The sequence below is a fragment of the Periophthalmus magnuspinnatus genome, chromosome 1 (assembly GCF_009829125.3).
Source record: "Periophthalmus magnuspinnatus isolate fPerMag1 chromosome 1, fPerMag1.2.pri, whole genome shotgun sequence".
Lineage (NCBI taxonomy): Eukaryota > Metazoa > Chordata > Actinopteri > Gobiiformes > Gobiidae > Periophthalmus > Periophthalmus magnuspinnatus.
Genome location: NC_047126.1, coordinates 35,909,696 through 36,052,970, shown reverse-complemented (window position 1 = coordinate 36,052,970; position 143,275 = coordinate 35,909,696). Strand labels below are relative to the sequence as shown.

Below are 143,275 nucleotides of genomic sequence, written 5' to 3'. Positions count from 1 at the left end.
GAAGACCTTAGCACAATGAGCAGAGAGGACCATATCACGATGAGCAGAGAGGACCTTAGCACGATGAGCAGAGAAGATCTTAGGCACGATGAGCAGGGAGGACCTTAGCAGGAGGAGCAACGGGGGCCTTAGCAAGACGAATACGGAGACAGCTTAGCAAGATGAGCAGGGAGGGGCCATCGCAGAAGGAGCAGGGTGGATCTTAGCATGTGGAGCAACGTGGGCCTCAGCAAGACGTATACGACGCAGCTTAGCAAGAGTAGAGAAGCGCCTAGCACAAGCAGCACGGAGGGGCGTAGCCGTAGCGGTGGGAGGGGCAATGGCGGGGGTAGCGGGGAGGGTCATATCGGAAGTGGCGGGTAGGGGCATAGCGAGGGTAGCAAGGAGGGACATGGCGGGGGTAGGAAGGCGGAGGCGTGTGTGTGATTTGTGTAAATGTGTATGTCTGTGTGTGCAAGAGTGTGTGAGGACTTAGCTCCTGATGTGAGGACGTGTGCAGGAGGTCTGGACGTCCGGAGCAGAGCTGGGGCTTGTCTCACACAGATCTGTGGAGAGAAAACATTTGTGTCAGACACTGATGCTACAAACAGGGCTCACATACAAGAAATACAGCAAACCCAACAGAAGGAGCCAAAATGACAAAACTGTATAGACCAAAACGCTTCTCACGTTCTAAAATTTCAGTTTATGCCAAAAGCTGAACGCACATTGGCAAAACAGCAATTTGTTGAGCTCTTTGCATACATGTTAATTAGAAGATACTGTTTTGTTATGTTTTAATAAACCCAAATGCATGTGAATGTTTTGAAATAATACATTGGTAGTTGGCTTTAACCCAGTTATTCTGGCCTCTCAGTGTCTAACATGTCTGCAGTACTAGATCAAACAGTGATTTTGATCAAACAGTATTTTGATTATTTATCTAACTCTAATGTGTTACCCTGAACTAATATAGTGAATTTGTCATGTTTTAGGTCAACTATATTTGCAGAGTGAAGACATGTTACAGTGCTTTATGCACAGGGGTACCCAGTACCTGCAAAGAAACTGCATTCAGCGCATCCTCACAGCGCAGAAGGAGCACTGGTTTTGTCACGCGCACAATACTGACCTTTGAAGTGAGTAGGTCAAAGTTCACCTTAACTTATCTAAACTTCACGTATAATGAACATATGTTTAAGATATTGTCATTTTGAAATCTATATAAATGCAAGGGTCGCTTAAAAAAATAGCAACAGAATAAAATTAAATTTTAGATTGCAGCTCATTAGTGAGTTGTGCTATTGCGTCATCTATAACAGCCTGTAACATATGATCTATAACGATTTAGCAGTTTTTGTTTTTTTTAAGCAAACTAAGATTACATTTAGTTATCACAGGATTACTGTCACTACTAACTGCTTCTAGTCCACTTTCATCCAGACTACTGCTCTTTGCTCCAGTAGGCCCAGGTGAAAGTGGCGCAGATACATGCCCCAGAATGGAATAAATATGATCAGGATAATAAATAAACATAAATCAGGAATAATAGTACCATACAGTGAATAGATAAGAGGATTAGAGCTGTGACTCACGGGGCCAAGCTAACAGTGTATGTACCAAGCTAACAGTGTATGTACCAAGCTAACAGTGTATGTGCCAAGCTAACAGTGTATGTACCAAGCTAACAGTGTATGTACCAAGCTAACAGTGTATGTACCAAGCTAACAGTGTATGTGCCAAGCTAACAGTGTATGTACCAAGCTAACAGTGTATGTACCAAGCTAACAGTGTATGTACCAAGCTAACAGTTTATGTAGCCATGGTAACAGTACATGTGCATTATAGCCACTGCCCTGAGAATGGATTAGCCCAAAAATGAATTCAACTTATGAGTAGGCCAAATACGTTTTACATTAAAACTAAATTACTCAAGTTGTTGTAAAGATACATAAATAATTACTCAAGTAAATACAGTATTATTATCTGCTGTATTTGACTACTGAGCACTACAGCCTCTGCCTGTGGCCTGTACACACAGACTAATCGTTTTCAATTTTGTAATGAAAAGGAAATCAGCACAGAAGGGCACACATTTCTTTGAATAAACTCACTGTAAGCTTGATCGGGTTTTGTATAGTACTCACTACTTGGACCACTTACTCACCTACTTATAACTCACCAACTCACTAACTGACCAACCAACTATCTAATACACCTACCTAATAACTCACTGATTACTAAACTCACCAACTCACTAACTGACAATTTACTAACTCGCTAACTCCTATAAACGCCGACAACAACCATGAGTGGCGCGGCAATTTCAAAGTGCTTATGAGCGCTGGATGAGTGATGAAGCTCTGATGTCACTGCTCTGGATGAGATCTCATCACGTGATCGCCTTGTTCATGATGCACGCTTCAGTTGAGTCTCCATTGGGACAACGCCCACTTTTGTTCGGTACAGATCTCAAGATCTCATTTCATTTTCGCCCATCCCTACATCCAGGACACACAGCTTCAATTAAAGTGCCATTGTGACTCCAGATCTAAAATTGGGTAAAGGACAGACAAGTTAAATAAGCATTTTAAAATCCTTTGCGTGCAATTGTCTTATTTGTTAAAGTGCAAATAATGTTCAAAAGTGCTGTGTGCTATTAAAGTGTAAGTGCAATTTAAAGTGCATATAGTGAAGGGTGTAAAGTGCTGTTACTTTTGTAACAAATGGCCTGTTTGTTACACTTGATTTTATAAAGCTTTTTACATTATAAGTATCACTCTCAAATGCTAACTGAGACTAACAAGCAGTCAGCATCTGCAGTAAAAAATAAAATAACAGGTCTTGCCTATGCTAGGTGCTTCTTTAACTTTGAATGCCATTTTTAGATGTCTTTTATGAAATGCTCATTTTTTTCTTCCAGAAAATTCACCGTCCCTTGATTAGAGCTGCAATACATGAACCAACGCCAGACAAGATGGAGTTGACCTTTCACCTGCATCAGGACCTACAAAAGATATACTTATTACTCAATCTCACAATTTTAGGCGTAAAAACATCTACTCAGTTTTCATTTACATTTGAAATGACCCAATAATTATCAACAAAACCAACTATTGTTGTACAAACAGCATTTTGAAATACTGTAGGCCTCCTATCAAAAGCGGGCATATTTTTGTGAAACGAAAAAAAAAAGAAAAAAAAAAGATGTCTGCGGTGTCTAGTTTGGGATTTATACATTTGGAGTTTCAAATAAAGTATCAACATGGTTAGTTTGCTACAGTTTTATGGTAAACTTTGTTCACTTTAACATTGCATGCTGTTTTTGTTTTTTTTAATACGTATTGAGCAAAAATGAACAATCATAGGCACATTACACCTTTAATAGAGTTTTATTGATTTTGGGGTCATGTGTTTTGACCCAGATCCCCACTGGGCAATAAGAACCCTGACCACCTGCTATCCAGTGCCCAAAGAGTGGGACCCATCCGGGAATTGAACCACAACCTTGCAGCTCACAGCAAAATGCCAACCATCCCTGAATGCCGAGGCATATCCGTCAGGTGAATGGAGGCGGGTTTGGTGGGAGACCGGTACTCTAAACCAGTCTCTCCATACACACTTCATTCGTGCGGAGCCCGTCCTCATCTATGGCGAGGTACGGCTAGAAATCCATATTGCATCCGCATGGTGAAGGGTGCTTAGACCGCTCGGCCACCGTGCCCCGAAGGTCAGGGTGGTTCGATATTGTATTTAACTATGACAATTCAAATGTAAACGTCACGTGACCGCCAGAGGCTCACGCATGACGTCTCCGAATGTAGAAATAAATACGTACATATATACATAAATAAATAATAATCCATCCATCCATCCATCCATTTTCTTCCGCTTATCCGGGGCCGGGTCGCGGGGGCAGCAGTCTAAGCAGGGACTCCCAGACTTCCCTCACCCCGGACACGTCCTCCAGCTCCTCCGGTGGGACCCCAAGGCGTTCCCAGGCCAGCCGAGAGACATAGTCCCTCCAGCGTGTCCTGGGTCTTCCCCGGGGCCTCCTCCCGGTGGGACATGCCCAGAACACCTCCCTAGGGAGGCGTCCAGGAGGCATCCTGAGCAGATGCCCGAGCCACCTCAACTGGTTCCTCTCAACGTGTAGGAGCAGCGGCTCTACTCCGAGCTCCTCCCGTGTGACCGAGCTCCTCACCCTATCCCTAAGGGAGCGCCCGGCCACTCTGCGGAGGAAGCCCATTTCAGCCGCTTGTATCCGCGATCTTGTCCTTTCGGTCATTACCCAAAGCTCATGACCATAGGTGAGGGTAGGAACGTAGATTGACCGGTAAATCGAGAGCTTCGCCTTCCGGCTCAGCTCCTTCTTTACCACAACGGACCGATACAGCGACCGCATCACTGCAGACGCTGCACCGATCCGCCTGTCAATCTCCCGCTCCATCCTTCCCTCACTTGTGAACAAGACCTCGAGATACTTGAACTCCTCCACTTGGGGCAGAGACTCACCACCCACCCGGAGAGTGCAAACCACCCTTTTTCCGGTCGAGAACCATGGCCTCGGATTTGGAGGAGCTGATTCTCATCCCAGCCGCTTCACACTCGGCTGCAAACCGCCCCAGTGCCTGCTGCAGGTCCTGGCTCGAAGAAGCCATCAGGACAACATCATCCGCAAACAGCAGAGATGAAATCCTGTGGTTCCCAAACCAGGCCCCCTCCGGCCCCTGGCTGCGCCTAGAAATTCTGTCCATAAATATAATGAACAGAACCGGTGACAAAGGGCAGCCCTGGCGGAGTCCAACATGCACTGGGAACAGGTCTGACTTACTGCCGGCAATGCGAACACAGCTCCTGCTCCGGTCATACAGGGACCGGACAGCCCTTAGCAAAGAGCCCCGGACCCCATACTCCCAGAGCACCCCCCAAAGGACACCACGAGGGACACGGTCGAATGCCTTCTCCAGATCCACAAAACACATGTGGACTGGTTGGGCATGCTCCCATGAGCCCTCGAGGACCCGATGGAGAGTATAGAGCTGGTCCAGTGTTCCACGACCAGGACGAAAACCACACTGCTCCTCCTGAATCCGAGGTTCGACTATCGGTCGGATTCTCCTCTCCAGCACCCTGGAATAGACCTTATAAAATAAATAAATAATAATAACAATAATAATAGTAAAAATCATCAAGTCGTGTTAAACCATATTAGCCTGAACAACATGGTTTGTGCACATGTAGGCTACAGTAGAGTTCAAAGTTTCTCACTTGATAGGCCAAAATCATTTAAATTAAAAATACATCATTACCTGCTGTTTTCCTGGATAAAGTGTCTTGGAACCAACGCCAAGCATCTCCAAAAACCTAACTTAAGGGAAAGAAAATTGGTTTCTTTAGTTTAGTTTTTAAAATAGATCCCTGCATTAGCATAGCCTCGCCTTAGCCAATATTTGTGCAACGTTAATTTCCTCCCCAGCGCAACAACTTCCTCAGAACCAAAATGCTTTCACTTAAAATAGTTATGGATAATTCAGTCTGATATATAGAATTATTTGGATTGTTTTACTATTTTGTTTTTATTATATTTACGTGCGTACGATCATAAGAAGAGTATTTCACTGGGTAAACCTAGAGTTCAACCTGTCCAAACAAATAGACCCTGTATACCTAATTTTCAAGTCATTTCCACTCATCCATTTGTTGATTATAGTGTAAACGGGAAGCTGCAGGTGCCATGGTGGGTGAGTTTGACCCAGATCCCACTATGGCAATAAGAGCCGTGACGACCTATCTAGTGCCCGAAGAGAGGGACCCACCCGGGAATGCTAGTTTTCAAGTTAACAGCTACCTTTTACCTTTAGTTCAGTAGAGATTGGAAATTCTAGGGCTGAAATCATCCAAATGATTCTAGAGAAGGTGTATAAAGTTTAAAAACACAGTGGGGCACTTCCTGTATTAATCACATTACATCACAAGGTGGAACAGAATGTTTTCAGTTTGACAAAATAACTCAGCCTAAATATGCAGTTTTTGTGTTAAACATGTTTATGAAACAAAACACAACTGACATGGGCCCTTTAAATGAGGTCTCTGCAGCTTTATGAAAACAATATTTAAGTTGTAGATTCACACCTTCACCAGGAGTATAAGAATACATGTACAAATAATTTGGCAACCCTACAGTTGTACACACAGAGCGTATAGTGTAACAAAAATGTTTTCTTTGAAATATGAAGATCTTCTTGTTGATATAACGTAGGCTGGCCTTTAGCGGTAGGATGTGAGACAGAAGACAGCAGCACTGGTGTGACCTTTTTTTTTCTTTTATTTAAATAATTTACCAAAGTGCAAGTGTATTGTGCAATGGAGATTTGAGGAGCAGTGTCTCCTCCAGCATCAGAACCTTGTGTGTTGGTCTCAGGCGCCTTTTATACTGTCCCAGCAACTGGATAAAACTAGTCTTACTTAAGAGGGGTGTGTAAAAATAACATTAACTCTTTTAAACTCTTAAACCTCCATAAAACCAAATAAACTCATAAACCAAATTAACTTTATACACATTCACCCCCCCCCCCCCCCCCCCCCCCACACACACACACACCACACACACACCCACACACATAATTTACAGGCAGGAAACACGATCATGAAAATGTTATGTTTCATAATGACACTTTCACTACTGAGAAGAAGGCTGCACGGTCGGTCACAAACACAACAACACCACCTTACACTGGGCCTGGGCAGGGCCCCGCCCCCTGCTACTACACCTGCCGCTGCGATGCTATGCTAAGTGCTAATAGCATGTTGACATACTCGAGATAGCGGTGGGTGGTGACATTGTGAATTAAAATGATGATAACTTAACTTGTCACATTAACAACTGCATTAACCTCTTTGTAAGATTCACTCAACATTACCTCTAGATTGATGTTTCTTCTCTTCTTCTTTTTTCTTCTTTTTCCGCTTCTCCGCACCCGACGGGTAGCTTTGTTTCAACATGATGAAAACGAACTCGGAACAGTCGGGCACAGTATCGTTACATTATGCATTTGTTTACTCCACACTCGTGCTCGCTTACAATAAAGTTGGCCAATCAGATCAGGTGTAGCGTCATTCAGTTGGTTGCCAGATTGTCATTACAAATACATCATGTGTCACTACACAGTGCACTTACTGCACTACAGCGGAGATGCGTCAGTAGCGCATACTGCGCGCGTACTAAATGCAATGTATATTGTGGGGGGTTGCCAGATTGGGGGCCCTCTTGAGGCCTCGGGGCCCTAAGCGAGTTTGCAAGAGGAGTTTGAACGCTTCAGATCAAAACTGCCTCAAGAAGGAGGGTGGAAACAGAGCCACGTTGCGTCCGAAACAGAGGAAAATCGCACTTTATAGGAACAAATGTCTGTGATGACTGAGAAATTGGCTGAAAATGAGGTTTGGAAGAAGAAATACGCAGACTTGGAGATGAAGAACAGCGACCTGAAAAGCAAACTTGAAAAGATGAAGGAACATCTTCGCAAAATCACTGAAGATTACAACGTAGAAAAACTGCTAGCGTCCAAATACGACCAAAGACTCTGCGAGATAGAGCGTCTAAAGACATCAAATCACAAAATTGGGCAAGAAATTGACCAAATGAAGAGCAAAATGATAAACAGTACAGTCATGTCTGACACTCATAAGAGAATTGATCAGGAATTGGAGCTTAAGAAAGCTAAACAGAAGGAATTGAACAAGAAACTTGACCACATTTACGGCAAACTGCTCAAACTTAGAGAGTCTCAGGAAGTGGTGCAGAGATGTGACACAGAACCACACGAAAGGCTCTACAGTTTGTACAGAGGAATTCATAAACTGCAGTGGGAAATCAAAGAGGCTCGCTCGGTAAAGGACGATTTCAACAAGTTAAAATGTCAAAGTAACGACGACTTAAAGAAGGAGCGTTTCAGATTGTGGAGGGTGAAGAAAGAACAGGAGCTGTCACTGGTCAAAAATCAAAATCAGGAACATGAAAATGAACAAATGCGGCAAGAGAATGAAACGATGGAAAAAGTTTACACGGAGCTGTACTTCCAATTGTCCTGCAGACAAATGGTGACGTTTTTGAATGAAGTTTTACAGGAAGAGAAGGAAGGGCTGGAGCAGTAAACCAGAACTAAACCACGACTGCCTTTTTGGTTTTCCTGAATAACATTTGATCTGTCACTAGACGCGGCCCATTGGGTTTATTCATCCGGCCCGTGGAACGTTACCAAATTATATCCATCCATCCATTTTCTTCCTCTTATCCGGGGCCGGGTCGCGGGGGCAGCAGTCTAAGCAGGGAGTCCCAAACTTCCCTCACCCCAGACACGTCCCTCCAGCTCCTCCGGTGGGATCCCAAGGCGTTCCCAGGCCAGAGAGACATAGTCCCTCCAGCGTATCCTGGGTCTTCCCCGGGGCCTCCTCCCGGTGGGACATGCCCAGAACACCTCCCTAGGGAGGCGTCCAGGAGGCATCCTGAGCAGATGCCCGAGCCTCAGCTGCTCCTCTCAACATGTAGGAGCAGCGGCTCTACTCCGAGCTCCTCCCGTGTGACCGAGCTCCTCACCCTATCCCTAAGGGAGCGCCCGACCACTCTGCGGAGGAAACCCATTTCGGCCGCTTGTATCCGCGACCTTGTCCTTTCGGTCATTACCCAGAGCTCATGACCATAGGTGAGGGCAGGAACTTAGATTGAGGTAAATCGAGAGCTTCGCCTTTGGGCTCAGCTCCTTCTTCACCACAACGGACCGATACAGCGACCGCATCACTGCAGACGCTGAACAAGACCCCGAGATACTTGAACTCCTCCACTTGGGGCAGAGACTCTCCACCCGGAGAGAGCAAACCACCTTTTTCCGGTGGAGAACCATGGCCTCGGATTTGGAGGAGCTGATTCTCATCCCAGACACTTCACACTCGGCTGCAAACCGCCCCAGTGCTGCAGGTCCTGGCTCGAAGAAGCATCAGGACAACATCATCCACAAACAGCAGAGATGAAATCCTGTGTTTCCCAAACCAGACCCCCTCCAGCCCCTGAACCAGACCCCCTCCGGCCCCTGAACCAGACCCCCTCAGGCCCCTGAACCGGACCCCCTCCGGCCCCTGAACCAGACCCCCTCCGGCCCCTGAACCAGACCCCCTCCGGGGCTGTGCCTAGAAATTCTGTCCATAAATATAATGAACAGAACCGGTGACAAAGGGTGGAGGAGGACCTAATTATATTAAAATAGATAAAAGTAAATCTTGTTCAATTTACCTTTTCATGTTGTTGATCTTTTGGCACATGATAAAACTGAATGTGAGTTTTTCTGCTGTTTATTTACCTGAAATTTAATAAATTAATGATTCATTTAATGAATGCATTTGGAAAACATTTTGTACATTGAGTCTTGCATATTCATCCTTTTCTACATGTTACAGGCCAAATCTATAATGTCATATAAACATATCCTGGTAATGCCTGTGTGAGAAAAGTGTATAAAGTGTGTGGTGAGGGGTTTTACAGCAAACCATATAGAATAATTGTAAAAAATAAAGCTGATACTTCATGGATTTCATCTATTGCGGGTTATTTTTAGAACATAACCCCCGCGATAAACGAACAGGCTATATGTTGAAAATACGACAGAGGAGGCGCAGGGCCGGCCCTAGCCTTTAGGGGGCCCTAAGCAGAATTTGCCTTGGGGGCCCTCACCACATCAGCAACACAAATCCCATATTGCACCTTGGTACTGCACAGATCTCTACAAATTACAGGCTGTATAAATAACACACCATAGACATCAAGAATCTCAAGTCAGACACAGTATCAAAACAGGTGGTGCATTATAATGTGGCCCTATTGGCTAAAGTGAGAATATACGTACAGGTTGTAAAAGCTACATGATAGATATTTTTATAAAAACAGCTGTTTAGACTAAATCAGTTTTAACATAAGACCCAATAAATATACTTTTTCCTTTATGTATTTATGTTTGATATGATAAACACTGCCAAGAGTAAGTGACTGAAGTCAGTCAGTTGTTGATAGATTAGTATAGATAATTTAATACAATATTGGCTATAACATTGAGTCAAACTGTGTTGATATCACAAAAAACATTAGGCTATGTGTTGAATACCATATTGTATTTATTTATATTATTAGCAAGTATTGTGTTGCTGTCAATGAAATCATCTATTAGTCTATTGGTTGTAACGCGCTCGTCATTCGCCATGGCGTCGGGGTCCGTCATTGACCTCCCATTGACTTCCATTCATTTTAGCAGTAATAAAGATGGCCCATGCCTGCGGCATGGGGGCTTGGATAGGGCTCGATGTCAGGAGTGTGTTTGGGGACATGAGCGCTTCACGCTGCGTCAGTGCCAACATTGAGTCAATGGGCGAAGCAACATAAACTCCACCAATAGACTATTATAACACCATTAACATAGTAATTATGAGAATGCCACGCACACTCCTATACACACCCCCATTCCTACAAAGACACACACACACGACATTATGTAAACTTTATTACAATAATTGCAATCATAACACCACTATTGCTGTATACCACTATTATTGTTGTGTTATTGTTTTCATTGTATGTACACGTCTCTATTGTTGCTGTCACTACTATTATTGTCATTATTATTATTGCCTTATTCATTAACTAATTTATTTATTGAATTAATTTGTGGTTCTGATGGAGATAAATAAATGGATGAATATAAACACACATATTAAATATTAAAATAAAGAACATGAATTATTAAATAATAATTTATATATATATATATATATATATATATATATATATATATATATGTGTATATATATATATATATATATATATATATATATATATATATATATATGTATATACATATATAAATACACAATAATAACAATTATGAATAATAATAAATTCATTATTAATCAATAATAATAATTGACAACAAATACATAAAAAGATTAGGGTTAGCAAGGAATGGGCGCGTTGCTAAGGGGTACTGCCCCTTGAGTGCGGGCTCACCAAAACCTTGCCTCTTTTAATGCATTGTACAGGACACGCACGCACACACATTTTACATTTAAATCTAAATAACCAATACCACCATTAGGACCACAAAACTAACATAGAGCAATATTGACCAACCATTGAACACTGAGTATGACAGCAATAATAAAACCTGTTATCGTTATCTTTACTTTTATTATTATTAGTAGTATTACTTCTCCGCACACACACTCATACACTCACACACACACACATATTTACAAAGAAAACCAAGACAGAATAATGCAGATACCCCCCCCCCCTGTAAATAGTAAGCTGTAAATATTGTATGTGTTTCTATGTCACTGGGTGTTCTTCAAAATAAAATAAGAAAAAAAAAAAGATCCTGTACTACACAAAATTGATTCTATTCTTGTGAGCTTTAAGCCATGTTATAATGTTGTTATTTCATAAAAAAACAAAAACAAAACTGGTTTATTAGTCTGCCTACATATCCAATGCTCAAAATGCTCAGTCTCCCCTTGTGATGTTGTGGTTTACAATATATCTGTAATGAGCAAGACAGATTTAGCTCAATTATATGAAAACTAGGTACAGTCACTTTAAACAGCAAATTCTACCATAGAATCCTGACTGTTCTCCAGCTCACATTTAAATGAGGCATTCTATAATGTTGTCATGAAGTCATGTGACCAGCTCTAGAACACTCACCTAGCAACCAGTAACAGTTCTCGTCACCATGGCAACCGTGACGGTGACAAAGAAATCCTTTGACAAAGCGATTCTTTGACACAAAGTGATTCTTTGACACAAAGCAATCGATTTGTAGTACTTGTTAGATCAAACTCAACGGTCACTTGAAGTCAATTCAATTTTTCAATTCAATTCAATTTTCAAGTGCTCTTGTATTGCTCTTGTATTGCTCGTGTATTGTTCGTGTATTGTTCGTGTATTGTTCGTGTATTGTTCGTGTATTGTTCGTGTATTGTTCGTGTATTGTTCGTGTATTGTTCGTGTATTGCTCGTGTATTGTTCGTGTATTGTTCGTGTATTGTTCGTGTATTGTTCGTGTATTGTTCGTGTATTGTTCGTGTATTGCTCTTCTGTTGCTTAGATATCAAATTTTTTGACCAACCTAAATACATACTGAAATGGCTTCAGGATATTCCTCCAGACCAGGTCAAACCCCGTTTAAGTTAGGGGAGTACATTGTCTTGGACGTACTTGGGGAAGGGGCTTTTGGTACAGTCACTAGATGCTTTCACCCTCAGACTTTAGAGGTCGTGGCAGTTAAAACCCTGAAGAACGCCAAAAGCAGTCTCGAAGAAGAAGTTGTGATCTTGGAGGAGTTGCGCCTCTTACAACCAGACAGGTACAATATTGTCAGGTTCATTGAATACTTTGTGGAGCAGGACTCCGAATGCATGGTATTTGAAACATTAGACAGGAGCCTGTTCGACTTTATAGAGATGAGAAGAAAGGTATTGTCTTTGTGTGAGCTCCGTCCAGTGGCACAGCAGCTCCTGGTGGCCTTTGACGGTCTCAAGACGGCTGGGATCATTCATGCAGACCTAAAGCTAGACAACATCATGCTGGTGAACCACAGTAAGCAGCCTTTTAAAGTCAAACTCATTGACTTTGGCCTTGCTGGTTATGCAGACATGATGGGCTTCTGGGACATAGGGCAGCCTCTTTCATACCGAGCTCCAGAGATCACTCTAGGCTGCAAAATCACTGAGGCTATGGACATGTGGTCTCTAGGCTGCACTCTGGCAGAGTGTTTCACAGGCTACCGTCTTTTCAGTAGACACTCATCCTACGACAATCTCAGGACCATCGTCGAACTGGTAGGACTTCCAAGCGAAAAAGTGCTCCAAAAAGCCGCCCTGTCTTGCAATTACTTTGCAAGCCCTTCAGGTGACTTCACACAGTGGAGACTTAAAACCTTAGATGAGTACTATGGCAGACAGAGAAAAGCCAAGCCCAAGGTCTCAGATTGTCTAGCTGGAAGATTCAGCTCTTTAGACAGTGTTTTTCAGGGGTCTCATACAAGAATGGGAGACCCAGAGCACAGAGACAGATTGGCCTTTGCTGATCTCATAAAGAGACTTCTGGACCTGGACGATGAGATGAGAATCACTCCCAAGGAGGCACTCCATCACCCCTTTGTGACGATGGAACATCTGATCGGTGATGACAGTGAATACAGTGAGAACGCTCGTGGCCTCATGGCCTTAGCTCTTAAAGGGTCCACCACTGTGTCTGATTTGAGCCCTCCTGAACAGCCCAGTCCACACGTCCCACAACATGTACCAGAGCCGCTCCGAGATGAGGAGGAAGCAATAAGACCCACCCAAACACTGGAGCACATAGACAACACAAAGTGTTTCAACGAGGGTATTCTAGAGACTCCAATGGACAACGAGGAAAACATGCAACCTGTCAAGGTCGTCAATGGGTTTTTCAATCCATTTTGGAATGAACCACTTAATGTAGGAGAAACAAGTGTCCCCCAAATACCTCAGTGTTTGAACCCAGCTATTCTAGAGACTCAGATGAACAACAAGGAAAACATCCAGTCAGAGAAGTCTGAACACCGCATCGATGTCACAGGCTTTGAAGATCCTGATCCGATTAGGGAAGCGTCAAATGCCAAAGAAGACAGGCCAGATTACATTGTCATCGACATTCCAGACGACATTGTACCCCAGGACTCAGATTTTACCAGTTCTAGCCTGAGCAGCTCCTGCTCCATTTTGGGATGTTTCAAGACAGTGGCATTTGGTGGTTTTCGAGCAGGACAGACTGCTCTCAGTTATGTGTTATCATCATTGCTGGAGCCGTTGTACTCCCCATAATTCTTTAGGGTTGTAGGTTTTTAAGTTTCCTTCAGGTTCTTAAGTTTCCTTCATCTGAAGGAAACTTAAGAACCTGAGTTCTTAAGTTTCCTTCGGGTTCTTAAGTTTCCTTCATCTGAAAGAAACTTAAGAACCTGAGTTCTTAGGTTTCCTTCGGGTTCTTACGTTTCCTTCAGGTTCTTAAGTTTCCTACATCTGAAGGAAACTTAAGGAAACTTCAGATGAACAATTTTAATTGTTCTAATTAAAATGGTTCATTTGAAGGAAACGTAAGGAGCTGAGTTCTTAAGTTTCTTTCGGGTTCTTAAGTTTCTTTCATCTGAAGGAAACTTCAGATGAACCATTTTAATTGTTCTAATTAAAATGGTTCATCTGAAGGAAACTTAAGGAGCTGAGTTCTTAAGTTTCCTTCGGGTTCTTAAGTTTCCTTCAGGTTCTTAAGTTTCCTTCATCTGAAAGAAAGTAAGTATTTAAGAAGATGAGAAGAAGGTTCAGACACAACCATATTTGATTACACAGGCCACTTTACAGCACAGGAATAGCAGGGTAATATGTTTATTACACTGCTATTGAAGTAAAGTGAGCCGCTGTAATCCCCCATTCGTCCAGGAGTAGCTAGTAGGTAGTAGCTAGTCAAGTGTGATCCCATCTTCTCTACAAATTGTTCTAATTAAAATTGGCAATAAAAAATACAAAAATACAAAATCATAAACTTGTTGGTCATTGACGTGACCCGAGTGCTCCGATGACCACGGACACCATTGATGCTGTCACCTTCCAGGCCTTCTCCAGTTATTCTTTGAGCGTCTGGTATTTCTCACTTGGTACTGCAATGTCCACCACAACGGCTTTGCTCTGTTGTAGTATATAAGTATATATATAGTATTAAAATCTCCCCCCAAAGAATGAATGTTGTAGCTGTGGTGAAGTACAGACAGAAAATGGTTAGCATATTTTAAGAGTCTCCAACAGGTCAGGTTGTTGCTACACTGTTAGTCTTGTGTTTACCAACCTGGGTCGCCTCAATGTCTGAGGACTTTAGCTTAGCCTGATAGCGTCTCACCTGAGTTCAAGAGCTGTTTGACTGGGTTAATGTTAGCTCCTATTGTAAAGCCTGCACTCTAGCCGGTCCATTCAAAGCCATTCTTTCTCTCTAAATATAGCAGCTTTTACTCTGCGCGCTATTGTGCTTTCTGCTGCTGAACTCATCCATTATCGGCACAAGTACTTTCAGCGCACTTTCCTATCTCCAGTCTCCAACCTTGAGCCATCAAGTCTTTGGAGTCGGGCCTAATAAAAACCCCAGGATCATGTAGAAGGTTAATACGAACATTTAAGACCAAAATGAGTCTGACAGACGCAGAGACAGAGAGAGGACAGAGGACACAGAGGGGACACAGAGGGGACACAGAGAGGACACAGAGGGGGGACACAGAGAGGACACAGAGGGGACACAGAGGGGGCACAGAGGGGACACAGAGAGGACACAGAGAGGATACAGAGGGGACACAGAGGGGGGACACAGAGAGGACAGAGAGGGGACACAGAGGGGGGACACAGAGAGGACACAGAGGGGACAGAGAGGGGACACAGAGAGGACAGAGAGGGGACACAGAGAGGACAGAGAGGGGACACAGAGAGGACACAGAGAGGACAGAGAGGGGACACAGAGAGGACAGAGAGGGGACACAGAGAGGACAGAGAGGGGACACAGAGAGGACAGAGAGGGGACAGATTTTTAATGTAACGCGGCGGCTGCAGTTTCGCCGTGTCCCTTCATATAAAGTGCATGTTACAGACTTGTGTCTTTTATTCCGCTGACGTTCATTCTCTGTTGAAGGTTTACTGTTTGACGTCGCCTGAACTCAGCTCCAAATGGAACTCCCAAAGAGACGTTTACGAGCGTTATGACCAAGACATGTGAGGAGAAACATCTGAAACACCCAGAGGCCCCGGGCTCATGTTGCATAAGTTTGTTTCTTGTTTTGTTTATAGATTTGATGCTTTGATCCTGAGATTTGAAGAGCCCGACTCCAGAAATCGCTGGGACAGTCCGCTGTTTACTGTGCAGCCGGACGACACGCTCCCCTTTGAGGCCATTTCTGACGCACTTTTGAAGCGAAAAGCTCCGCCTCCAAACCAGTCCACGCAAAGTGTAGGTAACACTGAATCAGCTGACGTGGCAGAGCAGAACAAACTGACATGTGTTTCATTCTCAGCAACCGCTGTCGTCAGCGAACTTCCTGTACGAGCTGGACAGGGTCACTCAGGACGTGCTGATGGTACATTTTTATTTATACAAACAGAAATGTCCGTGTCTTTTTACGTGAACATACAGCGTCGTTTGACTAAAGCTGAAACTCTCCACACTCCATCAAAACGCTGCCCATTTGTGCTTTTTTTTACTATAACATTTTAAACTTTTTCAGCACATTAAACATGACGCACACAAAACACAGTCCTGTCCTGACTCTGACATGGGACAGTCCGCTCCATAGACCAAAAACTCAAATACCAAGAGTTCAGAGGCTAAACGGCTCCGTGCGAACTCATGTTTATAACATGGTGGTTTTCAGTCCAAAAAAACATTTAAAACACAAGATTCTGCTAAATGTTTTAATAATTTAGCAGGTTATAAAGTTTCAGAAATAGATTTTAAATTAAAGTTTTGGTTTTGTGGTCGTTAGATCCACAGAGCTGATTAAACCTGAGCTTTCAGACTTTTATTTATTTAATTTTAATTTTTTCTTAGTCTGTGGGAAAAATGAAAGAGAAATGTTCTTGAGCAGGTGCCGTCTCTGGAGTCTCGTCCACTTAAACTAAACATTTAATGTCCTAATGGAAGACAGGGCTGGGATTTAATACGTTTTCTTCTTCCTGCTCCTTTTTCAGCTTAAATGTGTTTAAGTGAACCTGATACATGAGCTCAAAATAAATGAATAAATAAATAAATTCAATGAGATGAGACTGTGACTCATTCAGCGTTTGTGACTTTTCAGAGAAAATTCTTGTGAAAATGTTCTATATTTTATAATTCATAAACGTCAAATAAACGGAGAATCAGCCAATCATCTGTTTATACACGAACAAAGCAGTAAAGTACACACACCTCAAATTTATACTCGAGTATAGTTTATAGTGTGTACGTTTACTTTTACTTGAGTACATCTGAGAGCAGTATCTGTACTTCCACTACATTTTTGAACAGGACTGCAAAGTAAAAGTATTTTTCTTATTGTGTGAGATCTGCTGAGGGTTTATTTTTAACACGTAGAATTTAAACAAAACAAAAATAAACGAATAAAAACAGAAAAAAATGACTGATTCATTTGTTTCTGTTGAACAAAATTCAGCTCAAATCTTTATCAAAATCACCACATTTGAAGTTTTATAAGACTCAAAATCTGTGAGAAATACTTTCACTTTTTACTCTTTAAAACAGGCACTTTTAGTAGATTTTTTCATTTGATACTTGAGTATTTTTTGCTCCGTGTGTGTACTTTGTGTACTTTTACATATAATGATGTTGTTCCGTTTGTTTTCGCTGTTTCGTTCTAACGATTCTTCACATAATGTCAGTGTTTATCTTCGTGTCGTCTGTCGCTCTGGTCACATATTTGTATTAAACACCTTTGAACGTGTCGTTTACTCGCGGCTGACGTCAGGTGAACGACTCTATTGACGCTTCGTGTTCTTTAAAGCTCCGGCCTCTGTAATTATTCAAAGTTTAAACGTTCAGGTTCGATTTGTTTATTCTCGCCTGATTGGCTCTTTCTGGTTCATCTGATTGGTTTGGTCATTTTCAACACACAAAAGACCAGCGTTTCCGCCGATTCTATAATGATCCCAGGAGCAACTGATAAAATATCCTTTGACCTTTGATCTTTTGTTTTTAATGGTCCCATAACACACAAAACTGACTCTTGTAGCTTTAATCCATGTTCTACTGTTCCCTCCTCAAAAACAGACCTGGAGTTGTGTTTTGTTTTATTCTCACATGTTTGAGTCATACTTTATTATTAGTCTGTTACAACTCCAAAGATCAAAATGCGACGTTCCACCTTGTGATGTCATCAAGTGGTAGTTTTCAAGTTCCTCCTCCTTTTACCTTTAGTTCAGTCAAGATAAGAGACAACTCCAGGACTGAAATGATTCAAATGATTCTAGTGAAGGTGGAGTTTAAAAACACAGTGGAGCACTTCCTGTATCACCACATGATGACATCACAAGGTGGAACAGAGTTTTTTCAGTTATAAATCTGCAGGTTTGTGTGTTAAACATGTGAGAATGAAACAAAACACAACTCCAGGTCTGTGTGTGATGAGGAAACAGATCAGAGAATAGAGTCGTACAGGCTCTTCAATGTTAATGCTGTGGAACTTTTCACGTTGGGGATCTCCCACCTGCATCTCCATGGAGATGTTTGTGTATTGCCCTGAATGTTCCACAGTGTGGCATTAAAATGGTCTGTCTTGCATTTATTTAGTTACAGATGTTTTTATTGCTGCATTCTTTTACTAAGCGACTTGTTTCCATGGAGATGGTAGACGTTTAGAGCCATAGTTTTAAATATTAAATCAGACGTGTTCAAACTGTTCAGATGTTTCTCCAGGTTCTGCTCGTTTCTTCTGGTTGAACCTCTGAAGTTTTATTTGGACTGATTCATGTTTGAGTTTAATCTTTAATCCACTATTTTCAAGACGCCATTTTGTCGATCTGCCCCCGTTTAACCTCCACGTGTGACACGCCCCCTGTGACACGCCCCCTGTGACACGCCCCCCGTGACACGCCCCCAGTGACACGCCCACTGTGACACGCCCCCTGTGGCACGCCCCACTGTGACACGCCCCCAGTGACACGCCCACTGTGACACGCCCCCTGTGGCACGCCCCCTGTGGCACGCCCCCTGTGACACGCCCCCTGTGACACGCCCACTGTGACGTCCGCACTTCCTTCTCCAGTTTTATTTTCTTAATCGTTGATACTCGTAGGATTCTGCAGCGTCGCGTCATTTTGGTACAAATGTATAAAAATGCTCTGCTCTAGTGTGACGTGCCTCTGTCCACAGGGGGCGCTGCAGCGGCGCTTTGTTGTGATGATGTTTACGGCGACGTCAGCTTCTTGAACACTGCAGTTTTCTAACGCGGCAGTCAGTGGATTTGTTTGTTTTATTAAGGTTTTTAGATGAATATTGTGATTTAAAATGTGTAAATTATAACAGAGATGAGAACCATAGAGACACAAGCTCAACAGGACAGGTTTAAAGTCGTAGAAGCGTCGCATTGAGAAAAGCAGATGGTGTTTTGCCTTCACCAAAAAAGTTACATGTTACACCTTTAATGAGCTCTTTTTTCTCCCCAAGTATAAATAAGTAAAAAAATAATAAACAAAACATAATTTTCGTGGCTGTGTGACGTTTTGAGGGATGAGGAAGTCGACGGGAGACGATCAAAGAATCAAATTAAAGCCGATGGTCCAAGACGTTTTTAAAGCAAAGGCCAAACGGGTTTTTGAACTTGTTGCTTGAAGTTTCCGTCCTGACGCTGCTCGTTCAACCACTGTGAGATTAATTTAAATATTTCATCTTAAGTTTACCACCGTTTCCAATTCATAATTTGCAGCTGATGTCATCCACATTCTGAGTGAGATGCTAACTGAAGGCACTGCTCTGTCTGAGGCTTTAACACAGTCTGACCTTAAAGAACTGGTGTAGTTGGAATTAAAACAGATGACCTGATCTGATCTGTGAAACAAGTCTCTCAAATAACATTAGTCACAAGCTAGCATTAGCGTTAGCGTTAGCATGTTTAGCAGTTTTTGTGTAAAATCAAACTCTTAAATAGAACCATGAGCTCGGACTGACCACAGGCTCCTGGAAATGTGGATTGTGCCCTAACCCTTGTCTCCATGGTAACTGCTAAACATTCCACGATAGAGATACATATAGAACACTCCCAGATTGACATCAGTTGCAGATTAAATGTTGCCTCAATGGGTTTATTACAGATTTAACACAATCTCACCAATGGCCAAGTCAATGACTTACGTTTAATGTCCTACTGTGGGACATTCCAGGCAAACATATCACCAGGGAGACAAGGAGATGTCGCCCGCCGCCCCCGTTAACCCAAGTATGGTCACAGTAACATGTAATATTTAAGTTTACGTTTTTATAATTCTCAGATTTTGATCTGGTCTATCAGTCGTGTGACGTCATGACAACCAGGAAGTAAAATTTGAAACGTAAAAAATGTCCGAACTGCGGGAAAAAAGTCTTGTGTTTTTTTGTCAAATCTTAAAGTGCCTGTGACTCATTTTAACAGATTTATATTTAACGACAAACTGGAGACGTTCAACCAGGAGACCGACCCCGCACCAGAAAAGTTCCACAGTGCCTCTTTAAGTACAGTTTTTCTTCAGGGTTTTCGCCTCCTCATGGTCCTTAACGTTCAAACATAGAACTTTCCAGAAACATCAACATGGCAGAGCTGCGGAAGTTACGACGGCAGTTCATCAGTTACACAAAGAGTCACCCGACGGAGGACGGGGCCCAGATCATCAACATGTTTGTCCAGTATTTAAACCGGAGCCTGCACTGACACTGTGGGTTTTATTAAATTAATAAATGTGTTTTATGTAACTTTGTGCAGCCTTTTTCATTCTCCTGTTCCACTGTTCAGAGGTGGCGCTCCCCCTGACCCCAGCGACCCACAATACGGGGCTTTGGTTCAAGCCGATTATTCTCATCTGGAATTTGAACTGTAAAGAAATAAGTGCTGAGTCAATCTGACGTTACATAAGTGGATTTAATGTGGTTCTGTAACGAAGCATCATGAGCCTGGACACACCTGGACAGGGCTCGAGTTCTGTAGCTGACGTGTTTAAGGCTCATAAAAAACATTCTAGAGGCGTTTTTGCCTCAAAATAAAATTGTCTCATTCATGAAATGAAAATCGACTATTGCATCAAATATTGGGGCTGCACGTTTAATGCGACGTCACTGATTTCAGAGCAGTTCACACTCCGTGTTCAGATCTGAGCCAAAGGTCAGTGTGTTTGAGATGGAGATGACAGCAGACTGTGTCCTGAGCTGCTCTCTCTGTGTTGGTTCTTTCTCTTATGGAGTGTGTTTGACGCTCACTCTTCACTGAATGGAGGAGACAATTTAATGTTTTTTTTTGCCCAGCCATAAAACATTCCACTGCACTTTTAAAACAGGATGAATTTCTTTAATATGTGTAAAAATAAACACATTTAAAATGATGTGTGTATAAAGACATGTTTTTGATTTCAGTTTGTTTATATAATGTGTGGCAATGCCATATTAATAGTTTGGGTCCTAAGAGTTTAAATTTGCAAAATACACAACATTTACACAATTCTCTTGTTTAACTTTCATTTTGGAAGAATTTTCTTACTTTTTCCCAAAATGTTAAAAAGCACAAAGCAAATCGCATAAGAAGTGTCCCCCAGAGAAGACACGATCTGTCCACGTCCAAACCACAACTGACTCCGTCTCACTCGTCCTCCGTCTCACTCGTCCTCCGTCTCACTCGTCCTCCGTCTCACTCGTCCTCCGTCTCATTCGTCCCCCCTCTCACTCGTCCTCCCTCTCACTCGTCCTCCCTCTCACTCGTCCTCCGTCTCACTCGTCCTCCCTCTCACTCGTCCCCCCTCTCACTCGTCCTCCCTCTCACTCGTCCCCACTCTCACTCGTCCTCCGTCTCACTCGTCCCCCTCCTCACTCGTCCCCTCTCACTCGTCCTCCCTCTCACTCGTCCTCCCTCTCACTCGTCCTCCCTCTCACTCGTCCCCCCTCTCACTCGTCCCCCCTCTCACTCGTCCCCCTCCTCACTCGTCCTCCGTCTCACTCGTCCTCCGTCTCACTCGTCCTCCGTCTCACTCGTCCCCTCTCACTCGTCCTCCCTCTCACTCGTCCCCCCTCTCACTCGTCCCCTGTCTCACTCGTCCCCCCTCTCACTCGTCCTCCCTCTCACTCGTCCTCCCTCTCACTCTTTCCTCGTGAGCTTCTCCTCAGTCCCAAACAGTCTGTCCCAGTGGCTGAAGAACGGGGCGTAGTTCCTGTTTGGTTTTTGGTGGTGCAGGTCGTGAGCCGCTGCTCCTCCCAGAAGTCCACAGGGCACCAGGCGACTGAGGCTCCAGGGCAGGTCGTAGCCGATGTGATCCTCCACGCTCATCCAGATACTGACCACGGTCACGGCCCATGTGGTCAGCGGGTGGCAGCGCAGCACTATCGGGTCCAGGTTACTCCAGAATCCTACGGTCATGAGCTCGGGGACGCTGAGCTGTTCTGTTGACCAGGAGAAAGGAGACATGTACTCGTGGTGAACGGCGTGGATCCATTTGTACAGCTGTGGGTTCTTGTGGTGTATGAAATGCCAAAGATAATACTGCGTGTCAAAGAGGAGGAGAGAGGCGAGTCCGTCCACGCACACGTCATAGAGCGTCGGGGCGTCCTGAGGCAGCACGGGCGACGGGAGGACGAAAGCTCCGACGACCACGGCCGGCAAAACAAAAAACACATGGTTAAACAGCGCCGTCATGAAGCTCTTACACATCATCTTTAACGTGGGCTTTCTGCTCGGCTGGATCTTGAACTGGTAGAAATAAGGCAGCCTGTCCCCCACGACGTCCATCACCGCAAACGGAACGCTGAAGAAAACGTAACTGGAGAACGCCAAGAGCAGAGGGAAGAACGGAGAAGAGACGAGCGGCCGGTGGTGGAGCAGGAGGTGGTCCCAGAGCTGCTGGAGCGGGGTCTGTGAGGACTGACCGCGCCACGGGCTGCTGCTGTTTAACATGCTGGACACGGGCTGGACACGGGCTGGACACTGGACACAGGCTGGACACTGGACACAGGCTGGACACGGGCTGGACACTGGACACAGGCTGGACACTGGACACGGGCTGGACACAGGCTGGACACGGGCTGGACACTGGACACAGGCTGGACACTGGACACAGGCTGGACACGGGCTGGACACTGGACACAGGCTGGACACTGGACACGGGCTGGACACAGGCTGGACACGGGCTGGACACTGGACACGGGCTGGACACTAGACACAGGCTGGACACAGGCTGGACACAGGCTGGACACGGGCTGGACACTGGACACAGGCTGGACACAGGCTGGACACGGGCTGGACACGGGCTGGACACGGGCTGGACACAGTCTGGACACAGTCTGGACACAGGCTGGACACTGGACACAGGCTGGACACGGGCTGGACACTGGACACAGTCTGGACACAGTCTGGACACTGGACACAGGCTGGACACTGGACACAGGCTGGACACGGGCTGCTGCCTCACAGAGTCTGGCCTGTGCTGAGCTCATGTTCAGTGTTTAGTGGCTAATTCTTAAAGTAGATTAAGTGAAACTACAAAGAGCTGAGTAAAAGTGACACCACAGAAACACAAAAACCTCAGGGGAAAATTTTGAAACTTTTATTTTTCATAAAAAGCGGATGATGATGATCAGAAAATGCTTCATGTCAAAGACTCATTTTAATGAAATATCTATGACTTTTGATCATTTTGGAGACGTCAGAAAACAGGATTCTTCAAATTCATGATAAAAACTGAGATTTTAAGAAGCTTCATCAGATTTAAATGTCTCTGTTCCAAATAAAACTCCACATCTGAATCAGGTTCATGTGAATCTGAATTGATAAAGTCCCATGATCCAAGTGTGATAAAGTTGGTTTGGTTTAAGTATTTGAGAATAATCATGTAAACACTGGTCACTTGTGTTTGATTGAATGACGTGTGACGTGTGACTCATTATTTCTTCTCACTCGCTGCTTTCCGTGAGATCGTCTTGTTACTATTGGTGTATGTTTGACGATCATTTCTAAAAACAGAAATAATTCTTGTCAGGACGTTTGTGTTGTGTGAGTGCGTTGTGAGGTGTGCGTTTTTACCTGCACATTGTTGCGACAGCCCTGACCTCCCTCCCAGTGACGACTGTAAGAGTCTCTGGTCATCAGGCTCCCACAGCTCACACACGGCTTTGCATTACAAAAACTCTGAAAAACACACAAATATGAGACACACAAACACACTCACACACTCACACTCACACACACGGCTTTGCATTACAAAAACTCTGAAAAACACACAAATATGAGACACACAAACACACTCACACACTCACACTCACACACACGGCTTTGCATTACAATAACTCTGAAAAAACACACAAATATGAGACACACAAACACACTCACACACTCACACACACGGCTTTGCATTACAAAAACTCTGAAAAACACACAAATATGAGACACACAGCATCACACACTCACACACACACCCCCTCACACACACACACCGTGACACACACTCACACACAGCTCAGGGTTAAAGGTCAGATTGCTCTTTCAAGCACAGTTAACATGATTCCATAAAAATCTCTTTTTACTTCCTGGTTGGACACGTACAAAAGATGTGACGGTGATTTCATAACTAACGTCATTTGCTCTTCTAATTTACACAAACACACACACACAAACACCCCCCCACACACACACCCACACACCCCCACACACACACTGTCCTGTTTTGTTGAATGTTGTGATAATGTGCACTGGACATGTGTCTGAGTCTGTGGCTTTAATAATCCATCTATATTTATCAAAATAAACTGTTACAGAAACAAACTGGACTTTTTTCTCACGTTTTCTTCACAAACCTCGACCCGAGTAAAACTGATATTTCCACATTTACTTTCCCATCAAATTAAATACTAATTAGTACAAATCTGAAAACCTGTTATGGGAAAAACGTGGATAGCGAGGCTTAAAAATGTGCTTTAAAAAAACAAAAACAGCTGGACGCCTCCCTGTGTCATGGGCTCGGTGCTTTTTATTTCACATGTTGAACTTGAGCTGCAGTCGACAAAACTCAACGCAAACGATATTAAAAGTGTTCTGTTAAGATCAGGTGTAATTCTACTTTAAGGTAAAACTTCAGGCGGGCGGAGAGAAGCGAGGGAGGAGGGGAAGAGGTGAGGATGATGTCACCTCAAAGTATGAATACAGCAGTGGTTCTTAACCTTGTTGGAGGTACTGAACCCCACCGGTTCCATATGCACATTCACTGAACCCTTCTTTATTGAAAAATAAAATATAATTTTTTTTAAATTCAAGCCATATGTTTGTTTTACTGGTGCACAAAATAAACCGTGCATTAACATCACTGTGTTCAAAGAATAAAACCAACACAATGTATGAACTCACAACACATTACACACACACCTTTTCACAAAGACATGACCTTTTTTAACACTATCACACTGAAATTATTTTAATTTTGTATTGTATTATGTATTCCAATAATGAACTTATTGTATTTATGCTATTTATTATTTTTAACATTTTAACACACACCCATCACCTCATTTCCACCAGGCCACAATAATAATGAATATTTACTGCAAATCAGTGACTTCTGCTGTTTCCTTTGAGAGACCAGGTCAGAAATGCGTGGCTTCCTCTTGGCCACTCATGTCATTTTCACAGCAAAGTCTGTTCCTTTTCTTCGTTTTTATGTCATTTTATGTTTTTATGCCGTTCAAAGTGACAGTATCAATGACCAATACACAGAGAGAAATCTGTATCTGCACAGCTGCTCTATTACTGTACATTTATATATCATATCAAAACACAATATAAAATGTGTTTTTGTAAATAAAATATATTCAAAACAAGTGGTATAGGTCAAAATAAATATATATTTACAAACCACACACTGCTATTGTGTGAACAATCACACACTGGAAACTAAAAATACACTGTACATGTGACAGTGTGAGTCATTCTGTGACAGAGGTTGGAGGATCGAGTCCCGCTCGGACCAACTTCTGTCATTGTGTCTTTAGTTTTGTCATTGTGTCCTTAGGCAAGACACTTCACCAAAGTGGTGTGTGAGTGAATGATTGGTAGTTGGAGGGGGGGGGGCGCAGATTGGCATTATCTAATGCTAATGATTACACATAATACACATTTGATCCACAATTAAGTCAATAGCAGAATAAACCACGTTTACCGATCAGGAACAGCATCCAGTCCATCAGCACATCAGGTCCTCTGCTCCTGAGTCCATCATGATCTTCACTCGGTTCCATGAACCGCTCCAGGTCCAGATGCCTCTAGTTTAACTTGTACAAACATCCACAGTGTCCTCGGTCGCGTACGTCCTTTGTTTTGTCCGTTTCGTCATGTTTAAAACACAAAACTGTTGCAAAACAGTGCGTAAAATTAAGCAATTACGCGCGCGTAATTTTACTCGCAGATCTTTGCCCGAGGGCGGGCTGTCGGAACATTAAGGAGTTAAACACTTAGAATCATCAGTGAGTTTTCACTCCACATCGGCCACATCGGCTAAAACTCTGGGAGCGGGACATGAGGAGCCTGTCAATGGCGTCGATAATCTGCACAAATCCGTCTGTGACTCACATAATTGTCTGGAGCAGCTCGTCCCGGTCACACTCACTGACTCACACTGAAAAATAGCGCAGAATGAATTGTTGTGTGTTTATTTTATTTTCAACTCCGGTTTGATTTTTTTTGTGCGCAGCACAGATTTTCTGTGCGCGGAGACCGTGTCAGCAGTGCGCACGCGCGCAGCTTGGAGGGAGCAGTGTTCGGCGCAGGAAAGGTGCATTTGTCGAATTAGGACACGGCCGGAGTCTGGAGACGCTCACAGTCCACGAATCATATGAGTCTGAACCCCCGGGACTGACTCACCGAACCCCGAGGGTTCGATCGAACCAGGTTAAGAACCACTGGAATACACTGCAGAGGCCCTTAGAGAGTACCCCGTTAGAGTGGAGAGAGTACCCCGTTAGAATAAAGAGAGTACCCCGTTAGAGTGGAGAGAGTGCCCTGTTAGAATGAGAGAGTACCCCGTTAGAGTGGAGAGAGTACCCCGTTAGAATAAAGAGAGTACCCCGTTAGAGTGGAGAGAGTGCCCTGTTAGAATGAGAGAGTACCCCGTTAGAGTGGAGAGAGTACCCCGTTAGAGTGGAGAGAGTACCCCGTTAGAATAAAGAGAGTACCCCGTTAGAGTGGAGAGAGTGCCCTGTTAGAATGAGAGAGTACCCCGTTAGAGTGGAGAGAGTACCCCGTTAGAGTGGAGAGAGTACCCTGTTAGAGTGGAGAGAGTACCCCGTTAGACTGGAGAGAGTACCCTGTTAGAGTGGAGAGAGTACCGCGTTAGAGTGGAGAGAGTACCCTGTTAGAGTGGAGAGAGTACCCTGTTAGAATGAGAGAGTACCCCGTTAGAGTGGAGCGAGTACCCCGTTAGAATGAAGAGAGCACCCCGTTAGACTGGAGCGAGTACCCTGTTAGAGTGGAGAGAGTACCCCGTTAGAGTGGAGAGAGTACCCCGTTAGAGTGGAGAGAGTACCCTGATAGAGTGGAGAGAGTCCCCCGTTAGAATGGAGAGAGTACCCCGTTAGAGTGGAGAGAGTACCCCGTTAGAGTGGAGAGAGTACCCCGTTAGAATGGAGAGAGTACCCCGTTAGAGTGGAGAGAGTACCCTGTTAGAGTGGAGAGAGTACCCCGTTAGAGTGGAGAGAGTACCCTGTTAGAATGAGAGAGTACCCCGTTAGAGTGGAGCGAGTACCCCGTTAGAATGAAGAGAGTACCCCGTTAGACTGGAGAGAGTACCCCATTAGAGTGGAGCGAGTACCCTGTTAGAGTGGAGAGAGTACCCCGTTAGAGTGGAGAGAGTACCCCATTAGAGTGGAGCGAGTACCCTGTTAGAGTGGAGAGAGTACCCCGTTAGAATGGAGAGAGTACCCCGTTAGAGTGGAGAGAGTACCCCGTTAGAGTGGAGAGATTACCCCGTTAGAATAAAGAGAGTACCCTGTTAGAGTGGAGAGAGTACCCCGTTAGAATGGAGAGAGTACCCCGTTAGAGTGGAGAGAGTACCCCGTTAGAGTGGAGAGAGTACCCTGTTAGAGTGGAGAGAGTACCCCGTTAGAATGAAGAGAGTACCCCGTTAGACTGGAGAGAGTACCCCATTAGAGTGGAGCGAGTACCCTGTTAGAGTGGAGAGAGTACCCCGTTAGAGTGGAGAGAGTACCCCGTTAGAGTGGAGAGAGTACCCCGTTAGAGTGGAGAGAGTACCCCGTTAGAATGCAGAGAGTACCCCGTTAGAGTGGAGAGAGTACCCCGTTAGAGTGGAGAGAGTACCCCGTTAGAATGCAGAGAGTACCCCGTTAGAGTGGAGAGAGTACCCCGTTAGAGTGGAGAGAGTACCCCGTTAGAATAAAGAGAGTACCCCGTTAGAGTGGAGAGAGTGCCCTGTTAGAATGAGAGAGTACCCCGTTAGAGTGGAGAGAGTACCCCGTTAGAATAAAGAGAGTACCCCGTTAGAGTGGAGAGAGTGCCCTGTTAGAATGAGAGAGTACCCCGTTAGAGTGGAGAGAGTACCCCGTTAGAGTGGAGAGAGTACCCCGTTAGAATAAAGAGAGTACCCCGTTAGAGTGGAGAGAGTGCCCTGTTAGAATGAGAGAGTACCCCGTTAGAGTGGAGAGAGTACCCCGTTAGAGTGGAGAGAGTACCCTGTTAGAGTGGAGAGAGTACCCCGTTAGACTGGAGAGAGTACCCTGTTAGAGTGGAGAGAGTACCGCGTTAGAGTGGAGAGAGTACCCTGTTAGAATGAGAGAGTACCCCGTTAGAGTGGAGCGAGTACCCCGTTAGAATGAAGAGAGTACCCCGTTAGAATAAAGAGAGTACCCCGTTAGAGTGGAGAGAGTGCCCTGTTAGAATGAGAGAGTACCCCGTTAGAGTGGAGAGAGTACCCCGTTAGAGTGGAGAGAGTACCCCGTTAGAATAAAGAGAGTACCCCGTTAGAGTGGAGAGAGTGCCCTGTTAGAATGAGAGAGTACCCCGTTAGAGTGGAGAGAGTACCCCGTTAGAGTGGAGAGAGTACCCTGTTAGAGTGGAGAGAGTACCCCGTTAGACTGGAGAGAGTACCCTGTTAGAGTGGAGAGAGTACCGCGTTAGAGTGGAGAGAGTACCCTGTTAGAGTGGAGAGAGTACCCTGTTAGAATGAGAGAGTACCCCGTTAGAGTGGAGCGAGTACCCCGTTAGAATGAAGAGAGCACCCCGTTAGACTGGAGCGAGTACCCTGTTAGAGTGGAGAGAGTACCCCGTTAGAGTGGAGAGAGTACCCCGTTAGAGTGGAGAGAGTACCCTGTTAGAATGAGAGAGTACCCCGTTAGAGTGGAGCGAGTACCCCGTTAGAATGAAGAGAGTACCCCGTTAGACTGCAGAGAGTACCCCATTAGAGTGGAGCGAGTACCCTGTTAGAGTGGAGAGAGTACCCCGTTAGAATGGAGAGAGTACCCCGTTAGAGTGGAGAGAGTACCCCGTTAGAGTGGAGAGAGTACCCCGTTAGAATAAAGAGAGTACCCTGTTAGAGTGGAGAGAGTACCCCGTTAGAATGGAGAGAGTACCCCGTTAGAGTGGAGAGAGTACCCCGTTAGAGTGGAGAGAGTACCCTGTTAGAGTGGAGAGAGTACCCCGTTAGAATGCAGAGAGTACCCCGTTAGAGTGGAGAGAGTACCCCGTTAGAGTGGAGAGAGTACCCCGTTAGAATGCAGAGAGTACCCCGTTAGAGTGGAGAGAGTACCCCGTTAGAGTGGAGAGAGTACCCCGTTAGAATAAAGAGAGTACCCTGTTAGAGTGGAGAGAGTACCCTGTTAGAATGGAGAGAGTACCCTGTTAGAGTGGAGAGAGTACCCCGTTAGAGTGGAGCGAGTACCCCGTTAGAGTGGAGCGAGTACCCCGTTAGAGTGGAGAGAGTACCCCGTTAGAGTGGAGCGAGTACCCCGTTAGAGTGGAGAGAGTACCCCGTTAGAGTGGAGAGAGTACCCTGTTAGAGTGGAGAGAGTCCCCTGTTAGAATGGAGAGTACCCTGTTAGAGTGGAGAGAGTACCCCGTTAGAGTGGAGAGAGTACCCCGTTAGAGTGGAGAGAGTACCCCGTTAGAGTGGAGAGAGTACCCCGTTAGACTGGAGAGAGTACCCTGTTAGAGTGGAGAGAGTACCGCGTTAGAGTGGAGAGAGTACCCTGTTAGAGTGGAGAGAGTACCCTGTTAGAATGAGAGAGTACCCCGTTAGAGTGGAGCGAGTACCCCGTTAGAATGAAGAGAGCACCCCGTTAGACTGGAGCGAGTACCCTGTTAGAGTGGAGAGAGTACCCCGTTAGAGTGGAGAGAGTACCCTGTTAGAGTGGAGAGAGTCCCCCGTTAGAATGGAGAGAGTACCCCATTAGAGTGGAGAGAGTACCCCGTTAGAGTGGAGAGAGTACCCCGTTAGAGTGGAGAGAGTACCCGGTTAGAATGAGAGAGTACCCCGTTAGAGTGGAGCGAGTACCCCGTTAGAATGAAGAGAGTACCCCGTTAGACTGGAGAGAGTACCCCATTAGAGTGGAGCGAGTACCCTGTTAGAGTGGAGAGAGTACCCCGTTAGAGTGGAGAGAGTACCCCATTAGAGTGGAGAGAGTACCCCGTTAGAATGGAGAGAGTACCCCGTTAGAGTGGAGAGAGTACCCCGTTAGAGTGGAGAGAGTACCCCGTTAGAGTGGAGAGAGTACCCCGTTAGAATAAAGAGAGTACCCTGTTAGAGTGGAGAGTACCCCGTTAGAATGGAGAGAGTACCCCGTTAGAGTGGAGAGAGTACCCCGTTAGAGTGGAGAGAGTACCCCGTTAGAATAAAGAGAGTACCCTGTAAGAGTGGAGAGAGTACCCCGTTAGAATGGAGAGAGTACCCCGTTAGAGTGGAGAGAGTACCCCGTTAGAGTGGAGAGAGTACCCCGTTAGAATAAAGAGAGTACCCTGTTAGAGTGGAGAGAGTACCCCGTTAGAATGGAGAGAGTACCCTGTTAGAGTGGAGAGAGTACCCCGTTAGAGTGGAGAGAGTACCCCGTTAGAGTGGAGAGAGTACCCCATTAGAGTGGAGAGAGTACCCCTTTAGAGTGGAGCGAGTACCCCGTTAGAGTGGAGAGAGTACCCCGTTAGAGTGGAGAGAGTACCCCGTTAGAGTGGAGAGAGTACCCCGTTAGACTGGAGAGAGTACCCTGTTAGAGTGGAGAGAGTACCGCGTTAGAGTGGAGAGAGTACCCCGTTAGAGTGGAGAGAGTACCCTGTTAGAGTGGAGAGAGTACCCCGTTAGAGTGGAGAGAGTACCCTGTTAGAATGAGAGAGTACCCCGTTAGAGTGGAGCGAGTACCCCGTTAGAATGAAGAGAGTACCCCGTTAGACTGGAGAGAGTACCCCATTAGAGTGGAGCGAGTACCCTGTTAGAGTGGAGAGAGTACCCCGTTAGAGTGGAGAGAGTACCCTGTTAGAGTGGAGAGAGTACCCCGTTAGAGTGGAGAGAGTACCCTGTTAGAATGAGAGAGTACCCCGTTAGAGTGTGAGAGAGTACCCCGTTAGAATGAAGAGAGTACCCCGTTAGACTGGAGAGAGTACCCCATTAGAGTGGAGCGAGTACCCTGTTAGAGTGGAGAGAGTACCCCGTTAGAGTGGAGAGAGTACCCCATTAGAGTGGAGCGAGTACCCTGTTAGAGTGGAGAGAGTACCCCGTTAGAGTGGAGAGAGTACCCCGTTAGAGTGGAGAGAGTACCCCGTTAGAGTGGAGAGAGTACCCCGTTAGAGTGGAGAGAGTACCCCGTTAGAATAAAGAGAGTACCCTGTTAGAGTGGAGAGTACCCCGTTAGAATGGAGAGAGTACCCCGTTAGAGTGGAGAGAGTACCCCGTTAGAATGAAGAGAGTACCCCGTTAGACTGGAGAGAGTACCCCATTAGAGTGGAGCGAGTACCCTGTTAGAGTGGAGAGAGTACCCTGTTAGAGTGGAGAGAGTACCCCGTTAGAATGCAGAGAGTACCCCGTTAGAGTGGAGAGAGTACCCCGTTAGAGTGGAGAGAGTACCCCGTTAGAATGCAGAGAGTACCCCGTTAGAATGCAGAGAGTACCCCGTTAGAGTGGAGAGAGTACCCCGTTAGAGTGGAGAGAGTACCCCGTTAGAGTGGAGAGAGTACCCCGTTAGAATAAGAGAGTACCCTGTAAGAGTGGAGAGAGTACCCCGTTAGAATGGAGAGAGTACCCTGTTAGAGTGGAGAGAGTACCCCGTTAGAGTGGAGCGAGTACCCCGTTAGAGTGGAGCGAGTACCCCATTAGAGTGGAGAGAGTACCCCGTTAGAGTGGAGCGGAGTACCCCGTTAGAGTGGAGCGAGTACCCCGTTAGAGTGGAGCGAGTACCCCGTTAGAGTGGAGAGAGTCCCCTGTTAGAATGGAGAGAGTACCCTGTTAGAGTGGAGAGAGTACCCCGTTAGAGTGGAGAGAGTACCCCGTTAGACTGGAGAGAGTACCCTGTTAGAGTGGAGAGAGTACCGCGTTAGAGTGGAGAGAGTACCCTGTTAGAGTGGAGAGAGTACCCTGTTAGAATGAGAGAGTACCCCGTTAGAGTGGAGCGAGTACCCCGTTAGAATGAAGAGAGCACCCCGTTAGACTGGAGTGAGTACCCTGTTAGAGTGGAGAGAGTACCCCGTTAGAGTGGAGAGAGTACCCCGTTAGAGTGGAGAGAGTACCCTGTTAGAGTGGAGAGAGTCCCCCGTTAGAATGGAGAGAGTACCCCATTAGAGTGGAGAGAGTACCCCGTTAGAGTGGAGCGAGTACCCCGTTAGAATGAAGAGAGTACCCCGTTAGACTGGAGAGAGTACCCCATTAGAGTGGAGCGAGTACCCTGTTAGAGTGGAGAGAGTACCCCGTTAGAGTGGAGAGAGTACCCCATTAGAGTGGAGCGAGTACCCCGTTAGAGTGGAGAGAGTACCCCGTTAGAGTGGAGAGAGTACCCCGTTAGAGTGGAGAGAGTACCCCGTTAGAATAAAGAGAGTACCCTGTTAGAGTGGAGAGAGTACCCTGTTAGAGTGGAGAGAGTACCCCGTTAGAGTGGAGCGAGTACCCCGTTAGAGTGGAGAGAGTACCCCGTTAGAATGGAGAGAGTACCCCGTTAGAGTGGAGAGAGTACCCCGTTAGAGTGGAGAGAGTACCCCGTTAGAATAAAGAGAGTACCCTGTTAGAGTGGAGAGAGTACCCCGTTAGAATGGAGAGAGTACCCCATTAGAGTGGAGAGAGTACCCCGTTAGAGTGGAGAGAGTACCCTGTTAGAGTGGAGAGAGTACCCCGTTAGAATGAAGAGAGTACCCCGTTAGACTGGAGAGAGTACCCCATTAGAGTGGAGCGAGTACCCTGTTAGAGTGGAGAGAGTACCCCGTTAGAGTGGAGAGAGTACCCCGTTAGAGTGGAGAGAGTACCCCGTTAGAATAAAGAGAGTACCCCGTTAGAGTGGAGAGAGTACCCCGTTAGAATAAAGAGAGTACCCTGTTAGAGTGGAGAGAGTACCCCGTTAGAATGGAGAGAGTACCCTGTTAGAGTGGAGAGAGTACCCCGTTAGAGTGGAGCGAGTACCCCGTTAGAGTGGAGCGAGTACCCCATTAGAGTGGAGAGAGTACCCCGTTAGAGTGGAGCGAGTACCCCGTTAGAGTGGAGAGAGTACCCCGTTAGAGTGGAGAGAGTACCCCGTTAGAGTGGAGAGAGTACCCCGTTAGACTGGAGAGAGTACCCTGTTAGAGTGGAGAGAGTACCGCGTTAGAGTGGAGAGAGTACCCCGTTAGAGTGGAGAGAGTACCCTGTTAGAGTGGAGAGAGTACCCCGTTAGAGTGGAGAGAGTACCCTGTTAGAATGAGAGAGTACCCCGTTAGAGTGGAGCGAGTACCCCGTTAGAATGAAGAGAGTACCCCGTTAGACTGGAGAGAGTACCCCATTAGAGTGGAGCGAGTACCCTGTTAGAGTGGAGAGAGTACCCCGTTAGAGTGGAGAGAGTACCCTGTTAGAGTGGAGAGAGTACCCCGTTAGAGTGGAGAGAGTACCCTGTTAGAATGAGAGAGTACCCCGTTAGAGTGGAGCGAGTACCCCGTTAGAATGAAGAGAGTACCCCGTTAGACTGGAGAGAGTACCCCATTAGAGTGGAGCGAGTACCCTGTTAGAGTGGAGAGAGTACCCCGTTAGAGTGGAGAGAGTACCCCATTAGAGTGGAGCGAGTACCCTGTTAGAGTGGAGAGAGTACCCCGTTAGAATGGAGAGAGTACCCCGTTAGAGTGGAGAGAGTACCCCGTTAGAGTGGAGAGAGTACCCCGTTAGAGTGGAGAGAGTACCCCGTTAGAATAAAGAGAGTACCCTGTTAGAGTGGAGAGTACCCCGTTAGAATGGAGAGAGTACCCCGTTAGAGTGGAGAGAGTACCCCGTTAGAATGAAGAGAGTACCCCGTTAGACTGGAGAGAGTACCCCATTAGAGTGGAGCGAGTACCCTGTTAGAGTGGAGAGAGTACCCTGTTAGAGTGGAGAGAGTACCCCGTTAGAATGCAGAGAGTACCCCGTTAGAGTGGAGAGAGTACCCCGTTAGAGTGGAGAGAGTACCCCGTTAGAATGCAGAGAGTACCCCGTTAGAATGCAGAGAGTACCCCGTTAGAGTGGAGAGAGTACCCCGTTAGAGTGGAGAGAGTACCCCGTTAGAGTGGAGAGAGTACCCCGTTAGAATAAAGAGAGTACCCTGTAAGAGTGGAGAGAGTACCCCGTTAGAATGGAGAGAGTACCCTGTTAGAGTGGAGAGAGTACCCCGTTAGAGTGGAGCGAGTACCCCGTTAGAGTGGAGCGAGTACCCCATTAGAGTGGAGAGAGTACCCCGTTAGAGTGGAGCGAGTACCCCGTTAGAGTGGAGCGAGTACCCCGTTAGAGTGGAGCGAGTACCCCGTTAGAGTGGAGAGAGTCCCCTGTTAGAATGGAGAGTACCCTGTTAGAGTGGAGAGAGTACCCCGTTAGAGTGGAGAGAGTACCCCGTTAGACTGGAGAGAGTACCCTGTTAGAGTGGAGAGAGTACCGCGTTAGAGTGGAGAGAGTACCCTGTTAGAGTGGAGAGAGTACCCTGTTAGAATGAGAGAGTACCCCGTTAGAGTGGAGCGAGTACCCCGTTAGAATGAAGAGAGCACCCCGTTAGACTGGAGTGAGTACCCTGTTAGAGTGGAGAGAGTACCCCGTTAGAGTGGAGAGAGTACCCCGTTAGAGTGGAGAGAGTACCCTGTTAGAGTGGAGAGAGTCCCCCGTTAGAATGGAGAGAGTACCCCATTAGAGTGGAGAGAGTACCCCGTTAGAGTGGAGAGAGTACCCCGTTAGAATGGAGAGAGTACCTCGTTAGAGTGGAGAGAGTACCCGTTAGAGTGGAGAGAGTACCCCGTTAGAGTGGAGAGAGTACCCCGTTAGAGTGGAGAGAGTACCCTGTTAGAATGAGAGAGTACCCCGTTAGAGTGGAGCGAGTACCCCGTTAGAATGAAGAGAGTACCCCGTTAGACTGGAGAGAGTACCCCATTAGAGTGGAGCGAGTACCCCGTTAGAGTGGAGAGAGTACCCCGTTAGAGTGGAGAGAGTACCCCGTTAGAGTGGAGCGAGTACCCTGTTAGAGTGGAGAGAGTACCCCGTTAGAATGGAGAGAGTACCCCGTTAGAGTGGAGAGAGTACCCCGTTAGAGTGGAGAGAGTACCCCGTTAGAATAAAGAGAGTACCCCGTTAGAGTGGAGAGAGTACCCCGTTAGAATGGAGAGAGTACCCCGTTAGAGTGGAGAGAGTACCCCGTTAGAATAAAGAGAGTACCCTGTTAGAGTGGAGAGAGTACCCCGTTAGAATGAAGAGAGTACCCCGTTAGACTGGAGAGAGTACCCCGTTAGAGTGGAGCGAGTACCCTGTTAGAGTGGAGAGAGTACCCTGTTAGAGTGGAGAGAGTACCCCGTTAGAGTGGAGAGAGTACCCCGTTAGAATGCAGAGAGTACCCCGTTAGAGTGGAGAGAGTACCCCGTTAGAGTGGAGAGAGTACCCCGTTAGAATGCAGAGAGTACCCCGTTAGAATGCAGAGAGTACCCCGTTAGAGTGGAGAGAGTACCCCGTTAGAGTGGAGAGAGTACCCCGTTAGAGTGGAGAGAGTACCCCGTTAGAATGGAGAGAGTACCCCGTTAGAGTGGAGAGAGTACCCCGTTAGAGTGGAGAGAGTACCCCGTTAGAGTGGAGCGAGTACCCCGTTAGAATGGAGAGAGTACCCCGTTAGAGTGGAGAGAGTACCCCGTTAGAATAAAGAGAGTACCCTGTTAGAGTGGAGAGAGTACCCCGTTAGAATGGAGAGAGTACCCTGTTAGAGTGGAGAGAGTACCCCGTTAGACTGGAGAGAGTACCCCGTTAGAGTGGAGCGAGTACCCTGTTAGAGTGGAGAGAGTACCCCGTTAGAATGGAGAGAGTACCCCGTTAGAATAAAGAGAGTACCCCGTTAGAGTGGAGAGAGTACCCCGTTAGAATAAAGAGAGTACCCTGTTAGAGTGGAGAGAGTACCCCGTTAGAATGAAGAGAGTACCCCGTTAGACTGGAGAGAGTACCCCGTTAGAGTGGAGCGAGTACCCTGTTAGAGTGGAGAGAGTACCCTGTTAGAGTGGAGAGAGTACCCCGTTAGAGTGGAGAGAGTACCCCGTTAGAATGCAGAGAGTACCCCGTTAGAGTGGAGAGAGTACCCCGTTAGAGTGGAGAGAGTACCCCGTTAGAATGCAGAGAGTACCCCGTTAGAATGCAGAGAGTACCCCGTTAGAGTGGAGAGAGTACCCCGTTAGAGTGGAGAGAGTACCCCGTTAGAGTGGAGAGAGTACCCCGTTAGAATGGAGAGAGTACCCCGTTAGAGTGGAGAGAGTACCCCGTTAGAGTGGAGAGAGTACCCCGTTAGAGTGGAGCGAGTACCCCGTTAGAATGGAGAGAGTACCCCGTTAGAGTGGAGAGAGTACCCCGTTAGAATGGAGAGAGTACCCTGTTAGAGTGGAGAGAGTACCCCGTTAGACTGGAGAGAGTACCCCGTTAGAGTGGAGCGAGTACCCCATTAGAGTGGAGAGAGTACCCCGTTAGAGTGGAGCGAGTACCCCGTTAGAATGGAGAGAGTACCCCGTTAGAGTGGAGAGAGTACCCCGTTAGAGTGGAGCGAGTACCCCGTTAGAGTGGAGAGAGTACCCCGTTAGAGTGGAGAGAGTACCCCGTTAGAATAAAGAGAGTACCCTGTTAGAGTGGAGAGAGTACCCTGTTAGAGTGGAGAGAGTACCCCGTTAGACTGGAGAGAGTACCCCGTTAGAGTGGAGCGAGTACCCCATTAGAGTGGAGAGAGTACCCCGTTAGAGTGGAGCGAGTACCCCGTTAGAATGGAGAGAGTACCCCGTTAGAGTGGAGAGAGTACCCCGTTAGAGTGGAGCGAGTACCCCGTTAGAGTGGAGAGAGTACCCCGTTAGAGTGGAGAGAGTACCCTGTTAGAGTGGAGAGAGTCCCCCGTTAGAATGGAGAGTACCCTGTTAGAGTGGAGAGAGTACCCCGTTAGAGTGGAGAGAGTACCCCGTTAGAGTGGAGAGAGTACCCCGTTAGAATGGAGAGAGTACCCCGTTAGAGTGGAGAGAGTACCCCGTTAGAGTGGAGCGAGTACCCCGTTAGAGTGGAGAGAGTACCCCGTTAGAGTGGAGAGAGTACCCCGTTAGAGTGGAGCGAGTACCCCGTTAGAATGGAGAGAGTACCCCGTTAGAGTGGAGAGAGTACCCCATTAGAGTGAGTACCTGAGCCAGCGGTGGCTCTGTCTGTAGTGTTTACAGGCTCCTTTCTGGGGGAGGGGCTTGCCCTTCTGCACGGCGGGGTCTCGGGGTGCTCTCAGGTGGACGGTGCTGTCGCTCGGACCTGCAGACACAGAAGAGGCTGTGAGGCTGCGGTCCCAGGATTCACATGTAGGGGGCGCTCACCTGTTTTGCTGCTGCGGGGCTGAATCAGCAGGAATCGTGCACTTTGGACCTGGAGGCTGAGTTTGTCGTGGCAGTGCTCACAGTTTAACTCTTTGGTTTGGCCGTAGGACAGATTCTGAGGGAAACACATGTTTATATTTGTGTGGATGTTTAAGATGTTTGGAGCAAATGGGTCACAGTCTGAGGGAATAAAATCTGTAAATATAAACACACAAACGTGAGGACCTGCCTCGAGGAGGCGATTATTAGAGCTACAGCAAAGATTAAAATAAGTTTGGATTAATATTAAGGTTCCGACGAAAGTAAAAATGGTTTAAACTACAGCAAAACTGACCCATATGAGGTTTAATCCATGTCCTAACACTGTGTCCTCATTGAAACAGACCTGGAGTTGTGTTTTGTTTCATTCTCACATGTTTGAGTCACACTTTATTATTAGTCTGTCACATCTCCAAAGCTCAAAATGCTCTGTTCCACCTTGAGATGTCATTAAGTGGAAGTTTCCAAGTTCCTCCTCCTTTTACCTTTAGTTCAGTCGAGATAAGAGACAACTCCAGGACTGAAATGATCCAAATGATTCTAGAAATGAAGGTGTGTGGAGTTTAAAAACACAGTGGAGCACTTCCTGTATCACCACATGATGACATCACAAGGTGGAACAGAGTGTTTTCAGCCTAAATCTGCAGCTTTGTGTGTTAAACATGTGAGAATGAAACAAAACACAACTCCAGGTCTGTGTGAGACGAGGAAACGACATTAAAACAGAGAAAAGAGGAATATGAGACTTTTAAAGTTTAGGATCAGTCTCTATGAAATGAAAGTCAATGTAACGACCCTGAGCGGTTTACTGACCCCTTGTGTTCTGACCCCTCGTGCTCTGACCCGTTCTGACCCCTCGTGTTCTGACCCCTCGTGCTCAGACCCGTTCTGACCCCTCGTGCTCTGACCCCTCGTGCTCTGACCCATTCTGACCCCTCGTGCTCTGACCCCTCGTATTCTGACCCCTCGTGCTCTGACCCCTTGTGTTCTGACCCCTCATGCTCTGACCCCTCGTGCTCTGACACCTCGTGCTCTGACCCGTTCTGACCCTCGTGCTCTGACCCCTCGCGCTCTGACCCCTCGCGTTCTGACCCATCGTGCTCTGACCCCTCGTGTTCTGACCCCTCGTGTTCTGACCCTCGTGCTCTGACCCCTCATGCTCTGACACCTCGTGCTCTGACCCCTCGTGCTCTGACCCCCGTGCTCTGACCCGTTCTGACCCCTCGTGCTCTGACCCCTCGTATTCTGACCCCTCGTGTTTTGACCCCTCGTGCTCTGCCCCGTTCTGACCCTCGTGCTCTGACACCTCGTGCTCTGACCCGTTCTGACCCTCGTGCTCTGACCCCTCGCGCTCTGACCCCTCGTGTTCTGACCCCTCGTATTCTGACACCTCGCGCTCTGACCCGTTCTGACCCTCGTGTTCTGACCCCTCGTGCTCTGACCCTCGAGTTCTGACCCCTCGTGCTCTGACCCCTCGCGTTCTGACCCCTTGCGCTCTGACCCCTCGTATTCTGACACCTCGTGCTCTGACCCCCCGTGCTCTGACCCCTCGTGCTCTGACCCCTCGTGCTCTGACCCCTCATATTCTGATCCCTCGTGCTCTGACCCCTCGTGCTCTGACCCCTCGCGTTCTGACCCCTCGCGCTCTGAACCCTCGTGCTCTGAACCCTCGTGCTCTGACCCTCGTATTCTGACCCCTCGTGTTCTGACCCTCGTGCTCTGACACCTCCTGCTCTGACCCCTCGTGCTCTGACCCCTCGTGTTCTGACCCTCGTGCTCTGACACCTCCTGCTCTGACCCCTCGTGCTCTGACCCTCGTGCTCTGACCCCTCGCGTTTTGACCCCTCGCGCTCTGACCCCTCATGCTCTGACCCCTCGCGCTCTGACCCCTCGCGCTCTGACCCCTCATGCTCTAACCCTCGTGCTCTGACACCTCGTGCTCTGACCCTCATGCTCTAACCCTCGTGCTCTGACCCCTCGTGCTCTGACCCCTCGTGCTCTGACCCTCGTGCTCTGACCTCTACAGCTGAGTCGTGGGAGCAGGTCAAACAGCCGACAGTGAAGAGGCAGCGGTTGAGCAGGAGGTCGAGGGCGGTGGTGTTGTGGAGCTGGAGGTGTCCCAGGACGGTGCTGTACGGGTGGAGGAGGGACGGGGTGAAGGTCGCCCTGATGTCACAGCTGCACTTCTCACACTGAGCCACACAGGGGGCGCCAGAGGACAGGCTGAGCTCTGCACTCACTTTACACCTGAGCACAAACACACAAACACACACACAAACAGACACATACACACACAAACAGACACACAGACACACAGAGACACACAGACATACACACAAACACAAACACACACACAAACAGACACACACACAGACATACACACACACAAACAGACACATACACACACAGACATACACACACACAAACACCCCCACAAAGAGACACATACACACACAGACATACACACACACAAACACACACACAAACAAACACACAAACAGACACATACACACACAGACATACACACACACAAACACACACCCCAACAGACACCCCCCCCACACAGACATACACACACACAAACAAACACACAAACAGACACATACACACACACCCCTACACACACACAAACACACCCCTACACACACGCACTGATCCAAACACACACTGATACACACACGCACTGATCCAAACACACACTGATACACACACGCACTGATCCAAACACACACTGATACACACAGACTGATACACACACGCAATGATCATTTAGGGAACCAAAAGACACCAGCAACTGTCGGTTAATGGCCAAGCTCAAAGAACTGTCCAGGGCTCTCACACCACACCCTACCACCCACAGGGTAATGGTCAGGTGGAGATATTTAACCACACCCTGCTGCCCACACCCTAGAAAAAAAGCAGAAAGAAGATGGAAAGAGTCACTAGCTGTTGTTGTTCACACATACTGTTGGACGAAAAGTGAAACAACAGGCTACACTCCAGATTACTTTGTCTTTGGCTGTGCCCACACTTGCCAATTGACCTGTTGTTTACCTTAAGAACGAAGAGTCCCACGTAGACTATGATGACAAGCTGGAAGAAGGAGGCCTACGCCATTGCAGCAAAAATAGCTGACAAAGACCTACTAAGACAAAAAAATCAAAGGTAGATTGGTGGTAAGGTGACAGAGTCCTCCTCCAGAACCTTACACCCAGAGGTGGTCCTGCAAAGATTCAGTCCTACTGAGAAGATTAAGTCTACAAAGTGAAAGAGAGAAAAACACAAGATAGTCTAGTGTACTGGATAAGTCCTGAAAATGGTAAAGGAAGAGACAGAGTAGTGCACAGGAATCTTCTGCCCTGTTAAAAGCCACCCTCAACTACTCCAGTTATAGCCAAAAAAAAGGGCCGACCTCTGTGTAGAGACGACAGTGACACATCAGACAATGACTACAACAGCACCTACCAGTGGTACCTCTGACCCGTTACTACTGCAGAGGATGCTCTTGACTAAAAAAGTGAAATATTTAAAATTGCTTATAAAGGTCAAGGATACTTTAGCTAAAATGATGTGTTGTGGCTCTATGCAAAGTTTCCAAAATTGGTTGCCCAAATCTGGCATATGCGGGTCCCTTTGTGTGCAAATTCAATAATGAAGATATCAGCAGAACTGATATAATAAAAGAACGTTAAACAAGAGTTTGAGCTTTTTAGTCTCCAACCAGGTTCACTATTAGCAAGTGAAATGTTTTAAAAACAGCAATACATAAAGTGTATAAAATCCTTGGTTGGTTGTTTAGACAGTAAAATTATAGACTGTAGTGGTGTATGTGCATTCACACTGATGGAGCCATTATGTGTTTATGATAATTCCAATACTTTTAACTGCTGACTGCAGCAAAAACTAAGATTTGGACAGTAGAGAGGTTTTTGGCCCAAACTGGTCTAGCTCATTGGATTTGGAAAGATTGATGTCTATGGCTCTTCCCATGAAAGCATCAACAGGTAACACGCACATCTTACCACCCATTCCATGGTTGCCAATGGCTACACAACATTCAAATAAAAACAACATAATGTTGTTGCTATGGACAACATTCGAATTCTTCGCCATTTCGCTCTTGTCCCCGAGAGAGAAGCCACGCACTTGTTCTCCGCAGACTAAGCTAACGGCTAATAGCAGCTAAACTAGCTCCACCGCAGCCTCACGCAGCTTTGTTTTTGTTCCCACAGCACTTGAACTTCATCAGCCTTCAAGTTCAGCAGCACTTGAACACCACCAGCCTTCAAGTTCAACTGTGGCATGGTAAAGAAAATCTGTCTTTTTAAAAAGCATTTGCGATGATTATTAGCATAAATAACAACGTTAGCTATAAGGCTACTTTCAGTATTTACTACTTCTACTTGGCATCAGTAACATTGACAAAGTACCATTAACTAGCTAACACACTGAAAATAGAAATAGAAATGGAAAATATAATAATCAAATATATTTGAACAGGGTTTAATATAGTTTAGTAACATGTTCACATTTAAATATATTGTTTGATGTGGCCATATTTGGCCAAAACACAGATTTGGTACTAAAGTTACTTGAACTATATTTGTACAAAAAGAATGAATCCTCAATGTATATGTATGTTTTTAATAAATATAAGGGATTTGCTTTGTAAATATATCATTAAAAGGCAAAATCTCCCAAGGTACAGTTGTACAGTAGTAGCAGGTTCTACTAAATCTGCTCAGTAATTGGTGAACTTACAACAACCCAGAGTATTTTATTTAATGTTGCTTACTGAAAATAAGTGTTGTGTTTTACCGAATTTTATTGAATTTGGAGTGGATCAACACAAAGTGGCCAAATGGCTCACCTTTATGCATGTTCAACAAAAATGTTTGATTTGAGTATTGATTGCAGTAACATTAATCGACTTTATAAACTACAATACATTTACAACACTAACCAAATAAAACATAGGCAATGCACACAGATATTAAAATAAGCATCCTGTTGCACTACATTTGTTTTTTGAAAACTAACCCCGATTGCCCATGTCTTTGAAAACTTGGAGTACAGTATCTAAATGACAAACTAAGACCTTAATTAGTTTGTCATTTAGATACTGTCTTTTAGCATACATTTAATGTTGATTATCTTCTGTCCAACAGGGCGGCAGGAAGAGGAAGAGGTCTCCGGCGCCTGTCCCTCGGATCACTCGTGCCCGCCGCGGTGATTCTCCAGCAAGGGGCAGCTCTCGACCCTCCTCTTCTGCTCCGGTAGGCCTGGTCACATTTGCCCTTTGCTCTTTTTAAAATGTCTTTTATAAAGACATCGGTATTCACCTGTGTGTTCTGATGTTCCAGGTCCAGAGACTGCACAGCCCAGGGCCCTCCACCACTGGGACGCCCGCAGCTCCTCAGCAGGTAAGCTTCACACACTTAACTCAACTAAAATCTGTCTCTTGTTGGTTTAAGATTGTTTGTGGGAATTTTAACATGTTTTTATCCTTTTACATTTTTACCTCTTTTAAACCAAACTTAAACTTTTGCAGGCTGCCAGCAGCAGACGCCCTCTGCCTCGGCAGACTGGTCCTTCTGCTCATGTGCAGGTGAGTTTGACCTGTCTTAAATATTCAGTGACAATTAACTGCATGAAATGTCAAATGGCTCATGCTCTTTTTCTTGATTCCCAGCCTGCTGAGAGCCGCAGCCCTGGGCTCTCCCCCTCTGGCTCCTCCCCCTCCAGCTCCTCCCCCTCGGGCTCCTCTGTGCCCCCTGACCCTGGTGCTCAGGTAAGTCTAATGTTTCTCTGAATGAGACATTGTGCCCTTGTTGCATTGTGTTTGACATATGTCTGTATATTGTTTGAGCAGCCTGGAGTTCTGCAGCTGTTCCCTTTCTGGGTCCATGTGTGGGACGAGTCCCTGTTCCTTGAGGTATACAGAATCCTATACTAGAATACTGTTGGTCACATGTAAAACGGACACAATACTCTAAAGCGACTGTGCTCTCTTTCAGCTCTTGGGGACTCTGCTTCCCAACCTGCACCACATGGACCAGGAGGTTTGGATCTACGTCTCTGGCTCAGACTCCATGCTGGTGACTACCCCCTGGACGTCTGCCTCCACTGTCCGTGAGATTGAGGAGACCCTGGAGTCCCGGGACTTCAGCCACTGGCCCCATGGCAACGAACTGTAAGTCCCTGTGCTGTGGGGTTTAACCATTTACTTGTTGTTTTATAGTGACAGGTACAGGTAGGTATTGTCACAAGTTCTCATGTGAGTAGTACTGTGTCTTTTTACTTGATAATGTAATTTTGAGTTTAAGGTTTGTAACACAGTAGGAAGGGAACATGCTTGAATTGTGCAGCACTCACTGTGATCCCATAGGGAAAAAAACAGTTTAACTATTCACCATATATGCCTCCTACAGTGATTTGATTTGATCCTTAATTGTTTAATGCAGTATACAAGTGGACTGTACTCCCACCTGCTGGAGATGCCCTTGAATGAAGATGAAGATCCTGGATGGATCCTAACTGTTGTCATCATCATGCAAATGCTGGAACTGTCAGATGTCTGGTAAGTTTAGTGACTGTGCCAAAAAATGTCCTTTTGGTTTAGTAGCTTTTAAAAAAAAAAAATCAAAGCTACATTTTCTTTTACATTTATGCAGTAATGTGTAATTGAATAGATGCTATTTTAAGATGAGGAATATTCATCGTGTTTTCTCAGTATTAACATATAATTTGGTTGTTGATATATATCAAACAATATAGATAACAGATGTGTCTTGCTGACCACGTCTAGTAAGAACAGTTGTTAAGTTGCATCACACCACCCGAAGACTGTCTGAAGTTACTATGAAAACGTGTCAAAGTAATACATCACCATGTTATCTGTATTGTCTAATGTAGATTAATGAATATTTAGGTTAATGAATACAACTATGACCATTTACAAGTTGCTGTAAGTTATTACAATATTATCATTTACAATATTATATTTTATAGCAATATTTCAAATCAAGTTGATGTAAGTGGGGCACTATGTGATTTCTGATGAACTCTGAAATGGTTACCCCCCCATAAATTTAATCTATTCCAGCTAGGCATGAAAATGTAAAATATAACTATTGTTTATATCTATTTATATTGTGAATGGTGTGTTTTAAGAGCAATACTCGGTGTTACCAGCAGAGGGCGCTTAACGCTTTCACTAACAGTAGCTGTAGCCTGGGCAGAAGAAGTAGTCTGAGTGAACACAGAGCATGCATCAACTGAGTTTTGTTATTCTCCTTTCCAGATATTGATCATGATGGCAGAGGATGTGTTTGAAAAACTCATTAAAGGTACCAGCTAGTTGGATGAGAAGCAACAACCAGACCCTCCTCCAAAAACATGGAGAAGGGTCTGATTGTTGTGGAGTGGCACATAGACAGGAAGAATCTCTATGTGCCATTCCACCATTTCACCTTCTCCATTCAGAACCTGACTAGAGCCAACAAACACTCCAGAGGGAACACTGAGGAGAGTTTACAGTACCATGGCAGCCCGCGGAGTACTCATGTCCACCACAGGACTGACCCACAACGGCTCTTTTAAGAGCTACGAAGTAAACTATAAAGGGCTTAACATTTTAGAATCTGTGGTTATGATTCATTATATTTATTTACTTAGGAAATATTATAGTACCTCAATTTTAAGACTGTATATTTTTGTGCTGTTCATTGTTTGTTTGCTGGTAATGTCTGCCAGGACTGGGCTGCTGACTGTAACTTCAGGTTCATCATAACGTGTACATTCAAGATTGGCCCTAATTACTAGGTCACACACAGAAATGATTAAACACACAGATTAATTTAACTTGTCTATGTAGATGTTTTATCTATAGTATTGAATTGGTAAATTAAGTAAGCTTTTAGATATGTAACTATGGTATACATTGTGTTAACAATTATTGATATTACACCTTACAAACTACACAGTAGTAGAAAAATGGTGTATGATGTATAAAGTAGTAAACATTTCATAATAAAATTTACACATTTTATTTTACAACAGCATCAAAATTTTGTAACAACAAATATTAACAAAAGATCATTTTATAAACCATTTACATATATATTTAGAAAGGACCTTGCCTGGAGGAGGGGCGTGAGAAGTGAGGGACCATATGAAGTAGAGGAGAAAGGAGGGTCTGTTTCCTCCCCTGCAGCCTACACGGTAGGCTCCAAAGGTTCCAAGTTTAAAGGAAATAGTGTTTTTATATAATAATTAGTGAATGGTAAATTTTACAAAATCATTACAATGAGGTGGCACCTTCTGCAGGAGAGGAAGCAGAGACAAGAAAAAGTGCTCATCCTCAGACTGAGCGTGAGGAGGAGGAGGAGGTCGGTTCTGGAGTGCTGCCAGCAGCTCCCTCTTGAAGCTGGAGGGTGACAACACCAGGGACCTCTTCTTCGCTCTCCTCTTCGGTGGCCTACAAAACAAAGTGTTATGAGAATGACATTTAAACACAAGTTAATGGCCAGGGCTGGGCAGACTTTCTGACACACGGGTCACAATGGGTTTTAAAATTTGACAGAGGGGCCAGGCCACAATATATATATGTATATTTTGCATAAGATATTTGGCCTGTAACATGTAGCAAAGCATGAATATACAAGGCTCATTGTAAAAAAAAAAATCCAAATGCATTAATTAAATGAAAAATGTATTCATTAAATTTCAATCAGGGATTTTTACTTTAGATTTATTTGGTACACGTGAATTGAGAATAAGGAAAATCTAAAATATTTATAATCATTAGAATCACAGAGGTCAATCAAGGGGCACTTTCCCCAAATCCACCACTGCCATGGAAGAACCTTGAGACTGAAACCCAAAGCCAGGAAATAGAGGCTCAGTGAAGGAGGAGCTGAAGGTGTGGAGGTGGAACAGTTCTCCCTCAGAACAGACCTCATAGAAGGACAGAGATCCAGCCTCAGAGTCCAGGAACACAGACACTCCACCTGAGGGACGAGAGAAGGGAAGTGCTGTTGTTGTGATAGAAAGAGTAAAGTCCACCACAGATTCTAAAACTCCTCAAACTGATTATTGCCTCCTGCTGTCTCTGTCTGATTCCTCTGTAACTCACCGCTATTTCAGCCCAAACGCTCCACTGCACCTCCCAGTAACAGCGCCCCCTCAGGCCAGTGCAGCTCAGGACAGTTGTCTGTAAATCTGTCCTCATGATCTGGATACGGCTGCTCCTCTCTCACACAGGTCACTGTCCGTTTGTCCTCAGACAGTTTGAGTTTTCTGTGAGCTGTGTTTGGATCCAGAGAAAACTCACAGGAATCTGAGGACACAAATATATGACATCACTTCCTCTTCCTTTAAATATGAAAAATAGTTTTCAGATTCAGAGGAAGACTTGAAGTCTGATAAAGTTACATAATGTTAATGCCCTCATGAACTGAATGAAATGCAGAGACTCACACTTCCTCAGACCTGGGACCATCCACTGTTCTCCAGCAGGATCCAACCTGAAACACACAAGTCCAGTTTAGACCAGAGACCAAGACCTGGACCAAGCATAGACCAGAGACCCACTGAACCAGGACCCACACCTGAGAGACTGCAGGGGGCAGTGGGGGTCGTCCCGTAGCGCGGTCAGGAGTTCTCTTGAGGGTCCTGGATGGTTGTAGCTCAAGTCTAACTCTCTTAGATGGGAGGAGGCGGAGCTCAGAGCTGAGGCCAGAGCAGCCCCGCCCCTCTCTGAGACCGGCTCATGCTGTTAACCATAAGGAGTGCCCAGAAGAGATCACAAGATTACTTAAACATGTATGAATGACATATAGAAACACTGCACGCATATAACAGCTTTCTACTTATAACATGGTAGAAAGCCTCAAAAAGCTTTTGTATGTTAACCCCTCTTTAATGTTTGTTAGTGACTTGATCAGGGAAAAGGAGACATCCATCGGGATAGATCCTACTACAACAATGTTTCAGTGCAAGGTCACGTCAATAATGAACAATCCTTTTCTGCCAGGTCTTTTGTCAATGGTTTGATAAAGGTGTCAGGTTACATAATACCCTTTTTCCAAGGGTATCCTTTTGTCATTTAAACACATCACTGAACAGAACAAACTGATGAAAGGATGAAAAGCTTATCTACTACAGACACTCAGAGGGTCAGAGGTGTTTGGGAGAAGGTTGTCTGTGACCACAGATGAACAACCATGGGATGACGTCTGATCCTATGCAAAACTATTTCAGTTTGTATTTGGACAGAAGAAGTACAGCTTCATATTGTGCACAGACTTGAATGAATGAATATTGTTTATTTGAGCATAATAAAAACAAACAAAAACAAAACAGTGTACACCCAGATCCCAAGTTTGTGCTCAAAAGGAGTAAGCCGAAGTAAAATACTTGTGTGCGCTTACCCCCCATATTTAACTAAATAACACCATTTAGATTACATTGCAGTGGCAAACCTTCACCATCTGTGCGTGTGTATGTGTGTGTGTATGTATGTAGTGTGTATGTGTACAACATCCATACACATGCCCACACACACCGGGTGTGCATGTGCATGTGTATGCAAGTAAAGTGTATGTGTGTATCATTCAAACACATGCACATACACACCGGGTGTGCATGTGCATGTAATGTGTGCGCCTAATGTGTACGTAGAGTAAAGACTCGCTAAATTACAGTTCATACAAAGTACATTGCGGCAGTAGATAATGAATGACAGAATTATTAACAACCAACAAAATGATGAGTATTCATAGTTTTACTATGATCCTTCTTTAGTAGCATAGTTTTTGAATATATTTAATCTGTATAGTCATTTGAAGTTTACTAGAGAGTTACTACATTTTAAATTTTCTTCCAATTCATTCCAAAGATCAACTCCACGTCGGGTAATGAACATACTTTTTAGGGTAGTACGAACACACTGTTTCCTAAGATTCAATTGTCCCCTCAGATTATATTTATTATCTCTAATTTGAAACATGCCTTGGATATTATTTGGGAGCAGATTGTACCGTGCTTTATATACAATTTGTAGAGTTTTGAATTTGATTAGATCTTCAAATTTAATTATTTTTGACTTAAGAAACAGAGGGTTTGTATGTTCCCTGTACCCAGCATTATGAATGATCCGTATCGCCTTTTTTTGAAGAATGGATATAATATTAATATTTGTTTTGTAAGTATTTCCCCACACCTCTATACAGTAGTTAAGATAAGGCAATATTAATGTACAATATACAGTATAAAGTGCTCTTTCATCCAGCAAACATTTAGTTTTCCTCATAATTGCGATGGATTTGGCCATCTTGTTTTTTACTGCAGTTAATTGAGGCTTCCAGCAAAGTTTATGGTCAAGAATAACTCCAAGGAAATTATGTTCACTCACACATTCAATGATTTCATTATTTATAGTCATCTTGGGTTCAGTGTCAATTTTTTTGTTACCAAGTACCATGAATTTAGTTTTTTTCAAATTTAGCGACAATTTATTACAGTCAAACCATTCTTTTAGTTTATTCATTTCCCTGGAGACCTCTTCCATCAACTGTTGCAGGTTTTTCCCAGAGCACAGAATTGTAGTGTCATCGGCAAAGAGCACCAATTTAAGCTTTTTGGAGATCGAACACAGGTCATTGATATATAGTAGGAAGAGAATTGGGCCAAGTATAGAACCCTGAGGCACACCGCAAGTGATGTGCCTCAGAGTGGAAGAGCACTCGCCCATCTGGACAAATTGCATTCTGTTTGATAAGATATGAGCCAATGCAGTGGGTTGCCACGTATTCCATTTTTTTCTAATTTATGGATTAAGATCGAGTGATCAATCGTATCAAATGCCTTTTTTAGGTCAATAAAAATTGCAAGAGCATATTTATTTTTTTCTATACAATTGCTCACCTCCTCAACTTCATATGTCCCCTCACGGCAGGCACTTCTTTGACCATTCTCTCTCACTGTTTATGTTCTCTCAATCATCAAAGATATTGGATTGAAATTATAAGAGATATTGAGAAAATATTTCAAATGTGGAAAGGGACCTTATTTCTTAAACATATTAAAATAGCTGCTGGTAAAAGACTCAAGTAGAACATTCATTTGCACTGTCCCATCTGTCAGTGGTTGGATGTAACAGACCCAGGTTCTGGGCCTGTTGAGCAGATAAAATATACCTGTGAAACACAGGGAAATGATGAGAGGCGACAGTGAAGGTTGTTCTTTGCCACGCTTCTGCCATATTGGAGAAGGAGGACCTCTGAACAAAACCGTCTCCCAAAACGAAGCGCCACCTACTGGCGTGAGGGTGTAATTACTCAAAACATTATCTCCCAAATGAAACTTTTCCATTATATAAAAACTAAAACATAATGTGAACACATTACTGTGTGTCACATTGTACTTAATCACTTTATTTGAAAAATAAATACAAATCAGCTACTTAGTTCTGACACACCGGAAGCAATTTGCCTGTAGTTTGGTTCCCATTATAATGTAAATGCACATTTGGAGTTATTAGTTGTAGTTTCAGCTTATTTTCTAATGAATGACATTAGCATGACTCTAACAGAGAAATGATCATAACAGAGCATGTCCACATACAGGACCAATGGACAAAAGGCACATCCACAGACTGTTCTTACCCAGGTAGAGCCTGATGCATATCTAATTGCTAAAATGGGCTTGTAGCTGCACTCAGGTAAAACTTAAGGCTAAGTTTAATAGCAGTTTCAGTATTTTTAGTTAATTATTTCAATCTTCTCACTGACGGTGAACTTTCCGCAAAGATAGACATACACATGTGGACAAAATTGTTGGTACCTTTTGGTTAATGAAAGAAAAACTCACAATAGTCACAGAAATAACTTGATCCTGACAAATGTAATAATAAATAAAAATTCTATGAAATTTACCCAATGAAAGTCTGACATTGTTTTTCAACCATGCTTCAACAGAATTATTTAAAAAAATAAACTCATGAAACAGACCTGGACAAAAATGATGGTACCCCTAGAAAAGACTGAAAATAATATGACCAAAGGGACATGTTAATCTAAGGTGTGTCCAGTAATCAGCATCACAGGTGTCTACAATCTTGTAATCAGTCAGTGGGCCTATATATAGAGCTACAGGTCGCCACTGTGCTGTTTGACATGGTGTGTACCACACTCAACATGGACCAGAGGAAGCAAAGGAAAGAGTTGTCTCAGGAGATTAGAAAGAAAATTATAGACAAGCATGTTAAAGGTAAAGGCTATAAGACCATCTCCAAGCAGCGTGATGTTCATGTGACTACAGTTGCACATATTATTCAGAAATTTAAGATCCATGGGTCAGTAGTCAACCTCCCTGGACGTGACCACAGGAGGAACATTGATGACAAATCAAAGAGACGGATAATATGACAGATAACAAAAGAGCCCAGAAAAACCTCTAAAGAGATTAAAGGTGAACTTCAAGCTCAAGGAACATCAGTGTCAGATCACACCATCTGTCGTTGTTTGAGCCAAAGTCGACTTAATGGAGACGACCAAGGAGGACTCCATTGAAAACAAATCATAAAAAAGCCAGATTGGAATTTGCCAAACTACATGTTGACAAGCCACAAAGCTTCTGGGAGAATGTCCTATGGACAGATGAGACAAAAATGAAACTTTTTGCCAAGACACATCAGCTCTATGTTCACAGACGGAAAAATGAAGCATATCAAGAAAAGAACACTGTCCCTACTGTGAAACATGGAGGAGGCTCTGTTGTGTTCTGGAGCTGCTTTGCTGCATCTGGCACAGGGTGTCTTGACTCTGTGCAGGGTACAATGAAATCTAAAGACTATCAAGGGATTCTAGAGAGAAATGTGCTGACCAGTGCGGAGTGTTTGTCCATTGATCCGAAGGTTGGCAGTTCAAATCCCGCTCTCGACATGGAGGGGTTGAGAGGTCAGATCCACTGATCCATAGGCGATTCTAACTCACACAGATGAATGCTGTTGCTGTGTCCTTGGGCAAGACACTTAACCCACCTTGCCCTCCGTCTGTGTACACTGGTGTGTGAAAAAGTGTTGTAAAGTGCTATAGAAAAATGTGACCATTTACCAGTGTCAGAAAGCTTTGTCTCAGTCACAAGAGGAAAACATTGGACTATTCTAACCTGACCCTGAGCTAAATCCTATTGAGCATCTTTGGAAGGAGCTGAAACACGCCGTCTGGAAAAGGCACCCTTCAAACCTGAGACAACTGGAGCAGTTTGTTCATGAGGAGTGGGACAAAATACCTGCTGAGAGGTGCAGAAGTCTCATTGACAGTTACAGGAATCGTTTGACTGCAGTGATGGCCTCAAAAGATTGTGCAACAAAATATTAAGTTTAGGGACCGGTTTCATGAGTTTTTTATTTATATATATATATATATATATATATATATATATATATATATATATATATATATATATATATATGTGTGTATATATATATATATGTGTGTATATATATTGAAGGATGGTTGAAAAGCAATGTCAGACTTTCATTGGTTAAATTTCATAGAATTTTTATTTATTACTTTTGTCAGGTTCAAGTTATTTCTGTGACCATTGTGAGTTTTTCTTTCATTAACCGACGAGCACCAACAATTTTGTCCAAGTGTGTACAACAGCACAACTACCAGCCACAAATGCATTTTACAAGCACAACAATGTGAATACAGACAGTATAAATACCTGAGGAGAGAAGTTAGATCATCTCTGTGGACATGTGTGGATGTTTGTATGGTACATGTTACTGGTTTAGCATGATCGGTTCCTGTTTCAATTTAAGTCAATGATATCAACTTTGACTTATGTTTACCTTTGAATTGTGGCTTATTCATATTATAATTCTCAAACATGATAAATGAACAGGTGAGCTGAGATGAGCTGAGCTCTGATTAGCATCAACTGCACATGTTCCAATCCTCCCCTCTTCCCAAGTCTATACTTTTCATGTTCTTGGCAATAGACACATACTTGCTCTCTTTTCTTTTTCCAGACACTCTTGCTGTAAACTGTTAGAGACAACAAAAGTTTACAACATACTTTTCAGACAGAGAGGAGTGGAAAGAGTGGACACACCACTCTAAATTCTTACTACATTGTGATGGATAATGCTTCATACCCTGATGCAGCTGTACACAGTATCTGCAAGATTCTGCTTTTGAAGTGTACTCTGAGTACTTTACTCAGTCAATTGACATGCCTCCAAGCCGCTTCTTCAGTTCTGGTCAGATTACTGTGGACACTGCCTTATATCTGTCTGAAGGGAGGAGCTAACTACACTAAAACTGTAAACAGCTATTGTCTCAGAACTGAAGAAGCAGCTTGGATGAGCAGCAAAACATCTTCACCCTACAATGATTTGTCCAGTTGACAGATTTAAACTTCGTCTTTTGCTAATAAAAGACTGCGACAGCAAAGATCTGACCTCTCGTTCACCACAACAGCTTTGAACAGAGGAATAAACCACTTTTTTTTTTGGTCAAGTGACTCCTTGTTTCCAAAATAAGTTTGAAATGTCCTCTACGGGTTGCACCAGAGTGAAATAAAAAGGGGAATTGATGAGTTTGACTTTTGAGTAACTAAACAATGCTCTGAAATAAGTATGTGCTTGTAATAGGACACATGACTACATGAAAGGCTTCAGCAGATAAAGGTCATTCAAATGCTTGTAAAATGCTTCATTTGTATTTTTTCGTGTTATGTTACGGCTATAATAAAAGACGTAGTTATGACCTGGTTGGGGTTACGGTTCAGAACAAAAAGAGAGCGCGCCTGAGAGAATAACCGGGTTTTGTCTTCACTTCCGGGTCATTAACACATTCTACTTCCGGTGCGTCCTGGTCGTGTTTTTCTGCGGAGCGCACGGTTTGGTTTTATAAAAGGATCTATCTTTTCAATCATCTTGGAATCAACATCGGAACATTCAGCGGCAAAATGTCAGAGGTCAGGAGAGTTTGTTTTACTTTCGCCATGTTCACAATATGTTTGCGCCGCAGATGCTGTGCTAAGCATGCTAGGCTAAGCATGCTAGGTTATGCATGTTCGTTTTGTGTACGATACATAGACTGAATATATAAGCGTATGATGGACTTTTTATACAGTGTATGGATCGATACACCTCAAAATCCTGTGTTATTGTTCTGTGATAATTTGAGTTTATGTGTTTATATAACTTTACCTGTTGTATGCTCATTCGGGGGTATGTATATTTTTAACTGCCTGTTGTGTGCTCATTTGGGGATATATATCTGTATACCTCTACCTGTTGTGTACTAATCATCGTGACTCTTCCTTCGCCACAGGACGTGCAGAAACATTCTGTGCACACGCTGGTCTTCAGGTCTCTGAAAAGAACCCACGACATGTTTGTGGCTGACCAGGCTAAGCCCGTGGCCATAGACGAAGAAAGGTAATATTCTATTGACCATCGTGTCTTAACTGGGCTCGACCTGCTCTGTCTGAAGAACAGGGATGGTACATTAGTTACCAATATAAGGCGTATTTGACCCATTGGTTCACATGTGTTTTGTGTAATTTTAGTTTCACCTGAAAATATTTATGTGTTCATCTAAATAATAAAATATAGTGGGTATGGAAAATTATTTCAAACAAAGTGTGGGAACCCTGACTATTTATTAATATAAGCTGTTTTACCCAACCCGGAGTTACTGTTATGTCCTTTCTGTTGCCATGAGGATAAAGGATCCTCCCATTTTTACTTCTGTAATAGCACTCTTTGACGTCTAACTTCGCTAAACGCTAAAAAACTAGATTAGCATTTGTGAATCCTTAAAGCTTTTTAATGTGAGTAGTGCATTTATCCTTCTCCCTCTTTCTATGTTTATATTTGAGAAAGTGTCAGTTCTGACATTCATCCCTCTCTTCATGTCTTGTGTTTAGCTTTATTTGGTTTGTCAGATGTAAATCTCAAAATGTCCAGATTCCATGAAGTGTTGTTGTTCCTCTCTACTCCAGTCACAAAATCAAGTTGGCTGTCAAGTTGAAGGCGGACTACGGCCCCGTTTTACACATGCCTGCTTTGAAGGAGAACAAGGAGCGGGTCCATCAGATGTCTGGAGCAGTCGCTTCTGCTCAGGGATATGCACAGCCAGGTACAAAGACTAAAGGTCATTTCAGCGGTTATTCAAATAAAAATAAAGACAAAATAAACACTACAGTCACACCACAAGTCACACGACAAGTCATTTGTTCAGTTGGTAAGTTTACTACATCTACATTTTAGACACTGAAGACATCCAAGATATATTGAATTATGCAGCAATTATGCTCTCACACTGTCATTCTGTGTAATAGAGAGACAGAACGTAACCACGTTTTCAGGTGTGTTTTTGAGTTGAATTATTTAATTTATGTTTTAGGTGAAGAAGCAGAATACCTGATCACTGGCACACATGCATACCCATCCGGACCAGGCAAGTTTTCTTCTCATATTTACTAAGTTGTCGTCTTAAAATGGCTAGTTTTTGTGAGTCTCTTGTCATAAATGAAAACATAAATTAGATATTTGTTTGGCTTTATTTCTATAGTAAGAGCATCAGAGTCTTGTTCATAAAATACAAACGAAACACATGTCAGCATAGGCCCATTTAAAATATTAAAAACAGGAGCAGGTGTGATTGATAATGTGGTGATAAACATTTATAAAGTGCTGCAGTGGAACATCTACTGTACACTACACAACTCCGTATTATTTTAAATACAGAGTTTAAAAGTTAAAATTTTAAGTTATTTCAAGATGTAATGAGTCATGTTTAGTTTTCACCTTAGGCCAAACTGCAGTTCCCTGTGTGCTTCTAATGTGTGCCTATTTTGAAACATCTTTATACCAGAACACTACAGAGGTGCGCCACTCTCCGTGTTGATTTGTGCAGAGGCTCGCTGCTCTTCCTTGTGTGTTGGTTTGTACAGAGGCTTGCCGCTCTCTGTGTTGATTTGCGATGTTGTTTTGAACAGGTGTGGCCTTGACCACTGAGACCAAGCTGCACAGAAACCCCAGTGAAGCAGGCATCCAGACAGTGGCTCTGGCTCTGCCTCCTTCACAAGCCAGGTACACTGTTTTTATACCTTTTTTTATACTTTTTATTGCAATAATGCAGTGCTTCTCAATTATTTTCTATCATGCCCCCCCCCCCCCCCGAAAAAATAAAAGAAATGATATAATGAAATTTAATTAAATATAAAAAAAATAAAAAATTAATTAAATAAACATCAAATAAATAAATTAAAATTAAATAAATATCAAAATAATACATTAAAATTAAATTAAAACAAGTAATTTAGCAATTTGGTACGCCACCTTATATGATGCTCAGTGTTTGCTGCTTTAAGTGATATTTACAAAGCGGGATGATTGTTGTTAATATTTGGCACGTCTGGAGGTTAGAAGTGTGACGTTACATTTTCAATTCATTTTATTTTTGTAACGCCCAAAATCACAACAACAGTTGTCTCGAAGGGGGTTCATGTTTTGGTTGATGGGGGAAACCGGAGTACCCGGAGGAAACCCATCCAGACACGAGGAGAAACATGAAAAACTCCACACAGAAAGGCCTGGGCGACCCGGGGATCGAACCAAACCCTCTTGCTGTGAGGCATGAGTGTTGCCACTCAGCCACCGTGCTGCCTATGCACAAAAACAAACAGGAAAATCAAACAACAGGAAAAATCAGACAAAACAAGAAAAATCGGCCAGGTGAGGAGGAGGGAGGGGGGCGGAGGAAGACCAGGCGAGGAGGAGGGCCAGGCGGGTGGAGGAGGGCCAGGCGGGTGGAGGAGGGCCAGGCGGGTGGAGGAGGGCCAGGCGGGTGGAGGAGGGCCAGGCGGGTGGAGGAGGGCCAGGCGGGTGGAGGAGGGCCAGGCGGGGAGGAGGAGGGCCAGGCGGGGAGGAGGAGAGGGTCCAGCTGTCATCGGGGCATCCAGTAAGCCAGCCAAAACTGCATCTCAGTTTTATCTTTTATGTCTGAGATATCCACATATGCTCGAGTGGTACAACAAAAATCATAACAGTATAACTCAAAAACCACAGCGATGACCTGAAACCAGACAATAGGATTAGACTAGGTTTAAACCAAGGCCAGGACTAAAGCAGAACAAGAACTATCAGGTGTAAACCAAGACTAACCCTGGTCTAGAGACATGAACCAGAACTGAACCATAAATAACTTTTACAACATCTGGTTCATGTTAAAAGCACCTACAGTAGAACAAAGCTAATTTTGATATTTACTGCTCCAAGAACAAACAGGGATGTGCGTGTCCCACCCCGCGGCTGTGCGTGTCCCACCCCGCGGCTGTGCGTGTCCCACCCCGCGGGTTTTCGGCTTTGGCCCACTTCTACAGTTAAAGATGCCACAAAGTAAATTAAATCATGAGCAAATGGGCTGCGGGGGCCGGACAATGTTGCTGTGGGCTGGACCATTGGCCGTGGGCCAGACCATGTTGCTGTGGTATATTGCCACATTGACCTCTGGCAAACTGCAACAATGGTCCCGTTATTATAGTACGACTATAATTGTTCCGCATTGTTCCTTTGCTCCTGTTTTGAGTTAATCTTGGTTAAAGGTAATTTATTTTTTAACTTGAATTAAATTAAAAAGGTGCAACCAGTTTGTCTCCATGGATGTGCTGTTGCTATGCTTAGAAGGTTCCACAGTATGGAAATAAAAGTATCTATCTCAAGAAAAAAGTTATTGCTCAAGAAACTTACATTCTTATTTCTGGCAGTGTCCCATGCCTGTCTTCCTGGAGATGCACACATTTAATGCCGAAATGTCATACATCCCAATCAAAGCAAGAACCCCTTGAAGGAGACAAGCAGGTGGCAGACCCTCCACCAGAGTGTTATATTGTCCCTTTAATTCTATAACATGTGAAAGCACCATGTGTTTATGAGCGAATAATATTTTGAATCCTTCAAAGCAGACAACGTGTTTACTGAATCTTTGACCAGTTTGAAGAGTGTAGTGTTTTCATCCTACATGTTTCCTCTGTTTAAAGACAAGAGGCCAGTCGCACCGCAGCCAGTGTGGCAGAGATCCATCGGCACTATGGAGGGGAGCGCTCTCACGCTGGCACTGTGGTAAGTCTCACTTTGTATCAAGATTATTAGCATGTGCCTATCCCAAATAATGTCTTTGTTTGCTCTTTCGTAGGCTCTTTTAGAGGGAGGTGGAACTAGAAATGCCCTGGTGAGAAGAGCTCCAACAATGCCCAAACCACAGTGGCACCCGCCATGGAAACTGTTCAGGGTGTGTAGTATTTCATTTGGGGTTGTATAGAGTTGTGCTGTTTATGGGTGAGACACTTTTATTATCAAAAATCTGAAATATAATGACAATAATCCAAGTTCATTGGTTTGACAGACATGAATTACACTGCATTTTCATATAAAAATATTTATATAAGTAACTCGCTCAGACTTTGAACAAATAAAATGGAATCTCTCTTCTCAGAGCCATTTACCGTAGAACTGATTCTCCCATAGAAAGGGCCGACAGTGGCACAGTCTGATGAGCAATTGTCCACTGATATGAAGGTTGGTGGTTTGAACCCCCCTCTTGGTTGAGTGGTGAGATGCACTGACCCACAGGTTAGTGGTGCGATTTCAGCTCCCACAGAGGAATTTCGTTGTGTTGGGCAAGACACTTAACCCTTGCCCGAGGTGTCTGTGTACACTGGTGTGTGTGTGTGAATGTGTGTGCGGTTCCTTGATGTAAAATGCTTTGAGCCTTGAAGGTGGAAAAGCTCTGTATAAAAATGTGACTGTTTACCACCTTCTCCACAGCTCAATATTATGATCCCACATGACCAACCTTAGGATTTTAATATTCAAAGGTCTTCATTAAAGGCCCTGTACCTGATTTTGTACCAAAGTTGGTCTTGCCCCAGTACATATAAAAGCAAATAAAAATAATTCCACTGTGTACTGTCTGCATCTCATTATAAAGCGTTATGCATTGCTAGCATGCTAGTTGTTGTTGTTGTTGTTGTTAGCATAGCGTTGTGACAGCAAAACTCCACTCTGGTCTGGTCTCTGGAGTTGTGAAAACTTATCTTGGTGAATAATTGGATGTTCAGAATGCATAAGGTCAGTGAGGAATAACTCTGGACCAAGCTTTAAATGTGCTGTGTTTCATATTTTTAAAGGTCCTATATTACACAAAACTGACCCCTGTGAGCCATGTTTTAATGCTGTTTGTTTCATTCACACATGTTTGAGTAACCCTTTATTAGTCTGTCACATCTCCAAAGCTCAAAATGCTCTGTTCCACCTTGTGATGTCATGAAGTGGTAGTTTTCAAGTTAACAGCTCCTTTTATCTTTGGTTCAGTAGAGATTGGCAATTCCAGGGCTGAAATTATCCAAATGATTCTAGTGAAGGTGTAGGGAGTTTAAAAACACAGTGGAGCACTTCCTGTATCACCACATGACATCACAAGGTGGGCTGAGTTCTTCTCTTAAACACTCTGTTCCAAGTATGGAGGGTTCCATTTGTGTTTTTGATGAGGACACATGATAATCATAAATGGTGTAATATGGGCCCTTTGAGACTGTGGGGAACATCCCCGTTAAGAGGCTCTGTTGTGTGTGACAGGTAATCAGCGGACATCTTGGTTGGGTGCGCTGTTTGGCCGTGGAGCCAGGGAATCAGTGGTTTGTCACAGGCTCCGCTGACAGAACTATAAAGATCTGGGACTTGGCGAGTGGAAAACTGAAGCTGTCCCTGACGGGTCACATCAGCACGGTCAGAGGAGTAGCCGTCAGCACCCGCAGCCCCTATCTCTTCTCCTGTGGGGAGGACAAGCAGGTCAAGTGTTGGGATCTGGAGTATAACAAGGTACAGTCTACAGGATTTGGATTTTCTCCTAAGTTCTGCCATTTTAATTTCTCTCAGCCAGGAATGTACCGATCCAGTGTTTTCAGTTGCGATACTGATACTTTGAGCATCTGCAGATTTATATTTATTTAAAAATGATAAACGTATAGAAGCATACAAACAGAGTACTAACATGACCTCACCGCTGTGTCCTTTAGGTCATCAGACATTACCACGGACACCTGAGCGCTGTGTATGATCTGGACCTCCATCCAACCATCGACGTGCTGGTGACCTGCAGCAGAGACGCTTCAGCCAGGGTGAGGATCTTTGAGAACACGTGCTTCTGCTATAAAGTCACATCTGTGACAGATTCTTCTAGAGCTGAGGCTGCAAACAATCCTTTAAGTTAAGGTGGTGAGGAACAGCCCAGCTGTATGAAGATGATCTCATTGTCCCTGCTAAATACCCAGTGGACAAATACTATATATTTGAGGGCAGTATATGTACTTTCTACTCTACTACATTTTGAACTGAAAAGTAAAAGTATTTTTATTATTATGCGAGACCTGCTGAAAAGGCTGAAGGTTTATTTTTAACTCGTTCAATTTGAACAAAACAAAAATATAGAAATAAAAACAGAAACCACATCTGAAGATTTATTTGATCTGAAAATCTGCATGAAATACTTTTACTTTACAAAATTTCTCAGTGTAAAATATGACATAAAAATCTACTTAAGAAAAAGTATTAAATGTACTTTAAGAGTAAAAAGTAAAAAATATTTCATACAGATTTTGAGGTTTATAAAGTTTAAAGTTTTTATTTGAATATATTTGTTCAAATTCTGAACATGTTAAAAGTAAACCCTCAGCTCTTTCACCAGGTCTCACACAATAATAAAAATACTTTACTTTTCAGTCCAGTTCAAAAATGTAGTTGAGTACATTTGAGAGCAGTATCTGTACTTTTTACTAAAGTAAAAATACACACTTTAAAATGTATTTAAGTACACACTTAAGTACAGTACTGTACTACTTTTACTTGGTTATGTTCTACCTTTGAAGATCAAACATCAGCAGTGATATAATAGTGAAACCCTCATGACATTCTGTTTGTTTTAGGTGTGGGACATTCGGACCAAAGCCAACGTGCACACTCTGACCGGACACACAAACACAGTGGCCACAGTGCGATGTCAGGCTGCAGAGCCTCAGGTCATCACAGGTCAGGTATATATATATAAATATGTAAATAAATATATATATAAAAAATTATAATAAGATTCATTTAATACTTTTACTCAGCAGCCTAAAAATAGTCTTTAGAATAGGTGTCCTGGTCTCTGCATTAAAACAGTGTAACACAATCCTCGTTTAAATGACCAGGATGAAAATGGCTTGTCTTTTAGTCCGTTTTTTTTTTTTTTTTTATGAAGTGTTAGTGGCTTTAACTTGCTTGCATATATCCTGTAATAATGACTTACCCGTCCCATGTACATGTTACAGGGAGCCATGACTCCACCATCAGACTGTGGGACCTAATCGCTGGAAAGACCCGAGCCACCCTCACCAACCACAAGAAGTCTGTGCGAACCCTGGTCACGCACCCCAGACAGTAAGTCCAGCGGCACAGATGCAGAAGGCACAGAGCTGCCATATATCTGTACTGACTTTTAAACATGTTTTTTGCAGATACACCTTTGCCTCTGGCTCTGCAGACAACATCAAACAGTGGATGTTCCCTGATGGAAACTTCATTCAGAACCTGTCGGGCCACAACGCCATCATCAACACGCTGGCAGTCAACTCTGACGGGGTGCTCGTGTCTGGAGGTACTACGCACCACTACTAATATAATATGAATATGAATATCATTATTATTTTAAAATTGAGCCTATGCAGTGAATATTTTCCAGTAAAGGTAAAGATAAAAACAGTAAAAGCTTTGTTGTCTGTGTAATCACTCAGTCGTCTAGGACTGGTCCATAGCAATAGACAAAGTTTAAATCTGTCAACTGGACAAATCGTTGTATGAGTGAAGATGTTTGGCTGCTCATCCAAGCCGCTTCCTCAGTTCTGAACTGAAGAAGCTTTTTTCAAATGTCATTACAATTAAGCAGTCTACAAACGTGTTCATACAGTATAGAAGGCCTTAAATCTACCCTGTTATAGAAGTAGAAGGCTTGCTCTGTTCTCATGCTGCATATGGAATGTGTATGGGATGAGCTTGGATACTGTAGTCAGGGCAGTGGGAGAAGGAGAGGATGAAGTTCTTGTCAAAACGTGTAGGGGCTTGGGCCCAACAAAACTGAGCTACATGTGTTATGGAGCTGTTATTATCTCTGAAGTAATCAGATCTGTATTTATCCATCTGTCTGTCCACCTGTCCATTAATCCATCCATCTGTTTGTCCATCTATCTATCCATCTATCTGTCCATCTATCTGTCCATCTATATGTCCATCTCTCCCTCTGTCTGTAGCTGACAACGGCACTATCCACATGTGGGACTGGAGGACAGGGTATAACTTCCAGAGGATCCATGCGGCGGTGCAGCCCGGGTCTCTGGACAGTGAGTCTGGGATCTTCGCCTGTGTGTTTGACCACTCTGAGAGCCGTCTCATCACAGCAGAGGCAGACAAGACCATCAAAGTGTACAAGGAGGATGACTCTGCGGTAAACAAAATAAAAACACACTTTATTTTTGTGTTTTCTCACACCCAAGGTCACCTTACAGTAACAGCAGAGCCAAAAAACAGATAAAAACGATGAGAGAGGTTTTTCTATTGGGAAAACACCACTTAATGATGATACCAGTAAGAAAACAATTTTATTTAAATGTTTTTTACGCCTTTATGTTCTTTTGCAGACGGAAGACAGTCATCCCGTCAACTGGAAACCAGAAATCCTCAAGAGAAAACGATTCTGATGTTTATATATTTAATTTGACCTAGTTTCTTTTGTACTTTTGTCATTTTTCATTTCATCAGTGGGGAAAGGTCTGTGCTACAGTTTAGAAACCATTTGCAGTTCAGTGTAAGACTCCAGTCCTGTGAGACCGCCGTCTTGGATCACTAGAAATCGTCCAGAGGTTTTGTTTCTGATGACCGCTCTGTGGTCTGACCGGTGCACTACAAGTGTCCATTCTTCACACTTGGACTGTCCAGACACAAGGAAAACCAGGTCTGAGATGGTCAAACACAAAATGTCTATTGTTGTACAAAAACAGAAGTGAGCCTGTCTGGTTTATTTAGTCATGTTTTCCCCTTTAATAAAATACATTTTCCATAAATGCCCCAGTCTTGGAGGCATCTTTTATATTGGATGTTGAGGTTGAACTTGCACCCTTGCACACTCTAAAAGACTCGTTATTGTGCAATGAGTGCTTTACAGTCAATAAAATCAGTCACACATGGCCTTCAATGCAAACACTTGGCTTTGAATTTTTTCACTCCTCACAGTGAAAATGCATGTTTTTAAACATTTGTACTGCATTTAATTGGTTACATTTGTTCTATTGTAAGCTGGACAAGTGTAATGCCTTACTATGGAACATTCCAAGCAATATATCAACATAGTCAAGCAGGTGGCACACTCCCCACCTGACTACGTAGTTTACCTTTAATGTTTTTAAAGTGAAATTATAATTTGTAGATTAACCCTCTGATGCATGAATTATGAAAGCCTTGGTCAAGATTTTTTTCTGAGGTGTTTTTCTTGTCAGGACATGAAAAAAAGTTCAACTCTTTTTTTTTTTCAAAAAAAAGATTTTTTCATGAAGTTACAAACATGTCCAATCCAGTGGACTATGTGCGCCTGAGCACTCAACATAAAACATTGTGAACTGATTGTAAAAATTACTTAATTTGTGTTCTATTGTAAATATATAAACACATGTTTCTTTTTATGCTTTGAAAAACATTTCAGCAATTTTTTGGGAAATTTCAACACTGTATAGGCGCAATGTTTAGGCCTGAATAAGAAAACCAATCTCACACCTGAATGTGTCAAATCATCTCCAACAGGAGAAACATTATTGTGAGTCTGCACACTTTTATAAGGACGCAGGACAAATTAACATATTAACAAATCCTTATATTGGCATGATGGATGAAAACATGAACTGACATATTAGTCTCTGCAACTTGGAACATTTCTATGTTCATCACACCTAAGCTGTATGAAAGTTTACAAAGCATCCAGGGCACAGTGGCAACAGCACTGCATGCAGATGTATTAGGTCTTCCGTCTGTATGCAGCATCATCGCATCTGTTTGCATTTTTATTTTATTTATTTTTTGCATTGCATATTTTGCATTTGTTCATATCTGATTACAGACATAGTATTTGCAATTATTCCAAGATGAAGGCCATCCTCACGAGACCAGTACATTCTTGCCCTTAGATACCGAATGTACCCCATGATCAGGTTGATTCCTAGAAAAATCTGCATCTTTTCTCCTATCACTGCCAAATTTTCTTTCCCTTTCTGGAGAGCATACAAGCTGGTGTTGTGCACTATACCATCAATGAGATCTGCTGGAAACAGATGTCTGAAGAAATCTATGGGATCTCTTCTCTCCATATTCAATTTGCATTCTCTTAGAAAAGTCAAGTCTTCATCAAAATCAATGTCTTGGACTTTCCAGATATTTTTGCGGGCTTGAGTGTGGTCAGGTACCATGTGCCCATCTTCCACAGCTCCCTGATCATGCTGACCTTCCTCTGCGTCGTGCTCCTCATCATCCTCACTTTCTGCATCCTGACTGTCTTTATCTCCATCAGCTTCAACTCCTATGTCTCTGTTCTTCTCTGTTCTACTCATCGTCACTACACTCATCACCACTGGATCTGGTTGGAATTTCCTGAAATATTCTGTAGGCTGCCTTATTCTTTGCTGCGTCTACAAAATATGATACAATAATTATTATAGTATAGTAACTACTCAAGCTAATCTGCACAAAAAATATATTTTAAATGAAAATCTTATAAATATAACAATTTTACACTGACTTATAACCAAAACAGTCAGAAGAAACAGTGAAACAGTTACATGATTAGTGTTAAAAAATGTACTCGGTGATGCATGATGTCCACTTCACTGGATACAGGGTTAATCATAATTTTCTACATATTGGACCAAAATTGTATTTATTCCAAACTAATAATATCCTTCCCTATATATTACTGCACATCATCATATTTTTTTTTATCAGTGGGGCTCCTCCAGCATAGAATGATTGACAGGATATATCAGCTGTGGTCTGCAGGGGTGGCTGTTTGTCGGCCATCTTGGATTCAGAGGAAATTTACATGCAGTTACACAGACTGACCACTGAATTTACCTCAATGGAGTATGGCAGCAGAGAGCACTCTAGAGGCTGATATGCACTATATAAACCAATGCAGTAAAGAGAAAATTATGTTTTAGTAGCTGTCCACTGCAGTGACCACTATGCACCAAAGGGTTAAAGAAATTAGACATATTATGTTTTGTGTAAAGATTTGTCCTGTACATCGTGCCTGAGGGTGACCTGACACGAGTCCAGCTGGGCATGGCACATTTGGAATTAAGAACATTTGGACGTAGCATGTTTTGGACTTTAGCATGTTTGGACTTGAGCACGTTTGGACTTGTTTTGGACTTTAGCATGTTTGAACTTTAGCACGTTTTGGACTTGTTTTGAACTTTAGCACGTTTGGACTTGTTTTGGACTTCAGCATGTTTTGAAGTTTAGCACGTTTTGGACTTGTGTTGGACTTTAGCACGTTTTGAAGTTTAGCACGTTTTGGACTTGTTTTGGACTTCAGCACGTTTTGCACTTGTTTTGGACTTAGCATGTTTTGGACTTTCGCACGTTTGGACTTAAGCACGTTTTGGACTTGTTTGGACTTCAGCACGTTTTGAAGTTTAGCACGTTTTGGACTTGTTTTGGACTTCAGCACGTTTTGCACTTGTTTTGGACTTAGCATGTTTTGGACTTTCGCACGTTTGGACTTAAGCACGTTTTGCACTTGTTTGGACTTCAGCACGTTTTGAAGTTTAGCACGTTTTGGACTTGTGTTGGACTTTAGCACGTTTTGAACTTTAGCACATTTTGGACTTGTTTTGGACTTTAGCACGTTTTGGACTTGTGTTGGACTTTAGCTCGTTTGAACTTTAGCACGTTTGGACTTGTTTTGGACTTTAGCATGTTTGAACTTTAGCACGTTTGGGCTTGTTTTGGACTTCAGCACGTTTTGCACTTGTTTTGGACTTTAGCACATTTTGGACTTGTTTTGGACTTTAGCACGTTTTGGACTTGTGTTGGACTTTAGCACGTTTTGAACTTTAGCACGTTTTGGACTTGTTTTGGACTTTAGCACATTTTGGACTTAGAATGTTTTGGACTTTCGCACGTTTGGACTTTAGCACGTTTTGCACTTGTTTTGGACTTTAGCACATTTTGGACTTGTTTTGGACTTTAGCACGTTTTGAAGTTTAGCACGTTTTGGACTTGTGTTGGACTTTAGCACGTTTTGAACTTTAGCACGTTTTAGACTTGTTTTGAACTTTAGCACGTTTTGAAGTTTAGCACGTTTTGGACTTGTGTTGGACTTTAGCACGTTTTGAACTTTAGCACATTTTAGACTTGTTTTGAACTTTAGCACGTTTTGAAGTTTAGCACGTTTTGGACTTGTGTTGGACTTTAGCACGTTTTGAACTTTAGCACGTTTTTTGGACTTGTTTTGGACTTTAGCACGTTTTGAACTTTAGCACATTTTAGACTTGTGTTGGACTTTAGCACGTTTTGAACTTTAGCACATTTTTTGGACTTGTTTTGGGCTTTAGCACGTTTTGAACTTTAGCACGTTTTTTGGATTTGTTTTGGACTTTAGCACGTTTTGAACTTTAGCACATTTTTTGGACTTGTTTTGGGCTTTAGCAAGTTTTGAACTTTAGCACGTTTTGGACTTGTTTTGGACTTTAGCATGTTTTGAACTTTAGCACGTTTTTTGGACTTGTTTTGGACTTTAGCTCGTTTAAACTTTAGCATGGTTTTTGGACTTGTTTTGGACTTTAGCACGTTTGAACTTTAGCATGTTTGGACTTGTTTTGGACTTTAGCACGTTTTGGACTTGTTTCTTGTTACTTGCAATACTGATATATAAATATGTTAATAATACGAGTATTTGAAAAATCCAAAATTCACCTTTTTTTCTTGACCGCGATAAGTGATTTGGTCTCTAGATGGCGCTAGTTAAACAGACTAGTGGATTGGGTCTGGTGTTAAAAGCTGTTTCGTAATAATTCCATAAATCTTGGCTTTGACCTGCAGCACTGTCCCATAAAACATTTGTAACTCCACGTTCAGAGTCAAACATTTGTAACTCCACGTTCAGAGTCAAACATTTGTAACTCCACGTTCAGAGTCAAACATTTGTAACTCCACGTTCAGAGTCAAACATTTGTAACTCCACGTTCAGAGTCAAACATTTGTAACTCCACGTTCAGAGTCAAACATTTGTAACTCCACGTTCAGAGTCAAACATTTGTAACTCCACGTTCACAGAGTCAAACATTTGTAACTCCACGTTCAGAGTCAAACATTTGTAACTCCACGTTCACAGAGTCAAACATTTGTAACTCCACGTTCAGAGTCAAACATTTGTAACTCCACGTTCAGAGTCAAACATTTGTAACTCCACGTTCACAGAGTCAAACATTTGTAACTCCACGTTCAGAGTCAAACATTTGTAACTCCACGTTCACAGAGCCAGTATGAGCAGTTTGACTCTTCTCTTTGACACTTGACCTGATCTATGATCCTGACACGCCTCGAGCCCTGCTGGTCACGTGGGCGGCAGTAGAGATAATCTGTCGGCCTAATTAAACCCAGGGCGACCGGGGCCACAGAGGAGCGTGTGCGTCCCGTGCGCACTTGGAGACTTCATAAAGTTTGTTATGTTTTCAGCGCTGGGAGACAGTTAAGCATCGATTCCTCCTCGTGTTTTGTCTTCAGACACAGACCGGGTCCACAGGTTGGTCTACACGTCTAATCTGGTGTTACATCCACACAGGTTGGTCATGTTTAGTACTTAGAACATTGAACTTTTCTAATGATTTATATAGTCAATATATTTACTGTTATGGGGAAGTAACTGAATACAATACAATCCATTATGTGCAGTTCACTGAAGTCAAATACAAATACATGGTGGTACTTGATCACAAAATGTAAGATTCAAACTGAAAACACGCTCCTTTTGAGGCAGGTGTAAAAAAAAACAGCGAAACAACTAAAGCTGTTTTTAATCCTATGTTGTGTCTATAAGTATTCAGAGTACAGTACTCTGATTGGTCCATGTACCTTATAAAGTATAAAAGTATAAAGTATTCTGTACATATCAAAGTGTTCTTCACATCACTACTTAGACCTAACCCATTTGGCCGAGTTGTACTTTTGAAGTTGCAGTTTTATTTCAATTTTGCTTTAAATAAGTTAAATTCTGGTGTTTAGATTATTTTTCTTGCAGTTTTATTTTGGGAATAAATACTGGTTTATTTTTAAACATTTACAATATTTTTCCACCAAATTAATGTAAAATGGAGTGTTCTTGGATCAGACATACTTAACACAGCACAGCATGTCCTTATGTGTGATTAAACTAAACCAGCTGCTACTTAAGGTTTGAGGGATCGTTTATTTGTATAGCACAATTTGTACACAAAGTGCTTTACAGAATAAGAAAAAACATAAAAAATTAACTACATTAATTAATTAAAAATTAACATTAAAGGAGAAGAGTGTAGAATAAAACCCTTTCAGTCATATTCACACTTAAAAAGAACTAGTTTGAGCCTGGATTTAAACATTGTCAAAGTAGAGGCCTGTCTCACATCTTCAGGAAGACTGTTCCAGGTTTTAGCTGCATAAAACTGAAACGATGATTCTCTGTGTTTAGTCCTGGTTAAGTCCTGGTTTAGTCCTGGTTTAGTCCTCAGAGTGTGAGATGGTTCATGTGGCTCATGTGGGGGATGTTCTTTGGTTCTGGTCCATGGAGAGACTTGTACACAAGCAGAGCTGCTTTAAAGTCTATTCTCTGAGCCACAGGAGCCAGAGACCTGAGCACAGGATGTATGTGCTCGTACTTCCTGGTTCTAGTCAGCAGTGTTCTGGATGTTCTGTTTTGTCTTAAGGCTCGTTTGGAGAGGCCAGTGAGCAGGACGTTACAGTAGTCTAACCTACTGGAGACAAATGCATGGATAAGTCTCTCCAAGTCTGGCTTTAACAGTTTACCTTTTATTATTGCAATGTTTTTTAGGTGGTAAAAAGCTGCAGATGTTATTGATTTGTTGTGACTGTTAAAGTTCAAGTCCATTTTTACCCCTAGATTTCTAGCCTGATTTGATGGTTTTAGAGAAAGAGACTGGAGGTGACTGCTAACACTTTATGTTTCTGTGGACCAAAGATGATGACTTCAGTCTTGTCTGAGTTTAGCTGGAGAAAGTTGTTTTGCATCCACACACTGATCTGTTGGATGCAGTGGCAGAGTGAATCCACTGGTCCATATTCACCTGCTGCTAGTGAGACATAGATCTGACTCGTCTGCAGAGTTGTGGTAAGACACATTATTGCTGTGTATTAACTGGCCTAACAGCAGCATGTAGAGATTGAACAGCAGGGGTCCCAGGACTGACCCCTGGGGCAACCCGCAGGTTTGGGACTTTTTATCTGAGACACATTTTCCAATTTCATCAAAGTACTCCCTGTTTTCTAAATAGGACTTGAACCAGTTTAGTGCCGTACCACAGATGCCCTCCCAGTCCTCTAGTCTCTGTAAGAGAATCCCATGATTCACAGTGTCAAAGGAAACACTCAGATCTAACAGGATCAAGACTGAGACTTCGCATCAGTGCTCAGGCGGATGTCATTTGTCACCTTGATAAGAGCAGTCTCAGTGCTGTGGTGGGTCTAAAACCTGACTGGAAACATGTAAAGATTTACAAGGTCAGATTTCTAAGTCTGGAGTGTGAAAGCTTCAGTTACTGGTTATAATGGAGCAAAAACTGAATCAAAGACATACATGATCCTGTGGTTTTTATTTCATTATTGTGTCTGTAAATCAAGATATGAACATTAATAACAGACAAATCAGATGGCTTCTTTCCCCAAAGTCACTCCCGCTAGCTTTAGCAAGTTTGATTGACAGCATTGCTAAGCGCCGGCTTCAGGAATCCTTGCTCCAGATTGGCTTTTTGGTTGCTATGATACTTGGGGTCGTAATTCTAAATATGCTGAGCACTGTGGGTGACGTCACACTCAGTCCACTTCTTTACACACACTATGTTCTCAATTTATTCACTGTCTTCTTTTTGCAGCTCTCCCATTATGTAAGGTGAGAATGGCTTGGATGTCACTCCTCCTCCTCTTCCTCCTCCCCTCTCTGTGTCAGGCCCAACTATTCAACTTGACTCTGTCTGCCAAAGAGGGCCTCCCAGCAGGGACCATCGTGGGACATCTGGGGGCCGTGCTGAGCCAAGCCAGCACAGGCTTCTTCATCTCGGAAAGCCGGGATTCTGATGTTTTCCAGGACTTGGAAATCGACACAGACACTGGCATCATTTCCACAGCTATAATTTTGGACCGTGAAACCAGGGATGGGTACGAGTTTGTGGCAGCGGCGTTCACTGGTGAGATGATACAGGTGAAAATCACAGTCACAGATGTTAATGATCATTCTCCAAAATTCCCATTGGAAAAATATGACTTAGTAGTTTCCGAACTGAGCCCGATAGGAAGCCGCTTTAAAATAGACAGCGCTAGGGACCAGGATGTCGGCGAGTTCGGGATCCAAGGATACCACATCACCCAAAGAAACATGGCCGATCTCTTTGAATTGGACTACCGCGCCAACCTGGACTCCACCCACAGTCTTTACCTCGTCCTAAGAACCAAACTAGACAGAGAATCATGCGACTTCTATTCTCTAACGGTGGAAGCGTTGGACGGCGGCGTTCCTTCCAAAAGTGGTAGTGTCCAGGTAAATGTTCATGTTCAGGATGAGAACGATAATGCTCCAGTGTTCAACCAAACGGAGTACCACGCTGTCATTAGGGAGGACGCAGAGGTCACCGTGGCCGTGTGTCAGGTCCAAGCCACAGACCAGGATCTGGGGGAGAACGGGAGAGTGACGTACGAGCTGAAGAGTGAGGTCTTCTATATCAATGAAAGTTCAGGAATGATCCACCTGAACAAGCCTCTGGACTTTGAAGAACAGGCCTCCTTTGGCCTGATTGTTACGGCCAGGTAAGAGGGGGCGGGGCTTCATGATGAATCATAAAGTAAAAGTAGTAACTCATTTTAGGTAAAACACTTTGCTTAAATACATTAAGTGTATGCTGTGTATACTGTTTACTTTTACTTGAGTACATGAGAGAGCAGTATCTGTACTTTCTACTCCACTACATTTTAGAACAGAACTGAAAAGTAAAAGTATTTTTATTATTGTGAGACCTGCTGAAAAGACTGAGGGTTTATTTTTAACATGTTTACAATTTGAACAAAACAAAAATATACAAATAAAAACAGAAAGAAATGACTGATTCAGTTGTTTCTGTTGAGCAAAATTCAGCTCAAATCTTCATCAAAATCACAACATTTGAAGCTTTATTAGACTCAAAATCTTTTTATCAAATAATTTACGTAAATCAAAGCTTTTTTTAGGCTGGTTTAAATGCACTGGAATACAGATGAATATGTATCCTTACTGTGAGCCTGATTCTGTTTCTAATGAGAATGTTAGAACTTTAAGTACCTGCTTTCATTCTTTGTAGCAGCAGATGACGTGAAACAAAGGACTGCAAAAAAAAAAACAGGGCCGTTTCTAGCATTGTGCTGGCCCTTGGCAACTTTCCACTCATCTCACCCGACTGAAACAGACAGATACAAAATCCTTCATCCTCTTTCTTTTTAACACAGCTCTATGTCGCGTTCCCCCGCCCACTGCTCCTATTGGTCAGCTCCATCATGCTCTCAGTGACAGGTGGATTTAACCAATGACCAGTGACGAGTAAATGTTAAGAAATGTCACCTCTTAAATACTTAAATATAGAAGAAAGAAGAGATCACCTTCCCTCATTCTGGACCAGCCCGGCAAACCTGTTATTATCAGGCTAATATTTTTATTATCATCAGGCAAACATTTTGATTATTGTAGGCTAATATTTGTATCATTATCAGGCTAATATTTTGATTATTATCAGGCTAATATTTTGAGTATTATAGGCTAATATTTCAATCATTATGGGCTAATATTTTTATTATTATAGGATAATATTTCTATTATTATCAGGTTAATATTTATATTATTATAGGATAATATTTTTTATTATTATAGGCTAACATATCTATTATTTTCATTTTAATATTTCTATTATTGTCAGGTTAATATTTCTATGATTATAGGTTTATATTTTATCATTATCAGGCTAATATTTCTATTATTATAGGCTAATATTTCTATTACTATCAGGCTAATATTTCTATTATTATAGGCTAATATTTCTATTATTATAGGCTATTATTTTGATGATTATCAGGCTCATATTTCTATAATTATAGGCTAATATTTCAATGATTATGAGGATAATATTTCTATTATTATGATTTATTTAGATTTCTATTATTATGATTTATTTAGATTATCATCAGGCTAATATTTTGATTATTATAGACTAATATTTAAATTGTTTGATTGTCTCCAGGGACAGTGGAGCCCAGGCAGAATTCAGCAGTGCTTTTGTGAGAATCCAGGTCCTGAACGTGAACGACAACAGCCCCTCCATCCACCTCCTCTTCCTGAGTGAGTCCGGAGAGCCGGCTGTGTCCGAGGCTGCCTCAGTGGGAGACTACGTGGCCCGCATCTCTGTGTCTGACCCCGACCTCCAGAACCAGCCGATCAGCGTCCAGATCTGGGGTGGAGATGGGAAGTTCACCCTAAAGCAGACAGACGACTTCCTGTTTGCGCTGCGTGTGGAATCGGAGCTGGATCGAGAGGAAAAAGACTTTTACGAGATCAGGATTCAGGTGTCTGAGGGCGGCTTCGTAAACGCAGAAGAGGTTTTACTGTTGAAAGTACTGGATGTTAATGACTGTTATCCAAAATTTGAGACAAATATTTACACTGTTCACATCCCGGAGGACGTGCCACCTGGAAGTTCTCTGGTCCAAGTGCGAGCCTGGGATGAAGATGAACCAGGCCTGAATTCCCAGATTAAATATGCAGTTATGAGGTCCAGCCAGGCCGGACAGGTGAGTCAGTGGAACAGTCTGTCTGTGTGTGTGTATGTGAGATAATGGTGAGGTTGGCATTGCTTCAGTTATAGACACACACATACACACGAGTATACGATTGTGTGAATAGGAAAGTGCCCGTTGGACATAGTGCTGTGTTCACGACTGGTCAAATGTTTAAAGTTAAGAAGGTTAAATATCATAATCCCGTATATCTCATGTCATATATCTGATGTCTTCTGTGAGTTTATAAAATGTAGAAATGAAGGAGAGGGCATGTCCAAACGTTTCACTGACAATGTAAATTTCACTGATGTCCATTCCATTTATTTTCATTCATACTGATTTAGTAAAAAGCTGCATTATGTTTAAATGTTTCATTTTAATTTTAAGTCTAATTTTTACATTACAAATTACATTCTATTACATTTTATTACATATATTTCTGGAGGGGTCCCATCAGTCTCCCCTACATTCAAAATGGCTCGTTCCAAAATCAAACACCCTGAGAGATTCAAGAGCCAAACCCGCATATATACACACACATATACACACACATATACACACACACATACGTCATTCTCCCCTCCTGCCCAGGTCAGTGTGGATGCTCGAACCGGCTTGGTGGTCACAGTGGGGGCTCTAGACAGGGAGAGCCAGGCTGAGCTCTGGTTCCTGGTGGTGGCGTCAGATTCCGGAGATCCGCCCTTATCGTCCACGGCAACAGTGACCGTTCTGCTGGACGACGTCAACGATAACGAGCCCGTGTTCTCACAGCCGTGGTACAACGTCAGCCTGCCTGAGCACAGCCCCGTCCACAGCTGCTTCCTGCAGGTGAGACGCCGTATGCCACAGCACTGTAGGTGAAGCTTAAGGGAACTGGGTTTAAAGAAGGTACAATTACAACAGAACCATGACCTGCATGGACACAAGTGACCAGTCCAAGTGACCAGTCTATGGCCAGGCCTGTGTCCAGAGCTTTGACTTGCAGATAGACACATACAGGTGTGTCTCATTCTCAGTTTATGGACAGGCCTCATGTTCAGAACCTCCAGATTCACTCCCTGAGCCCTGATTGGCTGCAGGTGCTACAGTTTAGGTAGTGACCAATCAGTGAGAGGAGAGCGAAGGGGGGCGAGGGTTTTAGTCCTGGCTTAGTTTAGGACCAAACCAGAACTAAACCTGGTGAATCAGCGTTTGAGTTTTGTGCAGTTTAAACCTGGTACAGTCTTCCTGAAAATGTGAGACAAGCCTCTACTTTGACAATGTTTAAATCCAGTTTCCAATGGTTCTGTTTAGCTGCATGTGACTGAAAGGGTTTTATTCTAAACTCTATAAACTTTCCGTGTCTGATCCTGCTGAGGACATAGTGAGTGTTACTGTGTTAACTTTGCCCCGTCTGCTGCTGCCTGCTTTTATCTCCCACTTAATGGTTCATAAAGTTCATATGATGTCATCTTTATGAGAGTTCAGACAGGGCAAAGGTCACAGCTCACACACACACACCCACACCCACACACATATACATATACATACATATACAGACACACATTACTCTCTCACACATGTTGTACTTGATCGCTGCAGGTTGTGGCCATAGACTTGGATGCAGCTGACCTCGGCACACTGCAGTACTCTCTCATTGATGGCTTTGAGCCCATAGAACATCCTCTGTTCTACATCCAGCCCCAGAGCGGAGAGCTGTGTGTGTCCCAGGACATCGACCGAGACCTGGGTCACACTGCCCATGACCTCGTGGTGAAGGCTCAGGACCCTGTGAGTATATACACTACTGCAGTAATAATCAGGGCAGGCCCAGTCTATAAGCAGACTGAGCATCTGCTTAGAGGCCCGGGGCCACCAGAGGGCTCCCAAGAGCCCATACGTTTATATTGAAAATTATGATTGGAAAGTTTTTTTCAGAAAACTAAATGGCGCTCGGGTGTTTATACTAGTCTGCATATCCCTCTTAAACGATTAGATGTGTTCTATTTCCAGTAACTACATATGTGCTGCCTACATTTTTTGAGTTGGGCAGTGGTGTGGACACCTCTGTGTTAACACCAGTGTGAAGGACCCCTCCCCTGATGTGAGCGTTACTAAAGTTAAGTTTATCTAAAGTATGGGACAATGTATGAAAAGAGGCCCCAGAGGAAGACCGTTTTAGGGAAAGAGGGACTTTACAGAGGACTTGAAATATGCTACCATTTTATATCAGTAGACCTGCAGATAAACCAGTGAAGCTGGACATGTATACTTGTGCAGAGCAGCTGTGTCCTTTATTACACTGGCTTTTTTGGTCGTGGCTCATCCTTCTGTCTCTAAATCATCAGATGATGTGAGTGTAGTTAAAGCAGGTCACTGCTCCCGTGTCAGATTAACAACGTTGTGTATGGCAGAAACCTCTGTTACATCTGCTGGACGAAAGAGCGACCTGTGAATGACTCCTGAATGTGATGTAAATCCTCATTAGTAAGGACGCACCGATACCACGTTTTGCAAGTACAAGTGTGAGTACTTAATTTTGAGTACTCACCAATAGTGAGTAAAAATACCGTTTCCAGACATTATTTTTACCAGTGTTGGATTAGAGTAGTAAATCTAATTAATTTCACAGGATTTTTATATTAAAGCCACTTTTTCATCTTGGAATTCTTATCTTATCTGCTGAAGTCATTGTAGTTACATATAACTCCAGTATATTTTATTTAGATAAGCTTCTGGCTTTAATATTTACCACTTCCTCTGCAGACTGCGCTCTAGCTGCTCACGAGCTACTGTTTGCATAACAGTGAGGGTTGTCTTACTATTACCACGGCCACACAGTGACCAATATGGACATGTTATCCCTTGTTTTAAAGCTCTGAACCCACTCTGTTCACTCTTTTGTCATTTATAATAAGTTACAATGCAGCACAAGCAAGTAAATGCCAGCGCCACTTAGCAACGTTAGCATGCTACTATAGTAAACAAGCCTGCGCCGATATCCTGTGTGAACTATGGAAACCTTTAGAGTCCTAAATACTTGTATATGTCATGTGACAGTCACATATAATTACAGCTGCGCTTAATGTGCAGAGCACCTCTATGATCACCTCTGTGCAGTGATCACCTCTGTGCAGTGATCACCTCTGTGCAGTGCTCACCTCTGTGCAGTGCTCACCTCTGTGCAGTGATCACCTCTGTGCAGTGCTCACCTCTGTGCAGTGCTCACCTCTGTGCAGTGCTCACCTCTGTGCAGTGCTCAGCTCAGAGCTCACTGCTCTATTGAGAGATGGGCTACAGGGGTCTTGGCTCTTGGTATCGGCAGCCCATTGACAAGTACAGGCACCCGATACTAGCATATGTGCATTTATGTGAAATCACAGAATGTCCATAATTTTTTTTATTTCTTTGGCAGACTCCCTTCCTCACATGTTTTTATACTGTTATCCTTGTGGTTCTGCTGATGTGAGCCTCTAGAATTTGCAGTCTTTTTTATAAGTGGTTGTGATGATGTCTTAATGTTGTCAAGTATGAATATGTGACACTGAAGTAATAATACAGGTGTGTTGTACTGTAGTGGTCAGTAGGTCAGATGATATGTTTGTAGTGGTCAGTAGGTTAAATAATGTTCTTGTAGTGGTCAGTAGGTCAGTAGGACTCCTCGTCTGCTTCATAAAGGTGCTGTTTTGTTGCAGGGAGGCCTCAGCTCACAGACACACGTGCACATAGACATCGAAGACCTAAACGACAATGCTCCAGTGTTCAACCCGGCCCAGTACACGGTCACCCTGAGCGGTCACTCCCGGCCTGGCACCGAGGTCATAACGCTGACCGCCATCGACGCCGACTCAGGGCTTAACGGCCAAGTGTCATACCGCCTCCTGTCTGGAGCCATGTCGTCCCTCTTCACTCTGGACACTCACACAGGTACATGACTGCAGTGGTGCAGTGTGAAAAGTCTTAAACTAATAAATAAATAAATAATCAAGCCCTACTAGTGATGTCACGATATTAAAATTTCAAACTCAATTTTGATAATAAGGAATAGACTCGATACTCGATACTGATCCTGATACGACGGTGATAAAAACCCTCTTTCTTTAGACACTGTGCTGTTCCACATTAAATGTTGTAGTTTGTGTTCTATTCCTATGTGTCTTATATCTGTGTAATCCTCAGTGTCCAGTAGGTTCATGGTGTGTGTGTGTACACTAGTCTATGTGTCTTATACTTACGTATAATACGTCTCAGGGGAATCATAGTCTGTATAAAGAAGTGACTGAGTGAGTGTGACATCACCACAGCATTCAGCTCCAAATGAAGCTCATCGAGGCTAGAGCAGTTATAGGAGCCAATTTGGAGCCAGGCTCCACATTTAGAATTCTTAGCACGAGTATCATAGCAACCAAAGAGCCAAACAGGAGGCTGTTGAAGGTAACACCCCTTCCCACAGGGAGTGGGAGTTTGGCAACGCTGTCAAGCAAATCTGTTGCTAATGTTAGCGGGAGCAACCTCAGTGAAAGGAGGCATCTGACTTGTCTGTTATTATTGTTCATATCTTGATTTACAGACACAATAGTGAAATAAAAACCCCAGGATCATGTAGAGGGTTAATACAAACATTTAAGACCAAAATGACAAGTCTGACGGCAGCAGGTACAGAGAGGGTTTCATTGTAAAGTGAATTAGATCCAAGTGCACCCATGATCACTTCCTGTTTGGAGCGTGGCGGCTAGCAGGTTAGCCATGTCCATATATAGACAGCCTGTGGTGTAGGCCTGCTCTTTCCCTCAGTGGGTTCTGTGAGTGTCTTTAAGTATTTAAGGAGGAACCAGGATTTAGGTGTAAATCCTCATGAACTTGTTGTTAGTGTCACAGCTCAACGGGGAACGTCAGGACACCTCAGTAAATCTCCATCCAAATCCACATCCTAGCAGCAGTCCACCTTCCCCCTCACTTAGCTTCTGTTAATGGTGACGGGCGACTACGGCTCAGCTCATAGCTTTTGTTCACTGATCTGTGCGATTCCAGGTCCCACAGATGAATGCTATTGTTGTGTCCTTGGGCAACACACTTAACCCCATTCACCTCGGTGTCTGTACACTGGTGTGTGAATGGGGGAGTGGTTCCTTGATAAAATATGAGCAGCATTACCAAACAAAAAACTAACACCAAGGAACTTGCTATTAAAATAAAGTAATATAAAATGAAAAGGACAGAACTTGTAGCATTATTAAGTATTAGCCTTAGCTCTCATCTGCTAAAGTGTCTTTCACAAACCTCTCTCTCACCTTCTGTCAGACTCATTTTGGTCTTAAATGTTCGTATTAACCCTCTACATGATCTTGGGGTTTTTATTTCACTATTGTGTCTGTAAATCAAGATTTGAACATTAATAACAGACAAATCAGGTCCTTCTTCCCCTGGGGTCACTCCCGCTAGCATTAGCAACAGGTTTGCTTGACACTGTTGCCAAGCATCCACTCTGTGCTAAATCAGCGTTGCGAACGGGAAGGGGCGTTACCTTCAACAGCCTCGCTGGATTGGCTCTTTGGTTGCTATGACACTTGTGGCCAGAATTCCAATCATGCAACTCTGCTCCAGATAAGCGGCTATAACTGCTCACCTCGATGAGCTTCATTTGCAGCTGAACTCTGGTGATGTCACACTCACTCAGTCACGTCTTTATACAGTCTGTGGGATGTTCCAAGGTCCCGGCTAAAATCTGGAGGGGGTGGGGTTTTCGCTGTTCCAGACTCTGGAACACTTCCTCTGGGGATTAGAACAGCCTAATCTTGTCGTAACAGCAGGTGCAGGAGCGGACCAAGGAATGCTCGGGGCAATTTTACAGTGTTTATTAAACAGTTTCAATTAATTTTATTGTTGTACCGCCCAAAATCACAACAACAGTTGTCTCATAGGGCTTAATTTTTTGGTTGATGGGGGAAACCGGAGTACCCGGAGAAAACCCATCCAGACATGGGGAGAAACATGAAAAACTCCACACAGAAAGGCCTGGGCGACTCGGGGATCCAACCAAACCTTCTGCTGTGAGACATGAGCCACTCAGCCACCGTGCTGCCTACACACAAGTTTGTGAAATAACAAGAGTCAATAGTTCAAACACACGGGAGGCAAACCAGGTGGGCGGAGTGGTGAGCAGGAACGGGGAAAACCAGGACCGGATGAGGACAGGATCGGGCACGGGACCAGAGCAAGCCAAGCGGGGATAGTCCAGGGCGGACACGGAGACAACCAGGGCCGGAGCGAGACAGGACCGAGACCAGGGAGGGCCGAGCAGGAGTAATCCAGAGAGCGAGAGCCAGGGCAGGAGACGGGAAGCAAGCCGGAGACCAAGACAGGACAGGAGGCGAAGACAAGGGACTGTACCAGAGCTGGAGCGCAGGGTCAGGAGCAGGAACGAGCAAGAGAGCAGGAATCTGGGAAGCAGCAAAATCCGGAAAGACACGAGTAGGCAGGCAACAAGATACAAACTTGAGCAGGAACATTCATGTTTACACACAGACAGTCTGGCCTCGAGTGTCTTCTGCCGAGCCCTCATATACTCGACAGCAGGTGGTGATGATTGCGCTAATGCGCTCCAGGTGCGCACGGGAGGAGCCAGGAACTCCGCCCAGCTCCTGCCTCAGACAGGTGAGGGGAGGGGGAGAGCACACAGGGAGACAGTTAATGCAGGCATCATGACAAATCTTTAAATATTTGTTAATGTTTTTTGAAAACCCATTTGCCTGCAGTGGGTTTAAACGCGAATCGAGCGGGACTCCTGTGTTGTCTTGTTTTATTGTGCTTTTGTATTTTGTTTCATAAGATTGCTCTTCATCGCCTTTGGGCAGCACTTTGGGCAACACTTTGGGCAGCACTGAAAACGACTCTTCCATCATGTGCTGTTTTTATTTGTAAACACGATGAGTCAAAACTCATTCATGTTTTTAGTTTTACAACTTTCTTCATGTTATAAACACACAGAAGACATTAGACATTTGAAGAAAGATATATGGAATTATGCAGCAAAGAGAAAAGTGAAATGACTCTACTAAATGTGTCTGACTTCATATGTCTGATGTCTTCTGTGTGTTTATAAAATGCAGAAAGTAGTAAAAATAAAGCCATATTTCTTACTGTACATGTGAAATAGTCCTGCTGCTGGACAGAACTAGCATCATTAAAATATAATGACCAGGAGTGGAAGCAAACAAAGTAAAAATAGTAAAGTGCTGTACTTAAGTATCATTTTGAGGTATAAGTACTTTTTTACAGTGTGTACTTGTTACTTTTACTTCAGTACATTTGAGAGCAGTATATGTACTTTCCCAACTACATTTCTGAACAGGACTGAAAAGTAAAAGTATTCTCATATGATTTGAGGGGTTATTTTTACCATTTTCGTGGAAACATCCTGACAAAATGTTCAAGTTTAAGCTTCGGCTTTGAGTAAAACACAAATAAATACACAAAATTCATGAGAAAGAAATTTATTTGTTTTGTTTCTGTAACCAAAATCTGTATAATTTTAATCAATATCTCTACATTTACACTTTAACAAATGTGTTTTTTTTAAACAGGTACTCACATACTTAATAGATTTTTTTCATGTTTTACTTGAGTAACTTACTACTTACCTCTGTATCTGTACGTTTATTTAACAATATTGAGTACTTCTTTCATCGCTCTCTTAAATCTGCCTCTGTCCAGGGCTGCTGTCCCTGGCGTCTGGCTTGGGTCACCTGGGAGATGTGAGCCTGCGACTGTCCATCAGCGCTCAGGACGGGGGCGGCCTCACCTCCTCCGCACCAGCAGAGGTCACTGTGCACGTCCTGAGCAGCAGCCAGGCCCCAGCTGTGTTCCAGAGGTCACACTACACCTTCAGCATCCCCGAGGACACGCCCGCAGGGACGTCTGTAGGGAGCGTGCACGCTGTCCATCCAAACGGTCAGTGAGTCTGTACGTATATATATATATATATATATATATATATATATATATATATATATATATAAAAACGGGGCTGTGTCACCTTAAACTCTAAAAGCTTCTTGACATGAGTTTTTGTGTTAGTTTACTGCACTTATTTCCAGTATCTACTTTGACCTCCTAGGACCTGGCGTCCTCATATGTGGACAACATTTTGAGTTGTCTTGGCCACAATGCAAATTTTTAGAAGAATAACAACAGCATACAAGAACAGCAACAATGTAAATATATTCAATTTAGAAAAATTTTAAGAGTTTAGAATGTTTAGAATATTTTTAAAATTTGTTTTTTTGTGAAGACACATGACTTCCTGCTCCTGTCAGCAGCTCTTCACATGAGACACATTGTTCCAAGAGGCACGATTGTTATTTCTGATTTTGTTTTTACATTCAGGACAGGAGGATTCAGGGTCTTAATAAATAGTTTTTGCAAATCATTATTCAAATGTTTTATCAAATGATAAGAATGTCCACATATGAGGACATTCGTTTTACATCACTTTTCTCAGAAACTACATAATGTGAAAAGATAATTCTTTGTGTTTACACTCATCAGGTCCAATCAGCCCGAATAACATAGTGTTAATAAAGCATCTCATGCAAGAGCTCAAGTCTTAGGAGGTTAAGATGTTGTTTTGGATGGGAGACTGCTGGACCAGGGGACAGCAGTGAAAACTGTTTTGGTGTCCTTAGGAACGACACGCACGGCCTGGTATGAATGTGGTGTGTGAGCGGTGGACAGTCTGCCCCAGTTCAGCTGTGGCTACAATAACAATTGACCCCCATCGAGCAGGAGGTGAAGAATGAACCATGCTTGAAATGGTTTAGTGACTTATTATTATTATTATTATTATTATTAGGCCCGAGCCTGGGACTCCGTCCCGGCGAGGGACTCATTAAAACCGCGTCCGAAACCGGGAAAATGGCAAAAATCAAGTAGTAAACACGCCCCGACATGGCAGTGAGTGGTGTCAAAAATTAAAACTCGACGAGCTCTAATTGTCACAAAAGACCCTGAGAAAAAATAACGAAAGACGACTCGGTAGCGCCACCTCAAACTTTGATTTTCATGGGGCCAATGGGAGCCCGACTCGGAAAAAAGTCAAATCAAATCAAAGTCACATCAAAAAATAGTACATGTCGGGACATGACAAAAATTATATTATGGCCCCGCCCTAAATTGTACAGGAAGTCGGCCATATTGGATCAAACCCGTGAACGACAAAAGTGCACACCCTCACATTCAGGACATTTTCTCGCACAGTTTTCATCAGAAACACATCAAATTTGGCCAAATCCCACTAAACCCATGTGTGATTAAAGATTATTAATTACATTTTGATTATGACTTTGGGTGTGGTCAGGGTGAATTTTCAACAAAATCGCAAATGATGGAATATTTCAAAAAAATATTTATCTTTCACACATTTTTTGTTGGGAAAATGCTAATACAGCGTTTATGCACATTTGTGAGCTGAACGCAATGATATGCAAATCAAGGCACTCTCTCACAAAAAGGCTCTCTAGCGCCCTCTTCAAATTTCATTTTCAAAAATTCATAGAAGACAATCGATTTGTCGTGGACGTGTGAAAACATTCACAGGGGCCTTATTTGTGATGGGGCACAATGTGAGAAAGTCACATGACTGTAGCTGTTATGGTTTAGGAGAAAAATAATGGGTGGAAAATGCGTTTCCATTATTAGGCCCAAGCCTGGGACTCCGTCCCGGCGAGGGACTCATTAAAACCGCGTCCGGAGCATGGAAAATGGCAAAAATCAAGTAGTAAACACGCCCCGACATGGCAGTGAGTGGTGTCAAAAATTAGAACTCGACGAGCTCTAATTGTCACAAAAGACCCCGAGAAAAAATATCGAAAGACGACTCGGTAGCGCCACCTCAAACTTTGATTTTCATGGGGCCAATGGGAGCCCGACTCGGAAAAAAGTCAAAGTAAAAATCTGAAACTCACATCAAAAAATAGTACGTGTTGGGACATGACAAAAATTATATTATGGCCCCGCCCTAAATTGTACAGGAAGTCGGCCATTGTGGGCGGAACCCCATTTTTTCAAAATTTTACCTCTCACATTTGGATTTTTTGAGCCGTGGATTTTCATTTAAGAAACTTGCAAATTGGTTAAAATGAACTAGACCCATGTGGGATTATAGACTACTCTTCCTAATTTTTTTTGAGTTATAAAATGTGGGTGTGGCCAGCCTGGAATGAAAAAAGCAATATTTTTAACTATTTAATTGCGCGTAACTCACACATGCAGTGTCCTATTTCCCGGCATTAATATACTTTTTTTTTTTCAAAATGTGGATCTGAACACACACATATACAATTTGCGTAGGTCAGACATTATATTACCCCACAGCGCCCCCTTGAACTTTTGAATTGGACCAAAAAAATTATTTTGACATAAACATTTGAAATTTGGCATGGACATTTGACTTGTCAAACTGAACAAAAAAGCCAATGAGAACATACCTCTGTCTACAACTATGTTACCGTGGCAACATAATAAATGTGCGATTGAAATGAATGGGGTTCAGAGTACTGGACTTTGTTGTAGACTAAATAGATGCTCTACACTCACCAAACTATGGCCTCAAATTCAAGATTGGCAAAACAAGTTGTATTTTGATGTTCAAAAAAATTAACGTATCAAAATGACTGAATAGCGCCACCTCAAAATTTGAAATATATTACTGCAATGAGAGACCTTTTTCATCGTAGACAAATGAAATTTGGTACAAACATAGAACATGTCAAGACAAGTAAAAAATTATATTATGACCCCACCCTAAACCCTACAGGAAGTCGGCCATTGTGGGCGGAACCCCATTTTTTCAAAAATTTTAACTCTAACATTTGGATTTTTTATGCCGCGGATTTTCATTCAAGAAACATGCAAAATGGTCACAATTTACTAGACCCATGTGGGATTATAGGGAAATCTTTTGGAATTTTCTAAATTATAAAATGTGGGTGTGGCCAGCCTGCAAAGAAAAAATAAGTTTTTTGAAGTTTTAAATGTCCCGTAGCTCAAACATGCAGTTTCCTATTTTCCGGCATTAATATACATTTTGTTCAAACTCTTGATCTGAGTGCATAGATATGCAATTTACATGTATCAAATATTACATTGCTCCACAGCGCCCCCTTGAAATTTTTAAAGGGCACGTAAAAAAATTACTTTGTCACAAACATTTGAAATTTGGCATGCACATCCCAATTCTGATACTGAACAAAAAAGTCAATGACACCATACCTCTATTTTTAAAGGTGTTGCCATGGCAACATCTGACATTTCTCATTGAAATACATGGGTTTTGGTCAACAAGGATTAAAAATAATTAGTGTGTCATAGACCATTGACATTTGGTACACATATTCCTCTCATCATACTGAACAAAAAAGCCAATGAAGACATACTTCTATTTCCAACCGTGCAGGCGTGACAATGTCATAAATGGTCTCATTGGAATGAATGGAGTAGTATTACTCAGTCGCTGATTTTGGGGGGAGGAGCGATGTAAGCGAGAACGAAAGGCAGGATCTACGCGGTGGCGTTTACCCCGCGGTCGCAAGGGTTGGCAAGGGCCTTTATCACTGCTTGCAGTTTTAATTATTATTATTATTAGTAGTAGTGGTAGTAGTAGTAGTAGTAATAATAATAATAATAATAATTACTATTCATTATTATTATTAATAACAATAACAATTAATTAATTATTTTTTATTTTGATTATTGTTATTGCTGTATTACTGTAGTGTACTGAGTGTCCAAACTATGGCCCGCGTGCCTCAGTTTTTAGTGGTCCGCAGCAAGTTTAGAAAATATAATATAATATGGCCCGTATATGGTTTGTGCAAGAAGCTTGAGCTCCTCTGAGCTCCACTTCTCAGTTTCAGTTCCCCCCCCCCATGTCTCCTCTAGTGTGCGGCCCGGCCCTTGGTTCATTTTTCTGTATTTGGCCCTCAGTGAAAAAAGTTTGGACACCCCTGCTGTATATTCTTGTAGAGCTGCTGTTGCTCCTGTGGTGTGTCAGATTTGGAGGATAAGCTCTTGTTCTTGCTGCAGACAGTCGTTTAAGGCTGTGTCTTATTATCAGATTAGAGTCAGAGCTCAGACAGTGGAGCTCGCAGTCAGTGGGGCGTTTGGTCAGTGGGGCGTTTGGTCAGTGGGGCGTTTGGTCAGCGCGGCGTTTGGTTAGCGCGGCGTTTGGCCGGGGGGGGAAGGGGGGGTGGGGGGGGGAGAGAAAAAGAGAGAGAAAAGAGACACATCAGGCCTGACTCTTGTTTGTATGCACTCTATGGGTCATGAGGTCAGAGGTCAGCACTCAGACTGTGGAACAGCGCCCTCTGCCTGTCAGATCCTCTCAGTCTTTAATGCAGTTTAATACCAGACTAAAAACCAACCTCTTCTCCCTGGTATTTAACACTAGCCCCTCCTTTTCTCCCTGGTATTTAACACTAGCCCCGCCTCTTCTCCCTGGTATTTAACACTAGCCCCGCCTCTTCTCCCTGGTATTTAACACTAGCCCCGCCTCTTCTCCCTGGTATTTAACACTAGCCCCGCCTCTTCTCCCTGGTATTTAACACTAGCCCCGCCTCTTCTCCCTGGTATTTAACACTAGCCCCGCCTCTTCTCCCTGGTATTTAACACTAGCCCCGCCTCTTCTCCCTGGTATTTAACTCTAGCCCCGCCTCTTCTCCTTGGCATTTAACACTAGCCCCGCCTCTTCTCCCCTGTATTTAACTCTAGAGAATAATGGATTTCTACATCACATCTACAGGTTCTGGGGAGTCCGTGGCTTACCACATCTCCTCTGGTGACCCCCTGGGCTGGTTCACAGTTCACCCTGGGAGGGGCGTCCTTTCTACCCTCAGAGCTCTGGACCATGAGACCCATCCTTACATCCTCCTGGTTCTGCAGTGCTCTACAGACTCCTCTTCTGTGTATAGCATCACCCAGGTCAACGTTTCTATCTCTGACGTCAATGACAACGCTCCAGTCTTTCCTCAAATGAGTGATACCATTACAATATCCAAAACCATAACTCCTGGAACCATCCTCTTCATCGCACATGCTCAGGATCACGACAGCAGCGCAAACGGGAGAGTTAAGTACAAACTGGAAAACGCTCACAATGCCACCTTTGCTATTGACGCTAACTTGGGAACGCTAACAGTGAATAAAAGCATGCAGCAAGACTCTACGCTAATGTACGCTTTGGAAATAGTGGCAGAGGATGAGGGAGAACCACCACTTTCATGCAGTTTTAGCTTAACCATCAACGTGGAACAAAATGCTGCAGAAAACAATTTAGCTTTTGAGACTCTGACTTATGAAGTGCAGATAGGAGAGAGCTACAGAAGAGATTCCAGAGTGATCCAGGTGAGGGCGCACCAAAGCAGAGAGCCCTACCCTTTAACTTCCGGTATAAGCTATTCCATTGAAAATCAAAATGGTGTCCTTCCACCTCCTTTCCGCATCCACCCCAAGACTGGCTGGTTGTACCTGGCCGAGAGTCTGGACTACGAGACTGAAACAGCGTATAGGTTTCACGTGCGAGCTACGGCAAGCGACGTGGGACAAGGGAACATGACGGCGACAGCCACAGTCAGCGTGCTAGTGTTGGACATGAACGATAATGCCCCAGTGTTCAGCAGGGAGGTGTACTACTTCACAGTGCCAGAGGGGGCAGCACTGCGGGGCCTGGTGGGGACGGTCCGGGCCACAGATAAGGATTCAGGGAACAACGGGAAGCTGTCATACATCCTGCTGTCAGACGGGAAGTTCTTCCGCGTCAATGCTAAGACTGGTAATGTATAACCACATATGTTACGGGACATATGTCTACACATATGTAAATGGACATAGCTAACCTGCTAGCATAGACTGTATATATAAACGGACAGAGCTAATTTGCTAGCATAGACTGTATATATAATGGGACAAAGCTAACCTACTAGCATGGGCTGTACTGTATATATAAACTGACAGCGCTATTCTGCTATCATAGACTGTATATATATAAACGGACAAAGCTAACCTGCTGGCATAGGCTGTATTGTATATATAAATTGACAGAGCTAACCTGCTAGCATAGACTGGATGCTGTTTTAATCAATTTTAATCAGTTTTAATCTTTATTCTATAAGGATTTATTCGGGGCACAGCAGAAAAGAGAAGTGACTTTTGGTATATATACAAAAGCTGTCAAAACTATTCCACATTTGTGTACATTTGCCCCAAATTGCAATCACAACACTGCATCTGCAGGGGGAGCTTACGAGGAAAGTACGAGGAAATAAAGTATTTATATTAAAAAAAGTAGGTTGGCCATTGATGTCAGAAGAACAGCAGCACATTTAATGTATTCATTAAATGTCTTTATGAATGTATTTATTGAATGTATTTATGGGACAACGATGACAGACTGACTCAGTGTCTCACTTGTTTGTTAAACTTTTACTCCCAGATCTCTTGATTTTCTTGTCTAAAAACTAGCTGCTCTAGAACTGAAATGTGAAAAGAGCTTTTTTTTTTTTTTTTTTTTCCCCATAAATGGAATCTATTTGAAGGACATGAAAAACTGGACAAAGCCACTGCAGAACTTTAATAATGTGGAGATAAACATTTATACTCACACCTGCTCCTGTTTTTAATGTTTTAAATGGACTTGTGGACTTATATGGTTTGTTTGAACAGGGCTCATGAAACAGTCTGGTCTCTCCCTGGACAAATAAAAACACATGAAAATAATAGTAGACTTATACTTACTTTCATGTGTTATGAAAATAACACATGAAAGTAAGTATAAGTCCTGCTGTTGTCCCGTAGAAATCCTCATAATGTAAATAACAGATTACTGGTATAGATGTACTCTTTCATCCTTGCTCTCATCTTTGCATGTGTGGCTGTTGTAGGAGAGCTGATTCAGTGGGTGGCACTGGACCGGGAGCAGCAGTCACAACACACTCTGAGGGTGATGGTGACAGACCAGGGTCAACCACGACTGAACGCCTCCTGCAGTGTGCACATCACAGTGTCTGACATCAATGACAACAGGCCACAGTTCACACACTCGACACACAGCAAGGATGGCGCTGTTCAGGTGAGGAGTGAGAGGTTCCTAAGCAGACACAGGAAGTGCAGATTACATGTGTGCTAATGATAGACAGACTATGTATAATCTAATAATGATATACACGACCAGTCAAAGTTTGGACACGCCCCCTCAGTGTTTTTTTTAAATCTATTTTTACAACTTTCTACATTTTATAAACATACAGAAGATATCAAATATATGAAGTAACATATATGGGAATCTGTAACAAAGAAAAAAAGTGAAATAACTCAACTAGTGTGTGTGTGTGGGGGTGTGTGTGTGTGGGGGGGTGTGGGTGGGGGGGTGTGTGTATGTGTGTATATATATATATATATATATATATATATATATATATATATATATATATATATATATATATATATATATATATACACACATATATACACACACACACGCACACATACACATTGCTTTTCAGCCATGCTTCAACAGAAATATTTTTAAAAATAAACTCATGAAACAGGCCTGGGCAAAAATGATGTGGTACCCTTAACTTAATATTTTGTTGCTTGTTACTTCTGCACCTCTCAGCAGGTATTTTGTCCCACTCCTCATGAACAAACTGCTCCAGTTGTCTCAGGTTTGAAGGGTGCCTTTTCCAGACGGCGTGTTTCAGCTCCTTCCAAAGATGCTCAATAGGATTTAGCTCAGGGCTCATAGAGGCCACTTTAGAATAGTCCGGTGTTTTCCTCTTGTCCATTCTTGGGTGTTTTTATCTGTGTGTTTTGGGTCATTGTCCTGTTGCAAGACCCATGACCTGCGACTGAGACAAAGCTTTCTGACACTGGTCAGCACATTTCTCTCTAGAATCCCTTGATAGTCTTTAGATTTCATTGTACCCTGCACAGAGTCAAGACACCCTGTGCCAGATGCAGCAAAGCAGCTCCAGAACATAACAGAGCCTCCTCCATGTTTCACAGTAGGGACAGTGTTCTTTTCTTGATATGCTTCATTTTTCTGTCTGTGAACATAGAGCTGATGTGTCTTGGCAAAAAGTTCCATTTTTGTCTCATCTGTCCATAGGACATTCTTCCAGAAGCTTTGTGGCTTGTCAACATGTAGTTTGGCAAATTCCAATCTGGCTTTTTTATGATTTGTTTTCAATGGAGTCCTCCTTGGTCGTCTCCATTAAGTCGACTTTGGCTCAAACAACGACAGATGGTGTGATCTGACACTGATGTTCCTTGAGCTTGAAGTTCACCTTTAATCTCTTTAGAGGTTTTTCTGGGCTGTTTTGTTATCTGTCATATTATCCGTCTCTTTGATTTGTCATCAATGTTCCTCCTGTGGTCACGTCCAGGGAGGTTGACTACTGACCCATGGATCTTAAAATTCTGAATAATATGTGCAACTGTAGTCACATGAACATCACGCTGCTTGGAGATGGTCTTATAGCCTTTACCTTTAACATGCTTGTCTATAATTTTCTTTCTAATCTCCTGAGACAACTCTTTCCTTTGCTTCCTCTGGTCCATGTTGAGTGTGGTACACACCATGTCAAACAGCACAGTGACGACCTGTAGCTCCATATATAGGCCCACTGACTGATTTAAAAAGACTGTAGACACAAGTGATGCTGATTACTGGACACACCTTGGATTAATATGTCCCTTTGGTCATATTATTTTCAGTCTTTTCTAGGGGTACCATTATTTTTGTCCAGGTCTGTTTCATGAGTTTATTTTTTTTTATAATTCTGTTGAAGCATGGTTGAAAAACAATGTCTGACTTTTACTGGTTAAATTACATAGAATCTTTATTTATTATTACTTTTGTCAGATTCAAGTTATTTCACCCCCCCCCCCCCCCCCCCCCCACACACACACACACCCCCACACCCCCCCACACACACACATATATATACACTCACCTAAAGGATTATTAGGACCTGTTCAATTTCTCCTTAATGTAATTATCTAATCAACCAATCACATGGCAGTTGCTTCAGTGCATTTAGGGGTGTGGTCCTGGTCAAGACAATCTCCTGAACTCCAAACTGAATGTCAGAATGGGAAAGAAAGGTGATTTAAGCAATTTTGAGCGTGGCATGGTTGTTGGTGCCAGACGGGACGGTCTGAGTATTTCACAATCTGCTCAGTTACTGGGATTTTCACGCACAACCATTTCTAGGGTTTACAAAGAACGGCGTGAAAAGGGAAAAACATCCAGTATGTGGCAGTCCTGTGGGCGAAAATGCCTTGTTGATGCTAGAGGTCAGAGGAGAATGGACCGAGTGATTCAATCTGATAGAAGAGCAACGTTGACTTAAATAACCACTCGTTACAACCGAGGAATGCAGCAAAGCATTTGTGAAGCCACAACACGCACAACCTTGAGACAGATGGGCTACAACAGCAGAAGACCCCACCAGGTACCACTCATCTCCACTACAAATAGGAAAAAGAGGCTACAATTTGCACGATTTCACCAAAATTGGACAGTTGAAGACTGGAAAAAATGTTGCCTGGTCTGATGAGTCTCGATTTCTGTTGAGACATTCAAATGGTAGAGTCAGAATTTGGCGTAAACAGAATGAGGACATGGATCCATCATGCCTTGTTACCACTGTGCAGGCTGGTGGTGGTGGTGTAATGGTGTGGGGGATGTTTTCTTGGCACACTTTAGGTCCCTTAGTGCCAATTGGGCATCGTTTAAATGCCACGGGCTACCTGAACATTGTTTCTGACCATGTCCATCCCTTCATGACCACCATGTACCCATCCTCTGATGGCTACTTCCAGCAGGATAATGCTCCATGTCATAAAGCTCCAATCATTTCAAATTGGTTTCTTGAATATGACAATGAGTTCACTGTACTACAATGGCCCCCACAGTCACCAGATCTCAACCCCATAGAGCATCTTTGGGATGTGGTGGAACGGGAGCTTCATGCCCTGGATGTGCATCCCACAAATCTCCATCAACTGCAAGATGCTCCTGTCAATATGGACCTACATTTCTAAAGAATGAATCAGCACCTTGAATCAATGCCACATGAAAGGGGGTCAAACACCGTATTAGTATGGTGTTCCTAATAATCCTTCAGGTGAGTATATATATATATATATATATATATATATATGTGTGTATATATATATATATATATATATATATATATATATATATATATATATATATATATATATATATATATATATATATATATATATATATATATATACATACACACACACATATATATAATTTATGCTGTTTGTTTGTGTGAGTGTGTGTACATGTGTGAGTGGTTCCTTGTCATAAATCCCGCTGAGCCTCGTCTCTTGTGTCCAGATCTGGGCCGGTGCGCCTGCTGGCTCTCTGGTCACTACTGCCTTCGCTAAAGACTTGGACGCTGGTGAAAATGGAACCGTCTTGTTTTCTGTGGACACCGGTCAGTCACACATGTTAACTGGAGCCGTAAGTCCATTTCACTTGAGTTCATCGTATTTACTTCCTCTTTTGTCAGTTGATGAAGATGCTCAGGGTCCTCCTCACTTTGAGGTGGACAGCAGGAGCGGAGACATCAGGACTACACAGGTGTTCAGCCACAGCCCAAAGACACACTACACCCTGAGGGTCACCGCCAGAGACAGAGGGGCAGTCCCTCTGGAAGAGTGGACACTGATCCATGTACAGGTAACAGAGAGACTGGCAGGTAGAAGAGGGAACAGAAGGACTGATCAGCAGAGGTGTAACAGAGGGACTGACCAGCAGAGGAGGTAACAGAGGGACTGACCAGCAGAGGAGGTAACAGAGGGACTGAACAGCAGAGGTGATAACAGAGGGACTGACCAGCAGAGGAGGTAACAGAGGGACTGACCAGCAGAGGAGGTAACAGAGGGACTGACCAGCAGAGGAGGTAACAGAGGGACTGAACAGCAGAGGTGATAACAGAGGGACTGACCAGCAGAGGAGGTAACAGAGGGACTGACCAGCAGAGGTGATAACAGAGGGACTGACCAGCAGAGGTGATAACAGAGGGACTGACCAGCAGAGGAGGTAACAGAGGGACTGACCAGCAGAGGAGGTAACAGAGGGACTGAACAGCAGAGGTGATAACAGAGGGACTGACCAGCAGAGGAGGTAACAGAGGGACTGACCAGCAGAGGTGATAACAGAGGGACTGACCAGCAGAGGAGGTAACAGAGGGACTGACCAGCAGAGGTGATAACAGAGGGACTGACCAGCAGAGGAGGTAACAGAGGGACTGACCAGCAGAGGTGATAACAGAGGGACTGACCAGCAGAGGTGATAACAGAGGGACTGACCAGCAGAGGTGATAACAGAGGGACTGACCAGCAGAGGAGGTAACAGAGGGACTGACCAGCAGAGGTGATAACAGAGGGACTGACCAGCAGAGGAGGTAACAGAGGGACTGACCAGCAGAGGAGGTAACAGATGGACTGACCAGCAGAGGAGGTAACAGAGGGACTGACCAGCAGAGGAGGTAACAGAGGGACTGACCAGCAGAGGAGGTAACAGAGGGACTGACCAGCAGAGGTGATAACAGAGGGACTGACCAGCAGAGGAGGTAACAGAGGGACTGACCAGCAGAAGTGATAACAGAGGGACTGACCAGCAGAGGAGGTAACAGAGGGACTGACCAGCAGAGGTGGTAACAGAGGGACTGACCAGCAGAGGTGATAACAGAGGGACTGACCAGCAGAGGAGGTAACAGAAGGACTGACCAGCAGAGGTGATAACAGAGGGACTGACCAGCAGAGGAGGTAACAGAGGGACTGACCAGCAGAGGAGGTAACAGAGGGACTGACCAGCAGAAGTGATAACAGAGGGACTGACCAGCAGAGGTGATAACAGAGGGACTGACCAGCAGAGGAGGTAACAGAGGGACTGACCAGCAGAGGTGATAACAGAGGGACTGACCAGCAGAGGAGGTAACAGAGGGACTGACCAGCAGAGGTGATAACAGAGGGACTGACCAGCAGAGGTGATAACAGAGGGACTGACCAGCAGAGGAGATAACAGAGGGACTGACCAGCAGAGGTGATAACAGAGGGACTGACCAGCAGAAGTGATAACAGAGGGACTGACCAGCAGAAGTGATAACAGAGGGATTGACCAGCAGAGGTGATAACAGAGGGACTGACCAGCAGAGGTGGTAACAGAGGGACTGACCAGCAGAGGAGGTAACAGAGGGACTGACCAGCAGAGGTGATAACAGAGGGACTGACCAGCAGAGGAGGTAACAGAGGGACTGACCAGCAGAGGTGATAACAGAGGGACTGACCAGCAGAGGTGATAACAGAGGGACTGACCAGCAGAGGAGGTAACAGAGGGACTGACCAGCAGAGGTGATAACAGAGGGACTGACCAGCAGAGGAGGTAACAGAGGGACTGACCAGCAGAGGAGATAACAGAGGGACTGACCAGCAGAGGAGGTAACAGAGGGACTGACCAGCAGAGGAGGTAACAGAGGGACTGACCAGCAGAGGTGATAACAGAGGGACTGACCAGCAGAGGAGGTAACAGAGGGACTGACCAGCAGAGGAGGTAACAGAGGGACTGACCAGCAGAGGTGATAACAGAGGGACTGACCAGCAGAGGAGGTAACAGAGGGACTGACCAGCAGAGGTGATAACAGAGGGACTGACCAGCAGAGGAGGTAACAGAGGGACTGACCAGCAGAGGTGATAACAGAGGGACTGACCAGCAGAGGTGATAACAGAGGGACTGACCAGCAGAGGAGATAACAGAGGGACTGACCAGCAGAGGTGATAACAGAGGGACTGACCAGCAGAAGTGATAACAGAGGGACTGACCAGCAGAAGTGATAACAGAGGGACTGACCAGCAGAAGTGATAACAGAGGGACTGACCAGCAGAGGTGATAACAGAGGGACTGACCAGCAGAGGTGGTAACAGAGGGACTGACCAGCAGAGGAGGTAACAGAGGGACTGACCAGCAGAGGTGATAACAGAGGGACTGACCAGCAGAGGAGGTAACAGAGGGACTGACCAGCAGAGGTGATAACAGGGACTGACCAGCAGAGGTGATAACAGAGGGATTGACCAGCAGAGGAGGTAACAGAGGGACTGACCAGCAGAGGTGATAACAGAGGGACTGACCAGCAGAGGAGGTAACAGAGGGACTGACCAGCAGAGGAGGTAACAGAGGGACTGACCAGCAGAGGAGGTAACAGAGGGACTGACCAGCAGAGGAGGTAACAGAGGGACTGACCAGCAGAGGTGATAACAGAGGGACTGACCAGCAGAGGAGGTAACAGAGGGACTGACCAGCAGAGGTGATAACAGAGGGACTGACCAGCAGAGGAGGTAACAGAGGGACTGACCAGCAGAGGTGATAACAGAGGGACTGACCAGCAGAGGAGGTAACAGAGGGACTGACCAGCAGAGGTGATAACAGAGGGACTGACCAGCAGAGGAGGTAACAGAGGGACTGACCAGCAGAGGTGATAACAGAGGGACTGACCAGCAGAAGTGATAACAGAGGGACTGACCAGCAGAAGTGATAACAGAGGGACTGACCAGCAGGAATTACATGTCTGGCCCATGTTTGGCCCACGATTGGCTCATGTGCGGCTCATGTGCGGCTCATGTGCGGCTCATGTGCGGCTCATGTGCGGCTCATGTGCGACTCATATTTGGCTCATATTTAGCTCATATTTGGCTCATATTTGGCTCATGTGTGGCTCATATTTGGCTCATATTTGGCTCATGTGTGGCTCATGTTTGGCCCGTGTTTGGCTCATGTTCAGGTTCCTGTAGACTACTGTGGAACTGTACATGTTTTTCAGTCTGGTTGGCGTCACCTGCTGGCCGTTGTAGATATTTAAAATGATGCTCGTGTTAGTTCCTCTTGTTAATTTGAGCTGATTTGAAGTGACCCCTGCAAAGTGCTTCTCTGTTTTGCTCTGTATTATGTAAACACATTTTTTTTTCTTCTTTTTGGATAAATTAAAGCCACAGTTTTTTCTTGCATAAAAAATATATATATGTGTATTTTATTTTAGACTTTATTTTTTAATAGTTGCACTGAGAAACATCTAACTCGTCTTCGGCTTGAGGAGCATCTCTTTTTTAGAAGAAGAACAGCATACAAGAACAGCAACAATGCAAAATGTTCTATTTAGAATATTTTTATGGGTTTAGAATCTTCAGAATATTTTTATTTATTTATTTTTTGTATAAAGGAATATGTCTTCCTGCATCTGTCAGCAGCACTTCACATGGGCCACATTGTTCCAAGAGGCACAGTTGTTTTTACATTCAGGACAAATGTTGCTGTGTTCAGGCACTTACTAAATAATTTTTGCAAATTATTATTCAAATATTTTGTCAAAATGATTAAAACGTAGAACAAATGTCCTCATTTGCAGACATAATTTTTGTCTAAAACTACATAATGTAAAAAGATAATTCTTTGTTTTTACACTCATCAGGTCCAATCAGCCCAAATAACCAAGAGAAATTAATAAAGCCTGACATGCAAGAGCTCGGGTCTCAGGAGGCTAACTTTTCATCATGCAGGTGCTGACCCATCTCCATAAAGTGACATACTGTGCCTTTAAATGTCAGACTATTAGTGATGCACCGATCCAGCTCTTTGTTTCGATACCGATATTGAAATTTTGGCTTTAAGTATCTGCCGATCCAAATATCGATGACACCAGCGATAGAGAACATGTATTTCCTTTAAATAGGAACAACGCGAGGTAAAAATGATCCTGATGTGTGACTGTTTTTTACCATTTAAAGTCAAAATATTATGAGACCTTTTGGGTCAACTCTGGCCAGTAAATCTTAATGTATTTTAATATGAAGTTATTGACCAAAATGAGATATCGACTGAATCGATATTGTGGAAGTCGATACCTTATCCTGATGTCCAACACTAGTTTACTAGTTTATAAGCTCTTTTCATCTCACTCCCTTAGGTTCATGGAGCGGACCCTCCCTCCCTCCGCTTGTGCCCCAGGGTCTTCAGACGCTTCACCGTGAGAGAGGACGCTGCCGTGGGCACAGTGGTGGGCTCGCCTGGCCTATCTGACAAAGGCCCACTCAACTACGTCATTTCAGAGGAACATGGGCCCCTCCCCTTTGGCATCCACGCTTTGTCCGGAGACATCTATATCAGCCAGCCTCTGGACTACGAGTCCACCGTAGAGTACTGTGTGACCGTCCACACTGAGGGCGTGGACGATGCTCTGTCACTGAACACATCTGTGCTCGTGTGCATCATCGTGGAAGACGCCAATGATCACGCGCCAGTGTTTCACCATGAATTTATCATGTTTGGCCTCCGAGAAGATGCAGAAGTCGGATCCCTGGCTTACGCTTTCCAAGCTCGAGATGCAGACGGCACTCTACAGAACAGCGAAGTGAAATATTCACTAACATACGACCAATCGCATTCAGAGCGATTTCCTTTACGCATCGACCCAACTTCAGGTCATTTGACGGTAGCAGCGCCTCTGGATCGTGAAACTGTTGCGAGTTTTGCCTTTACCGTGACTGCTACAGACCAAGCAGAGAGGAGGGAGGAGCGGAGGAGCGGCGCTGTCACCGCTCAGCTGTTTCTGCTGGATGTGAACGATAATAGGCCAGTGTTTGTCTCCATTGATACGGTGCAGGTGATGGAGGACACGGAGGTGGGGGCTCTACTGCACCACCTTGTGGCCATAGACGGAGACGAGGAGGAGAGCGGCCGGGTGTCGTACTGCATCATCGCAGGGGATCAAGAGATGTTCACGCTGGACGAGAAGACAGGTAAAAGTCCCTGGAAATGTGTGAAATATGAGGGTCTTTAAAAAGAGGTATTTACTTCTATGGGGTATTAAAGAGGAGGTATTTACTTCTATGGGGTATTAAAGAGGGGGTATTTACTTCTGTGGGGTATTAAAGAGGAGGTATTTACTTCTATGGGGTATTAAAGAGGAGGTATTTACTTCTGTGGGGTATTAAAGAGGAGGTATTTACTTCTATGGGGTATTAAAGAGGAGGTTTTTACTTCTATGGGGTATTAAAGAGGAGGTATTTACTTCTGTGGGGTATTAAAGAGGAGGTATTTACTTTTACGGGGTATTGAAGAGGGATATTTACTTCTATGGGGTATTAAAGAGGAGGTATTTACTTCTATGGGGTATTAAAGAGAGGTATTTACTTCTATGGGGTATTAAAGAGGAGGTATTTACTTCTGTGGGGTATTAAAGAGGAGGTATTTACTTCTATGGGGTATTAAAGAGGAGGTATTTCCTTCTATGGGGTATTAAAGAGGAGGTATTTCCTTCTATGGGGTATTAAAGAGGAGGTTTTTACTTCTATGGGGTATTACAGAGGAGGTATTTACTTTTACGGGGTATTGAAGAGGGATATTTACTTCTATGGGGTATTGAAGAAGGGCAATTACTTCTTTGGGGTATTTACTTCTAGCTTGTTTCTTCTGTTTTCAGGCTTGTTGTTTCTTTCCTATCCTTTGGACTATGAGACTCAGCGTGTCCATCGTCTGACCATCAGGGCTGTGGACCAGGGCCATCCCTCACTCTCCTCCACTCAGACTCTGAGTGTGGACGTGGGGGATGTGAACGACCAGCGCCCTTTGTTCTCTTGGCCCGTGTATGACGCCACTGTGGCCGAGAACAGAGACCCTGGAGCAGCTGTGGTGCGAGTGTCCGCCTCTGATGGAGACTCAGGTAAAAGGTCAAACACACAGATGATGTAAGCTCACAGTGAGGATGCTATAAACACAGCCATCATTAAAAACATACTTTTATACAAAAATGTTATATACTGTCGCTTTAAACTGATTATTTTAAGAAACTGCAGTTTGATGTTGAAATAGTAAATAAACATATAGAAGGAAAGATGCAAAAGAAAAAAAAAAGTGATTATTTCAAAATGAAATATTTTTAGAAGCAAAATGTATAAAAAAAAATATGTCATGACATGAAAGTGACTGAGTCGAGCAACAATAATGCCTTCCTCCTGTCTGTAGGTGGCAGCACTAGCACATAACTCATGAAACTGACTCATGGCTGATGGGCCTTAAACACAAGTGGATAGAACACAATGTCTGGGATATTATAATGTAATATTTGAAAATCTGAAGTTTCACTGAGTAAAGACCAGTGAGTTCCGTCTCATGTTGGGAGATGTTTGGGCATCCTCCTCTTTAAGCTCAAGGCTTCACAGCGACATCGTCCTCATTAAACATTCTAATGTAATATTTGAAGATCTTTAGTTTCACTCATGTTGGAGGTGTTTGGACCTCCTCCTCTTTAGGCTCGAGGCTTCACAGCGACATTGTCCTTGTCCTTAACCTCTTTGTCCAAACACACATGGCCACATCCATGAGCAATAACAAATGCTCACAGTCATATTTTTATGATCTCCTGAAAATCAGATCCTCTTGTGTAGAAGAGGCGTCAAACTGATACAAATGATTTTGATAAATGTTTTGTTTTCAGAAAATTTACTGGAAATTTTTTAAATTAGTGTGAAAATAATTTGTATCATGGAGTAATGTAATAAGTTTGTTGCAATAACTCTGAATCTCCCCATCAAAAAACGAGACCCATGATGGATTCAGTATTCAGTATTCAGTATTTTACTGTAGTATTAAGTGTTTTAAAGCAGTATTCAGTATTCTGTCAGTAAATACATTTTCAAAGTATCACACCACATAGCATCACACAGCACTGTCCTGATTACAGTCAGGTGTTTCTGGCACACACCTGCAGGGGCGGAGCCTGAAGTGTGAAAACTCATCCTCCCCCTCCCTCACCTTTAGTCCTCCAGACCCCGCCCCTCCTGCTCACTCTCTCCTTTAGTCCTCCAGACCCCGCCCCTCCTTTTCACTTTCCCCTTTAGTCCTCCAGACCCTCGTAGGTTGTGGAGGCAGTGCGTCTTGAAACTCCAGGCTGATGTTTTTATGTTCTTGTGTTTTTTAGACTTTTTCACAACCACAGTATCCCGCGCTGCCTTCAGTGACACTGTGTGCATCCCAGTGCCTGTTATCTGGCCTCTGATCAGACATGTGAATCTGGCTTTATACCTGCTCAGGGCCCTGGTATTGCCAGTGTAGAGTTTTAAAGATGGGCACAGCCCCTTTCTCTATGGGGACTAAACTTTCATATGGGGCAAAAAGTCGTCTCACAAGTCTGTAGAGTACGAAGTTGCTCCTGTCTCGCCATTATTTCTGTTAGGGACACATCGATACTGAACATTTAGCTGGATCAGATATCGACTCCAGATATCAGTTCAGTCGATATCCTGGATATAATGATGCACTGATGTTATGGGACTGTTTTCAGGTCATTGTCACACATAGAATTGGTATCAGAACTGAAAGATAAATTTATATAAACCCAGTCATGTGTGTGCCCAGCTGCCCATGGGCTTTTCCTGTGCTTTAAGAATGCAGTTTTTGAAGCACAATTTTTGTTTTAATAATAAGAATTTGTTCAAAGTTCACTCGTTTAAACTCATCCAGATGAATTCACAAAAAGACTGAAACCGAACCTTAAGAACCCTATTCAACCTTTAATGGCCCGTCTGTTGTTCTCTTTGTTTCCTTTGTTTGCTTTGGGTCTGAGGATGGAATCATAGATCGGTGAGAAATTATGTCTCAGGCCCCCATTCCTGTTCAAGGAAGGTTTGTCTTTCCCAATAAAAATAGCTTCTTTAACTCTCCTCTCAAACCATGTCTTTTCTCTGGCTAAGATCTGGACCTCACTATCTTCAAAGGAGTGGTTAGTGTCTTTGAGATGGAGATGTACAGTGGACTGGGGTCCTGAGTTGCTCTTGTGACAGTGTTGGTTCATTCTCTTATGAAGTGGCTGTTTAATTTCTCCAGTGTAACACTCACTGCACTCTTCACTGAATGGAGTAGACACATTACTTTGTTTATGGCTTGAGTTTTGTTCTTTGGGTGAACCAGTTTCTGCCACTCCAAGTGAGTGTGACCCCTGTACAAACATTCTGAAAAGTCTCTGTATATCAGATCCCTGTGTGTCACATGTCCTCCCTGTGTGTCAAATGTCCTCCCTGTGTGTCACATGCCCTCCCTGTGTGTCACATGTCCTCCCTGTGTGTCACATGCCCTCCCTGTGTGTCAAATGTCCTCCCTGTGTGTCACATGTCCTCCCTGTGTGTCACATGCCCTCCCTGTGTGTCAAATGTCCTCCCTGTGTGTCACATGCCCTCCCTGTGTGTCACATGTCCTCCCTGTGTGTCACATGCCCTCCCTGTGTGTCAAATGTCCTCCCTGTGTGTCACATGTCCTCCCTGTGTGTCACATGCCCTCCCTGTGTGTCAAATGTCCTCCCTGTGTGTCAAATGTCCTCCCTGTGTGTCAAATGTCCTCCCTGTGTGTCACATGCCCTCCCTGTGTGTCACATGTCCTCCCTGTGTGTCACATGCCCTCCCTGTGTGTCAAATGTCCTCCCTGTGTGTCACATGTCCTCCCTGTGTGTCACATGCCCTCCCTGTGTATCAAATGTCCTCCCTGTGTGTCACATGCACTCCCTGTGTGTCAAATGCCCTTCCTGTGTGTCACATGTCCTCCCTGTGTGTCAAATGTCCTCCCTGTGTGTCAAATGTCCTCCCTGTGTGTCAAATGCCCTTCCTGTGTGTCAAATGCCCTTCCTGTGTGTCAAATGTCCTCCCCGTGTGTCAAATGTCCTCCCCGTGTGTCAAATGCCCTTCCTGTGTGTCAAATGTCCTCCCTGTGTGTCACATGCACTCCCTGTGTGTCAAATGTCCTCCCTGTGTGTCACATGCACTCCCTGTGTGTCAAATGTCCTCCCTGTGTGTCAAATGCCCTTCCTGTGTGTCAAATGCCCTTCCCGTGTGTCACATGTCCTCCCTGTGTGTCAAATGCCCTTCCTGTGTGTCAACTGGTTCTTGTCTATGTAATCCCACAGTTCCGTTGGCGTCTGACTCCGTGTTGTTGTTTCAGAGCAGAATGCTGTGGTGTGGTACAGTTTACTCCCTGGACCTGGATATGAACTGTTCAGTATCAACCCCTACACCGGTCTGATCACCACCACCTCCTACCTAGACCGAGAAGAACAGCAGAACTACACCCTTAGAGGTACTACACCTCAACTACACCTCAACTACACCTCAGCTACGCCTACACCTCAGCTACACAAGCCTCCTGCTCCCACAGAAAAATACTGTCATTGTGTCCTTGGGCAAGAAACTTAACCCTTGTCTGTGAACACTGGTGTATGACTGTGTGTGTGAATGTGTGTGTGTAAAGTGACTATTTATCGTGGTCATTTAAACATATGTGTATCCAAACATTTGACTGGTCTTGTATGTGTCTCCAAGCGTCTGACCAGTATTGTGTTCGCCTTGTGCCTCTTCAGTGCAGGCCTGTGACAGCGGCTCGCGGCCCCTCTCCAGTACCTCCACTGTGCTGTGTTCTGTGCTCGACACCAACGATAACCCTCCAGAGTTCATGCAGTCGTCCTTTCAGATCAGCCTACCCGAGAACCTGCCTCCTGGGGTCATCCACACAGTCCAGGCAGCTGACTCAGATCATGGGGAGAATGGCACAATTCACTACTCCATACAAGGCAAGGACATGTACCAAGAGTAATATGGGGTAAATATGTGCTGGAGGCAAGAAAAGGGTTCATGTTGACCCTGGGTTAAGAACAGATGCATTAAACATGACCAACTTTGATTTAAAACTCAAAATAATTAAACATACAGACATTATTACACAGCCTCTGTAACCAAGAAGAAGTACTCAAGAAGAAGTATTCATACTCATGAAGATGAAAATGTGCAGTACTTTAGTGCTTTTACAACCAGTGGCTAAGAGAAAACGGACTTTACAGAGGATTATTGAAGCCAGCGTGAATGACGAAAAGGACAACTCCAGGTGTGTTTTAATGAGGGAATAGTATTCTACCATCTCAAGACCAAAGAAGTCAGATTTACATAAAGTACTTTTAAAGCAAGCCAAACTCCTACATCTGTAAAGCTCCAGCTCCTGTGGGCTGCTTCCAGTCTGCAGGACCAGTCTCACACATCAGATAAAAGACAACATCCAGTTTAATTAAAACAAAGCAGTTTCCATGGTGTAATATTCAAACAGGAACATTTCAAATCGTTATTTGTCCTAGAAAAACTAAAACTAACAAATGTTAAATCTAAAACTTCAAAGACTTAAAATAATATGTTGAAATATCAATATATATTAAAAAAATCTCATCCTCACCCTCACCCAAAGGCAGTCTCAGCCTTTTTCCACGCTCGGGTCCTCTACCAGAGGCCTGGCAGCTTGGGTCCTCTCCCAGAGGTCTGGGAGCATGAGGGTTCTACAGTATCTTTGCTGTTCCTTGTACTGCACTTTTCTGGACTAAGATGGCTGATGTTTTTCCTGGGATCTACTGTAGCCACTCCTCCAGTTTAGGAGTTACTGCCCCAAGTGCTCAGATGACCACGGGCACCACTGATGCCTTCATCTTCCAGGCCTTCTTCAGCTCTTCTCTGAGCGCCTGGTATTTCTCCAGTTTCTAATTTTTCTTTTTCCTGACGTTCCCAGCCCTTGGTTCTGCAATGTCCACCACAATGGCTATGGTCCGTCACCATTTTGTTGTTGTTGTGTGTTGTGTGTCTGTATCAGGAAGTCCCACAGGATCTTGGTTCAATCATTCTCCACGACCTTTGGAGGTGTTTCCCACCTTGACCATGGGCTCTCCACTTGGTTATGGCTCTCTATGTACGCTTTGCCTGCAGCATCTTACACCCTGCAATTATGTGCTGGATTGTGTCAGGGGCCTCTTTGCATGGGTGATGTTTGATTGTAAGGCCTTGGAATGGGAGGTCAGATATTGGGATGCCATGACAAATTGCCTGCTCAATATCGGACCAGATGTTGTCTGATGGGTGGGGGTGAATCCATTTGAAAATATATTGCAGTTGCATTGCTAATGAGTAGTGAGCAAAGTTTGGTGCTCAAAGTCCACCTTGTGATTTAAGTTTTTGTAGAGTGGATAGTTTTATTCTGGGAGGTTTATTTTGCCAGTAGAATTTTGATATTGTAGAGTCAAGGGATTGGAACAGTTTGAAGTTGGAGCGGTGGGATCATGGAGAGGAGATAATTTATTTTAGGGAGAATTGACATTTTAACTGTTGCAATTCGACCAATGAGGGATAACGGAAGATTTATCCAAAGTTGGAGGCTATCTGTGACTTTATTTAAGAATGGGGATGTAGTTAAGACTGAACAGCTCTGACAGCCTGGAGGAGATCCTGATGCTCAGGTAAGTGATGTGATTTGTGCATATGGGTATGGGGATGTATGGACTGCCGCATCCCAGCTATTGTTTTGTAGAGGTAGGATTGTCGATTTGTGAAGGTTAATTGAGTAATCTGAGATGTTTGAGAATTGTTTGATTAGTTTGATGGTTTCTGTCAGTGATATGTATGGTTACTGCATGTACAGTAGTATATCATCTGCGTATAATCTAATTTTATGGTGATGAGTGGGTTTTTGAATGCCTATAATGGTTGGATTTTGACAGATGGCTGCTGCAAGTGGTTCTATAAATATAGTGAATAATGCTGGAGAGAGTGGACATCCTTGTCTGGTTCCTCTATGGAGTGTAAATTGTTGTGAGAACTGTAGCTGTAGCTGAAATATGCAAGATATGTGTCCGGTTGATAAATGATTCCCCAAAGCCAATTTTTTGTGGTGTTGAACGCAGGAAAGACCAGTTTACTCTGTCGAAAGCTTTTTCTGCATCTTGTGGGACTATTATGGTTGGGTTTTGTTAAGAGGTTGAATGTTGCATTACATTAAATAGCTCATTCTTAGTGTACAGCTTGATGTCATCCATGTAGAGGAGGTGACTAATGGTGGCCCCATTACTGAGTTGTATCCATAGCCAGTGTTTCCACAACCTCATTGAGTTCGCAATGAAGGCTCTTAGAGTCCTGTTGATGTTGTACAGCCCCATTCAGTGATCTGTGTGTGGCATTGAGCCGTAGGCTTTCTTGTAATCAATCCATGCAGTGCACAGGTTGGTCTTATGGATTCTGCAGTCTCGGGTGACTGTTCGGTCTTCCAGGAGCTGGAGTTTGGCTCCCGTGGTATCTTTGCCAATGCTCTTTTGCGCTGTGTTCATGTATTGATCCCTGTGCCCACTTATCTTAGCCGCGATGATTCCTGATATGAGCTTCCATTTTGTGGAGAGTCAGATTATTGTCTGATAGTTGGATGGGACTGTACCCTTTGAGGGATCCTCCTGGATGAGGATCGTATGCCCTTCGGTTAGCCATTCAGGGTGAGTCCCATCCCTGAGCAGCTGGTTCATTTGTGCTGCCAAATGAACCAGCTGGTGGATCATGTCAGGGTTTGGTATGGTCCAGTTTTTCATACCTGAGACTCTTTCCTGGATGTCTGCCACTGTGATGGTGACTGGATTCTGTTCAGGGAGATTGCTATAGTCTCTCAGCCACTGTATATCGCTATTATGTGATGCCTCCTTCTCCCATATGCCTTTCCAGTACTGTTCGGCTTCCAGCCTTGGTTGGTGGGTCTGTTCTGGTGTTATTACCCTGCCATTAAGCGTAAACTTTTACTCGTTGTGCTGCAAACAGACGATTTATTCGTCTGGCTTCATTATCAGGTGTGTACCTCTTTAGGTGGCCGGCCAAGTGTCATGATCCTGCATTTCCTGTCCTCCTGTGTTCTCTCCCCCTCCCCTACCTGTCTGCCCGGAGCTGGGCGGAGTTCCAGACTCCTCCCGCACGCACCTGGAGCACATCAGCACAATTAGCTGCACCTGCTGCCGAGCATATGAGGGCTCGGCAGAAGTCTGTCTGCGTGTCAATATTCCTGCTCTTGCGCGTTCCCGCTCCTGCCTCTATGCTCCAGCTCCGGTACAGTCGACCCTCTGCTTGCCTCCTGTCCTGTCTTGGCCTCCGGCTTGCTTCCTGTCTCCTGCTCTGGCTCCCGCTCTCTGGATCACTCCTGCTCAGTCTTCCCTGGTCCTGTCCCTGGTCTCGTCATGCTCCGGTCCTGGCAGTCTCCGCTCCCGCTCCGGTCCTGGGTTTCCTGCTCCTGCCCTGCCCTACGCCCGTCTGGTCTGCCTCCCGCTACCTACGTCCCGTGTGATAAATGAACTGTCTGAACTATCTTTTGCACTATTGTAAATAAACACCGTAAATCTGCCCAGAGTCTGCACTCTTTGGTCCGCTACACCCACCGTTACGACACCAAGGCTTGGAGCCTTTGTTTGGTAGTTTCTAGTGCTTCAGGTAGGGAATCTGGCTGTACATCTTGGGTACTTGCTTTTTCATTGCACCTTTCTGGGTCTCTGACAGTTGGCTCACTTCTCTCCACTATGTCTTGATTTTGGCCTCTGTCCTTTCCATGGTGGATATTGTTTCTCATGGCTCCCATGGTTGCTCTTATAGCCAAGCATCTCTAGGATCACTGCTGCTGAAGTGTATATCAGCTCATTGGTTTCTGTGATGGTTGAGGTAGGGATCGCTCTCAATGCTGCATTCACATCTTCTAGGAGACTTTCAGATGGTACTTCGCTTAGCCTCTGTAACTGGCATTGGGGCCTTGTGTTCATTCGGGCCATGATCTTATTTCAGGTCAGTTGCTGCCCTGCTCAGCATGATACTTACGGGGGCTTCGTACACAATCTACGGTTGGGGAGTTGATGTCACATACTTGTGGTGGTACATACTTATCTGACCAATCCCTGCCCAGGGGGTGGGGCTATTGCACTACCAAACACACCAACCCAGCCACCACCCAAACATTAGTCCACTGACATCTGTGAATCATTTCTCAAAATTTCTCCGAAGGGGGAGTGACTCAGAGCATCAAAAACAAACGTGAAACGTAAAACATGTTAATATGTTGTTTTGGGTGAATATAGCATTTTCAAAACAATAACAAGAAACATGGTGATATGTGTTACAGTTACTACCCCATAGGAATAAATACCCCCTCTTTGATACCCCATAGCAGTAAATACCCCCTCTTTAATAAACACTTAACTCTTAACAAACCTAGCTTACGTCACATTCTATTTCTCTGTTTAGGTCAGGACCACAGAGGACGTTTTATCATCAACAGTGTCACTGGAGCAGTTAGTACTACACGAGTTCTGGACCGAGAAGAAACCTCAAACTACACCCTGACCATTCAGGCCCAAGACCATGGCCCCACCCCTCTCAGCTCCTCCACCCAGATCCATGTTCTCCTACTGGACCAGAATGACAATACACCCACTTTCCCACACAAAACTTACCAGGCCTCCATCAGCGAAGGGTTAGCAGTGGGATCTGAGGTGATCCAACTTACTGCGTTTGACCCAGACGAAGGTGCCAACGGTGAAATCACATATTCTTTGATGGAGGAGAACGGTCAAGGAACATTTTCTATCGATCCTTTTTCCGGAATCATCCGCACTTCCAAACCTCTAGACCGGGAAACGAGGAGCCAGTACAGCGTCCGTGTGGTGGCGAGCGACTGCTGCACCCAAGGCCCCCTCAGCTCCGCGGTTTTGCTCACCGTACAAGTCGAAGATGTAAATGATAACGCTCCGGTCTGCACCCACAACCCCGTCAATGCCTGGGTTTCCATGACGATGCCACCGCATCACGTCATAACTACGGTGACGGCTACAGATAAGGACCACGGAGAGAATGGGACGGTCAGATATATGATGTCAGATGAGGAGGATTTATTCTATATCAACGGCGATACGGGGGAGGTGTCTCTGAGGAGGAGGGTGAGGGTGGGTTTTTCGGGGGCGATGCTTCATGTGGTGGTGTCCGATAGGGCAAGGACACCGCTCACCTCCACATGTCTGCTCTTCATTCACTTACTGGGGGAACGGGAGCAGCTGCAGTTCACTGAGAAAGTGTACAACACAACAGTGAATGAGAACAGCAGAGCAGGTGAGTCTCAAAACACCCAAAATATCAAACTGTGCAGATGTTTTTGTTAAAGGGCCTATGTTAGAATGTTTCCTCATCAGAAACATGGACCTGGAGCTGTGTTTTGTTTCATTCACACATGTTTAACACTCAAACCCTGAATATGTAGGCTGAGTTGTTTTCTTAAACTGAAAACACTCAGTTGCACTTTGTGATTTTATTAAATGATGTTATCTCATCTGCTTCAAGGATGTAAACAGACTAATAATAAAGTGTTACTCAAGCATGTGTGAATGAAACAAAACACAACTCCAGGTCTGTTTTTGAGGAGGAGCATTAGAACATAGGGCTCACAAGACTCAATTCTGTGTAATGTAGGACCTTTAAAACTCATAATATTAAATCAACCCTATTGTACCTGTGTCTCTACGGTTCTCATCTCTGACTCCTGTGGATCATTTTGTTATAATTCACATTTTAAATCAGAATATTCATTTAAAATGACATAATAAAAGAAACAAGTCCGTTGTTAGAAAAATAAGGTGCCCAATGGGAGCTGACGTTGCTGTAAACGGCATCACAACAAAAATGACTACGTGACACTGCCGAATCCTATGAGTATCACCGATTAAGAAAATAAAACTGGAGAAGGAAGAGCGTATGTCAACAGTGGGCATGTCACAGTGGGCGTGTACAGGTGGAGGTTAAACGGGGTTAGATCAACAACTGCCGTCTTGGCGAAAATAGTTGATTAAAGATTACTCAAACACGAATCACTCTAAATACAACTTCAGATGCTCAATGAGAAGAAACGATTAGAAAATGGATAAATATCTGAACAGAACAGTCAAACAAGGACAGTCTTGTAAACAAACAGACATGTGGAGTGTTTAGGCCAGCTCTATGAGACATCCGGAATAGGAAGTATCCAGACCAGAATCCTGAGCCACCTCAGCTGCTCCTCTCCACATGGAGGAGCAGCGGCTTTACTCCAAGCTCCTTCCATGTGACTGAGCTCTTCACCTTCTCTCTAAGGGAGCACCCAGCATGTGCCATCTTTTTTTTTCGGTCATTATCCAAAGCTTTATGACCGTAGGTGAGGGTAGGAACGGAGGTCTAAAGCAAGACTAAACAGGACTAAACAAGGACTAAACAAGGACTAAAGCAGGAGTAAAGCAGAACTAAAGCAGGCCTAAAGCAGGAGTAAAGCAGAACTAAAGCAGGACTAAAGCAGGAGTAAAGCAGGACTAAAGCAGGCCTAAAGCAGGCCTAAAGCAGGACTAAAGCAGGAGTAAAGCAGAACTAAAGCAGGCCTAAAGCAGGCCTAAAGCAGGCCTAAAGCAGGACTAAAGCAGGAGTAAAGCAGAACTAAAGCAGGCCTAAAGCAGGAATAAAGCAGGAGTAAAGCAGGCCTAAAGCAGGAGTAAAGCAGAACTAAAGCAGGACTAAAGCAGGCAAAGCAGGACTAAAGCAGGACTAAAGCAGGAGTAAAGCAGAACTAAAGCAGGACTAAAGCAGGCAAAGCAGGACTAAAGCAGGACTAAAGCAGGAGTAAAGCCGGACTAAAGCAGGACTAAAGCAGGACTAAAGCAGGACTAAACCAGGACTAAAGCAGGACTAAAGCAGGACTAAAGCAGGAGTAAAGCAGGACTAAAGCAGGAGTAAAGCAGGACTAAAGCTGGAGTAAAGCTGGAGTAAAGCAGGACTAAACCAGGACTAAAGCAGGACTAAAGCAGGACTAAAGCAGGACTAAAGCAGGACTAAAGCCGGACTAAAGCCGGACTAAAGCTGGAGTAAAGCTGGAGTAAAGCAGGACTATACCAGGACTATACCAGGTCTATACCAGGACTATACCAGGACTATACCAGGACTATACCAGGACTATACCAAGACCACAGGTAAATGAAAAGCATTGCTCCATCCTTCACTAATTTACTCCACTCTCCCTTCACGTGCACCATCCTCTCCTGTGGAGGTCAGCAGCTTTCCAACCTCTCTGTAAACAGTGTTAGTGAAGCACTAAACTCCCCTCCTGAGGCGTCAGACTTTTTTCATTGAGGCCAACTGATAGTCCTCCTTCATGGCCTCCCTGAACTCCTCCCAACCCTGAGTTCTGTGACCGCACGAGCCGTGGCACACTTGGCACACTCAGAACCCATCCTCTGCCACTAAGCCCTAACCCAATAAGACTCGATAAGAAAAAACATTTTCATAAACGCATGATATAAATATAAATAATAAATAAAATAAATAAACCAGTTTGGCTCCTGGATTCAAACAGGGACTCAAAGATGGCGCTGAGGAGGGTGATGGTTCTGCTGCTGAGGTTGAGAATGGCAAAGGAGAGTACTTGAAATGGGAGTGTATTTATTTCAATTACACATAGATGATTATAATGAATGGCGTTCATCCTCATGTAATTGGCCCACAGCAGGAGGTATGACCTTGTTGACTCGCACATAGTAGTTTAGGAAGTACCACTGAACCTGTTTATGTTCCAATTTTAGTGTGGCATGTTAAAAAAAACTCTGCTGTGTGAAGACGTTACTTTCACTTTGTGCAGGGACTTGGATTACAAAGGTTGAAGCCAGTGATCCAACCAACAGCCGACTGAGAATCACATACACTATATTCAGTGGCAACGAGAACAACGTATTCTCCATCAACCGGCATACAGGTAAGCTACTGTTCTTTTGGACCTGATGCTGTCTATACCCTTCCTGCTAATGACGCCATTTTGAGGACCTTTCAGAAGACTATTTTGTTTTAATCTATCGGGTTCTATGGTAACATTTTTTTTAAGTTAAAGTTTCAGGTCAGTCACATCCATGAGTTTGGAGTGCAAAGTGCCTCTTTTTCCCATTAAGGGACTTAATTTGTATCTAGCACATCCACACATAAACACAGGAGTCAAAGGTCACTGGTTAAAGGAGACTTTATAAATATACAGATAAAAACAGTCATTTAGCGCTCATGATCATCACTATAGCGACTCATCGTTCAGTCTGTGAAAGATGGAACCATTTTGGGGTCAGTGTTTGTGTTTACTTTTTCTTTGCAAAAATGGGGAGATTTTGGATCTTTTTTGATGAATCAGTACTTCTATGGCTAAATATTGGTTCATTCTGGTATTTCTTGGTTTCATTAAAGGCCTGATCTGCAGCTGTCTGTGTAAAAATGGTTTAGTGGTTTTACTTATTATCTTCCATTATTGTTATTGAGTCAGTTTCAATATTATCGTTTATCACAATATCTCTCTCTGTTATCGTGACAGGCCTAGACAAGGCCAGTTATTTGATCATCTAAATAAACTGCCGTGTGGTCAGAGCGAGCGCGGCCAAAATACCCAAGTATCAATTGCGTATTTCAAAACGCTGTTCCCATCCCCAGGGGAGGTCCGTGTGCAGAAGGGGAACTGTCTGGACTTCGAGCGGAGTCCCAGGGTGGAGCTGGTGGTGCTGGCTGATAATGGACTGCAGAGCGCACACAGCAGAGTGTTCATCACCCTGCAGGATGTCAATGACCACGCCCCCCTGTTTGAACATAATGACTATAGGACGGCCGTGTGGGAGGGCCAAGTCCACGACACCTACGTTATGCAGGTAAGTAAGGCCAACACACTAACACGCCAACACACTAACACGCCAACACACTAACACGCTAACATGCCGACACACTAACACGCTAACACGCAAACACACTAACACGCCAACACACTAACACGCTAACATGCCGACACACTAACACGCAAACACACTAACATGCAAACACACTAACATGCAAACACGCTAACATGCAAACACACTAACACGCCAACACACTAACACGCACACACTAACACGCCAACACACTAACACGCCAACACGCTAACAACCAAACACACTAACATGCAAACACACTAACACGCCAACATGCTAACACGCAAACACACTAACACACTAACATGCAAACACGCTAACATGCCAACACGCTAACATGCAAACACACTAACACGCCAACACACTTAACACGCCAACACACTAACACGGTAACACGCTAACACGCTAACATGCCGACACACTAACACGCAAACACACTAACATGCAAACACGCTAACATGCAAACACGCTAACATGCAAACACACTAACATGCCAACACACTAACACGCACACACTAACGCCAACACACTAACACGCCAACACACTAACACGCCAACACACTAACACGCCAACACACTAACACGCTAACACGCCGACACACTAACACGCCAACACGCTAACACGCAAACACACTAACATGCAAACACACTAACATGCAAACACGCTAACATGCCAACACGCTAACATGCAAACACACTAACACGCCAACACACTAACACACTAACACGCACACACTAACACGCCAACACACTAACACGCCAACACGCAAACACACTAACATGCAAACACGCTAACATGCCAACACGCTAATATGCAAACACACTAACACGCCAACACACTAACACGCTAACATGCTAACACGCAAACACACTAACATACAAACACGCTAACATGCCAACACGCTAATATGCAAACACACTAACACGCCAACACACTAACACGCTAACATGCTAACACGCAAACACACTAACATGCAAACACACTAACACGCCAACACACTTAACACGCCAACACACTAACACGGTAACACGCTAACATGCAAACACACTAACACACAACACGCTAACATGCAAACACGCTAACATGCCAACACGCTAACATGCCAACAGGCTAACATGCAAACACGCAAACATACTAACATGCAAACACGCTAACATGCAAACACGCTAACATGCAAACACACTAACATGCAAACACGCTAACATGCAAACACGCTAACATGCAAACACACTAACATGCAACACACTAACATGCAAACACGCTAACATGCCAACACGCTAACATGCCAACACACTAACATGCCAACACGCTAACATGCAAACACACTAACATGCAAACACGCTAACATGCAAACACGCTAACATGCCAACACGCTAACATGCCAACACACTAACATGCAAACACACTAACATGCCAATACACTAACATGCAAACACGCTAACATGCAACACGCTAACATGCCAACACGCTAACATGCCAACACACTAACATGCCAACACGCTAACATGCCAACACGCTAACATGCAAGCACGCTAACATGCAAACACACTAACATGCCAATACACTAACATGCAAACACGCTAACATGCAAACACACTAACATGCAACACACTAACATGCAAACACACTAACATGCAAACACACTAACATGCAAACACGCTAACATGCCAACACGCTAACATGCCAACACGCTAACATGCCAACACGCTAACATGCAAACACACTAACATGCAAACACGCTAACATGCCAACACGCTAACATGCCAACACGCTAACATGCCAACACGCTAACATGCAAACACACTAACATGCAAACAGGCTAACATGCAAACACGCTAACATGCCAATACGCTAACATGCAAACACGCTAACATGCAACACATGCCAACACGCTAACATGCAAACACGCTAACATGCAACACGCTAACATGCCAACACGCTAACATGCAAACACGCTAACATGCCAACACGCTAACATGCCAACACGCTAACATGCCAACACGCTAACATGCAAACACGCTAACATGCCAACACGCTAACATGCCAACAGGCTAACATGCAAACACGCTAACATGCAACACGCTAACATGCCAACACACTAACATGCAAACACACTAACATGCAAACACGCTAACATGCCAACACGCTAACATGCAAACACGCTAACATGCCAACACACTAACATGCAAACACACTAACATGCAAACACGCTAACATGCCAACACGCTAACATGCAAACACGCTAACATGCCAACATACTAACATGCAAACACACTAACATGCCAACATACTAACAAGCCAGCATGCTAACACACTAGCATGCTAACATGTCAACACGCTAACACACTGACATGCCAACACATTAACACACCGGCATGCTAACACACCAACATGCTAACATGCAACACTCTACCATACTATCACGCCAACATGCTAACAAGCCAACACGCTAACACACACGATAACATGGCAACACAATAACACGATAACAACACGCCTACACACTCAAGTAAATGTAACTGAGTAACTTTTCTAAGAAATTGTACTTTTAAGAGTACTTTTATAGCAACATACTGTTACTTCTATTTGAGTAATATTTGTATTGAAGTAACAGTACTGTTACTCGAGTAAAATTGGTGTTCCTCTTCCCTCTATGAGTAAGTCTTAAGTGACTGGAGCTTTATGTAACAATATGAAATGATCTGAACATTTGTGTTTATGGCTCCTTCAGATATGATTTAGTTTTTTGTATTTAAACTTGTAATTATAAATCTGATATTACATCCTGACAATTATTCTTTAAATTACTCTAACTTGAGGAGTACTTTTCACAAACTTTTTTACTTGAGTAATGTCTTGGACCACTACTTTGTACTCCTTTGTGTAGATACATGCCTCTGACGCAGACAGTGGGTTAAACGGCCAGATAGAATACTCCATCATATCTGGCAACCACAACAACGCCTTCATCCTGGACTCTGTGAGAGGGATTCTGGCCACGAATGTTGTGCTGGACCGAGAGATCACCAGCTCATACAAGTGAGTCCATGTGACACTGTTACGTAACCCCTCTGCGCTCTCAACCATACAAGGCCAAATTAGATCAATTAACTGTCAGCAGAAGGAAGAACAGGCCCAAAGTTCAACTGCTTTTGTACCACACCTGAAAAACCACCACATACAGAGAACGTCATGTGGGACGTTACTAAACATGTGGAACAAAGTGTCACATGTTTAGTTTTTTGGACTGGGCGGGAGCTCTACAAACTGAACATTATGTTTATGTGAAGATGATGATTTAGTAGCAACCACAGACTGTGTAAAGAAGTGAGTGAGTGTGACATCACCCACAGCATTCAGCTCCAAATGCAGCTCATCGAAGCTAGCAGTTATAGGGGCTAACCTAGTCAATCTGTAGCTAGGCAGTTGAAGGTGACGCCCCTTCCCACCCACACCACTGGTTTAGCAGGGATTAGCATCGGTGTCAGTCAAACCTGTCACTGATGCTAGCGGGGTTGTTGATTTGTCTGTTATTAATGTTCATATCTTGAGTTACAGGATCCCAGTGTATTGGAATTGGACATATCTAATCTGCTAGCCGCCGTGTTCCAAACAGGAAGTGAACATTGGGCGCACTTCCGGCTCCATTGACTCTGACTCTAATTCACTTTCTATGTAAAAACTGTGTCTCCTCTCTCTGTACCTGCTGCTGTCAGACTCATCAATTTGGTCTTAAATGTTTGTATTAACCCGCTCTACATGATCAGGGGTTGTTATTTCATTATTGTGTCTGTAAATCAAGACATGAACATTGATAACAGGCGCCCCTCCCCGAACCGCCACCTTAACGTGGTGGAGGGGTTTGAACACCCGAATGATCCTGGGAGCTATGTTGTTGGGGGCTTCATGCCCCTGGTAGGGTCACCCATGGCATCTGACTAAGAGCGGTTCAGAAGCCCCCCATGAAGAGAAAAAGAACAAGGCCAGTTACGTCGCCCCGGACTGGCGTTACCGGGGCCCCACCCTGGAGCCAGGCCTGGGGTGGGTGCTCGGCAGCGAGCGCCTGGTGGCCGGGCCTTTCCCCACGGGGCCCGATCGGGCCCAGCCTGAAGGAACAACGTGGGGCCGTCCTCCTGTGGACCCACCACCTGCGGGAGGAGCCATGCGGGGCGGGTGCAGAGAGATCCGGGCAGCAGTCGAAGGCGGGGACCTCGACGACCGGATCTCCGGACATGGAGACTAGCTCTGGGGACATGGAATGTCACCTCGCTGGGGGGGAAGGAGCCTGAGCTTGTGCGGGAGGTTGAGCGTTCCCGGCTAGATATAGTCGGCCTCACCTCCACGCACAGGTTGGGTTCTGGAACCCAACTTCTTGAGAGGGTTGGACTCTCCATTTCTCTGGCGTTGCCCGCGGGGAGCGGCGGCGAGCTGGTGTGGGCTTGCTCATTGCCCCACAGCTCAGCTACTGCGTGTTGGGGTTCACTCCGGTGAACGAGAGGGTCGCGTCCCTGCGCCTTCGGGTCGGGGACAGGTCTCTCACTGTTGTGTCAGCCTATGGGCCAAACAGCAGTGCAGAGTACCCGGCCTTCTTGGAGTCCCTGGGAGGGGTACTAGACAGTGCACCAACCGGGGACTCCGTTGTTCTCCTGGGGGACTTCAACGCCCATGTGGGTAACGACAGTGACACTTGGAGGGGCGTGATTGGGAGGAACGGCCTCCCCGATCTGAACCCGAGCGGTGTTTTGTTAGTGGACTTCTGTGCACATGTTCGAGCACAAGGGTGTCCATCGGTGCACGTGGCACCAGGACACTCTAGGTCTGAGGTCGATGATCGACTTTGTTGTCGTGTCATCTGACCTCCGACCGCGTGTCTTGGACACTCGGGTGAAGAGAGGGGCTGAGCTGTCAACTGATCACCACCTGGTGGTGAGTTGGATCCGCTGGCGGAGGAGGAAGCCGGACAGACCTGGCAGGCCCAAGCGCATTGTGAGGGTCTGCTGGGAACATCTGGCGGAGCCCTCTGTCAGGGGGGTCTTCAACTCCCACCTCCGGGAGAGCTTCTCCCTGATCCCGGGGGAGGTTGGAGACATGGACTCCGAGTGGGCCATGTTCTCCACCTCTATTGTCGATGCGGCTGCTCATAGCTGTGGTCGTAAGGTCTGTGGTGCTTGTCGCGGCGGCAATCCCCGAACCCGGTGGTGGACACCGGAAGTAAGGGATGCCGTCAAGCTGAAGAAGGAGTCCTATCGAGCCTTGTTGGCTCGTGGGACTCCTGAGGCAGCTGATGAGTACCGGCGGGCCAAGCGTGCCGCGGCTCAGGCAGTCACAGAGGCAAAAACTCGGGGTTGGGAGGAGTTCGGGGAGGCCATGGAGAAGGACTATCGGACGGCCTCAAAGAGATTCTGGCAAACCATCCGACGCCTCAGGAGGGGGAAGCAGTGCTTCACCAACACTGTTTACAGTGCGGGTGGAGAGCTGCTGACCTCGACTGGGGATGTTGTCGGGCGGTGGAAGGAATACTTTGAGGATCTCCTCAATCCCACTGTCACGTCTTCCGAGGAGGAAGCAGAAACTGGGGACCCAGAGGCGGACTCGTCCATCACCCTGGCTGAAGTCACTGAGGTGGCTGGCAAGCTCCTCGGTGGCAAGGCTCCGGGGGTGGATGAGATCCGTCCTGAGTACCTCAAGTCTCTGGATGTTGTGGGGCTGTCTTGGCTGACACGTCTCTGCAACATCGCGTGGCGGTCGGGGACAGTACCTGTGGAATGGCAGACCGGGGTGGTGGTCCCTCTGTATAAGAAGGGGGACCGGAGGGTGTGTTCCAATTACAGGGGAATCACACTCCTCAGCCTTCCCGGTAAGGTCTATTCCAGGGTACTGGAGAGGAGAATCCGACCGATAGTCGAACCTCGGATTCAGGAGGAGCAGTGTGGTTTTCGTCCTGGTCGTGGAACACTGGACCAGCTCTATACTCTCCATCGGGTCCTCGAGGGCTCATGGGAGTATGCCCAACCAGTCCACATGTGTTTTGTGGATCTGGAGAAGGCATTCGACCGTGTCCCTCGTGGTGTCCTTTGGGGGGTGCTCTGGGAGTATGGGGTCCGGGGCTCTTTGCTAAGGGCTGTCCGGTCCCTGTATGACCGGAGCAGGAGCTGTGTTCGCATTGCCGGCAGTAAGTCAGACCTGTTCCCAGTGCATGTTGGACTCCGCCAGGGCTGCCCTTTGTCACCGGTTCTGTTCATTATATTTATGGACAGAATTTCTAGGCGCAGCCAGGGGCCGGAGGGGGCCTGCTTGGGAACCACAGTCCTCTGCTGTTTGCAGATGATGTTGTCCTGATGCTTCTTCGAGCCAGGACCTGCAGCAGGCACTGGGGCGGTTTGCAGCCGAGTGTGAAGCGGCTGGGATGAGAATCAGCTCCTCTAAATCCGAGGCCATGGTTCTCGACCGGAAAAAGGTGGTTTGCTCTCTCCGGGTGGGTGGTGAGTCTCTGCTTCAAGTGGAGGAGTTCAAGTATCTCAGGGTCTTGTTCACGAGTGAGGGAAGGATGGAGCGTGAGATTGACAGGCGGATCGGTGCAGCGTCTGCAGTGATGCGGTCGCTGTATCGGTCCGTTGTGGTAAAGAAGGAGCTGAGCCGGAAGGCGAAGCTCTCGATTTACCGGTCAATCTACGTTCCTACCCTCACCTATGGTCATGAGCTCTGGGTAATGACCGAAAGGACAAGATCGCGGATACAAGCGGCTGAAATGGGTTTCCTCTGCAGAGTGGCCGGGCGCACCCTTAGGGATACGGTGAGGAGCTCGGTAACACGGGAGGAGCTCGGAGTAGAGCCGCTGCTCCTACACGTCGAGAGGAGCCAGCTGAGGTGGCTCGGGCATCTGCTCAGGATGCCTCCTGGACGCCTCCCTAGGGAGGTGTTCTGGGCATGTCCCACCGGGAGGAGGCCCCGGGGAAGACCCAGGACACGCTGGAGGAACTATGTCTCTCGGCTGGCCTGGGAACGCCTTGGGGTCCCACCGGAGGAGCTGGAGGACGTGTCTGGGGTGAGGGAAGTCTGGGAGTCCCTGCTTAGACTGATGCCCCCGCGACCCGGCCCCGGATAAGCGGAAGAAAATGGATGGATGGATGGATGGATGGATAATTCAGGCGCCTTCTTTCCCTGAGGTTGCTTCCATTAGTGTTAGCAACAGGTTTAATTGACAGTGTTGCTAAGCTAAACCAGCGGTGCAGGCAGAATGAGGCGTTACCTTCAACAGCCTCGCTCTGGATTGGCTCTTTGTTTGCTATGATACTCGTGGTCGGAATTCCAAATATGTAACTCTGCTCCAGATAAGCGGCTATAACTGCTCTAGCCTCGATGAGCTTCATTTGGAGCTGAACTCTGTGGTGACTTCACATTCACTCAGTCACTTGTTTACACAGACTGTGGTGTGTGTATTAAATGTAGAAAGTAGAAAACGTAAGGAAATACATTGAATGAGAGGGCGTGTCCAAACGTCTTACTGGTCATGTCTATAGTTCTTTTGTTATTTTTGCATTAAAACTCACGTGATCCTGTGTTGTGTTTCAGACTGGTTCTACATGCAGCAGACAAAGGAAACCCGCCCTTCACCAGCACTGCCACTGTCAGGGTCCAAGTGGTGGACGTGAATGACAACAGTCCAACTATACCCCCCATGGAGCCTGTCCTCGTCCCAGAGAGTAAGAGCAAACATGGGAGCAGGGCTGTTCTGGAGGAAACGCTCGGAGCCGAGATTATCAAACATCTGTTATTCTGACGTTTCCTCATCACAAACAGACCTGGAGTGGTGCTTTTTTGTTTAATTCACACATGTTTAACACACAAACAAACCGGCATATTTAGGCTGACTTCTTCTCTCAAACTGAAAACACTCTGTTCCCCCTTGTGATGTCATCAAGAGGTAATACAGGAGGTGCTCCACTGTGTTTTTAAACTCCACACACCCTCACTAGAATCATTTGGATCATTTACATCACTTTGAAGCTGCATGCATTATGTTTGTCTCTCTGCTTCTCTGCGCCCCAGAACAAACTGAGGACTTTCTGTGGCCAAAATGAACAAATAACACAATAAAACAACAAAACAACAAATAAAAGAATAAAACAAAAAATAAAACAAATAAAACATTCAAACAAATTAAACAATAAACAAAACATCAAATAAAAGGATAAAACAACAAATAAACCAATAAAACATTAAAACAACATAGAAAACAAATAAAAACAAATAAAAATTAAAACAACAAATAAAACAACAGATAAAACATTAAAACAGCAAATAAAACAACAAATAAAATAATAAAATCCATCCATCCATCTTCTTCCGCTTATCCGGGGCCGGGTCGCGGGGGCAGCAGTCTAAGCAGGGACTCCCAGACTTCCCTCACCCCGGAAATAATAAAACAACAAATAAAACATTAAAACAACAAATAAAACAATAAAACAATAAATAAAACATTAAAACAGCAAATAAAAGAATAAAACAATAAATAAAACATTAAAACAGCAAATAAAAGAATAAAACAATAAATAAAACATTAAAACAGCAAATAAAACAACAAATAAAACAATAAACCATAAAAACAACAAATAAAATATTAACACAACAAATAAAACAATAAATACATTTTTGGAAAGGGCAGCAGTTGTGGTTATTCCAGTGTTAATGTTGCCTGGCAGATCCAGACTGATATGTCCAGACTGATATCAATCTGGTTTCCATCTCCTCCATCGCGTCACATACCAGACCAGAGTTTGTTTCAGTGGTGAAACGAATCATTGGTCACCGTCATTTAGAGTTTTGTGCTCCGCTCAGTGATTCTGCAGAATTTCGCAATTTTTTTTAAAAACTCCATTAAAACTATCACTGAATGACCTCACAAGGTGGAACAGAACATTCTGATCTTTTGGGATGCAGACAGCTGAGTAATCCAGGATTACTCAAGCATAGCTGGAGCTGTGTTTTGTTTCATTCACACATGTTTAACACACAAACCCTGCATATTTAGGCTGAGTTCCTCTCTTAAACTGAAAACACTCTGTTCTTGTGACAGTTTTTTAAACTCCATACACCTTCACTAGAATCATTTGGATCATTTCAGATTTGGAATTGCCAATCTCTACTGAAATAAAGGTAAAAGGAGCTGTTAACTTGAAAACAACCATATAATGACATCACAAGTCTATGTCCATATATATATATATATATATATATATATATATATATATATATATATATATATATATATATATATATATATATATATATATATATATATATATACACACACACACACACACACAAACACAATCTATGTCCATTTATATATAAAGTATATGGTTGAGTTCCCCTTTAAAGTAAAGACTGGAGAGAAGATATTATAACATTTGCTCGTCATTGTCTCTTTATCACCAAACTGTCTCATCTCAGATCTCCTGGCGGGCTACATGGTCACACAGGTGGTTGCTAACGACGTGGACCTGGCTTCAACCATCACCTACAGCTTTGGGGACAACAGCAGCAGCACTGGCCAGTTTGCCATCGACTGCTACACTGGAGTCATCACACTGACCCAATCGCTGGACTATGAGACACAGACAGAGCACATGCTAACTGTGAGGGCGTCCGACTCCCTCCACCACACCACAGGAGAGGTCAAAGTTCAAGTGCTTGATGTCAATGACAACGCTCCCGTCTTCACCCAAGTCTCCTACCAGGTACTCATCCCAAAGCCGCCTGTCAGTGGAAAGAACACAGGAACCAAAGAGCCAATTAGGAGCGAGGATGTTTAAGGTGATGCCTCTTCTCGCCCACACCTCCGGTTTGGCAGGGATCGGACTCTTAGCAACGCTTTCAATCAAACCTGATGCTAACATAAGCCGGCGTGACATCGGGGAAAGAAGCCAGCTCGTTGGTCTGTTAGTAATGATCATATCTTGACTTAGGGACAAAACAGCTGAATAAAAACACCTAGATCATGTAGAGCAAGTTAATATGAACATGTTAAGACCAAAATGACGTGGCGAGAGGAGGAATGAGAATAATAGAAAGAGAATTGGAGCCAGAGTCAAGGGAGCCAAATCAGGAAGTAAGCATGGGTGCGGCGGCTAGCGGGTTAGCTATGTCCCTTTATATATAGTTACAGTTAACTATTAAACATCTCCTTCCACAGTGAAGTAACACACATACATATATATATATGTGTGTGTGTGTGTTACTTCACTGTGGAAGTGTGGAAGGAGATATATATATATATATAAGAAACAATGTGAAAGCAAAGTGAAGCACGGGTAAATGGCGATTAAGAATAGCCAAATGCCTCGTCATCTAATTAGTGACGCACATGAATGGATGAACGAGATTCCCACTGTCCCTATCTACCACCTTGCGGAACCACAGTCAAGGGAACGGGCTTGGCAGAATCAGCGGGGAAAGAAGACCCTGCTGAGAGTGACTCTAGTTTGGCACTGTATGTAATTTTTTTTAATTATTTTTTTAACAGGTGGAGTTGTCTGAGTTTCTTCCGGCAGAAACATTCGTTGTCTCTGTGTCTGCATCTGACAGAGACTCAGGGCTCAGTGGAGAGGTCATCTACAGACTCCTGTCATCTCCTCTACAAGGCTTCTACATCCTCCCAGATCTGGGTAAGGCCACGACGAATGAAGAGTCCTCTGTGATTGGGCGCCTTCTTTCCCAGAGGTCGCTCCCGCTAGCATTCGCAATCAGGTCAATCAAATTTGATTAACAGGCTTGATAAGCGCCCGCTCCCTGCTAAACCAGTGGTGAGGCTGGAAGAGGCGTTACCTTCAACAGCCTCACACCAGATTGGCTCACTGGTTGCTAGGATGCTCGTGGTTGGAATTCCAAATATGGAACTCTGCTCCAAATTAGCCCCTATAACTGCTCTAGCCTCAATGAGCTTCATTTGGAGCTGAGCACTGTGGGTGATGTCACACTCACTCAGTCCACTTCTTTATACAGTTTGTTTTATAAACACAGAAGACATCAAATATAATTAACTTTTTTTCTTTACAACATAATTCTATACATCCTACTTCGTATACTTGATGTACTCTGTGTACATATAAAATATAGAAAGTAGTAAAGAAAAATAAAACATTAAATGAAATGTGTTCATAGGCCTGTCAGGATAACACATTTTGAAGTTTGATATATTGCTGAAGTATATGCAGAAGATAAGATAAGTTGGGTGGGTACTTCGATAGACACATCAAAGGTGCATTTGTCGAATTGGGACACGGCCAACGTCTGGAGACGCTCACAGTCCGTGAATCATATGAGTCGGGTGCGTGTCTTGACCTCCGCCGAACCCCTGACACTGACTCACCGAACCCCTAGGGTTCGATCGAACCCACATTAAGAACCACTGATCTAGAGTTTTCCAAATCATATTCACACATTTTTTTTGTGTTTTGTTTATTTTTTACAGGGTCTGTTTTCACCAACAAGCCCCTAAAATCCATCACCAACAGCAACGTGGTTCACCTACTGGTTGAAGCCCGAGACCAAAGTGAGCCGGTACGCTCCAGTGTGGCCTCCATCGAAGTTCAGATCGTGGACAGCAATGACCACGCCCCAGTGTTCCACCAAGACACGTACTCTCTGACCGTCCCAGAAGACACGCCCACCGAGACCACCTTACTCACCCTCTCTGCTGATGATGAAGACTGGAGTCCCAAAAATACCCACCTTGACTACGCTATTGTCGGCGGCAATGAGGAAAAGAGATTCTGTCTTGAGGTCAAATTGATTCAGGTTGAGAATCAGTTGCGAAACGTAGCAAAGCTGGTTCTCTGTAACCCTTTGGATCGGGAAACTACGGAAATGTACTCTTTGACTGTTAGTGTTTCGGATCGGGGAAAGCCACCTCTGAACAGTACAGCTTTTGTTACGGTGTCTGTAACCGACTGCAATGACAACGCTCCAAAGTTTTCCAACACAGAATATCACATCCAAGTGAGTGAGAACAGTGTCGTTGGAACTCGCTTGGTTCAAGTTCATGCCTATGATCCTGACGTCGGAGCAAACGGTCTTGTGCGATACGATATCGTTTCTGGCAACAGCAAACAGCACCTCACAATCAACTCCCAGTCTGGTGTTTTAGCTGTTAACCAATCACTCGACTATGAGGAAGATTCAAAGTACACCGTGACTGTTAGGGCTTGCGATGGTAGCGAAACATCAGATGAATGCAATGTCGCTTTCGCCGTGATCTATGTTACCGTATTGGACGAAAATGACAACGCGCCGTATTTCATGTTCCCAACTGTAAATTGTTCCATGCTGGAGAATCTACCGGCATTTACTCACATGTGCTCCATCAATGCAATGGATGACGACTCTGGCCCCTACGGTCTTCTGACGTATTCCATTTTGACATCCTGTCTCATTCAAAACCCTGATCATAAAGACGCATTCGGGATTGACAGCTTTACCGGAGACATCCACACCAGGCAAACCTTTGACTATGAACGGGAAAATGAGTATTGCTTTCTAGTTGAAGCTAGAGACAAAGGCGAAAAGGCAGCCACCCTAAGAGTCCAGGTAGCTATTAAAGGAGTCGACGAGTTTAGCCCAGTCTTCACTCAAAAACAGTACTACTTTCTTCTCGGAGAAAACGCCAAGCCTGGAGAGACTGTTGGCTTTGTGATGGCAGTGGATCATGATGGAGGGATTGATGGACAGGTGGAATATGCATTGCTCCACCCATCCCCATTTTTCTTGATAAACAAAACAACCGGTGCAATTTTGGTGTCTGATCCAGTATTTCATAAAAGAGATAGTCACAGAAATGATGATATGGTGGAGTTAATAGTGTGTGCAAACAGTCCCAAACTTGGTTCTCGGACTACAAGGTGTCCAGTTTATGTCAATATTTCCAGTTCAGCAGAAGCGTTAACTGGAGTACCGCTCAATGGAAACGTTCTCAGTCTGGGCATTTCGTTACTGTTGGTCCTTGTTATTTTAGTCATCTTCGTAGGGTTAGTTCTGTTATATAAACTAAAAGATTCCACGGTCAAGAAGGCATCTGCCATTGCTTCAAGTTTGCGTCAAAACCCAGATTCGTTCTTCAGCTCCAGTGAACAGTCTCAAAGCATTATCTGCCTGCATGAACTCAAGCGCCCTAGCATTCAAGTGGTGAGGAAGGAGCTGCCCAAACAGTACAGCCCTTCAGACTCTAGTGGACATGGGTCTGCCGAAGGTGAGACCGCCGAGGACCTGGAGATTAAGTGGATCAACACTTTATCTCGTCGTAGAGGAGAAACAGGACATGAACCTTCAGAACATCACGATTCTGCATTACCTGGAGACAACACTTCAAATTACTCTGTTAAACCAGATCCAGAGCACATGCCAGCATCAGCTTCATGCCTGACTTCTGGGTTGGCTAGCACTGAAAGCTTACATCATTTCAAGGAGGAGGGCGGTGGTGAAGGTCTGCTCCCAGCAATCGTCCGATTTCCAGATCTAGAGGAGAACATGGGGACAAAAGGTTACGCTCCCCATTCGGAAGCTGCGGATTCTTTGACATCTCTGATTGGTTTAGAAGAGCAAGTGCAAGGTAGCTATGCTTGGGACTACCTACTTGACTGGGAGCCGCAATACCATATGGTAGCTTCAGTGTTCACAGATATTGGTATGCTCCCGGACGAGGAGCTCCAAGGCGGGCGTGAGAGTTTGGCCTGTGACGTGAGCTGTTTCATGCACCCGCCCCCTCTGATCACTGCAGTAGCTCAGCCTGGCTTAAGAACAGTACCTCCCAGGAAGCCAAGCCGTGCGCGCAGTCTCAGTAGGCAACCATCTTACCCCAGATACTGCTACTCTCCCTTAGCTAGCAACACTGGATTAACCCCCTCGGCAATGACCCCTACCTTTTCCCCATCCCTGACCTCACTGACTGTCCAGACACCCAGGGCTTTTCCGGTGGTTTCAGACTCTGGGGTGGGAGGCATCAGGTTAGAAGCAGGACCTCCCACAGCAAGCCTCTTGGAGACTGAAATACAAGTGTAGATATGGACAGATTGCGTTTTATTATGAAAGACTACTGGTAAAAGTGTTATATATGAGTGTGTTCATAATAGAAATTTTTAATTTAAATGTGGTTATGTGGATTAAAATAAGTGATAATAAGCCATATTAACTTTAAAGGGACATAAACTATGGAAATGTTTGAATTAGCTCAGGATTATGACAGGCTAAAAGCTCCAAAGTTCCATTAGACCATTTCATTTAGATTTAGTTAGAATTGTGCACAAAGTGGGATTTAGGGAGCACACAAATGATTTATTTTCACAGTCTAGATTACTAAAATTTGAGGACTTGGTGGAATACCAAACCATGCTTATTATGTTCAAAGCAAGAAATTATCAATTGCCTCCAAACATTCAAAATTTATTTAGTGAGCGAGAAGGGAATTATAATCTTAGAGGAACGGCAAAATTTAGACATGCTAAAGTGCACACTACAAAGAAGAGCTTTTGTGTCTCAGTCTGTGGGGTCAGATTATGGAATGGGCTGAGTGAAGATTTAAGGCAATGTTCAAATATTAGGCAATTTAAAAAACTGTATAAATGTCATATTCTGTCCAGATATACCAAAAGAAAATCCTAATTAATGGTAGCAGTGGTTATATGTATACTTTTTTGTTGATAGAATGGCTCAGTGATGATGTACAGGAAAGATTATGGTGATTTTTGTGATAATAACATGAACAAGGAGAATAAGAATAACAAGAATAATGAATATATAATAATAATAATAATAAGAAGAAGAAGAACAATAAGAATAATAATAAGAAGAAGAAAAAGGAAAAGTAGTTAATACTAAGAAGTAAAGTAAAAGGAAGCTGGATGAAATTTTTGTTCAAAGTTTGAATCAGAAGAACGGGGTGGGATTAAATAAGTTTACACTTCTTCCCACACTCCCTTTTGAGAATGTTCAATGTTTTTGTGGAAGATAATTTATTTTATTTTATGGACTGTAATGACATGTATTACATGATTTATGAACATACTCAAATAAAATTCAAATTCAAATTCAAAATTCATTATTTATATATTTTTTTGTAAAAATAAAACTAACTTCAACCCCAATTCCAATGAAGTTAGGACGCTGTGTAAAATAAAATCAAAAAATACAGAATACAATGATTTGCAAATCCTTTTCAACCTTTATTGAACTGAATAAACTACAAAGACATGATATTTAATGTTCAAACTGATACATTTTATTGTTTTTATCTAAATATTCACTCATTTTCAATTTGATGTCTGCAACATGTTCCAATAAAGCTGTGACAGGGACATATTTACCACTGGGTAACATCACCTTTCCTTTTAACAACAATCAGTAAGCGTTTGGGAACTGAGGACACTAATTATTGAAGTTTTGCAGGAGGAATCCTTTCCCATTCTTGCTGAATGTACAACTTCAGTTGCTCAGCAGTCCGGGGTCTGTGTTGTCATATTTTGTGCTTCATAATGTGCCACACATTTTCAATGGGAGACAGGTCTGGACTGAAGGCAAGCCAGTCTAGTACCTTTACTCTTTTACTCTGATGCCACACTGTTGTAACACGTGCAGAATGTGGCTTGGCATTGTCTTGCTGAAATAAGCAGGGACGTCCCTGAAAAAGACGTTGCTTGGATGGCAGCATATGTTGTTCCAAAACCTGTATGTACTTTGGAGCATTAATGGAGCCTTCACAGATGTGCAAGTTCCCCATGGGCACTAACACACCCCCAGACCATCACAGAGGCACTAACACACCCCCAGACCATCACAGAGACACTAACACACCCCCAGACCATCACAGAGACGCTAACACACCCCCAGACCATCACAGAGACACTAACACACCCCCAGACCATCACAGAGGCACTAACACACCCCCAGACCATCACAGAGACACTAACACACCCCCAGACCATCACAGAGGCACTAACACACCCCCAGACCATCACAGAGACACTAACACACCCCCAGACCATCACAGAGACACTAACACACCCCCAGACCATCACAGAGACACTAACACACCCCCAGACCATCACAGAGACACTAACACACCCCCAGACCATCACAGAGACACTAACACACCCCCAGACCATCACAGAGACACTAACACACCCCCAGACCATCACAGAGACACTAACACACCCCCAGACCATCACAGAGACGCTAACACACCCCCAGACCATCACAGAGACGCTAACACACCCCCAGACCATCACAGAGACGCTAACACACCCCCAGACCATCACAGAGACACTAACACACCCCCAGACCATCACAGAGACACTAACACACCCCCAGACCATCACAGAGACACTAACACACCCCCAGACCATCACAGAGACACTAACACACCCCCAGACCATCACAGAGACGCTAACACACCCCCAGACCATCACAGAGACGCTAACACACCCCCAGACCATCACAGAGACGCTAACACACCCCCAGACCATCACAGAGACACTAACACACCCCCAGACCATCACAGAGACACTAACACACCCCCAGACCATCACAGAGACACTAACACACCCCCAGACCATCACAGAGACGCTAACACACCCCCAGACCATCACAGAGACGCTAACACACCCCCAGACCATCACAGAGACACTAACACACCCCCAGACCATCACAGAGACACTAACACACCCCCAGACCATCACAGAGACACTAACACACCCCCAGACCATCACAGAGACGCTAACACACCCCCAGACCATCACAGAGACGCTAACACACCCCCAGACCATCACAGAGACGCTAACACACCCCCAGACCATCACAGAGACACTAACACCCCCCCAGACCATCACAGAGACACTAACACACCCCCAGACCATCACAGAGACACTAACACACCCCCAGACCATCACAGAGACACTAACACACCCCCAGACCATCACAGAGACGCTAACACACCCCCAGACCATCACAGAGACGCTAACACACCCCCAGACCATCACAGAGACGCTAACACACCCCCAGACCATCACAGAGACACTAACACACCCCCAGACCATCACAGAGACACTAACACCCCCCCAGACCATCACAGAGACACTAACACACCCCCAGACCATCACAGAGACACTAACACACCCCCAGACCATCACAGAGACACTAACACACCCCCAGACCATCACAGAGACGCTAACACACCCCCAGACCATCACAGAGGATTTTGAACTTTGCACTGATAACAATCCGGGTGGTCCTTTTCCTCTTTGTCCCGCAGGACACGATGTCCATGATTTCCAAAAACAATTTGAAATGTGGCCTCGTCACAGCACACTTTTCCACTTTGTCAGTCCATCTCAGGTGAGCTGTTGTTGATATGTGGCTTTGGCTTTGCATGGGACAGTTTAACTTGCACTTGGAGATGTAGCTATGAACTGTGTTAACTGACAATGGTTTCCTGAAGTGTTCCTGAGACGGTATCTGTTTTTAATACAGTACCGCCTGAGAGATCAAAGATCACGGACATTCATTGTTGGTTTTCAGCCTTTGCTGCTTACGTGTAGAGATCTCTCCAGATTATCTGAATGTTTTGATGGTATTATGGACCGTAAATGATGAAATCCCTAAATTCGTTGCAATTGTACATTGAGAAACATTGTTCTTAGACTGTTGAACTACAGCAGACTACTGCAGACATCAAATTGAAAATGAGTGAATATTTGCATAAAAACAATAAAGTTGATCAGTTTGAAGATTAAATATCATGTCTTTGTAGTTTATTCAGTTCAATATAGGTTGAAAAGGATTTTCAAATCATTGTATTTTGTTGTTGTTTTTTTTAAGTTTTACACAGCGTCCCAACTTCATTGGACTTGGGGTTGTACTTTAACAGGGAAAGTATTACTCTATGCACATGTGCGTTTTAGAATGCTAATCTAATTAAATATATATTTAATCTACTTGTCTTTTGATTTTTTTGTTAGTCAACGTTCAACACTTTTCTTTCTCCCTTATGCAAGAATATGACCCCAGGAGCTTATTATTTCATATAGTTTCCATTGAAGTGAACCTATTCTGCCAAATCAGCTTCTTAGAGCTTTTAGAGCATTCTTTATTCTCCTGGACTCAAGACGTCATTTTGCCAGTCTAATCCTGTTTTTAGCTCCACCAGTACAGTTAATCGGTGATTGTCGTGGGATTTGAATGAAAAAAATGTGCCTCCGTCTGTGAGACTCCAGAGGTAGACAGAAATGATCTTTTGTTAAAATAAACACAAGTGTGGACCTCTCCTTGAGTGTGTTCTATGTTTAAGACTTTCTACTTTTTAGAAACATACAGAAGAATCAAATATATTATTTATATATAAGTAACATATGTAATTATAAAGTCAAATATATACAATTATGTAGTAATGAAAATAATTATATCTAATATATATAAATTATCATTTGCTCTCTGTGTTAAGTCCCACCCCCTTCAGAGCACTATCACAACACAATCCACTCCATCCCACTAATGAAACTACTGCACATCACATCAGGTTTGTCAAATTAGTTTGTACTGTTGTATCATGTGTTTGTATATTTGTGGAGAATTGTCATGTGGGAGCATGGGTGATGTAGGCTTGTGGGCGGAGCCTCGTACAGGCTCACACTGCTAATCATAAGGAGGGTTTGAACACGGGCTTGAAGAGATCATTAGATTACTTAAACATGCGTGGATGACGTCTAAAACCACTCCAGAGATGTTTTTAACAAGCAGACTGTTAGAACATGGGAGAAAGATAAAAAAAAAAATAGATTTTGCAGAACACCGCCTTTCTCTGGACGTGTCATGCGTCACACACAATAACGACATTTTAACTAGCTTTAATGAATCATCATTCACAAGGCTACATTCATATGTAATAGTTTAATAAAGATTTTAATAAACTCATACTCTGGTGACACAATCGCAGTTTAATAATCCACTAACGAATTTATGCACAGACCTGCTCCTGTTTATAATGTTTTAAACAGACTTATACACACACACCTGCTCCTGTTTATAATGTTTTAAACAGACTTATACACACACACCTGCTCCTGTTTATAATGTTTTAAACAGACTTATACACACACACCTGCTCCTGTTTATAATGTTTTAAACAGACTTATACACACACACACACCTACTCCTGTTTATAATGTTTTAAACAGACTTATACACACACACCTGCTCCTGTTTATAATGTTTTAAACAGACTTATAAACACACACACACCTGCTCCTGTTTATAATGTTTTAAACAGACTTATACACACACACCTGCTCCTGTTTATAATGTTTTAAACAGACTTATACACACACACCTGCTCCTGTTTATAATGTTTTAAACAGACTTATACACACACCTGCTCCTGTTTATAATGTTTTAAACAGACTTATACACACACACCTGCTCCTGTTTATAATGTTTTAAACAGACTTATACACACACCTGCTCCTGTTTATAATGTTTTAAACAGACTTATACACACACACCTGCTCCTGTTTATAATGTTTTATATGGACTTGTATACTTTATATGTGCATTGTATTTTAAACAGTCATGAAAAACACAGTCTGTGTGCTCTCATTGGGTTCCCTATTTAAATAAAGAAATGAATGTTTTGATTGAAGTGGTCCTCTGTTGTCTTTTATGGATTTGTTCCTTTTGATTTTATTTGCTTGTTTTATTTGATTTTATTGTTTTATTGGTAATTGTTTTATTGCTTTTATATACATATTTATTATTTTAAATTTGCAATTTTATTCTAGTCTAAATGTTGATTTACTTAATTAGTTGTTTTTATTTATATGTGCAGCACTTTGGAAACTGCATTTGTTTGTGAAATGTGCTATATAAATAAAGTGGACTGAATTGGATTGAAGTTATTATTCATGTTTTATTCAGGCTGATCTAGTTATTACAAAGTGGTACCAGGGCATCTGGCAGAGCAGGTTACACGACAGATGTGGATGCAGGTGTTCAGTATATTGTGGCTAAGTATGTTCCCATGTCTGTATAGTACTGTTTGTTTGAGCACTGCCGTTGTAAAGGGAGTTAGCAGAACCCGATGGTTTGCGTTTAGGTTTCATGTGTTTCTTTCTCTCCAGGTATTTACTGATGTCTAAACAACTGTGTGTTTTGTGCTTTGTGATTCACAGCTCGAGGGAATAGGCTTCAGCTTCAAGAAGTGAATGTTATGAAACTACTACAGACTAACAGATGGACGAGCTTTTAGCTTAAAACTTCAAACCTTTAAACTCAAAAACATGTGGTCTCAGAGTTTGTTTTGTGTTATATTTAGAGTCTAACCCATGGACTGAATATATATAAATGGACATACCTAACCTGCTAGCCGCCGTGTTCCAAACAGTACGTGATTATGAGCATGCTTCTGGCTCCAATTCACTCTCAACAAGTTGGTCTTAGATGTTCATATTAACCCGCTCTACATGATCTTGGAGTTTATATTTCACTATTATGCCTGTAAACCAAAATATGAACCTTAATAACAGACAGATCAGGCGCCTTGTTTCCCCGAGGTCGCCCCTGCTAGTGTTAGCAACAGGTTTGATTGACAGTTGCCCTACTAAACCAGCATTGTGGGCGAGAAGGGGCTTTACATTCAACAACCTCGCTTTTGATTGCCTCTTTAGTTGCTATGATACTCGTGGTCAGAATTCCAAATATGGATATGGAGCTCCAGATTAGCCGCTATAACTGCTAGCCTCAATGAGCTTCATTTGGAGCTGAACGCTGTGGTGACGTCACACTCACTCAGTCCACTTCTTTATACAGTCTGTGCTCTTACCTCATGAAGACGTTTAGACAGATTCACTCATCGGCCTAATTAATGTAGTTGCAACAGTTGAACCTCATTCGTGCGATGTCTCGATAATCACATGACCAAGGAACCTTTATTTTGGGGGTCAGTGTTTATCGTGGTACGTTTTCTTTGCACTACTGTGGAACTTGTTATTTTTCCTGAAGATTTTAGCTGTAGAAAGTTGAATAAATAACTTAAGTGTTTAATTTATTTAGTGCAGCTCATGTTCGTTAAAGTTTTGTACATATAGAGTCATTTTTGGGGAAATCCAGCTTCAGAGTTTCAGATTCAGTGGCAGAATGGTTTTTAGTATTATCGTCCTGTGTGTTTTAATGACAGGCCTGGTGTGCTGCCAGAGGAATGTCTGAGCATTACATGTTAGCATTAGCATTTCTTTAGCACGTTTTCTTCAATATTCAAACTTTTATCTGTAGAAATAAGACTCGTGTGCGGATACAGCTAGATATGATTCAGGTCATCATCATCACGTTTATAATCTGTATGTATAACTGCGCTGGGAGGAGGTCGGCTACTGACAGGTCACTGCTGATGAATGGCAGAAACATTACATCATTGTTATGGTTTCTGGAATCTGGACACTTTTTCTAAACTGCATATAAAATATACATCAGAGGAGGTATGTGGCAGTATTTATGCTAAATCTATCATCACAGTAATTTAGAATTATCACAAAATCTTCAGTTTGGTTTACATATTGAGTTATTCAGATTGTGACTGCGGCTGTTTTATGAAAAGCATGTGGTCAGATCATCTCAAAGGTCCTGTGCAGACGGCGTCTGCCACGGAGCCATCTACAGCTTCTGATTCATCTGGACATCACGTCTGACTCATTTACATTCTTAAAATTAGAAAGTTGAAGTTAAATTGGCTAAAATTTATGCATTCTAGTTCTTGAAATAACTCCCAACAGTGATCGATAGATTGAAATGAAATATTTAGTCAAAGCTCATGAGTATGTGGTAACTTGGCTCACACGTGGAGCTGTGTGAGCTGTTCACATCGCTCTGGGGAGGATCAGAAAAGCCAGAAGGTCATGAATGAGGTTATTCAGTGGAAGGGCCAAAACAGTGGAAACGTCCCACAGAAACATCCCACAGAAATGAGCAAAATGTGTCTGGCCCCCAGGACAGTTCCATTTATAAGCAGCTCTTAAGCTCAAACACATCTGCTGTGTTCTGTTTGATTATAAAGCATTTGATTGGCTGATTATCAGGATGTGTACATTAGTATGCTAGTTCTTTGCTTTTTGAGTTGCTTGTTTTTAGGATGCTCTGAATGCATGAGGTAAGTGAAGAATAAGTTTGGACCACTGCAAACTGTTAAAATGAACTTGTTCTGTTTTTCTCGCTCATTAAAAGTCAAGTAGAGATAGGCTTATATCTTGGGCTTGGGGGGAGTTTGTAGTACGTTTAATTACATCACTTGAGAAAAATAATCAAAATGGGCCATCTGTTCCTCTGGATTCTAAACAAATGGCATCGGCCATGACAAAACCCACATCGACCGATCTGTCCACAAAAACACAGTGCACTGGACCTCATGCAAGATTTTTAAAAAAAAGTTTGTTTTTAAAAAGGCTAAAGTACATCCATCCATGCTGCCATTTTTGTTTTGGTTCATTTTGGCGGTCCATCTTAGCTCATATTGGTGGTTTTCAGAGTCAAGAATGTGATGATGTCATGCTCCAGACGGGGTCAGGGGTCACACAGTTCTATTGATCACATTGGACTTTCCCATGAAATCTCCAAACGGTGAAGTCACAAATGTTGAACCTGTTCTATGAGAGACGAGAGCCAAGTGTTACAGCAAAACGCCAACACCTATGGCAATGACAACGACGCAACGACACACATCTGAGTTTGAAAGAGATTCACAATTTTTTTTATTTATTTTTTTTTTATTTGAACCAAAATGACAAAATCAAACCTATTCTGCAATATCACCTATGAAGTAGGCCAAAGTTTAGTTCTAGAAATGTCTTACTTTCTGACCTGCTTTCTCAGACTGAAGGACATCGTAAACTCAAACCAGACCAGGAGACTTAACCCCTCGAAGTCAGCTGATAATTATCAAGGTTATTGCTACAAATGGTTAATTTCACGTTCTGCGTCTGTTTGGTCACGGTTCAGTTTGAGCCCCAAATGACTGAATAATATATGAACATCAACACTGGCTCTGGGGTCCTTCTGAATGTTGTTCCCAAAGCCACAATGGAGCTGAACTCAGAGGCACACAGCCCTAACTCACTGTGACTGGGAGAGGGGCCGCCACTCTGAGCCTAAAGCCTCAGCTTGTACCACGGAGCCCCCAGCCGCACATTTGGCTCCAATCAAATCTGCAATGTTTTTGGCCGAGATATATATAAAACAGATGGGGCCAGAACAGGAGGTGCCCCGTTCTTCTGCACGATGGACTCATCATCTTTACCCTTCTCGTTATTTTCACCACTTCACTTCAGTTTTACAACCTTCCGTTTGTGCGAGCGGCTCTTTGTCTAAAACTATAAAACTATAAAAAGTGTCCTTCTGCTGACAGCAATAATATCTCAACCTCTGAACCGCCGGTAACTGGAGCCCCAATGGATCTGAGGCCAGAGTGTGAACGTCGCCTTAAAAGAGCATCTCCGAACATGTGAACACTCTCAGCTCACCTTTGACCTCTGCCGGGGGAGGGCTCATAAGGAGAGCCTAGGGTTGGAAATTTTCAAAGTGGGAACATTTGCAAGGAAATAAATAGGGAATTAACACTGCTGAAACGTGTGTTTTTAGTCAGAGTAATACAAAGAACAATATAAAATCAAACATCTCAGCTGTCATCACCAAGTCTGACCACTAGGGCTAGAAGCTTTGAGAGTTTTGAGTACGGTGAAAGGGTGTATTTATTACATTATGAGTGAGTAGGGTGTAGAGTGTCAAAGAAGCACTGTTGGAGGAAGTACTCAATTTTGTTACCTTAGTAAAAATACAGATACTGGAGCAAAGTATCACATGAAAAAATCTGTTTAGTAAAAGTATTAAAGTGCCTGTTTAAAAGTGTCCTTCAAGAGAAATAAGTAAAAATATTTCACAAAGATTTTGAAATCTCATGAAGCTTCACATGTAGTGATTTTGATAAAGATTTGAGCTGAATTTTGTTCAGCAGTTGAATCCATTGTTTTTTTTCTATTTATTTTCATTTTTTAAATATTTTTGTTTGTTCAAATTCTGAATGTGTTAAAAAATAAATCCTCAGCCTTCAGGTCTCACACACTTTACTTTTCAGTCCAGTTAAAAAATGTAGTGGAGTAGAAAGTACTAATACTGCTCTCAAAAGTACTCAAGTGAAAGTTAAAAAAAGTATTTAAAGTAAAACACTTTCTGCTTAAATCTACTTAAATATAAATATTAGGTGTCTGTACTTTAAGTACAGTACTTTAGTATTTTTACTACTTCCACTGGATTGGATGTCTCCTTCACTGTGGTTCTTCTTGAGGGGATGCCCTGGTCAAAGACAGCAAGTTTATGGTTATTCTAGAGTAAATCAGTTCCAATGAAACTAAGAATATCTGTTAACTTTAAAGATACTGATAATAAAGTGTTACTCAAACGTGTGTGAATTAAAACACGAGGGAACAGCATTAGAGAATGGATTAAATCTTCAAGAGTCAGTTTTGTGTAATATAGGACCTTTAAAATATAATCCAGAAATTGTGGTGACAATGTGGCACATTGCAACTAAATAATCCATGATTTGAAATATGTGTACATAACCAAGGCAACTACCACATGTGTGCTGTCAGTGGAACGCCCCGGGGCAGGTGCAGGACCCTCAGGGCCCAGCAGGAGGTCGCCATGAGCAACAGAATGCCAAGACAGAGCTGTGAGCGAGGACTCGAGGTGTGAGCGAGGACTCGAGCTGTGAGCGAGGACACAAGACAGAGCTGTGAGCGAGGACTCGAGGTGTGAGCGAGGACTCGAGCTGTGAGCGAGGACACAAGACAAAGCTGTGAGCAAGGACTCGAGCTGTGAGCGAGGGCTCAAGCTGTGAGGGAGGACTCGAGCTGTGAGCGAGGGCTCGAGGTGTGAGCGAGGACTCAAGCTGTGAGTGAGGACTCAAGACAGAGCTGTGAGCGAGGACTCGAGCTGTGAGCGAGGACTTGAGCTGTGAGCAAGTACTCAAGACAGGGCTGTGAGCAAGGACTCGAGCTGTGAGCGAGGACTTGATGTGTGAGCGAGGACTCGATGTGTGAGCGAGTACTTGAGCTGTGAGCGAGGACTCGAGCTGTGAGCGAGTACTCGAGGTGTGAGCGAGGACTTGAGCTGTGAGTGAGGACTTGGAGCTGTGAGCGAGGACTCGAGCTGTGAGTGAGGACACAAGACAAAGCTGTGAGCAAGGACTTGAGCTGTGAGCGAGGACTTGAGCTGTGAGCGAGGACTCGAGCTGTGAGCGAGGACTCGAGGTGTGAGTGAGGACTTGAGGTGTGAGCGATGACTCGAGCTGTGAGCGAGGACTCAAGACAGAGCTGTGAGCGAGGACTCGAGCTGTGAGCGAGGACTCGAGTTGTGAGCGAGGACTCGAGGTGTGAGCGAGGACTCGAGCTGTGAGCGAGTACTCAAGACAGACCTGTGAGCAAGGACTCGGGACGGAGCTCTGAGCAAGGATTCGAGACAGACCTGTGAGCAAGGACTCGGGACGGAGGATTCGAGGTGTGAGCGAGGACTCGAGGTGTGAGCGAGGACTTGAGGTGTGAGCGAGGACTCGAGCTGTGAGCGAGTACTCGAGTTGTGAGCGAGGACTCGAGCTGTGAGGGAGTACTCAAGGTTTGAGTGAAGACTTGGAGCTGTGAGCGAGGACTCGAGCTGTGAGCGAGGACTGGGGTCGGAGCTCTGAGCAAGGATTCGAGACAGACCTGTGAGCGAGGACTCGGGACGGTGCTGTGAGGGAGGATTCGAGCTGTGAGCGAGGACTCGAGCTGTGAGCGAGGACTCGAGCTGTGAGCGAGGACTCGAGACAGAGCTGTGAGTGAGGACTGGGGACGGAGCTCTGAGCAAGGATTCGAGACAGACCTGTGACCGAGGACTCGGGACGGAGCTGTGGGGGAGGATTCGAGCTGTGAGCGAGGACTCGAGCTGTGAGCAAGGACCTGGAACTGTGAGCGAGGACTCGAGCTGTGAGCGAGGACTCAAGCTGTGAGCGAGTACTCAAGACAGAGCTGTGAGCGAGGACTCGGGATGGAGCTGTGAGGGACGATTCGAGCTGTGAGCGAGGACTCGAGCTGTGAGCGAGGACTCAAGACAGAGCTGTGAGCAAGGACTCGAGCTGTGAGCGAGAACTCGAGCTGTGAGCAAGTACTCAAGACAGGGCTGTGAGCAAGGACTCGAGCTGTGAGCGAGTACTCGAGCTGTGAGCGAGTACTCGAGCTGTGAGCGAGGACTTGGAACTGTGAGCGAGGATTCGAGCTGTGAGCGAGGACTCGAGGTGTGAGCAAGGACTCGAGCTGTAAGCGAGGACTCGAGCTGTTAGCGAGGACTCAAGACAGAGCTGTGAGCGAGGACTGGGGACGGAGCTCTGAGCAAGGATTCGAGAGAGACCTGTGAGCGAGGACTCGGGACGGAGGATTCGAGCTGTGAGGGAGGACTCGAGGTGTGAGCAAGGACTCGAGCTGTAAGCGAGGACTCGAGCTGTTAGCGAGGACTCAAGACAGAGCTGTGAGCGAGGACTGGGGACGGAGCTCTGAGCAAGGATTCGAGAGAGACCTGTGAGCGAGGACTCGGGACGGAGGATTCGAGCTGTGAGGGAGGACTCGAGGTGTGAGCGAGGACTCGAGGTGTGAGCGAGGACTCGAGCTGTGAGCGAGGGCTCGAGCTGTGAGCGAGGACCTGGAACTGTGAGCGAGGACTCGACCTATGAGCGAGGACTCGAGCTGTGAGCGAGGACTCGGGATGGAGCTGTGAGCGAGGACTTGGGAACTCAAGACGGAGCTGTGAGCGAGGACTCGAGCTGTGAGCGAGGACTCGAGCTGTGAGCGAGGACTCGAGATGTGAGCGAGGACTCGAGCTGTGAGCGAGGACTCGAGCTGTGAGCGAGGACTCGGGATGGAGCTGTGAGCGAGGACTCGGGAACTCAAGACGGAGCTGTGAGCGGGGACTCGAGCTGTGAGCGAGGACTCGAGCTGTGAGCGAGGACTCGAGCTGTGAGCAAGTACTCAAGACAGGGCTGTGAGCAAGGACTCGAGCTGTGAACGAGGACTTGGAACATTGAGCGAGGACTCGAGCTGTGAGCGAGGACACAAGACAGAGCTGTGAGCGAGGATTCGAGCTGTGAGTGAGGACTCGAGGTGTGAGCGAGGACTCGAGCTGTGAGTGAGGATTTGAGCTGTGAGCGAGGACTCAAGACAGAGCTGTGAGCGAGGACTGGGGACGGAGCTCTGAGCAAGGATTCGAGAGAGACCTGTGAGCGAGGACTCGGGACGGAGGATTTGAGCTGTGAGGGAGGACTCGAGGTGTGAGCGAGAACTCGAGGTGTGAGTGAGGACTCGAGCTGTGAGCGAGGGCTCGAGCTGTGAGCGAGGGCTCGAGCTGTGAGCGAGGACCTGGAACTGTGAGCGGGGACTCGAGCTGTGAGCGAGGACTCGAGCTGTGAGCGAGGACTCGAGCTGTGAGCGAGTACTCGAGCTGTGAGCGAGTACTCGAGCTGTGAGCGAGTACTCGAGCTGTGAGCGAGGACTTGGAACTGTGAGCGAGGACTCGAGCTGTGAGGGAGGACTCGAGATGTGAGTGAGGACTCGAGCTGTGAGCGAGGACTCGAGCTGTGAGCGAGGACACGAGACAGCTGTGAGCGAGGACTCGAGCTGTGAGCGAGGACTCGCGCTGTGAGCGATGACTCGAGCTGTGAGCAAGTACTCAAGACAGGGCTGTGAGCAAGGACTCGAGCTGTGAGCGAGGACTTGACGTGTGAGCGAGGACTCGATGTGTGAGCGAGTACTTGAGCTGTGAGCGAGGACTCGAGCTGTGAGCGAGTACTCGAGGTGTGAGCGAGGACTTGAGCTGTGAGCGAGGACTGGGGTCGGAGCTCTGAGCAAGGATTCGAGACAGACCTGTGAGCGAGGACTCGGGACGGTGCTGTGAGGGAGGATTCGAGCTGTGAGCGAGGACTCGAGCTGTGAGCGAGGACTCGAGCTGTGAGCGAGGACTCGAGACTGAGCTGTGAGTGAGGACTGGGGACGGAGCTCTGAGCAAGGATTCGAGACAGACCTGTGACCGAGGACTCGGGACGGAGCTGTGGGGGAGGATTCGAGCTGTGAGCGAGGACTCGAGCTGTGAGCACGGACCTGGAACTGTGAGCGAGGACTCGAGCTGTGAGCGAGGACTCAAGCTGTGAGCGAGTACTCAAGACAGAGCTGTGAGCGAGGACTCGGGATGGAGCTGTGAGGGACGATTCGAGCTGTGAGCGAGGACTTGAGGTGTGAGCGAGGACTCAAGCTGTGACCGAATACTCAAGACAGACCTGTGAGCGAGGACTCAGGATGGAGCTGTGAGGGACGATTCGAGCTGTGAGCGAGGACTCGAGCTGTGAGCGAGGACTCAAGACAGAGCTTTGAGCGAGGACTCGAGCTGTGAGCGAGGACTCGAGCTGTGAGCAAGTACTCAAGACAGGGCTGTGAGCAAGGACTCGAGCTGTGAGCGAGTACTCGAGCTGTGAGCGAGTACTCGAGCTGTGAGCGAGGACTTGGAACTGTGAGCGAGGATTCGAGCTGTGAGCGAGGACTCGAGGTGTGAGCGAGGACTCGAGCTGTGAGCGAGGGCTCGAGCTGTGAGCGAGGACCTGGAACTGTGAGCGAGGACTCGACCTATGAGCGAGGACTCGAGCTGTGAGCGAGGACTCGGGATGGAGCTGTGAGCGAGGACTTGGGAACTCAAGACGGAGCTGTGAGTGGGGACTCGAGCTGTGAGCGAGGACTCGAGCTGTGAGCGAGGACTCGAGATGTGAGCGAGGACTCAAGCTGTGAGTGAGGACGCGAGCTGTGAGCGAGGACTCGAGCTGTGAGCGAGTACTCGAGGTGTGAGCGAGGACTTGAGCTGTGAGTGAGGACTTGGAGCTGTGAGCGAGGACTCGAGCTGTGAGTGAGGACACAAGACAAAGCTGTGAGCAAGGACTTGAGCTGTGAGCGAGGACTTGAGCTGTGAGCGAGGACTCGAGCTGTGAGCGAGGACTCGAGGTGTGAGTGAGGACTTGAGGTGTGAGCGATGACTCGAGCTGTGAGCGAGGACTCAAGACAGAGCTGTGAGCGAGGACTCGAGCTGTGAGCGAGGACTCGAGTTGTGAGCGAGGACTCGAGGTGTGAGCGAGGACTCGAGCTGTGAGCGAGTACTCAAGACAGACCTGTGAGCAAGGACTCGGGACGGAGCTCTGAGCAAGGATTCGAGACAGACCTGTGAGCAAGGACTCGGGACGGAGGATTCGAGGTGTGAGCGAGGACTCGAGGTGTGAGCGAGGACTTGAGGTGTGAGCGAGGACTCGAGCTGTGAGCGAGTACTCGAGTTGTGAGCGAGGACTCGAGCTGTGAGGGAGTACTCAAGGTTTGAGTGAAGACTTGGAGCTGTGAGCGAGGACTCGAGCTGTGAGCGAGGACTGGGGTCGGAGCTCTGAGCAAGGATTCGAGACAGACCTGTGAGCGAGGACTCGGGACGGTGCTGTGAGGGAGGATTCGAGCTGTGAGCGAGGACTCGAGCTGTGAGCGAGGACTCGAGCTGTGAGCGAGGACTCGAGACAGAGCTGTGAGTGAGGACTGGGGACGGAGCTCTGAGCAAGGATTCGAGACAGACCTGTGACCGAGGACTCGGGACGGAGCTGTGGGGGAGGATTCGAGCTGTGAGCGAGGACTCGAGCTGTGAGCAAGGACCTGGAACTGTGAGCGAGGACTCGAGCTGTGAGCGAGGACTCAAGCTGTGAGCGAGTACTCAAGACAGAGCTGTGAGCGAGGACTCGGGATGGAGCTGTGAGGGACGATTCGAGCTGTGAGCGAGGACTTGAGGTGTGAGCGAGGACTCAAGCTGTGAGCGAGTACTCAAGACAGAGCTGTGAGCGAGGACTCGGGATGGAGCTGTGAGGGACGATTCGAGCTGTGAGCGAGGACTTGAGGTGTGAGCGAGGACTCAAGCTGTGACCGAATACTCAAGACAGACCTGTGAGCGAGGACTCAGGATGGAGCTGTGAGGGACGATTCGAGCTGTGAGCGAGGACTCGAGCTGTGAGCGAGGACTCAAGACAGAGCTGTGAGCGAGAACTCGAGCTGTGAGCAAGTACTCAAGACAGGGCTGTGAGCAAGGACTCGAGCTGTGAGCGAGTACTCGAGCTGTGAGCGAGTACTCGAGCTGTGAGCGAGGACTTGGAACTGTGAGCGAGGATTCGAGCTGTGAGCGAGGACTCGAGGTGTGAGCAAGGACTCGAGCTGTAAGCGAGGACTCGAGCTGTTAGCGAGGACTCAAGACAGAGCTGTGAGCGAGGACTGGGGACGGAGCTCTGAGCAAGGATTCGAGAGAGACCTGTGAGCGAGGACTCGGGACGGAGGATTCGAGCTGTGAGGGAGGACTCGAGGTGTGAGCGAGGACTCGAGGTGTGAGCGAGGACTCGAGCTGTGAGCGAGGGCTCGAGCTGTGAGCGAGGACCTGGAACTGTGAGCGAGGACTCGACCTATGAGCGAGGACTCGAGCTGTGAGCGAGGACTCGGGATGGAGCTGTGAGCGAGGACTGGGGAACTCAAGACGGAGCTGTGAGCGAGGACTCGAGCTGTGAGCGAGGACTCGAGCTGTGAGCGAGGACTCGAGCTGTGAGCGAGGACTCGAGCTGTGAGCGAGGACTCGGGATGGAGCTGTGAGCGAGGACTCGGGAACTCAAGACGGAGCTGTGAGCGGGGACTCGAGCTGTGAGCGAGGACTCGAGCTGTGAGCGAGGACTCGAGCTGTGAGCAAGTACTCAAGACAGGGCTGTGAGCAAGAACTCGAGCTGTGAACGAGGACTTGGAACATTGAGCGAGGACTCGAGCTGTGAGCGAGGACACAAGACAGAGCTGTGAGCGAGGATTCGAGCTGTGAGTGAGGACTCGAGGTGTGAGCGAGGACTCGAGCTGTGAGTGAGGATTTGAGCTGTGAGCGAGGGCTCGAGCTGTGAGCGAGGGCTCGAGCTGTGAGCGAGGACCTGGAACTGTGAGCGAGGACTCGACCTATGAGCGAGGACTCGGGATGGAGCTGTGAGCGAGGACTTGGGAACTCAAGACGGAGCTGTGAGCGGGGACTCGAGCTGTGAGCGAGGACTCAAGCTGAGAGCGAGGACTCGAGATGTGAGCGAGGACTCGAGCTGTGAGCGAGGACGCGAGCTGTGAGCGAGGACTCGGGACGGTGCTGTGAGGGAGGATTCGAGCTGTGAGCGAGGACTCGAGCTGTGAGCGAGGACTCGGGATGGAGCTGTGAGCGAGGACTTGGGAACTCAAGACGGAGCTGTGAGCGGGGACTCGAGCTGTGAGCGAGGACTCAAGCTGTGAGCGAGGACTCGAGATGTGAGCGAGGACTCGAGATGTGAGCGAGGACTCGAGCTGTGAGCGAGGACGCGAGCTGTGAGCGAGGACGCGAGCTGTGATCAAGTACTCAAGACAGGGCTGTGAGCAAGGACTCGAGCTGTGAACGAGTACTCGAGCTGTGAGCGAGGACTTGGAACTGTGAGCGAGGACTCGAGCTGTGAGCGAGGACTCGAGCTGTGAGCGAGGACTCAAGACAGAGCTGTGAGCGAGGACTCGGGACGGAGGATTTGAGCTGTGAGGGAGGACTCGAGGTGTGAGCGAGAACTCGAGGTGTGAGTGAGGACTCGAGCTGTGAGCGAGGGCTCGAGCTGTGAGCGAGGGCTCGAGCTGTGAGCGAGGTCTCGAGCTGTGAGCGAGGGCTCGAGCTGTGAGCGAGGACCTGGAACTGTGAGCGAGGACTCGACCTATGAGCGAGGACTCAAGCTGTGAGCGAGGACTCGTGATGGAGCTGAGAGCGAGAACTCAGGAACTCAAGATGGAGCTGTGAGCGGGGACTCGAGCTGTGAGCGAGGACTCGAGCTGTGAGCGAGGACTCGAGCTGTGAGCGAGTACTCGAGCTGTGAGCGAGTACTCGAGCTGTGAGCGAGGACTCGAGCTGTGAGCGAGGACTTGGAACTGTGAGCGAGGACTCGAGCTGTGAGGGAGGACTCGAGATGTGAGTGAGGACTCGAGCTGTGAGCGAGGACTCGAGCTGTGAGCGAGGACACGAGACAGCTGTGAGCGAGGACTCGAGCTGTGAGCGAGGACTCGCGCTGTGAGCGATGACTCGAGCTGTGAGCAAGTACTCAAGACAGGGCTGTGAGCAAGGACTCGAGCTGTGAGCGAGGACTTGACGTGTGAGCGAGGACTCGATGTGTGAGCGAGTACTTGAGCTGTGAGCGAGGACTCGAGCTGTGAGCGAGTACTCGAGGTGTGAGCGAGGACTTGAGCTGTGAGCGAGGACTGGGGTCGGAGCTCTGAGCAAGGATTCGAGACAGACCTGTGAGCGAGGACTCGGGACGGTGCTGTGAGGGAGGATTCGAGCTGTGAGCGAGGACTCGAGCTGTGAGCGAGGACTCGAGCTGTGAGCGAGGACTCGAGACAGAGCTGTGAGTGAGGACTGGGGACGGAGCTCTGAGCAAGGATTCGAGACAGACCTGTGACCGAGGACTCGGGACGGAGCTGTGGGGGAGGATTCGAGCTGTGAGCGAGGACTC

The 143,275-nt window shown here is 44.7% G+C and overlaps 6 protein-coding genes and 1 long non-coding RNA gene across 7 annotated transcripts; 4 read left to right on the top strand and 3 right to left on the bottom strand.

Moving 5' to 3' along the window:
* The first annotated feature begins 12,162 nt into the window (after window positions 1-12,162).
* Window positions 12,163-13,869, top strand: LOC117370667 (homeodomain-interacting protein kinase 2-like). The gene has a single exon (XM_033966150.1). The coding sequence runs from the start codon at window positions 12,163-12,165 to the stop codon at window positions 13,867-13,869; it is 1,707 nt and encodes a 568-aa protein (XP_033822041.1).
* Window positions 13,870-14,614: 745 nt separating this feature from the next.
* Window positions 14,615-16,367, top strand: kti12 (KTI12 chromatin associated homolog). Its single transcript, XM_055221832.1, has 5 exons — window positions 14,615-14,674; window positions 15,710-15,789; window positions 15,865-16,024; window positions 16,089-16,151; window positions 16,299-16,367. Exons 1-5 carry the CDS (start codon window positions 14,615-14,617, stop codon window positions 16,365-16,367), a joined length of 432 nt encoding a protein of 143 aa, XP_055077807.1.
* A 5,511-nt stretch (window positions 16,368-21,878) lies between these two features.
* Window positions 21,879-22,860, bottom strand: ch25hl1.1 (cholesterol 25-hydroxylase like 1, tandem duplicate 1). The gene has a single exon (XM_055221827.1). The coding sequence runs from the start codon at window positions 22,689-22,691 to the stop codon at window positions 21,879-21,881; it is 813 nt and encodes a 270-aa protein (XP_055077802.1). The 5' UTR covers window positions 22,692-22,860.
* Window positions 22,861-37,590: 14,730 nt separating this feature from the next.
* On the bottom strand, window positions 37,591-40,123 carry LOC117370649 (uncharacterized). Its single transcript, XR_008648772.1, has 3 exons — window positions 39,824-40,123; window positions 37,767-37,881; window positions 37,591-37,704 (listed from the first exon to the last, which is right to left on the bottom strand). It is a non-coding gene; the product is annotated as an uncharacterized LOC117370649 (long non-coding RNA).
* A 6,044-nt stretch (window positions 40,124-46,167) lies between these two features.
* Window positions 46,168-48,298, bottom strand: LOC117374333 (uncharacterized). The gene is made up of 6 exons (XM_055221825.1): window positions 48,290-48,298; window positions 47,417-47,580; window positions 47,286-47,332; window positions 46,972-47,145; window positions 46,641-46,816; window positions 46,168-46,284 (listed from the first exon to the last, which is right to left on the bottom strand). Exons 1-6 carry the CDS (start codon window positions 48,296-48,298, stop codon window positions 46,168-46,170), a joined length of 687 nt encoding a protein of 228 aa, XP_055077800.1.
* Window positions 48,299-53,666: 5,368 nt separating this feature from the next.
* Window positions 53,667-63,606, top strand: plrg1 (pleiotropic regulator 1). Its single transcript, XM_033970409.2, has 14 exons — window positions 53,667-53,798; window positions 54,158-54,264; window positions 54,831-54,967; window positions 55,235-55,288; window positions 55,830-55,923; window positions 57,873-57,954; window positions 58,028-58,123; window positions 59,470-59,712; window positions 59,910-60,011; window positions 60,816-60,918; window positions 61,200-61,308; window positions 61,386-61,525; window positions 62,175-62,368; window positions 62,562-63,606. The coding sequence occupies exons 1-14, from the start codon at window positions 53,790-53,792 to the stop codon at window positions 62,619-62,621; spliced, it is 1,530 nt and encodes a 509-aa protein (XP_033826300.1). The 5' UTR covers window positions 53,667-53,789; the 3' UTR covers window positions 62,622-63,606.
* A 4,083-nt stretch (window positions 63,607-67,689) lies between these two features.
* dchs2 (dachsous cadherin-related 2) lies at window positions 67,690-124,769 on the top strand. Its single transcript, XM_055225186.1, has 23 exons — window positions 67,690-67,753; window positions 70,056-70,983; window positions 72,441-72,987; window positions 73,567-73,803; window positions 74,557-74,745; window positions 76,650-76,881; window positions 80,668-80,904; window positions 85,751-86,779; window positions 87,888-88,075; window positions 91,382-91,481; window positions 91,557-91,726; window positions 96,006-96,837; window positions 97,521-97,760; window positions 101,027-101,161; window positions 101,442-101,651; window positions 106,150-107,010; window positions 109,553-109,666; window positions 110,380-110,591; window positions 113,516-113,667; window positions 118,201-118,331; window positions 120,082-120,368; window positions 121,154-121,295; window positions 122,102-124,769. The coding sequence occupies exons 2-23, from the start codon at window positions 70,079-70,081 to the stop codon at window positions 124,681-124,683; spliced, it is 9,732 nt and encodes a 3,243-aa protein (XP_055081161.1). The 5' UTR covers window positions 67,690-67,753; window positions 70,056-70,078; the 3' UTR covers window positions 124,684-124,769.
* The last annotated feature ends 18,506 nt before the right edge of the window (window positions 124,770-143,275 follow it).

Coding starts and splice junctions, on each gene's coding strand:
- LOC117370667 (XM_033966150.1), top strand. CDS start 12,163: ATGGCTTCAGGATATTCCTCCAGACCAGGTCAAACCCCGTTTAAGTTA.
- kti12 (XM_055221832.1), top strand. CDS start 14,615: ATGACCACGGACACCATTGATGCTGTCACCTTCCAGGCCTTCTCCAGT. Junction 15,790..15,864: donor GAGCGTTATGACCAAGACAT/GTGAGGAGAAAC, acceptor TTTTGTTTATAG/ATTTGATGCTTTGATCCTGA. Junction 16,025..16,088: donor CAAACCAGTCCACGCAAAGT/GTAGGTAACACT, acceptor TTTCATTCTCAG/CAACCGCTGTCGTCAGCGAA.
- ch25hl1.1 (XM_055221827.1), bottom strand. CDS start 22,691: ATGTTAAACAGCAGCAGCCCGTGGCGCGGTCAGTCCTCACAGACCCCG.
- LOC117374333 (XM_055221825.1), bottom strand. Junction 46,817..46,971: donor GGGGGCGCTGTTACTGGGAG/GTGCAGTGGAGC, acceptor CTCGTCCCTCAG/GTGGAGTGTCTGTGTTCCTG. Junction 46,285..46,640: donor CAGTGGTGGATTTGGGGAAA/GTGCCCCTTGAT, acceptor TTTGTTTTGTAG/GCCACCGAAGAGGAGAGCGA.
- plrg1 (XM_033970409.2), top strand. Junction 59,713..59,909: donor GGGATCTGGAGTATAACAAG/GTACAGTCTACA, acceptor TGTGTCCTTTAG/GTCATCAGACATTACCACGG. Junction 62,369..62,561: donor ACAAGGAGGATGACTCTGCG/GTAAACAAAATA, acceptor GTTCTTTTGCAG/ACGGAAGACAGTCATCCCGT.
- dchs2 (XM_055225186.1), top strand. CDS start 70,079: ATGGCTTGGATGTCACTCCTCCTCCTCTTCCTCCTCCCCTCTCTGTGT. Junction 74,746..76,649: donor TGGTGAAGGCTCAGGACCCT/GTGAGTATATAC, acceptor GTTTTGTTGCAG/GGAGGCCTCAGCTCACAGAC. Junction 113,668..118,200: donor GAGATCACCAGCTCATACAA/GTGAGTCCATGT, acceptor GTTGTGTTTCAG/ACTGGTTCTACATGCAGCAG.